Here is a 123,460-nt window from a genome sequence, read left to right as displayed (position 1 = left end):
TGGCCACTCGCCACTCTTTCTTTACTCTTCCTCTCTCCCCTTTCTATTCTGTTAGTTTATCCCTTTAACCAAACATGTTGCACACAGTCAGTATGCTCACATCATTGGTATAGACCATCTGAGTTGACTCTGGTAACAAGTTGCGCTTTTTCTCCCCCTGTAGGACTTTACGAGGGCTGAAGATTAGGAGCAGCAGTGGATTTGAATGTTTGAATGTCTTCCTATAAAGCCAGCTGGTTAAAATGCTTAGCTGGAACTCTTCATGCTCTTCTGTGTATGACCGTGCAGCTGGTGGAGAGCCTCACCTTAGGGAGAGCAGAAATAACTTTGGCTGTGATGTGTATGTATTCACCACCCACACGCCTACATCCTCCTACCACCAGTTTTTCAACCAGTTTGCTGGTTTTCATCTTCTTCCTCCAAATGTCAATGTGGGAGGCATTATCGAAAAGAGGGAAGTCACTTTAAAAGTTCATTGAAGTGAGTAAAACCGCCCAGGGATGCTGTGACCTAATGATTTTGAAAAGTTTTGCATGTTTTCAGGGTGCAAAAAAACACAAAAGGAAGTGCAGCATCCAGATCAATTGGGTATTTTTGGTGAGTTATGCTTCGGCTCTCTTTTGTCAAACCTCATTCAGCCTTTGTTGCTGACCACGGTTGCTCTTAATTGCTGTAATGATCACTTCCTGGGTGGCTTCCAGGTATCCTTTAACAGAAGGGTGAGCTTGTCTGGACAGAATATTTGGAACCCCTTTGCATCTGATGTTAAGAATTTTGGCTGTGAGGCAGCACAACACTTTGCAACCCAGTGGATGACAGCTTTCCCCTGAATTCACTGGATTAAAAGGTATTTTATTGCCAGACAGACACTCATTAACAGCTTTGTGCAGCCAAACTGAATGTCTCTGACCATTTGGAGAAGGCAGTAGTCTTACAAGCCCCATCAAAATCATCAACTCCACATTTAAAAGTATAAAACCTGGCACAAAAAAGATTTTTGTGTTAGAAATCCATGTGTTGTTTGTGTTTTATCAGAGCCGTGAATCTCATTAGGAGATAAATTTTCTAAGTAGCAGAAAAGGACACACAAGGCTGTTTCCATCAGACACACCGAGGCTGCCTTCTCCCAGAGATGATTATTGCAGCCAGCAAACACCACAGGGTTGCTATGCGTGGGTCGTGGGATCAGGGGATCTGGCAATCTTTACAACTTTTAATAAAACTTCGACTGCTGCCAAGAGTATGTCAGCTATTCCCTGTGATACAAAGACACAACAAAGGATGTTTTCCAGGGAGTCTTGCTGCATTGTTCCAGATTCACTTTAAAACACCGGGAATGTAGTACTCCACATATGTTACCGGGCAGAATTTTTACTTCCTTGATCACCTTACAATTGTATTTTGTGATACATTTATATATTTTTTTCTCTAGACTAAACCTTTTAGAAGGACATAGATATCTTGTAGCAATGGTTAAAACTGTGTTTTTCTTTAGAATTGGCAAACAAATGCTTGCTTGAGGAAAGAAATTGTTTCTGGGTTGTTTTGTTAAGTAACTGACAGGTAAAGGATGATTTTCCTTTTCATTTTTTTTAAGTCATTGTACATCATAAAACTATCAACTTCCTGCCCTCGTGGTCCAAGGCAAATCTTTGTCTTTTTTTAGACTTGATGCAAAAATTCACCAAAAAACACAAATCTGTTCAGTTTTGCATCTTAGATACAACAGTTCAAGGGAACTCCTCTCACCTCCACAGCTTATTCTTTGTTTGAGTGTGAGGTATCTTACTACTTTAATTTGCGGCATGTCTGTCTATCTCTATTTGCACGCCACACTGTTGCTCAAATTGCCCCTGATAGCCCTCAGAAAGCTTCTTGGGTGCACCTGTTTGAAACTGATGCCATAAAACAATCATAACTATGTACATATTTTCTATAAAATCCCAAAATGTAGGCGCATGCACTTAAACTTTGTAAACTAGAAAAGCAATTGGAGAGCGCAGACCTCCGCCATTAGCCCTATCTCCCAATAGCAAAGAATCCTTTTGATAATTGCTGGATCCAGACGGGGATCTGGATCACTCCCAAAATCTAATCAGTTCTTCCTTATGCCATTTCTGACATTTCCTGAAAATTTCATCAAAATCCGTCCATAACTTTTTGAGTTATGTTGCTAACAAACTAACTAACTAACAAACCCTGCCGATCATATAATCTCCTTGGCAGAGGTAATAAGTCAAAGGGCATAGTTCTAATGCACCTCTTATTGTGTTGTTGGCCTATCACCACACATATGCACTTGTATGCAGAAACACTGAGCCATTATGCAGTTATTTGGGGAAAAACACCCCTTTCCTTGCAAATTGGCCTTATTGCAATTAAGCATCTAATGATGATAGTAACAGCATGATATATAGTGATATATAGCGTAAAAATTAGCCTACTCCTTGTAAGAGCAGATAAATGTGTGCTGCAGTTTTGATGATACACACATTTTCCAGAAATAAGGAAACAGTTTCCCCTCTGTATGACTTTAAAATTGGTTAAATGTAAATATTATTTTTAAATATTACATTGATGTTGCTATTATTTAGCTATAACCAGGAGTTAAGGGAGGATTTGACACCCTGCTGTAGATGCGGGACACACACTCCAAAGGGAGTGTGATTAAGAAAAGAGGGCTCTAGTCTATTTGATAAAATCCACACTCCAAAAGGTGTTTTTTATCAAACGATAAACAGCCTTTCTTTGTTTCATGGATAAATGTCTCATGAAGGTTAAAAAAAAAAAAGTAAAAAGCAGCCTTCCTTGATTCCTAGTTTTGCAAAGCATTCTGGGATCACCCCCAGCGTTACCCAGGAAGGCCACTTTTAACAGTGGCCTTTTTTTCTCCCACATTATGTGAAATTTGTCCTTTAAACAGAAGCAGTGGTTTACTGTTTAGTAAAAACTGACTTTGGAGTCCCGTTTTTATTGAAGAAGTAATGGGAAGTAAGCAGTGGTGGTGAATGAAGCTGAGCAGCATATCTCTACTTGTCATCTTTTGTTATTGTTTTGATTAAGAGTCCCCAAGTAGTCCACTTTCAGTACTGTGCGTTCAACTGTGATCTTGTTCACATGAAAGTGTAAGTGTGATAGGTCACTTTAAGGGCAGCAACAAATTCTGCCCTTTGATCATTCTTAACCCCTCAGACATTATTTCTTCCTCGTGGGCCAATGTTTCAGTTTAATGATTCATTAATGCCACACAAATTAAACCAAACAGGGCTCAGGAGCTCATTCACCGTCTGACAGATCGGCTTGGACAGTTATGACTCATGTTAAAGTCACTCACAGCCTAAAAATAATCACCACTGAGAATTTGGGTCAGACTTAATGTCCATGTCCTGGAGGGAAGTGGATTATTGTCTGATACAGAGATTTATAGAAAAATTCCCTTTTTACCTCCCAGATGAACCTGCTGTCACCTGCTAAACTCATTCACAGTTATGTTTGTGTGTTCCTTTCAAAGGAGACGATAACAAAATGCAGTCATTTTTAACACTCATATAAAAATCAAACTAAGTGAATGGGTGAACAAGTCCTTTATTTATGCAGTTTCTAAAAATTACAATTGCAAACTATTTCACAATATTTTCTTTCAGTTTGACGCTATTAAAATCCAGAATAAAAGCCACTTCTTTGATTCTTTCCAGACTTGCATGTCACCTTCATGGACTATCATGAAGGTGACATGACAACAAAAGACCACAAAGCATTGTTTTAACCATAAGTTAGGACATATACTGTATATTTTGTTACTAACATGGTTGTCCTTTATTAAGGGTATTTCTGTGTGCATGTTGAAGTGTCTACAACGTTTTAATCACATGTTGATTGGATAAATATGGGATGAATAGAAATGTAGTGTAAAGCAGAAGGCTGAGAATTGCAGGGTTCTCAAGCTATTATACCATACATGACCTGTGATGACATTTATATCACAACACAGTGATTCTCCATTAATAGATACATTAAAAAACAATTATATGGCGATACATTATGACTTCAGTCCGTGTCACCCTCATTCACCTCAGAGGCGCCATTGTCAGGAGTAGTCAAGAGGACATGACACAATGAGTCAAACTGCCTGTGAAATTTGTTTAGTGTTTTTTGATACTAAAATACTAATAACTGGCGATGTATCAGTGTATTGACACTTTGTCCCATCTAGAAGCACCTTTAGTTCACATAAGGCAAAAAGTTGCCAATTAAGTGTAACATGAAGTTTTCTCATAATATAAATTTCTAATGTTTATTAAAAGGTCATTTACTGGGAGCAGGTGGCCTAGTGGTTTAAGGCGCTCCCCATGTACGCAGGCGGCCCGGGTTCGAATCTGGCCTGAGGCTCTTTACCTCATGTCTCTCCCCCACTCTTACCCTGTTTCCGACTCTATCCATTGTCCTCCTCTATCTAATAAAGGCACAAAAATGGCCAAAAATAAATTGTTAACAAAAAAGCTAATTTACATGAAATTTCTCCAAATATAACCCAAAACTTCTGTAGATATAGTTTAAGGGCTTTTGTGCCTTTATTTATAGTGAAGGATGGTGGATAAAGTTGGAAATAGGGATGAGAGAGGGAGGGTGAGACATACAGGAAAGAAGGCCAGACTTGAACCTAGGTCACCTGCAAACACTGGCGCAACCTAACTGCGAGGCTATCCGCACCCCGTCATGTTTTTTTTTTTTAAATCAAACTTGCATGTAGAGAGAGAAAAAAGATGCTTTGTGGGTACTAAGAAAATGCCATGTTTTTTGCATTTTGATTGGAGGAACTAGGCTCTAAATTTACTTCTAGGGTAAATGATCTACCTCTTGAAAAGTCCCTGCCAAGGGTTCCAAAGTCCAGGAACTTTGGGGCTGCAGTGCTGTAAATAAGTTTAAAAGCGTGCAGCTGCAAGCTCAGCATTACTTTAATTTCTCAGCCCCCCCCCCCACTTGAATGTGTCCATGCCAGGCTTGATCAATCTACACCATGACTTTTGAGTCAAGCATTTCAGATATCTGGATACATTTTGCTACTAGCCCCTCTCTCCTTTCTAGTGTTGAATTATCCATCCATCCATTTTCTATACCCCTTATCCTGTTTAGGGTCGCAGGACTGGTCGCCAGTCAATCGCAGGGCTGACATATAGAGACAGACAACCAGGCACACTCACATTCACACCTACGGCCAATTTAGAGTGATCAGTTAACCTAATGAGCATGTTTTTTGGTGGTGGGTGGAAGCTGGAGTATCTGGAGAGAACTCACGCATGCACAGGGAGAACATGCAAACTCCGCACAGAAAGGTCCTGACCAGAAAGCAAACCAGGGACCTTCTTGCTGTGAGGCAACAGCGCTAACCTCTGCGCCGCCCTGCAGCCCAGTGTTAAATCAGCAAATCCATTTTCAGTGTTATAACGTATAATCAGAAAGATTGCACAGTAAATCTCCGTCATGCTAATAAGCTAACTGCACTATAGCACAATGATGATGCTTGCCTGTCCGTAACATTACATGGCATCATCTCTGTTATATTGCCCCTGACTTCTTCTAACTGCCACCTAGTGGACTGGTGGTGTTGTGCAGTTACTTTTATGTGTCACTGGCCTGGGACTTCAAAACCAGCCTTTGCCAAAACATATGTACACTGTGGCCCAATATGAGACCTTAAAATCATATGGGGCCAACCAAAACCCTTTTGCAACTATAACATGAGACTTAAAGTATACTTTCATGGTTTACTTCATAAAGCAAACACTTTACCTGGAAAGTGCTTGTTGGGTCCCACAGTACAATTAATGAGCCACTGCTGTATATTTTGTTTTGATCAGGCATGTGCAAAGTCCCTTAAATTTTCTCTTCCAATAGCCATTTCTGTAAACATACTTGGTGGCCCAGCAAACTCTTTCCTAGCATCATTATTGACTCTGAAGGTATCGTGAAAGCAAGTGGCATAGAAGAATATTTTTTACCAGTGTCACAATTGAATCCAAAACCATTTAAACCATGGCCATATTTTCTGTACACTGAAAAAATAAAACATTGGTTAAACTTTAAAAAAAAATGACATAACCAATCACACGAAACATTTTTAATTGAATCATTTTTTTAATCAGGTAAATATAAATCTTTTAACTTCATAGAAACTATGTTTGAAGGTTGAGCAAACCTAATTATTTGAAATTGTCCTAAACTAGAAATAAATTTCCTTTATCAACCAATATAAATATTCCACTCATTTGAGCTTATGACATTTAAGTTCCTAAAACCATGTTATAAAGGTTGGAGAAATGTAATTGTTTTAAGTTGTTTCAATTAAAAAATAATAGTTGTTTTTATCTTAAATGTAAATTGATTAAATTAAATTTAAAAAAATGCTTTAAATAGAGCATACAGCACACAACCCTTTCTAACATATTTTAAACACATTTTATTTTTTGTTCGTCAGCTTAACATTTTTTTGCATTTGTAAAAATGAACAGTCTCCTTCAGCTGAAAAGACAAATCTCAGGCCTGTGAGGTAAAACAGATCCTACCTGTCCTTTCTTATCCTGCTGTGTGATTCCTCTGTGACATACATGCATTTTTCATTTAGATGTGTAAGCCCTGCTATCAAGCCATCAGAAGTCTTGTGTTTTGGTTTAAATTATTCTGCTTTAAAGGATAAAAACTGGTCATGTTGATGTGTATTTTTGTTTGTATAGGTTTGTGGGGGAGCTCAGCTTTTTTTGATATGAGAAGGGGGAGCTCAGTAGGAAAAAAACTTGGGAACCACTGCTTTAGACCATGGTGGAAACCCAGACAACAATGGGCCACGGGAACCATTTAGTTCCTTGAAAATAAGTTCCTGGAACTAAAAATGGACTAAAAGACCCCCTCCCCAACTCGAAGGTTTTATAATACCAACCAGTGGGCCCCAGAGGTTCTGTAGGTGGGCTGTGAGAGGTCTTCTGAAGTAACAAAACACAGAAGTTTGAACTCGTGTCACCTTTTATTGGTCTTATCTTATGTGTGGAATCTGTGTCATGGTTAAATGGTGTTGGATTAACTGGTGACCCTCTGTTTAACATCCCACTATGCCACCCACTTTCTGCTTTTTAAGAATTTATCAGTGTCTTCTGAGACATTAATGTCACTTTGGAAGAGAAAAGGTAAATATTTGATTCTTAAAGTGGAATGGGAGAGGAACCACTGACATAAGAGTGTTGGCTGAACCTTAAGTTTATTACAACTTCCTTCCTAAAATACAGCAAACTCTGAGGAAACCCCTTTCCACTAGCCATAGGTATATACAAAAACAAAGCAAAAATAAAAACTGCTGTCTTTGACAAGTCAAACAGAAGTGAAGAATTATGCTACTGCTTGTGTACCAGTCTTTAAAATGTCATCAGTTCAATACTGTTTACAAGAATTTATCACAATAAGACAAGGTGCTAAGACTGGGCTAAGGGTGATAGAAAATCCCGGTTTATACAGTGATAATACAAGGAAAAAGCTCAGTGATGGATATCTAAGTCTAAACACAAGTAGGTTATCAGTTTTGCTGCACATGAATCACACTGCAATGCAGATAAGCAGCTCTATCTCTCTGCACACATGTGTATGTGAGATCAGATTAGGTCAGATGCTCTTATTTCCCCTCCGGCTCCTCTCTCTGTCCCGGGTCCTGGTTGTAGACCCTGCGGGGGGGTGCAGCTGCAGCCTCTGTGCGCGTGTCGTTTGGTGGCCCGGACCTCAAAGTGACGGAGCCTTGTGGTGCAATCTACGTGAGCAGCGTCCGCGGACTGACAGGCCTGCAGGTCCAATGAAAAGCAGCCGGCATATTGAGGTTGTCAAATCAAAGCCAAAGGGGAGGAGCTGCGCGGTCGTCGTCTGAATTACGTCATGCACAAACAGCTGGTCGTTGGCAGAAAGAAGAAAAAAAAGAATCCTGAAAAAATGTAGACCAGCACAGCCACGGAGAACTGCACCCGGGCTGGAGCCCCTTCACTGAGGATTTTGGCTTTTAACGATGTGGCAGCTGGAGCGCCGGGGCTCAGGATGTAGCCCACCGAGGCTCCTCTTGCTTGTTTACACCTCTGTGTGCGCGCTCGGAGGTGAGTGGGTCTCCATTCAGTGGCATTCACGGGGAGCTGTTCCTTTTGTCGAGGTGCTGAAATCCTCCTCCAGCATGAAGCAGCGCTGTCTCTGAAACATCCACAGCTTCTGCTCCAGCTGAACCGTCTCTAGCTTCTGTTTGGTGACGAACGTTTTAGGCTAATAATGGCACGCGAGCACACTGACAGATGCTCGTATAGGTTGTACGCTACGATGCTGAGGAGCTGAATGTGACCACAGGGAAGCCCATCAGGATGGATGTTGTTGCCTTTGGTTGTTGGTTGATTTGTTTGTCTTTGTTTTGATTTGTTGAAGAAGGCAAGGACACGTTGCCGTGATCAAAATAGGACCAGATTTATCACAGAAAGAGGCAATGCTGGACTTTCCCCTTACTATCTTATGTCTTGTCTTTAATTTTGAGATAATAGTTCAGTTAAAGATGTGGCAGCATTAAAGTCAACCATAGGATCACCTTTGATTACACCTCCTTTTGTTTTTGAATACATCCAAAAAGTAGGACATCTATGTCCTTCCATTAGAAATTCCTACATTAGGAGTGTTCCTTGTGTCCCATCCTCTGAGATGCTTTTGCTGCTCTAACACACAGAGGCGTGAAAGAAAAACCTCAGCCTCAATCGTGGGACAACAATGAATCTACACCTATAGCACACGCTGTACTGGCTGTGGTGGTCACAGAAGAGCTTAAAGGTTTGCCTGAGGATGTTTCAGTCCGCTGACAGACTTGTTGCTGTTTTGCTCCATCAGTTCTGACTAATCTTTAGGTTTGGATGAAGTCAGTAAGATCAATTTCTCCCCTCTAGGCTCTTATCTCTGGCTTTCCGAGGATGTTTTTTGGAGTAAACATTACAGTGTAGGGGGACCAAGTGATATTGTTTTGGGAGAAATTGTGATTTTTTTTTCCCCACAGACAGGATATAGAATGGTACATTTCTATCTTATCAGCAGGAAGTCGGTTTACCCACTGAATAGAAGAGTGATGTAATTTTTGCATTGATTTGTTAATATTTCACATGACAGCTCTATTGTTGACATTTTTGTGCCTGGATGAAAAAGGTCCATAATTTTCGTGGCTGTGTGTTCGATTTTTTGATTCAAATTGTGGTTGTGAGCAGCTTGAAGCAGATGAATCACCAGCAGTGGATTTGATGTTTATGCAAAATCCTATCCTTTTTGTTTCTTTAAAGTTCACATTAATAAAGGAGGGATTTCAAAAATCAGTCTTTACCTTCGCTGCTCTCCTTTTAAAAAAGCATTCACTGCTGAATTTGTACTTGAGATGACAAAAAGCAGGATTATGTCTGTATTAAGCCTCTCACAGAGTAAAACAGTGGTTGGGAGGCGCTCATTGAAGAGATTACTGAATTTAGAGCTGCACTGTAAGAAAGCCTGTGAGCATTCTGCAGCATTTATCTACAAATGAATATGTCTTTAGTGAAGCGGCAAACAAAGAAACAGACAAGCATTTTAGATCATTTGGTGGATTTACACCTTCACATGTATTGTAGGTAAAAGTATGAAGGCTGGATTCTTGCTGTCTTATGGGTATGTTGACTCACAGAGTTCTGATTATGGCTTGATGTGCATGTTTCAGCCTTGGTTTCACTTTGACACATACCCCAGATGCAAATGTGTTAATATCTATGCTTTACACTGATTTTGCCTTTATCCTTGCATGTACGCCTTATACATAACAAAACAGCACATTGTGGGATGCTTCAGTGTTTCCAGTTTAAATTCTCCCATTAATGGTAAATGCTCTTGGTCTTGTATAGTGTTTTTTTTTCCTCAAAGCGCTCTTTACACCACACTACACATACCCATTCACTCACCAATGGAGAACGCTGCTATGTAAAGGGACCATTAGTATTAAATAAACCTATTCATATGCATCCATTCACATTTACATGCCACTGATGCAGTGTGGCAGCAGTTTGGGGTCAAGTGTCTAACCCAAGGACACATCAACGTGTGACTGAAGGAGCTGAAGATTGAACTCTAGACCTTCTGGTTGAGAGACAACTGACTACCTACAGAGCCGCAGTCGCCCCGTAACATGCCAACTGTTGGCGCGTTGGTTGTTGAAGACACTAAAGCAGGGGTCATCAGCTACATTTGTACAAGGGCCATCTTTTTCCTTGATGGATGCGTTGGGGGCTGGACATTCAAATAAATTAAAGAGACGTTTTGGTCTAATTAACATGTTTTTGAAAACATAATTTTCTTTCAATGTACGCCAATCTTAGCTTCTTAAAGTAAGAACAGACCCTGTAATGAAGCCAACTACAAGAGGGCAATTGAAATATTTTGGCTGAATATTTCTTATGTTCTCCATCACTGAGTTTGGTGCTAATATGGTGAGTCCTGATTGGTGGAAAACCAATGCAAGAAACAGATCTTTAGTTGTGATTCTCAGGCAGGAAAATGTCTGAAGTCAAAAGAAAGCCAGTTTCATTAAATAATGAACTGATAAGTATGTGTTTATGCACTATATTTGCAAATGATAGCTGACAAGTGGATTTCTGTAAAATGGATCAAACATTGAACTGGATAAAACCTTGTAAATCTCCATTCTTTTTAGGTTTGTTTTAATGTCTGTAAGGATAAGAAAAAAAATACCTGATATAACATATTTCTTCACCTGCATATTTCTGAATTTTATTATGTTAATAGTGGAACACGGTGACACAACTGTATGTGACTTCCTAGTTGATCAGAGCCATTATGCTCCATAGATAATACTTTTTTTTACATTATTTTGATCAAACAGAAAAGCTCTAAATGAAGCTATATTCAATGGTGCATATCAGGGATGACCAACCGATGGGGCCACCTTGGTTTTCGTCTCACTACCATAGAGTTAAAATGTCAAAACTATCCTAATCAAACACATAAATTTCATAATGTATTTTGTTAGAATTTAGTCTATAAACCAGTGATTATCAACAGGTGGCCCCTCAAAGCTCCCCATCCGGCTCCCAAAAGATGATTAAGGTGTGGATCAAAAAAGATGCTGTGGGTTTTAAGTTGTCTTTTGTATTTAAATCCTTAGAGCTATCAAATCAACCCCAGAATGATCAAGAATGCAACTGTTTTATTGGGAATGACTGATCTGATTATTTTCCGAAAACCACCAGTAAACCAAAATGAGTCGATAATCAGTCCAGTTCTGATTTACTAAAGTAGAATGATATTTATTCTACTTTAGTCAATGTGAAAGTCAGGCCCGAAAAGAATCTGTCTGGCCCTTGTGCAAATGTAGTTGATGATCCATACTATAAAACATATTTTGTAAACGCAATTGTAATGACCTAAGCATAGAGTTTAAACCAACTTAAGCTGCTTTTGTAAAGCAATTAACATATTAATGGCATATTAAAGTAGGTCTATATTTTATTTATATTTCTGCATACATTTAGTTATGCATTAAAATAGTTCAATAGTACAATAACAAACATCTACATCAGCTAATTTCTTCCAAAACGCAAATGATATTGCTCAATAAAATATTGTTATATAAATATTTTTGTTGTTCATGTATGTACAAATGTTTGGCTTTTGTGCATGGTGACCCAGTTTTACATTCATCATATCAGGTTTCATCATGGCTTCTTCATATTCAAAATGTATTCATATCTGAAATAGACTCGCTGGCCACATTAAGTGAGGAGGCCTCCAGTTGCCCATCCCTGGAGCACGCTGTCATTAGAAAGGTTCTTGTAACAGTTAAATTTGGCTTATGCCTCCTGTGTCATTTCTTTAACTTCCTGGTAGTTGTTTTTTGCTACTGTAGTTTAAAAAACTGAAAATAGCGTTGTATACAGACAGGTATATAGGAGGAAACACGAGTAATAATTAAAATAGTTCTAGCTTGGTTAAATTAACTTTAGCTGGTATAATATTAAAACAATAAAACATATTCAAAATAAAGTGGCAGCCCCATTTTTTGTATTCAGCTCTTTTATTCAAGGCAGCTTTGACTTGCACTTGCAGCTGACCCACAATGTTGGTCTAATTGCTTGACTGAAGTAGATTTCCACAGTTAAGTGATCGTGGAAATGTTCTGTTACACAGTTTCATGTTATGACGAGTGTTGCTGGATGGATCAGACTGTTTTAATTCTGACTAATGTAGTTTCATCCTAAAATCTTTGAATTGCTCTAATTTTGGACACCTTTGCAGTTAAAGTTGGAAAAATTTGTACTATTATCCCTCTGAAACTCAGCACCTTCTCTTTCTTTACTGTCCGTAAAGCAGCTTCTTTGGGCAGGTGCCTTTGCAACTTGATCGTTTGTCTTGGAGCAGATTTTGTGGCAGGCACCACTCAGTGTGATGAGAGATTTACACTGTTTTTGATATTTAAAGGAATCACAGAATCAGTCTTATGCAGCATGGTGTTGTCTTTTTACCATCCCTTAATAGCAGTCCTGGTGGAAACTTGTGATTTGAAAAGTATATAATATTGTAAAAGTTGACTCTCTTGAGCATGAGATTACATTGCATTTAGAATATTTCAATGGCATCACAGCATCACAACCAAAAGACTTGGTTTTTTTCTTGTTTTTCACCAGCTATAACCAGGCTTTAATCTCAGTCTTGCACTATGAAAGTCTGTCACTGGCTTGTTTCATTGTAATTAGATGTGCAGGATGCACTGTAAGCTAAGCACAGATATTGGCAGTGTTGGGGTTATAGCATTTCTGTCAATGACATGTGAACAGGGTCTCCTCAGTCCAAGTATCCATGTGATGAAAGGCCTAAGATGACCCTCAGTTTAAGGAAGGCTCACTCATAACACAGACTGAGAACCAGAGGAGAGCTAGGATGACAGTGAAATCAAGACTGGGAGCTTTGTGTTAGATCAGGCTTTAGCTCCTGACAGCAAGATTGCTTCATTCTTCTGACTTTCTTCCTTCTTATTCTGCCTCCTTTAGTATTCAAGGTTGCTTCCATAGGTGAGAGGCAGTGCGAGCTTTGAGGGCTGGTAATAGCGTGGGGGGTGGGAGAAGAGCAGAACAGAGCCATTTTTCTCCTTTTCCTGACACACACTGGAACACATCGTACATTGGAGAAAAAACCTTTTGGCTTTACACATCCACGCCTCAGCAACCTTGTCACTATAGAGGGTCACTTGGTTTCTTTACTCCGTGTTATCGCTGAGGTGAAAAGCAGAAGCAATAGCAATAAAAGAAGGTGTAAATGACAGCATTGGTGCAGTGAGTCTACTTACTGTCTGGCTATAACTCTTAGATTAACTGGGCTCATGCTGTTTTAGCAGCACAGGCTGTTCATTGCATCCTCAAATGTGTCTGTGAAATTTTACTATTTTTGCACAATTTGTAGGCGAGATTAATTATCCCCTGCAAAAGAAAGAAAACACAAAGAGACAATGCCACAGGTACTCCAAGTACAGATGGTAGAAATGGTTTACAAGCAAAAAAAAGGAGTTTGTTACAAATGAGAACCATTATCCTCCAGTGAAACATCAAAGTGCTTCATTATTGCTCCCATAAAAAAACTGCTGCCTTCTCTCTTATCTACTTGTTTGCAGTCATGATAACACTTATCTAACTTATTCAATATGTTGCAGTGCAGCAATTATGTGACTCACATGCAGTTTCCCCCAGATTTTCCCCACCCGCTGGGCGTGCTTGAAGCCAGCAAGGCTCATGTAGGTAATATGGGAGATTACACCTGTCACATGTTCTGAGGCTTTTATATGCAGCGCCTTTGGTGGATGTAATCCAAGGATTTGACATTATACAGGGCGTGAGTGAGCTTGCATACATACATATATCTCCCTCAGCTGCTTTAAAAGGAGTTAAAGTCTGTGATCACATATTAAGATGATCTAGCTCTTTACAAACAGTTGGCGGGGTTCAAGGAGGAGCTTGTCTTTATGGGCTTAAGCTGGAGAGACTGCTTATGCATCTGTTCGGAGAAGTGATGGTGCCAAGAAATTTGAAATTATTTGTTCACTGAGTTTACTCTTTCTAAGAAAAAGTTTACAAGACGGGTGGTAAGCCATCAGAAGTCCCCATAAGATGAATTCATATGCCACTGAAAATCCTGACGTTATTTATCAAGAAGGTCAAATTTTGCACCTAAAGTAAAAATACCTCAATATCTACTGAAACATCTGGTCCAGAATCTTGAACAAACACACACTGCTTCCTTGGATGAGTTCCTATAATGCCTCTCTTTTTATTCATTACATCATTGTAGTATTTTTGTCCAGATAACCTCAAAACTAATGGCATTCCTGTCAGTCACAGCTGTTTGTCAGTGGAGCTAATTAGCCACATTAGCAGGCTGAAACACAAAAACTACAGAGTATACAGCCTGCCAAACAGCAGCATGTTAGATTATTCATTTTGAAAATGTAAGGATTTGTGTAGTTAGCTTTCCAACACTCTTAACTAAACTGGCAAACATGGTAGGGATATCTTAATCTGTTCAAATGGGCTTATTATCATTGTGATTCTGCTCCTTAAAAGCATGCTAAATCACCTAATTAGGTAAATTGCTAACAGCATGACTAATTGTCAAATCAATGCATTGTCATAGTGAAAACTGGAAGGCAATAACAAGCTTAACTCAGATTAGTCAAAGCAAAGAAGCATTGCCATGGTTAAAGTTTAGCCTGCTAACATGCTAATCATGCTAACATCATAGCATTTCCATGGTGAAAATTGGAGGTTGCTGCAAATAAGTTTACCTAAGATAGTCAATGGACATCACTACTGTACTAAATACTAAACATTTAAGTGCATAAGTGTACATAGTGCATTCCCACTGAGAAGTGTACTCAAAAGCAGTAGCCTACACAACAGGCACACTCAAAAGTGTCCAAGAACTGAGTGGAACAATGAACATTAAATTGGAGATGTAGCAGATTGTACTATTAGCAAGCTAGCATGCTAGCTAATGTGTTACTAACAATGGCAGCAGATTTCAATCAAGAAAAGTGCATTTAAGGTAAAAAAGTTTGTTTTATTCAAGCAAATGATGTTAACATGTAATGCAAGCTGCATTAACCTAATTAGTTAGTGAAACTAGCCATCAAATTTTGATTATAATAGCCAAAAGTCTATCTATAACTTGCCATAAAAAAAAGTAGGAGAAGAAAACAGAGGCAGTTAAACTGTTTTCACTCTCTGTTAGTGCAAAAAAGGCAGTGTGCAACTTGAGACAATACTAAACCCCTTGTTTCCACATATGTATGGTTATGGACGTAGGTCAACTGGAAGTCCAGTCATATAGTAATCTCCATGTTATGCACCCTGCCTACCAAACTCCTCCCCTCCATAATATTTTCATTTGGAATGTGCCACAAGTACATTGAAAAAATGTTATTTTTGCGGTAAAATTGGGGGAGGCTGTATGGCAGTGTGCTAGCTGACCAAGTACCAACTAGACAACAGGCTACAATGAGTCATGATTAGCAACTTTGATATGAAGTATATAATGATTTATCAGTCAAGTGTGATATGAAGATCATTTTGGAAATGTCAATTATATTTAAATATTTAAAGAGGGGATATTATACTTTTCTGATTTTTAAAACATAAATATAAAGTCACAATATTAGGTGTCCATACTTCATGTCTGCAAATTTTCAAACTGCAAGATAAACGTATGTGGCAGTAATCTTGGAATTAGAGTGCAAAATGATGAAAACGGTTCATTGAAAATCTCTCTGAGCTCCTCCCGAGACGAGATTTTGATGGAGCGAACTGATGAGGTCATCGCAATAGGATCTCCTGATTGGTTCGTCAGTGCTGCCAGCAAAGCGGAACAGACCGCCTCCACAAGGCCTTTTAGCCATTTAGTAACACAATAATCAAACGTTCACCAAACAGATACGTCCCGCTCTATCCTCTGCTGCTGGTTTTCTTCCCCCTCTCTCTCCAAACTATCAGGATCAGACTCTGGGTCTAACACGTACAGACGAATATCAGAATTCGCCATATTTTACTCAGTCGGACCGGTTCATTCAAAGTTTACAAGTACTAGCTTAGCAACATAGCCACATTGGAGGGGGCGGGTACAAAACATTGAGTCCTGCCACCGGCCAGCCTCCGGAAAATCGGCCAGTCGGAGGAATGCAGGTCCTTGGGGGGCTGGGCGGCGGGGATGATAGTGTTAAAGAGACAGCAGCGAAAATGAAGCGTTTCAGACTGAGGTTAAAATAAGGTTTTTTCAGGATGCCAGTGTGAGAACATGAGGAGTTTTTTAAGCTGTAAACCATGTTAAGCTACTACATGGGTATCAGAGAGATGGTGTAAAGCTTTGAAAAAAGGCATAATACCCCCACTTTAAGTGAACAGTTGTTAGGGATAGTTAAATTCAAAATGGGTGATTTAACGTATAAACAAACATTTGAATGGCTAAACAAGTTAGCTTAGCCCATTAGGCCATTCACATGTCCATGAAAAACTCGCTGCTTCACTGTTAGCCAACTTCTGCAATTATTTCTTGATATGCAATATTACTCCTGTTTCATTTCTGTAATTCCAGTAAACACAACAGCTACAGGTAGTTTATTAGCTTTTTATCCATCTGTACAAAGTGCCGTTCCTTGCGTAAGGACCCAAGGGTGCATCATCCGTATATTATGGATACAAGAACATCAGTCATATACGTGATTAAGTGCTCTGTACTTCATTTAAGTGTACTGTAACCCAGTAAATTAACAGAAGTATACAATTTGAGACAAACTGAGTAACTGTAATGCTAACATGGTATGTGTGTTAGCAACTTAAAGAAAGTAAACACCAACAGAATTGTTTGACATCTTAGTAGAAGCTTTGCTTTGATTCAAATTTTAGATCCCTAACATGTTCAGCAACATTTTAATATGATGAGCACACTTTACTTGCCTAGCAATCGCAAGTTACTGAGGAGATAAAGCTTTTTGTGCTCTCACTCCAAACTGATATGGTTAACATGATCCTTAAACGTCACTTTTTTTGGCTTCAAAGTTGGGAAGATTTTTAGCGTCATCCCTCTGAAAGTTCATGCCAGACATGTAGTCATACGCCAAGCTGTGATCAGCTGACAGCCAGCTAATCCCAATTATCGCCTCCCAGCTCCCACAGCCAATCACAGCTCTTTCTCTCAACAGTGGTGAATTTAGATATGAAATACTTCTCACTAATCCCTGTTTGCATTAATGCTGATGCACCACACTGCTGCTGCTTACAAAGCTTAACCTCCACCACCCCAGCCTCCTCCTTTAGAGCATAAAGCTTGGTGCACCCTCTTACTAGATTCATGCTATGGATTAATTGCTTTTGAACTCATTTTAATTGATTCAGTACACGTCAGAAATGCATTTATGTCATGCTGCTTGATCAACAAGGGAGCAGCTTTTGAGCAGAGCCTTCTTCCTCAAATAAAACTGTACATCCATTTTGCAATGAAATGGTTAAATGTGTGTTCCTGAATGAACCTCTTCTTTTGTTTGGCTAAGTACCTCTGCACTACCTACACTCTGAAGGTCTTGAGCCAGATTTTGTGGCAGGCGCCACTCTTTGAACAAGAGCTTGTCCTTTTTTAATATTTGAGGAGCTTCTAAATACAGAATCAGAATCCAGAGGAGAAAAAAAATCAACAATTAAATACTGGAGAAAAGCCTGTAAACAAATAATTTTATGCAGCTCTGGTTCATCATATCAAAACTCTTGTTGACATCCCTATCACCAACATTGGAAATTGGAAATAACTGATTTGAAGTGTGTGGACGCAACCCACTGAACCAAACTGTCTGCATTTCAGTTTACAATTTCAGTAAAAGTGTTAGGACTGTCTTCGTCAAAAGTTTTGCTTGATAACATGCTTAACTACCTCGTGAATTAGGAGAATTACAAATTCCTGCCAAGCAATGCCAGCAAAGTGATTTAAACATTTTTACTTGTTTCAAATCAAACTTCAATGATGGGCATGGTTCACAGTCTGCAAAGCTATTGCATTTTACGATTTTTACTGGGAAAATTGGACCTGCTTAACACACAAAACAGAGATTAAAGGCTAAATGTGAAGGATGCCATAGAATGCTTGCATTTTCATCAGAAATTTTTGATCCTTAGTCAACATAGTCAACGATCTGCTAATCAACAGCATGTTAGAATAGACATTCTAGAAACTTCAGCATACCAACAACTCACATGTTGAACTAGTAGGATACATACTGTATGTATACCAGTGATAATGATATCAGTGTTGTGTCAGTAATAACATCTGGAATTCTCCTGCATTAAACTAAGGGGATGAACATGAGGACACTTTCCCCTCTAAATAAAAAAACATCAGCATGTTACTTAAAGGTTGTCAACAATATGTTAATGCAGTCCCAGCTTTTTTGAAGAATAAGATAATATATATATTTAAGAGCACTGTCTGTCCTCCACAGATTGCCTTTTCGTGACTGAATACTTCACCCGCACGCCTCGTAAGCTGAATGCTTTCAACTCCTTTGCGAGTGTGGAACTGTTCCACTTCAATGTGCCTGACGACACCATGATGGCCGTATGGAACCTCATCACCTTCAAGGAGCAAGGCGGCACGTTCGGAGACAGCTGCCCCAATCGCAATGTGACTGTGTAAGACATTGATCTGTCCTTTCCTAACGGTGCTTGTGATTGGTTGAGACACCTTCTTTTGTTGCCCCTTTGATGAAGTTTGACTCGGAGCTAAAGTGTGCTCCTTCTGTAGTGTAAAATAGATTAGTAATAATCATATTCAGCCTACCTTTTGCAAAAGGTTTAAGCAGCTGGTTTTAGCAGCGTCAGCTTTTACTGGCATTCTCACCATGTGGAGGAGCTGCTGTTACAGCATTTAGATTTTTATTTTTCTCTCTATTTTTACCATATTGGTTTGCAGAGAGCTGTATATTCAGGTGGCTCTGTGTTCCTGTGATTGACAAAAGCATCATTGTCACATTTAGATGTGTCAGGGTGAACATGATTATTAATGTTCTGAACGTGACTTTTTCATATTTAAATTAGAAGAAGCCATCTGTGCTCAGGCTGTCAGCTGTGGGATGAATTTCATATTTTAGCAGATGCCTCTGTTGTTTATGAAAATATCAGCCTTTACAGAGATTATGTTTGTGCTCTGTGATTAACAGGTACTTCAGGTCCGGGGCTCCTCCAGTAATAAATCCTCTTTACACCCATTTCCCTCGGGATACGGTCGTCCCAGGATCCTTTGCAGTGACTCTAACCTGGACTCTCCCAAACCGTACAACAGGAGCATTCAATGTGACCAGCCCACTCCCTGGAGACTGGTTCCTGGCTGCACATTTACCCAAGGACGAAGGCAAGATCTCAGTGAAGGTAAAACTGAACATGAACCCAAATTTAAATCTAACTTATATTTTTAGCAATGTATTTGAAACAAACTTTGGTCATTTTGTTGATTTCATGCTTTGCTCAGAGATAACTTACGATGAGTAGTGTTGGTGGTGTGGTCTTTTCTGGTGATGTTGCTATCATGCTTAAATTGCAGGATGCTGCATAAAGACTGTATATTGCTGATGAGATTTTGCTTTTAAACCCCTTGCAAACTTGCACAAACAAATACATAGATATGTATAATCCTTGAACAACCAAGGACACAGCAGTTACAGAGTTTACACTTACAGTCATGGACGAAAATGTTGGCACCCCTGGAATTTTTCCAGAAAATACATCATTTCTCCCAGAAACTGTTGCAATCAACAAATGTTTTTGGTATACATGTGTTTATTGCCTTTATGTGCATTGGAACAACACAAAAAATCTGAAGAAAAAAAGACAAAATTGACATAATTTTACACAAAACTCAAAAATGGGCTGGACAAAATTGTTGGCACCCTCAACTTAATATTTGGTTGCACAACCTCGGAAAAAGATAACTGAAACCAATGGTTTCCAATAACTATTGACAGACTTCTTACACCTCTCAACTGGAATTTTGGACCACTCTTCTTTTGCACACTGCTCTGGATCTCTCAGATTTGAAGGGTGCTTCTTGCAACAGCAGTTTTGAGATCTCTTCATAGGTGTTCAGTTGGATTTAGATCTGGACTCACTGCTGGCCACTTCAGAACTCTCCGGCGCTTTGTCTCCAACTATTTCTTGGTGCTTTTTGAGGTATATTTTAGATCGTTGTCCTGCTGGAACACCCATGACCTCTTATGCAGACCCAGCTTTCTGACACTAGGCCCTACATTGCGGCCCAAATTTTTTTGATAGTCTCAGATTTCATGATTCCTTGCACACAGTCAAGGCACCCAGTGCCAGAGGCAGCAAAACAACTCCAAAACATCCTTGAACTTCCACCATGTTTGACTGTAAGTACTGTGTTCTTTTCTTTGTAGGCCTCATTCCATTTTCTGTGAACAGTAGAATGATGTACTTTTCCAAAAGCTCTACCTTAGTCTCATCTGTCCACAAAATGTTCTCCCAGAAGGATTGAGGCTCACTCAGGTACATTTTTGCAAACTCCAGCCTGGCTTTTTTATGTCTCTTTGTCAGCAGTAGGGTTCTCCTTGGTCTCCTGCCATAGCGCTTCATCTCATTCAGATGAAGACGTATGGTCCAAGCTGACACTTTTGCACCCTGAGTCTGCAGGACAGCCTGAATTTGTGTGGAAGTTGACTGAGGATGTTTATCCACCATTCCAACTATCCTGCGTTGCATTCATTTGTCAATTTTTCTCGTCCATCCACGTCCAGGGTGATTAGCCACAGTGCCATGGTTATAAACTTCTTGATTATATTATGCACAGTGGACAAAGGAATTTCAAGATCTCTGGAGATGGTCTTGAAAGTTTGAGATTGTTCATATTTTTCACAATTTTGCTTCTTGCTTCAGACAATTCTCAGCTCTTCTTTCTCTTCTCCATGCTTGGTGTGACACACACAGGCACACAACACAAAGGTTGAGTCAACTTTTATACATTCTAACTGGCTTCAGGTGTGATTTCTAGATTGCCAGCATCTGTTACTGCCACAGGTGAGTTTAAATGAGTATCACATGCTTGAAATAAAATGATTTACCCACAGTTTTAAAAGGGTGCCAATAATTTTTTCTGGCCCATTTTTTGAGTTTTGTTGTGTTGTGCCAATGCACATGAAGGAAATAAAAACATGTATACCAAAAAAATTTGTAATTGCAACAATTTCTGGGAGAATCGGTGTATTTGTGCTTTTACGGATCCTGCCCAATCAGTTTAATTTACCACAGGTTAACTCTAATCAAGGTGTTGAAGCCTCTCTGCAACTATCAAGAGACATAGGAGGAACCTTAGCTTAATTTCAAGTGTTTTTGTAAAGGATCTGAACATCAATGTAAAAAAAAAAAATACAACAAAGTTCTGTTTTCATTTTGTCATGATGGGGTACCGAGTGTAGATTAATGAGAACCAACATGTTTAATTTTTGACAGTAGTATCAGGTTGCCACATAGGAAAAATGAAGAAGTGAAGTGGGTCTGAATACTTTCTGAATGCACTGTATGTTAATCATTGTAGTCATGGGCTGTGTCTGAATCCACCCTATACTACTGCTGCTACATGCAGCACTATTTATAACCACTCAAGTGTATTTTCTGACCATTTTCTTCTTATTTTTTTCCTTTTTTCTAAATCCATACATAATCGTCATCCATGCATGAAAGAACAATCCATTACATTAGTGCATGATTGATGCACTATTTGATGTTTCATGTAAAAAAATCAGCTTATTTTACTGTCAATTTTGACAATTTCCTGCAGCTGCTTGCTTTTGAAATCATCCCATACTCCTGCGCACTAGGGTGACGGTTGGGATATGATATCTTATTAAAAATCAGCCTTCATACACTTAGCTCACCTGGCACAGTTATGGAATATCAAGTGAAAAGGCAAGTGATGTTATTTGAGTGCCTTTATACATCGTACTGTTGATGAATTATACCAAAAGAACAAAAACACGCAAAAAAATAAACCTACTAAATGAGGTGGGATGATCCCCTCTCCCACCCATACTAACCAAGTATAGTCTTATTTGTGAGAAACACTGCTTTATACTAAAACATATATTCTACTTTTTGCATACTAAGCTAACATTCAGTATGATGTTCAAGCATGCTAAAAAGCCATGTGAATGTGAATTTATGTTTTTTTGGGTCCGCAATTAATTGGCTTAACTAATAACAAGCTGGCGTGACTGTCAGTCCATGAATGGAATTCAACAACTATAAATTTAAAACAAACGACTCCTTTTATTTTTACACAGCTTGTCGGCTGGCTGCTGACCTTTCATGTTGGCAGGTCTGACAGCTGGTGTTTTGTGGTTTGGTACGATCAGGGGCGTAGCTATGGATTTTGGGCCCTCAGAAAGTATATTACACAGTCCCCCCCTAACTGGCGAGCCAAGCAGCAAATGTTGCATAATTTTTCACAAATATATATATGCATTTCAGTGTATTTTTTAAGCATAATTTTCCCATTCATGAAAAATATTTTTACTATGGTTAAACTTAATTTACTTGCATTATTTCACAGCACTGGACTATACCATTTGGACATTTTTAGGGGAGGAGCAGAGGCCCCCCAGCATTTGTTTTACTCTATTAGATACAAATTTCAGTCGGTTGACCCATTCATTTTGTTGCTTTTGAATTAATAATGACACTAATTACTAAGAAAAAATAGACAAACACACTTCATCGCTGGCTCCTCATGGGCCCCTACTTACTGTGGGCCCGGGTATCAGTACCCCTTTTCCTACCTGTGCTACACCCTTGGGTACAATCAGTAAGCTCTTGTTTCATACTTAAAAATTCTGGCAATCGAGTAATCATCCAGGGAATTCTCACATTCACAAAATTATAATCCATTCATTTGGATTGTACTATATACTTAGCTTGTCATCACATTAAGTATGAATAGTGACAAAGTATTTGGTTTCAGATACATCCTAGGAGATTTTCTGGTTAACAGCATAGCCAGTGAAGATGTAAACAAAGTTCAGATGAGGATGGTGGAAATATGGCTGCTTTGCAGGTATAACAACAAAATTGTTTTATTTTTATTAACTAATAAAAAGCCTTTTATTCATACATGGGGAGGGTCCCCTCCATGGAGTCTGTGATCAGTGGGCCAATCTGTGTAGTTATTGATTAGATTTTCAATGAATGAATTATGATTTTTGAAGGCACCAGATGATAAATCTGGGTTAAAGAAATGTTAGGATTTATTTTCCTAATGACAGTCCATCCAAGTGTTGTTAAGATGTTCAAGTTTGGCTCAAAGTGGTGGACCACTGAACTAACAGACTAACATTTTGACTGCATGACTAGAGCAGGAGCAAGGCTGAAAATCTCATGGAGCCTGAGCTGTTTAAAGCAGCAAAAGAAAAGCTTTGATCTCAGCTTTGTTATACATCATTCTGTAATAGAGGCTGTTTAAACAGAATCTTATTAATGCGAACGTGTTATGTAATGTATCTTAAATGAGATCTACATCCAACACATTTTCTTCATGCTTACTTAACTGAAAAATGATGTGAGTATCTGCTAGGATTAGTATTCCAGCGTGTGCTGCAGAGCTCAAAGAGGCAGAACAGAATCCCAGAGTTTTTTTCTTTTTGCATCTCATCACGTTTTCCTATTTGGTCACATAAACACCTGCTGATTTCCATTTTAGGCAATTTGTATGTCACTGGCATGGTGTTCAGCTGTGCTTCCTTTGTGATTTTCTCTGGCTGGCAAAGGTGCAGCTGGAATACACAACAATCAAAAATATCATCAAAAGTTGCTATCAAAACTGCATGTCAAAAAAAGAATTGCTTTGCCTTTCCAGCTCTGGGAATAGAAGCTGCTGTGGCTAAAATGCCTGCAATGACACACTGTAAAGATGAAAATAACATACCTATTCCAAATTATGCTTTCTGAAGCAATTCTACAGCAGCCAAGATGGGATGTTTTCATTTCTGAGAGGAAACACAGGAAGGGAGGACTGCAAGCAAAGCTTGGAGAATGCACACTGCATTTATGAAAAAACACAAGTCAAATGCTGATCTGAAGATTTAGAAACCGAATTCAAAGCTTTTTATTTGACTTATAAAAATCCCTTAGTGCAATTAACAAACCCTGCATGGTGGTGTTCTTTAACCTTAATAGTGTATGTTAATGCTAGTACTCACATTTGCAATTAAACATTTCTGATTAGAGACTCAAAGATGACTGTAGAGTTCAATAAAGCTGAACATAAGCACATAAAGGTAGCTCTTATTGCAGCACTATTGCAGTGGATTGCATTAGATTATTCAGGTGTAACTAATGAAATAGAAACTTATTGTATACCCCAGAGTTTTTCCTTAAAATCACATTTTCTAAGGGCATCATTCTGTCTGAAGGAGCTAAAATAAAGCAATTAGTCAGGGTTTCAAAGGGGAGTTTTAGTGCTTCATAGCTGAAAGAGATTTTTGGAAGCTTCTACATTCTGCCAAGAATGAAAATCTAAGGGAAATAAATTAATTTATATATCTTTTTTAGGCATTAAGATTGTTGAATTAAAAGCCATTGGTCATCATGTCTGCAGTTGTAATGTAAAAACGTTAAAGCCATATACGCCACACGTTAATTAAAACCAAATTTGCTCCACATGACGTATGTTCAGGTCCGACTGACAGGCTGTAATAAATCAAAAGGTCACCTCGGCGCCTCCCAGACTAATGCCACATGTCACAGTAATTGTGGCCGGAGCAGGATGGCTTGGTGCTGTTTGACAGAAATGAAGGACCTCATTTGGCATTCACACCTGTCCTTTTGAATCAGGTGCAGAAGGGCTCAGCTCCTTCCTAAAACAAATTTCACAGCAGATCGTGTGCAGACACAATTCACGGCTTCCTGCCTCTCAGTTGTTTCGTCTGCTCGGCTCATCTCACACAGTAATGCACATCAAGCATTAATGGTTCAGAACAACACGAGTGAAATAGTGGGTGCATGTTACGCTGTGTGGCAGTCAAAGTGAGGACACTGGGATATTAATCCAGAAGGGCGACAGGCTTTATGCCCACAGACCATTAGGGATTTTCAGCCAGTCTGCATGATATCTAATCTCTTCCTTAAAGGCTTTTAAGAAATATTGCTGAATAAACCACTAAAACACCAACTGAACCCCTGCTGTGTGATCTGTGCAGGGTCTGTCTGAAGAGTGCCAGTATCTGTTCCAGCCTCAGCTCATCGTCCAGAGACTGATCGGGATTTCGGTACTTTATCCAGGATACTTCATCGACCAGATGATCCCAGCCCATAACAGATCTGCGCTTTATAAGTAAGTCTTTTAAATGAGCTCACAGAAATCTAAAATCAGGGTGAGTTGATTTTGAAATTAATACCTTTTTAGTGCTCTCTCTGAGAGAAAAGTACACTGTAATTTTTTGTGCAATCTACCTCCGTATTCCACCCCCTCATCTGCCTCTAAGGTTAAAAATTTCATACAGTCTTCTCTGAGCCCACCTCAGATATTTATTTTGTTCAAAAGTTGATCTTCAGGTGTGTGCTTCTAGCCTGAGCTCCTTTATTAAGTTCTTCCTCTCTAAAAGTCATTTCAGTACTGCAGAAAACAGAAATACAAAATTTTGAAGGTTTATTCAAAACAGAATAAGAATGATGCGGGCATGAAATGTTACCATTTGAGATATAAGATTAACATCTAAAGTAAGCTGCTTTTTTATGTGTGATTACATACTTTTTGATTTAAATTACTAGTTTGTGCAAAAGGTCCATTAGACCTTTAATATCCTATAAAACTGCTTCAGCTTTAACTATTCAGCCCAGAATAGCTTAATTGCTTTAAATCTGCTTTAAAATACTTAAATTACATCTTTAAGTATGTGTTGTATTGAGATAATATTTATAGATGCACTATATATATATATAGATGCACAATGTTTGCTGACATTTGATATACTGATAGTAACAAATTCATTTTAGTCAATATTGAGATTGAAACCAATATACAGGTGCATCTGAAAAAATGAGATTATCATGAAAAAGTCCTTTTTTCCCCTCTGGTTTAATTCAAGTGAACCTTCTTTATATTCTAGATACATCATTACAAAGTTATATATTTTATTACCTTTTTTGAATCAATGTTGATGATTACAGCTAACAAAAATAAAAATAGAAATCCAAAATCCCAAAATTCTCAAATATCACAAAACGTCAGTCCAAAAAATTATTTATTATACAAAATTGTTGAACTTCTGTAAAATTTTACTCATTTGTGCACTCATTAATCAGTTGGAGCTCCTTTTGTGCAAATTACTGAATCTTTATAACGCACAGTGGACCAACAGCAGCAGATGACATAGTACTGTGAACCACCACTGACTGTAGAAACTGAAACCACTGGACTTCGAGCACCTTGGATTCTGTGCCTCTCAGGTCTTCCTCCAGACTCTGAGATCTTGATTTCCAAAGAAAATGTGAAATTTACTTTCATCTGAAAACAGGACTTTGGGCCACTGAGCAACAGTCCAGGTCTTTCTCTCCTTAACCCAGATGAGAAGCTTACAATGTTGTCTGAGGATCAGGAATGGCTCTAAGAACACAGCACTTGTAGCCCATTTCTTGGACACGTCTGTATGTGGTGGCTCTTGATCCACTGACTCCAGCCTCAGTCCACTCTTTGTGAAGCTCCCCTAAATTCTTGAATATGCTTCGTTTAACAGTCAGTAAGGTTGAGCTCATCCCTGTTGCTTGGTCACCTTTTCTTATCACACTTTTCCCTTCCAGTCAACTTTCCATAGATAAGCTTTTATACAGCCCTGAGAACAGCCTGCCTTTTTAGCAGTGACCTTCTGTGGCTTACCCTGCATATGGAGGGTTACAAACATTGTCTTCTGGACAAGAGTCAAGTCAGCAGTCTTCCCCATGAGTGTTGTTTGTATGTACTGAACCAGAGAGAATGAAGGCTCAGGAAACCTTTGCAAATGTCGTGAACTGTAGTTCTGTAATCATCAAGATTTAAACAAAAGAATGTTTACTTGATATTCTAATTTTTGAGATGCACCTGTATTGTACAGACCTAAAACTTCAGCCCTTAAACCATCAGCTTAAATTTCAAAGAATAAGGATGAAGACTTGAAGAAGACTTCATGTGTTGCAGGTCTGTTGCTCCTGCCAAAAACCTCACAAACCTTTTTGTACATATGGCTGATATTTGGCTAATGTTTTAGCTAATATCAGCTATTATAAATAATAGCAGAAACTTTCATATGTGCCACCATGTTTATCAACTTTATAAGCAAATATCTGCTAAAACTGATATCATGATACCAATAATACTGTGCAACTTTTATGGTATTAAATTATACTATGCCTAATAAACAAATCTAATCTTTGACCTTTTACACAGCTTATTCACATTACTTTAGAATATTACCATAATATGTATTGTCACTGAAACAACTTTAAACATGCTTCTCTGTTTTTTTTTTATCTATGTGTGTGCTTGTGCAGAGTGTTCATCCCCAATTATATATCCAAGGTGAAGGTTCAGCTGGTAAATTGCAGCACCAGGAACAAGAGTAGTGAGAGTTGTCCCGTGGTGCTGAAGATAAGAGCGAGGGCACCTCCAGTGCATAATTCAAGTGCCCTCGACTGCAGGGAGTGGAACCCCTGTGAATTAGACACCCTTGTACCTGCCTGGGAACAATGGTACTACATCCTGGTGGAGCGATATCTCAGCAACTCCAATGTCTACTTCCGCATCGGGGTGCAGGTCACAGGTGAGTTTGATTTACAGGCAGAAGGGTATTTAGAGTTTAAAAGGTAAACTAGGCCATCTCAAGCTGAAGCAGCAAAATGTATCATTCTATGTCAGTGTGATAAAACAAATTTGAAAGAAAAAAAAATCACCAGTAAAAAGTATTATTGATAAGACATTACCAGTCTTGCCATTCAGCCAGCAGCCTTCTATGCTTTGTTTTTCTCTCCATTCATTTTCAGAGGAACATTCAATGAATTTAAATAAGCCTATTCTGGAAAAAAAAAAAAAATCAAAGGGGATAAAGAGGACAATACTACCTAATTTTACAAAAAAATTGTGACAGCGGAATCATTTACAAATGACAAATTGAATAGTCAGTGAGCAGGGCTATTACAAATAGATCACCAAGGGAGAAATTCACAAAGATTGGTCTTTGATAGCACCTTGAACAGCAAATCATTTATAATCACCATCTGCCCCATCTCCACATCCAGTTTATATAGGACACTGTGCTGGAGATGTAACAGCACAAGCACAGCACAGTTCATCAGCTGAGTGCTATATGCCCCTTATATGTTTCTGATGCTCCATGTAGTCAAATAAAAATCACTAATATCACCTAATGCTTCATAACTGCTACACTTCATTTACCAAAAATGTCTTTTTGTCGAATTAACTATTTACAGTGAGGCTCATTTGCTTTAAAAGAAATGAGAACTTTTGCTTAACACAACTAAGTGCTCTGCAATGTGAAGCTTATTGCTTCAAAGTGTGTCCAAGCAAAGTCTTACACAAAAAACCTGTGTAACTTATTGCACTGAGTCATTCTGTCTTGTTTGTGCAGATTTATTGAGTGCAAATGGGTTTGATTCTTTTTGGAATTTGTACCTCCGTGTATAAGGCAGAGTGTATCGCACAGTCTAGCTTTAAATGGTACAATGTAAATGGAGTCATCGTCCGACTTCTTGAAGCGCTTTTGAATTACATGTTACATTTACCCATTCAAACACTGAGTCACTCGCTAATGGTGGAGGCTGATTTAATCCCAACTGTATGTATTAAAAACAATACGAGTTTCAGTGTTCAATGTTTTGCTCAAGGACACCTCAACATGTACAGTGTCAGATTTTTTAAAGAGGTTTTTAAATAATGAAGGTCGGCAGGTAGGTAGGCAGGTAGGTACAGTGCCTATAAAAAGTATTTACCCCGCCTGGATGTTTTACACTTTTATTGATTTTATACATCAATCGTGGTCAATATAATGTGGATTTTTTTTTACCATAAAGTTTTTTACAAAAAAAGCCTCTGTAATGTCAAAGTGAAAACACATTTCTATAAAGTAATGCCAGTTAAATAAAAATATGTAAGCTAAAATAAGTGACTGCATAAATATTCACCCCTTTAAAGTGACTGACCTATCTCAACAGAGGACCACCCAATTGGTGCTCAGTCTCACAATTAGTGAAATGGGGATCACCTGAGAGCAGTGAATGTGTCTCAATTGATTGTAGTATAGAGACACCTGTGTCTGGAAGGTCCAGTCACTGGTTTATCAATATTCCTGGCTACCATTACACCATGAAGACAAAAAAACACTCCAAAAAACTCAGAGAAAAGGTTATTGAAATTTATAAGTCAGAGGATGGCTTTGAAAACATTTCCAAGGCACTGAATATCCCCTGAAGTTCAGTTAAATCCATTGTCAAGAAATGGAAGGAATATGTCACATGTGTAATTCTGCCTAGATCAGGCCATCCTCACAAACTGAGTGACCATGCAAGCTGGAGACCAGTGAGAGAGGCCACAAAGACACCTATGACTACTCTGTAGGAGTTACGAGCTTCAGCAGCTGAGATGGGAAAGACCTTGCATACAACGATGGATGCTCGGGTTATTCACCAGTCCGAGCCTTATGGGAGAGTGGTTAAAAGAAAGCCACTGTTGAAGAAAACTCATTAAATCTCAATTAGAGTTCACTAAAAGGCATGTGTGAAACTCCAAGGTCAAGTGGAAAAAGTGGCACTTTTTGGCCATCAGACAAGACCCTGTGATTGCTGGACATCAAACACTGCACGTCACCACAACACACCATTCCCTCTGTGAAGCATGGCGGTGACAGCATCATGCTGCAGGGATGCTTCTCAGCAGCTGGCCCTGGAAGGCTTGTAAAGGTAGAGGGTAAAATAAATGTGGTAAAATATAAGAAAATCCTGGAGCACAGTCCGGATCAGTCTGCAAGAGAACTACGGCTTGGGAGAAGATTTATTGTCCAGCAAGACAATGGCCTGAAGCATAGAGTGAAAATCTACAGAGAAATAGTTTTAACGCCAAATAGGTGAATGTTCCACAGTGACCAAATCAAAGCCCAGACCTTAATCCAGTAGAGAATTTGAGGCTGGACTTTAAAAGGGCAGTTCACGACCAATGCTGCAACTTGACAGAGCTTGGGGAGTTTTGCAGAGGAGAGTGGAGTAAAATTGCAGTGTCCAGATGTGAAAGCCTGATTGAGATGTACAGTGCTTAACAAATTTATTAGACCACCTGTCATATTTGTCTCAGAGACCATCCAGCATCATGAAGTGCTTTAATGTGGACTCTTTAATTTTCAGTGCGCTCTCCACATTTTACCATTTTGAACAGGAATGAGGGATTTAAACTGAATTCACCCAAATTTGAGCTGGCTCACTGGGCTTCTCTGAGAAGTCAGAAATTAATCAAGCATAACATTAAACCACTAAAACTAATTTTTCTGTTCAGGAATGCAAGTAAATAACTATAATTTGACATATTAATCAAGACATATTAATGTGCTTTACTATTTTTTCAGTTTTTTTGTCAATCAGTAAATTTGAAAATTCATGGATAACAATAATAATTATATTTTAGCATTAAAAATATCATTTGGGTTAAAGAGCTTCTACATATTGGTGTATTAACCATTGCAGAAACATAAAAAATGATTTTAGTAATTACCAATGCTGTTAATTTAGGGTAGCTGTGGCATAAACCTTACTTTGGTTAGGGTTAGCGTGGTCTAATAAATTTGTTAAGCACTGTATCTACACCACTTTCCACATTATTATCCAAATGACATTTTTCTCTTATTTTCCTAAATATTAATGCCAATGACCGTCAGAATATTTTCAAGTCATCAGCTGTTAGAGCATAATTCAAATGTTTTTGAACAAACTTCATAATGATAACTTTTTTTTTTTTTTTAAATAAAAACCTCAAAATGCACTGTTCCACATTATTAAGCAGGCCACAGGTTTCAAGCAATATAGGAAAGAAAAAAGGTCTCTCTGCTGCTGAAAAGTGTCAAATAGTGTAATGCCTTCGACAAGGAATGAAAACATTACATATTTCGTGAAAAATTAATCATGATCAACGTACTGTGAAGAAATTTGTGGCTGATTCAGAGCACAGAAAGGTTTGTGCAGATAAAGGCAAAATGAGGAAAGTTTTTGACGGACAATTTCATCGGATTAAGAGAGCAGATGCTAAAATGCCATTACAAAGAAGCAAACAGGTATTTGAGGCTGCTGGTGCGTCTGGAGTCCCATCAACCTCAAGGTGTAGGATCCTCCAGAGGCTTGCAGTCATGCATAAACCTACTATTCAGCCACCCCTAACCAATGCTCACAAACAGAAATGGTTGCAGTGGGACCAGAAATACATGAAGACTCATTTTCAAACAGTCTTGTTGACTGATGAGTGCCGTGCAACCCTGGATGGTCCAGATGGAGGAGTAGTGGATGGTTGGTGGATGGCCACTATGTCCCAACAAGACTGCAACGTCAGCAAGGAGGTGGCAGAGTCATGTTCTGGGCTGGATTCATGAGGAGAGAGCTGGTAGGCTCCTTTAGGGTCCCTTAAGGTGTGAAAATGACCTAGGCGAAGTATATAGAGTTTCTGACTGACCACTTTCTTCCATGGTACAAAAAGAAGAGCAGTGCCTTCTGTAGCAAAATTTTCTTCATGCATGACAATGCACCATCTTGTGCTGCAAAGAATACCTCTGTGTCATTGGCTGCTATGGGCATAAAAGGAAAGAAACTCGTGGTGTGGCCCCCATCCTCTCCTGACCTCAATCCTATTGAGAACATTTGGAGCATCCTCAAGCTAAAGATCTATGAGGGTGGGAGGCAGTTCACATCAAAACAGCAGCTCTGGGAGGATATTCTGACATCCTGCAGAAATATTCCAGCAGAAACTCTCCAAAAACTCACAAGTTCAATGGATGCAAGAATTATGAAGGTGATATCAAAGAAGGGCTCCTATGTTAACATGTAAATTGGCCTGTTAAGTTTTCTTTTTTTTTTTTTAATAGCTTTTGTATTTAGTAAATATGACCTCCTAATGCTGCAAATTAAACAAATGACCATCTTCAGTTCTTTATGACCTATAAAATGTTTTAAAACTCCGTTGTGCTTAATAATGTGGAACAGTGCATTTTGAGGTTTTTATTTTAAAAAAATGGTTATCATTATGAAGTTTGTTCAAAAACATATGAATTATGCTGTAACAACATTAACTTGAAAAATCTTCTGGCTGTCATTTGCATTAATATTATAAATAAGAGAAAAATATCATTTGCATAATAATGTGGAAAGCGGTGTACACAGACTCAGTGCTGTGATTGCAGACAAAGGTGCATCTAAATACTGACTTGACGGGCGTAAATATTAATGCAGTCACTTATTTGACATGACATATTTTTATTTAATTGACATTGTTTTGTACAAGTTGTACTTTGCAATTTCTTTCTTTCTTTTTTTTTTAAGCCAAATTATTGACCATGATTGATTTCTAAAATCTATTATCAGTATTTTTAGTGATTGCATATGTTGTAGGAAAACAAACAGCCTAAATTCCAGCTTTATATCAATGGCTGATGAGGGAAATAGTCAATTATTGTTAAGGATTTTAGGGTAGCCAATCAGATTTCAGTCTATCTTCCTGTGATCAGGATGAGAACAACGCTCCATGCAGCAGAAAGTAGAGATGCTGATGGGTGATCTCTACATTCAGATGCTAAAGGGGAGCAAGATGCATGGAACTGCTAAGCATTATAGGACTGCTGGTGCTTGAGGATGTTTAGTCAGATGTGATTGGTTAAATGGACATTAAGACAAAGCAGATAGTAGAGCAAATAAGTATGATAACTGCTGTTATTTGCTGGTTATTATTGTGGTTGTTGGTATGGTTGACATTTCTGTTGTCGTCTTGAGGCCACAGGCCAAATTTGTTCCCTGCATCAGTTTGGACACCCCTGGTATAATCAATTATGACAGTTTTTTGAGTGTAACAAGATTTAAATATAGTGCTATATTTGTAGTCTCATATGAGATTTTCTTACTGTGATGTTCAGCTGCTTTTTATGGAAGTGTTCTACCAGTTTAAGAAACATAATAGGGTAGTTAAATGATTTTATTGAAGGTAATGGCTTGTTTGTTCCTTTTCTTTGATATAATTCATGTAATTTGTCATAATTTCTATCATTATGGGCTTTTTTGTTCCCAGTGTTGTATATAATTTTGCTTCTTGCTGCTTTTGATGTATAATTTAAGGTGACAGGGTGATTTTTATTTACCCGAGCACTCATAAATTAGGCCAAACAAAAGCTCTGCAGCATATATCCAATATCCAAAATGACACAGACATAATATCAATTATTTTGACTTTCAAGTTGTACAGATGCTCACCAAAAATAAGTAATTATTCAAAGATATATAGTCCAATGTAAATTCTCCAAGAATGTGGTGCTTCTTGCAGACATGGGGTAGAAAAAGTATTTTAGGCATGTGTTTTGATGGTAGAAGGGAGGCCAAACACTGTCAGTCCATTTAGACGTTTGTACATAAAAAAAGAGCAGAGCCCACACTGAGGCGATGCGTTCAGGGCTCCTCAGAGAGTCAGCCATGCCATGCTTAAGTGCTGCATGCTGTTTGGAGGTTGTGGAGGGCTGAGATATTCTTTATGCCCGCTCCACAGGGAGGGCTCACAAATCTGCAGGAAGTCTACTCCCATGTGGTGATCCCCTCCCTCTGTCCGGCACTATATGGTGCACTCTGTCACCATGGCAACACAGACACTAATTATTCACACTATGCCCCCCACTTCCCCTTCATGCCTGCCTGCCATGCAGATCTTACTTGACCTTTTATGGATTTAAATTGAAGAACACCTCAGGTTCAGGGACCATCTGGTGTCCTCACCTTCTTGTGCTGTCTTTCTCACATTTGTGACTGGTAAAATGAGCAGCCTCTGAGTTATATTCCCAGGTATGACAGTGGCAGAGGAGACGGAAAGTGGGGAAACTAGGTTGCAGTTTATTATTTATTATTGTTGTTTATACAGTATTTTTCACAGCAGGTGTCGTGCTCTAAATAGATCAGTGGGCATCAAAGAGACTTTATGTGTCATGCTGTATATAAAAGCAATATGAGGCTAACTCTTTGGTTTATGGATGTTATGCAACAGAACATGCTCTCTACATATTTGAGTCTTTTCTGCTTTTACATAGATTTTTTGTCTCTACCAAAGTTACATCTGCTGCAAGCCTTTAGTGTTCGGTGTTCCAGTATTTTTAGGAGTGCTTCAGCTGCCAGAGCGGACATCAAAATACTTCAAAACCCTTTCAGAGACAACACTATGCAAACGAAGCCGAGCTCGAAAAGCCTTTGAAATCCTTTCCCCTTGGGGATTGGTGGTATTTGATGGTACTTTGCCAGTTGCCATCAATGACCAATTTGCAGTGAGTTGCTTTGTGCTGAGTGAAAGCATAGTGTTTGCAATTACTGTGAATCTTTGTCTCATTAAAAAGCAGTGTACAGAGCTGAAACCTTGCTGTTTACACTGTGGGAGCCAGCCGAGGGGGATCACTTTAAACATTTGCAGAAGACACTGGTTCTTATAAAGCAAGTAAAATAGCTGTCTTTGTTCTTGCCAGTTTGTTTGGTTTTCTGGGGATTGCTCAATTGCACAAAATGTTGCATGTTACATTTTAAACCTCTTTGCCATAATGCTCAGCTCATGCAGGAACAAACATGATTGATTTCCTTTTGTAATTTGCTTTCTTTCTCCTCTCACCAGATTGCTCCAAGTCCAACTTGTCAAAGGACCAACCGCAGCCCAGCTCCTCCATGAACATGCCTCAGTCTTTTGGAACAGCGATGGGTTTCTCCATCTCTGACACCATGTCTATGGCAGCCCTGCCTGGCCCATCACAGAATGCCACTCACCTCCACACCTCAGAGGACAGCATTGTTTACCTCGCCCCCACAGCAGACAGCAACAGGTGCTGGCCTATTCGCCCCACTTTGCGCAACGAGCTGGACACCTTCTCCGTGCACTTCTATGTCTTCTTTGGTCCAAATATATCGATTCCACCTGACAGAGCCGCCGTGTTCGCCATTAACCTGATGCCTGTTTTAGACAGCGGAGGAGTCCTCAACATGGAGCTTAAACTCAACCTGGTGAGTCACTCTGATGATGCTCTTCCTGCTTGTTTCAGATTATCCGTGATTCAACTGCCAAAAAAACGCTGTTTTTTTTTAATTTTTTGTACAGAATGAGCAGACAAAAAAGGAAAAACAAAACAAAAAAGGGCTTGCAGTATAAGACTTTTAGCTACACTGCAGTGTTAGCACAATACAGAATATCAATACCAATGCATGAAAGGTAAGCTGTTGACTCTAAAATCTGTTACCCTCCAGGAACTCTCATATTGACTAAGATGATCCAAAAATGGCCAGCAAACACTGAAAAATTTCTTTAGGTTGTCCATCAAGCTATACCGTGTTTTCTTCTTATGCGGTACACAAGGTCATTCAGCCAGGTCTTAAACTGAGGTACAATGGCTGAATTAGTATCAGTCTCTAGCAATGACCTTTCCTTACCCAAAAAACATTTTTAATACCATTTAGATACTCATATCTGGGCTTTCATAATAGTGATTAAACTAAATAAGAAAATCTTTTTCACGATCACTGAAAATGTTCATTATATTTTATTTATTTAGGGAATTTGTATATTCACAAAAAAAGTTTACAGGCAAATCAATCAAATACCTATTGTAGATTAAATTAGTTGAGTCAAGGGAAGATCAATTATATTATCACCAAAAAAAAAGCACTTGGCCATAAAACAACAAAAATTCAACATTAAAATGTTATAACACAGGTCAGTGAATACACATGTACAAACCTCAATGCCAAAAAAGCTGGGATTTTGTGTGAAATGTCTATAACACAAAATACAGTGATTTGTGAATCTGTTTCAACCTATATTCAATTGAGAACTTGACAAAGACAAGATATTTAATGTTTAAATTCATAGACTTCCTTTTTTTTTTGAAAAACAAAAAACACATACTCTGAATTTAATGGCCTGCAACATATTCAAATAAGGTGGGACAGGAGCATGTTCATCACCTTTTCTTTTAACAGTATTTGAAGTGGGATTCTTTCACGTTCTTGCGTGACTTACATTTTAAGTTTGTCTACAGTGTGGGGTTTCCATAGTCAGCTTTTGAGCTTCACGTTGTGCCATACTTTTATAATGGGAGACAGGTCTGGACTGCATGCAGAATGTGGCCTGGCATTTTCTTGCTGAAATTAGCAGGGGCATCCCTGAAAAAGATGTCTAGATAGAAACAGATGTTTCCCCAAAGCCTGTATATACATACCTCTAAGGATTAATAATACATTCATAGATGTGCAAGTTACCCATGCCATGGGCACTAATGTACTTTTGAAATGAAACAATTTAACCCTTTGTTCTTCCATTCTTTGTTAAGTTGATAATTTTGAATGATCTTTTACATGTTTTCATCTTTAATCAGCTGTTCCACAAATAAACCCCTTCTGTTGTTATGACGCTATTAAGTTTGGCATTAGAGCTCACTGCTTTTTCCTGAACTTACAGTTAAACTCCACTGAGACTGTGTATACTTACCCTCTGTTTTCAACTTATTTAGAGCCTTTTTTTGATAGGACAGCTGAAGAGAGACAGGAAATGTTGAGAGTAGAGAGTTAGGGATGACATAGCAAAGAGCTGAGGTTAGATTCCAACTCATAGATCCTATGACGACTGTAGCCTCTCCAAATGGTTTTGAAGTCTATTCAATTCTGTGTAATCAGTTTGATGATGAGTGGGTTTTTGGCTCTCTGGAGGTGATTTATTTGTGATTCATATGGCTCTTTTCCCAAGGATGGAGACTGAGTCTGTATTTGTTCCCCCAAACTTCTACATACTAGTGAATGTATAGAAGTAAGAGGGAGCAGTACACGGTGTATCATGATGGCTGACTTAAGAGACCTTTGACGTAATATAAAACTGCTATTGGCTTTGATTTTTTTTTCTTTTTTTTTGCTTTGATATACTTTATGTGATTTCAAGCATTTTTGGTGTTCTGCTATTTCTCCAACTTTTTAAAGAAATTCTATTACTATTTGTAATCATAAGTACAAACACATTTGCTCCTTGTAATTATCAAGATGCTTTAGTCAAACATGATAGATGTAATTTCAGTTTTAATGGTTGGGCAGGAGAGCGCATTTTATGCAAGATTCTGGTGGATTTTGAATTTATTGTATTACTTCTGTGTTTCTGGTATAAGTTCACATCAAGTATTTGTTATTATAAATTATGGATTGTGGTCTATTTCACCTGTAGCTTCAAAACTTTGAAAAGGAATATTCTGGTCAGCAGACAAAATATAAAATGGCTATGGCAGGATAAACCCCCACCACAAAGGGTGAATAATTGGGCTCACAGAGTGTCTGGCTGAGCCACCTGCTTAATATGGATGCTTGGATGGTCAGAGGCTTTGCTGTGGGAGCTGAAAAAGTTCACAATGAAACATGCGGCAGTGTTTGGGACTGTGACATATGTCCCTAATTGAGAGCGGGGCAAAATGCAAAAATCAGCCAGGCAGGATTTGAAATGACTTTGTTAAGCTGTCTCTCAGATAGTCATGGCATTAGGATGCACCTGCAGCCTCTCAGGAGGTCTTCAGGGATCCAGAGACTGAAGAGCTAAAGACTGGCAGATGGACTTCTAAACGTTTTACTCATAATAGAAAGCGAGCCAGGCAATGTTAAAAGAACTTCACTATGAAATACAAACTCTAACAAATGTCTTTGATTGTTCACTTCAAAAGAATATCCTGACATTTTTGGGAAATATGCTTTTTTGGCCATCTCTTTGGGAGTTGGATTGATATATGTTTCATCTCTGTATTCAGAAAACATGCTGGTCAGGGATATTTTTAGCTTACCAAAAAAAGGAGGAAAAATACTCAGCTCCAACAAGCTTCAAAACAGTGACTGAACAGACGTTGTTCAGGGACTGTTTGTTGACTACTGTCTCTGAGTTTAAAAGTGACCTATTTACTTATAATGGCTTGTTTTTCAGCTATTTATTTATCCAAGAATCCCCTGAATTTCTGTTTAGATTGGGAGACCTGATATTAAAAAGCTGTATTTAGCACCTCAGCTGATGTCAGCCCATCATTAGTTACTAGTAAAGCTTCAAAGATAAATCTGTAGCTCAAGTAGTTACAAATATGTAATTAATTTAAGACCTTAAAGGGTTGGTCAATTTATGCTTGCAAATGAAATCTATGGTCCCACTTCCAAAATGACATTTATCTTATTATACATATATTTTATATTGTGCTCGTGAGCCAAAAACAATTTTCCACCTCAGTGGACAATAAAGAATTATTCTATTCTGTTCTATTTCCAGGTTTTCTTTGTTCTAGAGTGTATACAGTGTAATACATATTTTGGGGTGTGGACAGTTGCTGGACAAAGCAAAACACACAAAAGATGTCACCATGTTGGATATAAAACAATGTGATACAATACAGTATGCCCTGATTTAATAGGATATGATGTGAAACTACATTATACAGTACGGTGTAGTGCAATACAATTTTATTCTTTATTTGTTAGTATAAGCTGAAACCTAGAACAAAGGTAGTTTTCCTGAGATCCACATACAACAGCATACTATACAATAGGAGACAATATGACAAGATGCAATACGATATATGATACGATTTACGATACAATGATACTTTTCTTTGGTTTGTATCCCCTTTAGCTGTTACCTAGTGTGTTGGTAGTCTTTTTGGGGTCCACAATAGTAAAAGCATGAAATACGTCTTGGTACGATATGATACGATACAATATCAGACAATACAGTAGGTTACATTTTGGTGCGGTACAGTAAGGTATGATACAATATGATACCTTGTTTATTTGTTAGTATACCCATTAGTTGCAACCTAAATCACAGGCAGTTTTCGTTGGATCCACATAAAAAAGCACACATATAATACGATACAATACAATACGCTATGGTATGCTACGATACAAAATGAAACGAAGCGAAACAAAATGGTATGCTACGATATGATACGATTCGATGCAATACGGTATGGTACGCTACAATACGATATGATACAATATGATACGATATGATATGATATGATATGATGCGATACGATACGATATGACTCTTGTTTATTGGTTTGCATTTTCCACCAGCTGTTACCTAGAGCACCAATATTCTTCTTTGGTCCACATTTCTAAAAAGCATAGGATACAATACAATACACGATACAATACAATTGGATATGATACGATACAACACAACACGACACAACATGACACGATACGATGCGCTGCGCTTCAGCACAATATGATACTTTATTTATTTGTTAGTATATAGTTGCAACCTAGAACACAGGTAGTTTGACTGGGATCTACATAGAAAAGCATACGACAATACGATTAAACATGAGACGACGACACAAATGAGGTGATATGAAGTGATATTACATGACACGATAATTAGTTTATACATGTGTTAGTTTGTTACCCCATTAGCTGTTACCTAGCTTGCCAGTAGTCTTCTCAGGGTCCCTGATAAAAAGCATAGGATGTAATATGATACAGTACGATCCGTTACACAAAAGAATATGATAGGTTAATTTGTTTATTTAATTATTATTTAATTATTATTAAGTGGCTAGCCTGTTCTGTTTTCCCATCAAGTACCGTCAAGTCAGTTTTATCTTTTTTGTACAGCCCAAACCCCCAAATTTCCTCAAAGTCTGTACAAATATCTACAAACTGTAGACCCTTTATTGAGGCATGTAAATCTCCTTGAAAAAAAGATGCCATGTCTTGGAAAAAAAAAAAGGAGAAAAAGTGCCAGACGATAAACAAAGAAGGATTAGGCTCCCAGGATAGATAGATGTGATATGTGTTGTTTGCACAGAAAAAGCCTAACGGTAAAAAATGTTGAGAAAATGTATAAAATAAGGCCACACCAACACAGTGGAGAGGAACACAGCTTTGGGAAACAAACAGAGAGAGAGAGAGAGAGAGGGCTAGAGAGGGAAAACCAGGATAACACGTGAACTAGGTAGAGAGAAAAATGGAGAAAAACTGAGGTTGCATCTCCGAGGGGGAAGTTGATCCAGATCAACATCAGGATAAGACTCTGACATCCAGGAGAGGGAGAAAGGTCCCTGCTCCAGTCTTTGTGATAAGCTGAGCTAAACAGATCTTTCATCTCCACTGAATCCACACTGATGAGATTGATTATCAATCTGCTCATCTCACCACTGGTGAGATAGCTACAGTGTTATTTCCCAAAATGTCAGAGAGGAGACTAATATTTGACTTTCAAGGAAATGGAAATAATTGACTGTTGCTAATTTGATGGTTTATTGATTAATTGCTCAGTTGCTGTGGTGACTGGATGACAGAATGGGATGGAAACAACTCTCACCTCGAGGAAAGATTGCTTATAGAGCCATTTCTCTGTTTTCATGTTTTTGTCATGCTTGTGCGCTCAGATCATTGTGCATAGTTGGCTGATTTTAACTTAAGCTGTGATGAAGCTGGTGTTTCTAGATGTTGTACGAGCAGTGAGATGTATTCTACTGGGATTTTGTCATCTTATATTATTCTATGGACAGATTTCTCCCCCCTCTGCGGTGGTCTGTCACTTTCTTGTCACAGGAGCAGAATCCAGTCAGCCTCAGCCGTTGGGGGACTGTGGCAGATTTGCAGAGCTTTAGGAGACAATAGCTTGAGCTGCTTGTCTGCCTTGCATCACTCTGTGAGAAAGATGGAGAAAGGAAGCCGCACAGCTTTTACTCGCACTGATACCTCAGCTGGTAGTGGATCACTTTAATCGCTTTAGATTCAGTTTTTTATGTTTTCTTTAGGTCGGGCTCATGCAGAGAGATAGAAATTGTAAGCTCTGCGACAAGTGTAAGTCTGAGACAGTATCAGTGTATTTTATGTAAGCTTTGGATTGTTTTACTTAGAGTGATTCCAGATGGGTCTCATCAGAATAGCATATGAAAAAATACTAAATGTCTTGAGTCATTCTGCATGTCATCACAATGCAATTTTTGCTCTTTGTGTGTTTTCAGTCTGTTTTTACTTACATCCGTCAGAAAGTACTCAGACACCCTTTACTTTTTTCGATTTTGTTATGAAGCAGTCTGATGCTACAGTTGATTAAATGATTTTTTTCTCAGTACCACATAATAACAAAGTGAAAACAGAAGTTTCAAAATGTTTGCAAATGTATTAAAAAAAAACTGAACTATTATTTGACACAAGTATTCAAACCCTTCACTCAGTACTTAGTTGAAGCACCTTTGGCAGCAATTACAGCCTCCAGTCTCTTTGACTATGACGCGACAAGCTTCGCACACCTTGAGTGGAGCATTTTCTGTCATTCTTCTTTGCAAATCCTCTCAAGCTCAGTCATGTTGGCTGTGGTGGACAGCTATTTTTGGGTTTCTTCAGAGATGTTCGACAGGGTTCAAGTCAGGGCTCTGGCCAGGCCGCTCTAGGACATTCACAGAGTTGTCCTGAAGCCACTCCTGTGTTGTCTTTGCTGTGTGCTTGGGGTCATTGACATGCAGTCTGAGATCCTGGGCGTTGTGAAGCAGGTTTTCATTGAAGATATCTCAGTACTTTGCTCCATTCAGGTTTCTGTCAACCCGGACCAGTCTCTCAGTCCCTGCTGCTGAAAAACACCCCCACAGCAACAATCTTGTCTCTGAGTGCACTGTGTATTATGATGAGACGTTGTGTTATTTTAAACCTTTATCACTCTGAAAAATGCCAAGTGATGCTTTACCATATTTGTTACCATACTTATCCAGTAGTTTTGTTGTTTCTATCAAATCTTTTTGTTTCTTGTTTTCTATAATTCTGTTTTTCTCAGGGAGGTCATGTATAGTCCAGGATTCAAAAGATAAGTGCAGATATCATTTTACATTGTACATAATGACACAAATGTCCTTTAAAGCAGGCCTGGTGCAAGCAATTGTGCAGCAGTAAGCGAGTGGTCTTGATACTGACCCTCTATTGCAATGAAGCCTCGCACATTGAAAGCAAAATGCAAACAGGTTTTTGCAGTGCAAGTGTGCTCAAATGGTCAACAGTACTATAGTCTGCAATTCAAAGTGGGCTTTTTGCAGCTGCATAAAGAAAAAATCTGACATAAAAATGGCAGGTATGCAGAGTAGCTCTTATAACCTGATTGAAATTTAGTACAGTTGGACTGGGCTGTTATTGGCTTGGATGAGGCTGATAGTGTGGCTGATAGACATATTTCTCAGCTATTCATTATGTTTACAGGATGCATAATGTACCAAGCAGGCAGAATTGTTGTCGGTTACGGCATATACTGTACTTTCCCATGTATATTTCATCGCCTGCCACAATGCTGCTCAAGGCAATTTCCTAGTTCACCTATACGGTGTGCTTCTGCTCTGGCAAAGGCCTCAGGCCATGTCTCAATCAAGCTGTTCTTCCAGACACTTACTCTCCCTTTCGTTTTACTCTGAGCGGATTATAAACATCTAGGCAAACGAACAAAAGATATCCCACTCCCTCAAACAGTGTATCTCAATGCTTGGCCATGTGAGCTGGAAGTTCAGCAAGGTCATTAAAGCAAGCCTGGTCTCCAAGAGCTTATGAACCTGACCCATTTTGACCACAGCCCCTGACATTTACTTTACAGCAATTAAAAAAAAAAAAAAAAATTAGTCCCTCCATAATGTAAATTTATGAACAATTTTAACCAGTCTTCAGATGTTAGAGTACCCAGTTGTAAGCATGGGCTTTCCTAACCTTGCAAAGCAGATAGATTGGCCAGATTCCACGTCTGTCATCAGGCAGATCCATCTTGAAAAGATTACGCTGATACGTTTTTTCCTGGTCAGAGAATGACCGGACCAATCAGTGTCCTTTGAGGAGAAAGAAGTGGTATCTATGGGTGTGGTTTAGTTGAAACCCCTGCAGGCCTGTTAACATGGCAGTCAGCACAGATATTAGCATAAATGCTTCTATGGCAGCAGTTTTATCAGAAATAGACAGTTTTCTTATTAAAAGAGGAGCAAAGAACTGTACTGTAAGCTTTCTTCTGCTGACCAGCTTTGGCAAGAGTTTATTTACCAACTGGAAGTGAAGAATTATGTATTAACATCATCATTAACATCATTATGTATCACATCATGTGTTTTGAAGCTCTGATTTCACCATTAATTCATCCAATTACTGTCCGGGATGGTTCTGCCCTTCCCAAACAATTTTGCCTCTGCTGGGTTTATAATTGTGACACAACTTCTCATTATTATACTGATATTGAAATATTTCAGATGGTGCTGAAAAAATGTCTGGATGAATACATGTAGAAAGAATACAATTTGTATAAAGAAATAACAATTATCCATCTATGATATTTAATAATCCCTCTAGTATGTCCAGGATTAGGGCAGGGTCTCTTATTAGTTGGATGTGCCCAGAAAACCACAAATGCAAGATACCCTGGAGGCATCTTAATCAGATACCTAAACCACCTCAGCTGGGTCCTCAGTAGAGTCTGATTAATGAGCATCTTAGCCAGCCTGTGGGGAAAACTGGGCTGCCTGTAACTTCTGTATAATAATCTCCATCACTACCAACAGCTCATCACCATCAGTGGATCATACTTGGCCTGGTTCTTTAAATATACTCAGTATGTTGACATTGACACTAACAAACTTATCATTATGTGACGTCTGAAGTTACTTGATGACTCAAGTGGCTGTGTATAAAAACTATGTGAAAGGATTATGAAAAACTGGATGAATACACCCAGCTTTTTGTTCTGTTATACAGTGCCTATAATAGGAATTAATCCTCTTAGATGTTTTAACCTTTTATTGACTTTATAAATCAGTCATGGTCAATATAATTTGGCTTTTAAAAAAAATCCTCTTTAATGTCGAAGTGAAAACAGATTTCTACAAAATAATGTACGACAAAAATATGTAAAGGAAAGTGAGTGACTGCATGAATATTCACCTCCTTTAAAGTGACTGACCTAATTCAACAGAGGTCCAGCCAACTGTGCTAGACTCACAATTATTGAAATGGGGATCACCTGAGAGCAGGGAATGTGTCTCAAGTGATTGTAGTTTAAAGGGACCTGTATCTGGAAAGTCCAGTCACTGGTAATTAGTATCCCTGGCTACCATTACACCATGAAGACAAAAGAACACTTCAAGCAACACAGAGAAAATGTTATTGAAAAGTATACATCAGGGATGGATGCAAAAAAATTTCAAAGGCATTGAACACCCCTCCAGGGTTCAGTTAAATCAAACATTAAGAAATGGTAGGAATATGGCCTTGGAGACTAGTAAGCGAGGCCACCAAGACAACCATGACTACTCTCAAGGAGTTTCAAGCTTAAGCAGCTGAGATAGGCGAGACTGCTGCCTGGGTTCATCACCAGTCAAAGCTTTATGGGAGAGTGGCAAAGAGAAAGTCATCATTGAAGAAAACTCATGTTAAACTGGTAGGGAGTTCGCCAAAAGGCATTTGGAAGACTCCATGGTCAAGTGGAAAAACATTTTTTAGTCTGATGAGACCAAAGTGATGCAAAGACCAAAAATAACTCCCCACATGAGGTCATGAGGGGAAATCTGAGAACGGCTTGAGGGGCTTGTGGACAGACCAGGGGCATATATTTTTGTTAGAAAAGCCTGAAAAAGTGATTTTTGCATAATATGTCCCCTTTAAAGTGAGAGCTTAAACAATATAACGTCTTTTGTCTCCTAGATGGGAAGAAACCCCAAAATGGCAAAATAATATATAAAAATGGAGTTTACAAAAAGCATACAACAGATCTACTGGAAATCAGACTACAGTCACACAGTGGGCCAAAGTGAAGTGACTTGAATCCAGTTATTTTTTTTAATTCAGATGTGATTTTTTTCATGACAGTTGAACTCCCACGTCTTGCTAAAAACTTTCCTAATTCAGATGTGGGACACTTTCATATGTGAATCCACTGAAATGACTGGATGAAATTGTTACAGATAACATTCAAAAAACAAAGGTTTTTATGACAACACATCACTGAAGCACATAAGTTTCAGATAAGATCATTACTAGGGGTGTGATGGTTCGATTCAAATCTCGATTCACAGACTACAATTTGATTCACTGACGATTCATTAAAATACGAATGATTTGGTCCGATCCGGTACAATCTGATTATAGAATCAAAATAACTTTTGCTTTAACAAAAATTAGCAAAAAAGGGGAAAACAAGATAATTTCATAATAATCTAAGTTTACTTGATCTTATTTGTAAACCAGACTAAATACCTCCTGTGCTAACTTTCTGAACTCATGTTTAACCCTTTACCTACTGAGTTTAAAATGGTAATTTCGACATATTATGTTATTATTGCTGTAAGTTTGAAAGCTTTGGTCCCTTTTTTCCCAGGAGAACTTGAACTTGACTTTCAACATCTGGTTAATGATTATTGCACATTATATGAAATTGTCAGCAGTTTAAAAGAAGAACGATACAAAACTGGTGTTTTGCTATGAAAGCCCACATCATATGGTTGTGAGTACTGTAATGAGCCAAATATGTGCGCATGCCCACAATTCTTAGCTTTTCAACACCGTTGGGATTTTTCTGATCGGACAAACTTTGAAGGAGTTATGGTAATAATACTACGGACATATTAAACATAGTGTCGGCACTATGGCAGTAGGTAAAGGGTTAAGAAAGTTTTCATCACACCCAGGTGCCCAGGTGTCTTACTTTGACATTAAATTGGGAGATAAATATAAAAATTAGTTTTTACTGGTACATGTTAGTCCTTCCGTAGTTGTAACTTCCTTTGCATTATTAATCCCAATAACAATACAAACTAAATACCAAATTTTCCTAAGAAGCACAAATTAAAACGAATTTCAAGTCACAAAGAAATTTGGATAGACAGAGCTCTGTGTGTCTGCTAGTACAGGAGAACAAGGGGTTAAAACAGTATTGAAAACAGTCAAATTTAAACAGCTTTCGATACATTTTTTTTACATGATGCAAAAACATTGTTATTTACTTTCTCTGTGTATCTGACCAATCTTGATTGTTTTTATTCTTGAATTAATACACTGGAGAACAGCTGATCTTCAGCTCAGTGAAGTCCTCTCTGTTTAATATCATATCAGTGGGCTCAGATGTATTGATTATGTGACCAAATCAATAACTCCCCACAACACGTTACGGTTGTAAACCCCGTGAATAAAGGGGCTGTTGTTACGGTGATAACTGAAGACTTCTCAGAGTTTTAACTCATAAGAGTGTTTATGTTCAGGTATGTTTATGCTCTGTTTAGCGTTAGCATCTTAGCTAAACTTTAGCTCCACTGTCTCAACAGGTGAGATTTATGTGCTGTCATAGTAATATAAAAGTCCACATGACTTTTTCCTGAGGTGCAGAACTGTAACTAAAAGACATTTAGGTGACGACCGGTTATACACATCCTGCTACTGAGTGAGCACCTACAGTGAACAGAACTCTTGTTTAAAGGTAAAGGTCACCGCGGGTAGCGCAAGATTACAGATGCTGAGCCAGAGCATGGTGGAATGGGCTATGAAAACAAGCAGCAGAGCCTCAATAAACCGATCCCTAATGTTAGAACCGGTCCAAAGACTGGCTTGTGCCGCATTTTTACCGATCCAGGGCACTGTGGGCCGATGCACTCGGATTGCTGACGTCAAGATCGGTTAACTGATCCATATCGGATTATCTTTACACCACTAAAATCATTACATTACTGGCTTATTCCCAGTTATTATACTGAAGCAACCTTTCTGTTGATCTTACAGTTCTGTCCAGTCTTTATCTGTTACTTCAAGTCTTGTGCCAAATTTTTATAAACTTACTGTGTTAGAAAATATTGCTACAAAGCATGAAAAGCAGCATTAGAAGAGAGGGAAATGCTTACATAAACATTCTTTACTTAAAAAGGTGAAACACAGTAGTCTGCATTTCATTAAGCATCATTTAAATTGATCATGTGGTTTATTTTATTTGTTTTGCATACTGAGATTTGCAGCATTCTCTGTAGTAGTCATGCAAGTTTAGTCCTTGTTTTTGCATTGGTTGGCATTGTGACCTGCTGGCACATGCTGTCAAAACAACCCGAGGGAAATCTAGCTAAGCCATTCAAGTACACAACAGAGGAACACAGGCTTTCTTTGAATTCTCTTCTGTCTTCTGCATCTCCATGATCACAATCAAAGTCTTTGCCAAACACGAGGTATTACAAATGAATTTTCAACCATACACAGCCCAAAATAAAAAATAAGAAATAATAAAAAACAGTTCCGAAAAAGACAAACTACCAAAGTTGTGCAATTGAAAAGATGCTTATCCAAAAAAATCAGCAACCTTGAGCTTCACATTGCTGGAGGATAGCACTCCTGATTGATTAATGCCTCTGCCACTCATGTTCCACAATCCTGACTAACAGCTGCATAATGGATCAGGCTTATAAATCACAATATTAAACAGGATTAATGCAGCACTATCCACAACATCGTTACAAAGTGCTCTCCAAGTAAAAGCGATAAATAAAGCCCCAAACAAAATTTACATTGAAGTATCAGACATTAATTTCAAACGGGGCCACAATAAGACATGAAAGCTCCAGAAGAATGAAATTAACCACAATACCCTGACAATAGAGGGGGACTAATGGCAGGTTAATGGACGGCAAAGATGCAGAGTGCGGCAGAACGGTCAGAGGAAATTACATGAGAGCTTGGAGACAGATTGAGCCAGAAAAGTTATCAGTGAAATCTTAATTTTAGTCCCAAACACAAAGGATAAAGGGATTTCCTGTTATCTTCAGCACATGAACAGCTCAGTGATAAATTCAAAAGGATCAGGTAAATCACAAATTAATCATCTTCAAACTGAGAGCATCCTTATCCCTTAATTTGATAAAGAAATAAGGGTGGTGGCTCTGAACAATGGTGATAGATTAAGATAAAAATTCATTTACGGCTGATGCAAAACGCCAAAGCCTTATGGAGCATGCATCCATACATTTTATTCACTTATCATTTCCTGCAATAACGTGTAGTTTCTATTTTTTTCCCCTAGAAATCATGACTAATTTGTCTTTATATGAGAGTTACAACAGCACTTAACAAGCAGGCTTAACTGACCTCATTAGTGGTAATGGCACCATAGCATATTGTGGTTTTGCCCAACAGTGAGTGACCAGCTGAAAAAACAGCTTGTTATCACAAAAAACCCAACAAAAATTAGTCAAGATGTGGAGAAGCATCAGAAAGTTGTGGGAAAACCAACTTTCTTATTCAGACATAATGAGATTAGTATGATGGGTTGTTTGGAAATCCAGGAATTACTCATCATCACAGGAAAATACAGCAAATACATGTATGGATGAATGTCAAATTAATGATGCCTTTTATGGACATACATCCTTGTATTTTGTTTTACACTATTTACCTAGGATAACTTGTAAACATTGGTTGTAAACTTGAGATACTGGCTTATGTACAGTACCTATAAAAGTATTCACCCTACTGGACGCTCTACTGACTACTTTATTGATTTTTCTAAATCATTCATGGTCAATATAATTTGGCAAAAAAAAAAAAATCTTTAATGTCAAAGTGAAAAAGATTTCTACAAAGCTATGTCAATTAAATACAAAAATATGTAAGTTAGAATAAGTGATAGCGTCTAGCAGTCTCTGAGTGCAGTGAATGTGTTTCAAGTGATTGTAGTATAAAGACATTTGCATCTCCAAGGTCCAGTCAAGTTAACCAGTATTCCTGGGGACCATTACACCGTGAAGACAAAGGAACAATCCAAGTCAGAATAGGTCAGGGGATGGGTACAAAAAGTTTCCAAGGCGATCAGACAAGGCACTATGTTTGGCAGACACTAAACACTGCACATCATCACAAACACACCACCCCCACTGTGAAGCATGGCAGTGGCAGCATCATGCTGTGGAGATGCTTCTGGTCAACCAGCCCTGGAAGGCTTGTAAAGGTTGAGGGTTAATTGAATGTGGTAAAATACAGGAAAAATCCTTGAGGACAATCTTATTCAGTCTGCAAGAGAGCTATGGCTTGGGAGAAGATTTATTTAAAAGCAAAAGACGATGATCTGAAGAATACAGCGAAAGCTACACAGGAATGGATTAGAGACAACAAGGTGAACATTCCACAGTGGCTGCGTCAAAACCCAGACCTCAATGGAGAGCTGTTCACACCTGTTCCCTGTACAACCAGACAGAGCTTGAGCAATTTTCAAAGAAGACTGGAGTAAAATTGCAGTGTCCAAATGTGCAAGCCTGATTGAGACCTATCCACACAGACTCAGTGCTGTGATAGCAGAGAAAGGTGCATCTACTAAATAATGACTGGAACCTCTGCACTCACTTATTTGACATGATATAATTTTTATTGACATTACTTTAAGGTTTTTTTTGTTTTGTTTTGTTTTTTTTTTTGCAATTTTGTGTTCACAAAGCCATATTATATTGACCATAATTGACTTATAAAATCAATAAAATGGTAAAACACCCAAGGGAGTGAATACTTTTAATTGGCACTATAGACAGTGATGACAATAGTGGCTTTCCTGTGATAATACATTTAATGCACAGTGTGGAAATTGCTAGGGGGCTATCAAGCAAAACAATGAAGTTAACTTATCACAGGAAAGCTAGCATTTTTATCCTGATACACTTAGGATGGGATATATGAAGCTTAAGGCCTCTATGGCTAAAGGATACTGTGAATACAGTATCAATATTTAGAGCAATAAAGTAATCAAAGCCTTCAACTCACACTATGTACATTGTTGTAAATGCCCAAGAAGACTTAACCTCTTTTTGTCTGTCTTAGCCTTCTTGGGTACAAGTATGGAGAGGAAAAAGGTTTGGAACCAGTGCTGCATAGCCTCCCTTTGCTGATTTGTTATTTCAGTCCTATAAAGATATATAACATAATGCTGCACCTGGTGCTGTCCAAACCATCAGTTATTCCTTTCTACTAACACATTGGGGACTTAATCCTTTGAACGGCACTCAGGTAAATCCTCATTAACAACATGCACATAATTTAAACATGTGCATGTTGTTAATGAGTGCAACACGTTTTGATCTGTGTAAATCATTTCAAGATAAAAATGTCCCTGTCCCATTTTTGAGGATTTTTTTGGATGGGTTCTTGTAAAAATGTTCCCAGGCTATTTCTATTGTGTTGATTTTATGAGAAAAAAGATATAACATTGTTTTTTATCACCTTTATTCATACCCGAAGCATATCAGTTGAGGTGAGAATAGGCTGTTATATTTATTCTTATTGGTATATCGATATTTTTGGCTGGATTTCTCCCTCCGTGCCTCTTCATGCGAGGTGATCTTATCATATAAGATTTTCTATGTGCCAGGAGGAAAAAGTAATGAGTTTTTGCAGCATGGAAAAAGAAAATCTATTTCCTTTTTCTTGTTTGTTTTTTTGCCTCAGTTCTGAAATAGGTGGCAGGTAAGCCAATTACACTGAGGGAGGGAAAAAACAGAGTGAAGTCCTGAAAGAGGTCTTGAGTTTTATCTAGGCCAGGAGGAGGGACAGTTACTTTGAGGGAACTTATTTCCTCCTCTCTCATCTCATTGTGTTTCCTCTCCATCATACAGGCTTCATAATGAAGTCGGGGAAAATATCCTGAATGTTACTGTTGTGACTTTCTGGCCTTGTTATTTTGAAGGCCAGATTGTGTTTTATTGTTTTTTTATATATGCATTTCACAAAGCTGCAGCTTTTGGTGTTAAAAATGAAGGCAATGTCCAAAGAGTCAAACCTGTAGTTCCTGGAGTGACCACTAGAGGCTGCCTTTGAAAACCAAATACTCCCCAATGGGTCTCAGATTAAAACTTTAATTTTTACTGCAGAAAGAAACATGTTTACAGCCCTGCATGAAACAAGAACTTGGTAGTAATACCTCATTTCCTCTTCTGATGCAATGTAAGGAAGCTGTTTTTTTAAAACTCAACAGTTTTATTTTCATTAAGCCCAAGAATTATTCATAAATGTGCATAAATATGGGCATGTCTGGGTTAGTTTATGGACGTGACTGGGCTTTAGCTCATACCCACAAGGCTTAACAACTGTCTCAGTTTCATGCCTTTGCTGGTTGACCAAAAATGAGCTTCTCCAATATGGGGCCACCATGGCTTAGCTTCATAAAATCCCCTCAGAAACCAGTGATGTCACTGAGACTACTGTGTTTAGTTTCAGTCTATGAGAAAGCCCTTCCTTGTACATTTCAATATTTTGAACCAAATAAGCAAACCTTAACTATAACAAAACTACACTGAACTTCAGCTTACACCACAGGCTGTCTACATACGTCACTTTATTTTACATTACAGACACAGTGTTGACCATGTTCACTTTAACAGTTTTGAATGTTTGCATGAATGATTTGCCATTAGCACCAGCTAAAAGTAAAGCTGTAGCTAATGTGAATGTAATATTTTGAAGCTTTGGTTGCTTTGGGTTTTCTGTTTCTTGGCTTCTTGAATTCAGAACAGACCATACTTGAAGTAGCGAATAAAGACCCTGTAAAGTGAAATCCAAAGTTTTTCTCTTAACACAGTAGATATGTTGGAATATGGTTGCTGTAAACATGTGAAAACACTGAGATCTACATATGACTGCATTCAGGATTGAGATTGTTAGAAAGATTTTTACCTCCTTCCTGGCTTGGTTTAATTTGGGTGTGGCAAATATGTGTGCCCACAGTGGGGAATGACTCCGCCCCTCTAACACTACAATATAAAATCACTGAGCAGTTCATCACAGTACAGTCTGTTGTTAGTTGATGTCACTTGCCTTAATTGAAAATTAACAGTCAGTAAAATGCTGTTTTTTTGTTCGTGGTGAGGTAAATTTGCCAAATCTATCAGCCACAGTGGTCTATGGGTCATTGAAAGAATCATAACAGAGAGTTGAGCCAGAAAATGGACTTTGTCTCTTCTTCTAGGGTCAAAAAAGGTCAAGAGGCAGGATAACGGTGTGCTGCCCCCAAGTCAGATTGTAGCATTTTTCAATTTGAGAGGATCGTATTTCTCCTGTGTGGGCATGGCTTCAGCTCAGTCAACAGACACACCCACACCATCTTGGAGCAGATTACACTGCCTTATTTTCATGATTTTGAAGCTCAGTTTTATAAACTAAGAGATGTTTTATTTGACTGAAATTTGACCTGGAGGTTCATAACACAGTGACCTGTCATACAACAAACCTAAATACAGATCTATTTTCACTTTACAGGGTCTTTAAAATAAAAACAATCTAGTATACTGACTCAAATATGTACAGGGGAAGTCTTGCAGACAGAAAATAATACCCACATATTCCTAATTATTCAGAACTTTAGGCTTTATTCAGGACTAATTATCAAAGAAGACATAGCAACCAAGACCCAATCTAGTTCTTGTACCTGACTATAAACATACTTTTTAAATTAACTGAGTCAATGGAGGATAACTCACTTTTGTTGTCATCCATTCATAGCAATCCATTCATAGTTGTCTGGATTTTTCAACAAGAAAAAACGTAACATTTTTACCTTATTTTGGCACTAGAGAGAAGTCACAGGATTATTAAAGTAATAAGCTGTGCTATTTGATAATGATTTGTTTCTAAATCACATTTAAAATGGGTTCCTTACTGTCTCATCCCTGTTTCTAACTGTCCACTGTCATCCTCTATATTAAAGACATACCCCCAACAATAAACAGACACACAGTAATGAATTTCTTTTTTGCCAAAAGTTAATTAAATATATGGCCTTAGAAATTCTAAACTATTGCCAGCTTTAACAAAATACTGAAATTGATAGTTTTACCCCTTGCAACATTAGATTTTTATCTCAAGTTTCTTTTGAAAGTTTTTAATAATTCTAGTAAGTCGCTCATTCACTTCCCAACCAGACTTTTGATAACAATAACTTCAGTTCTTGACCTGGTTGCAGCATTTGAGTGTTTGCTCCTTTTGTTATCCATCCGTGAGTGTTTCTCAGACTTCATCCTCAAGGAGATTGTTGGGTGAAAGTGTGGAGGAGGATTGTGGGAGGGAGTATCTTGAACTGCCAGTGGGTGTGATTGAGTCTTACTACCAAGAAAGCAGCGACCAGATGGTGAGTTTAGGATGCCTGAAATCTCAGCACCTGGCAAACTGTTTGTGGAGTCGTTGCATTAATCAACAACTTTGCCTGCTCCCTGTATATACATTATGTTCACTCTTTGCTGAAGGGGCAGAAAAAGTCTTGTTTATTCAAGAAATAATTGCCTAAAGTTATCCCTATACTACCAAGCACATTTCCCTGCAGATGACCGTAAAGTGCTACATCTTGTTCTGCAAAGTTTTATCCAAAACAGAATGACTTTAACTGTGTTTGACTGGCAGTTTCAGGTAACTTAATTGGACAATTTTGCAACAGTCATTGAAAACTCCTTGCTTCGTCCCCAAAAAACAGACACTGTGAATAAATTAGGAGTTTTGAAAGCATCAAATTTGATGCTTGAGTGCAGTCTGATGCTTTCTGAACAATCCCAGTAATTTCTGCCTTCTATTTGTATTCCTTTTTCTTTCACCAGTACATTAAATTGGACTGTAGTGCTCTCCTTTCACCCTTCTGCAGAATGAACTAATTTGTATAAGCATATGCATTTCCCCGCGCTTGAATAATTCTCCTGGATTTCTTTTTTTAATGCATGAGCGTGTTAATGTATAATTGATGCTTTAAGGAGATAAACTGCCAACATCTTCATTAGGTGCCTGAGGCAGACGGGGGGGAGCAGTTTCACTTGATTTGTTGGTTTTAAAGTTTACTGTCTCACAGCTGAGGGGGAAAAAGTGCCAAGGTAATCATGGGCAGTGTTCACTCTGTGGTTTGATGGCAGCAGATGGTCGATGGTTGGACGCATGAGTGACATTTGCTTGTGTTTTCTCTTGCAGTCGACGCTGAGAGGAAATAATGTCACAGTGTTTGGCTGCCTGAACCACGGGATGCCTCTTTTCTTACGGGAGAACTCATCACTGAAATGTGAATCAGGTATGTTAGACTTAACTTAGACTATACACCGTATGTGACCTCCAAACAGTTTTTTGTTCCAAAGGAATAATCTAGCCTAAATAATAAAGGCTTTTCTCTATGAATGATCTTCACTTTTTGACAACATTAAACCCTTTATAGCTCTTTAATCTCCCCCAACCTTGACTCTCATACACAATTGACTCTAACTTTATGCTTAAGCTTCAGCTCACACAACAACTGACAAAGTCTTTCAGTTTAAGAACGTAGATTAGCTCTGATGTCTTTCAGGAATTCAACTTCGGCTGACAGTTTAAGGCAAATTTATCATCTATACAAGGCTGACATTTTAGCTCTTTTCAGTGGTTAAACTGAACCTCAACACTTCAGACTTCACCTTTATGCTAAAACCCAAGACGTGCCGAGAATTTCAGAGGGGCAATGACCAAGCTCACTAAACTTTCAAATAATTTAATAAACTAATGCCTGGAATGACTAATTTGGTGATGTTATCAAAGAAAAGGTTGTATATTAATTAGGCCTGTCACCAATTCATCAATCAGTTGATTGCAGTGCATTTACATGAATGCATTCATTTTTTAATGGCATTTATCACATGTTCCACTGTCCTTTTTAGCTCACTTGCAAACACTGTAACATCTCACTTCACCTTTAAAACACAGACAGCTAAGAAAACAAGTCAAAAGTCATCTGCACCTAGTTTTATCAAACATTTCACTTTTTTACTGTTCCCTTATTTCCTTTTCAATCAGTAAACCGTTATTTTTCTGTGGTCAAGTTAATGTCATAATCATTAATCTACCAGGAGTTCATCATTTTCTTTCAAAATAGAAGCAGGGCTGTATCCAAACAGGATTCAGTTAGCCTTAGTTTAAGACAGCACAAAAACCCAAAATGAAACAAAACCAGTTTTACATGCAAATACTTGATGGGGGGGAAACCAGAAGGGGGGAATACCCTTACATATATACATACATACATACATACATATGTATAAAATAAGAAGTAATTGCTCTCAATAGTTCTTTTAGAGAAGTTACTTCAGGGTCTGACATGTTATCCTTACTTTTTTGAATATATAAAACAGTCTGGCTACAGCCCACTCATTTCTAACAACCACTCTCACGACTGTTCATCTGAGATGCCATATATCTTCGAACAGAAATTTACACCAAAACTTTAAAAAGTAAAATCAGATTAAACTTTTGTTTGGGTTTAGGGTAACAGTTAAAAGTTAAGAACCTACCATGCACAACCTAATAACAAAATGTTTAATAAAGCCGAGTTAACAGTCTGCTTACAGGAAAAGAAGCTAGTCCTACATGAAAACACTCCAATGCAGCCAGCATAGTTTACATAGCTGTGTAAGCTGTGTAAGCTGCATAAGCTACATAAGTTATGTAGATAATGGAGCTATGTAGCTAACAAAGCTAAAGCTAAACTCAAAAAGCAGCTACATAAGCGACATATCTACGTTATCTGCATAGCTACCTTAGCTCTAGCTATGTTTGTTAAAGCACACACTGCTAGAGCTTACTTTGCTATAGATAATTTAGCTACATAGCTAACGTAGCTAAAGCTAAGCCCACAAAGCAGTTATGTAAGCTATGAAGGTATGTTATCTATGTAGTCACATTAGCATTAGCTACGTTTGCTAAAGCTCATGCTACTGAAACTAACTTAGCTACAAAGCTAAAGTGAGCTAGTGTTTGTGGAACTACTTCTAAAACAATGTATGCATAATTGAATTCTGAATTAGACCTCTGATCTTTTCTCTGTTTTATTTATGAAATGCTTATTCACCTGTAATGTTTGCAATGTAGTTATTTCATGAATGTAACAGCCAGACTTATGAATAAATCCATCCATCCATCCATCCATCCATCCATCTATTTTCTACTCTGCTTACCTTGTTCGGGGTAATGGGGGCCTGAAGCCTATCCCAGCTGATAACAGGAGATACATAAAAGAAGAAATAGGGCACTTTCCCTGTCAAGAACAAAAGGCCAGGTGTTCAACCCCCCCTTTCTTATCCTGTGTGTGTATATGCCTATCTTGTACCTTAATCAGTGCTTGAGTTAACAACTGCAGAATCTTGTTTTGCACTTCAAATTTCCATAACTTGGTATCCTTTATGGTGTTTTCGTTTCAAAATGTTTTAACTGCAAAATTTAAAAGTGAAACATGAATCTTTCTTGAAAATGTATGTTTTTTGTTTACAGCTTTTCTTTATCTATAAGTAAAACATATTTTGTTTAAAACTCTTTGTTTTACTTTCTATCTTTGTTTGCTTCTGTTGCAGAATCAGTGGCTGGGTTTTTTCTCACTGTGAATTCCTCTGCTAATATCACCAAACTGAGGATTCCCTATCCACAAACAGGCACCTGGTACCTCAGTCTGCGCTCTCTGTGTGCCACTGAACACGGGTGAGCTGGGCAAAACTGCCTCTGTGTTTATCATTCATTATTGTATGTCATTAAACATTCTCCAAAAGTAGCTTCTGGATAAAGATTTGGGTTGTTATGAGTTTATAAAACAGATTGGCAAACACTAAAAAATATACTTGGTCACTATACAAGAAGTACAAATTGGCACTAATGTCATATGTATAGCTTAGATATAAAGCTACTGTCAGGAACCAACTAAATTAGTGTCGCGTACAAACTCAAGGCAGAAACAAATCCATCTTAAACACTTCTTCTCAGTCTGTACTAGTGTATGCTTTTAATTTGAAATGAACACAAGATTCTTGTGCCCGAAGCAGGAAGAAGAAACCCCTTGTCTTAATTATGCCCCACTGATAAGTTACATATCCTACCACATGATCCTTATTTTTCATAGCATTGCCATGTTCACCAGACCCAGGCCCTGTACAAGGGAGCTACACGTTATGACAAAACTGTGCTGCCTACCCTACTGAACACCCCCTATCAGCTCACACAATTCAACGACAGTGCCTAAAAAAAGTGCTCAGCCTAGGATATTTTACCATTTATTGATTTTATGAATCAATCATGGTCAATATAATTTGGCTTTTTTTGTATCCATCCCCTGACTTATACTCTTCAACAACCTTTTGTCTGAGTTGCTTGGAGTGTTCTTTTGTCTTCATGGTGTAATGGTAGACGGGAATATTGATTAATCAGTGGCTGGACCTTGCAGATACGGATGTCTTTAGAGTACAATCACTTCAGACACACGGCATTCAGGTGATCCATCTCATTAATTGTGAGACTTCTAGTACCAATTAGCCGAATGTCTGTTGAATACGGTTAGTCACTTTAAAGGGGGTGAACATTCATGTAATCACTTATTTGACATCCCAGAATTTTTTTAAACTGACATTACTTTTATAAATCTGTTTTCACTTTGAAGTTAAGAGATTTTTTATAAATTCTTCATCAAAAAAGCCAAACTATGGCCATGACTGATTTATAATCTCAATTTAAAGGTAAAACATCCGAAGGAGAGAATTTTTTAGACTGTAGACTGATGGGCGGCAAGAGCCAGGAAATCACCCAGGTTTTCAAGTAGGGGTTCCTCCTTCAAAGTTGTTACTTTCAATTGCTTTCAATTGGAAAAAAAATTGTTCATGGAAAATAAAATCCAGCACAGGCACCCATGTGTAATAAAAATGTTACATATTATCAAGAGTGAATTAGCAGTACTGTCCTTGTTGTAGAGACAGTTTTATTGTGCAGCGTCTTTGTGTTTCCTGCATTCTTGTGTAGACGGAGATTGTTTTCAAAACGTTGCCGTGCAGAGGTGGAACTTTTGGAAACGAAAATGGAAAACAAAGCATAACGTTGTCGTATAAACGAGGCCTTAAACTACTATACATGACGAACACAGCCCAAACACGAGCAAGCTACGGGTAGTTACAATGCTGCTGATGTCAAAATTACACATGAAAAAAATTCTGTTTCACAGAGGTTCAAGCGATTTTCTTGGGATGAATTTCTTCAAAGGAACTCTGATGGTTACCTGTCAATTTTATGAAATATCAATATATCATGCAATATGGGTACCAACATGTATCATTTTAAATACCTCTAATGGTACAACCGCCTTCACACATTTTCTCTCAGTTTTGTTTGGCCTTCTTAAAGTGTAATACAATTTTAGTGTTTGTGATACATGCATCCTTTTCCTTGCAATTATTGTTTAATAAATCCATGCACAAAACAAGAACAGAATAATCGTTTTTAAGTTTAAATAACATCTACAGTATTGCCAGTATTCTCAAATGTTGGGTTTTGTTACCTTTAGGCAGAGCCAGACCAGCTGCTTCCACATTCCCAAGCCTTATGCTTAGCTGATTCAGCCAACTGCCTGAGACAGCTTCATATTTAGCATTCACACCAGAGCTTAATGCCCATCTACTTGTCAACTCTTATAAAGAAAATGGAGCAGCGTATTACCTAGTATGTTAAACAACTCTTTAATTATGCTAGTGTTAGTTTTCTCAAGAAATCCCCAAAACATCATTTACAAGCAGAAATGGACTAAAACTAGCTGAATGAGTGTTGCTTATAAATCTTTGACAGTCTCATAATCAAGGCTTTGACACTCTCCCAGTGTCCCAACTCAACCTCTAAGATAAATATTTGTTGTCAATTACTGCAAGACAATTGCAACATACGGTATATAATATTTCTCAAAACCTCCTCAATGTATAACAATCCCTAGTTTGTTTACCAGAATTAATAATTTAGTGCTGCAGTGAAGGCTCTCTGTTGAAACAGAGCAGACTTCCTCATTCAGACATCTGTCACCTGGTAGATTAATTTAGAATTGGCTCCATAAATGTGTTTCTGGTTCACACCTAGCATATGACATGGAAGGGGGTAGATTTTTAGGTTTAGGAAGCAGATTTTGCCAGTTTTTGTATTTGCATATTACGAAATCTTAATAGAACTATTCAAACAAGTGTATTCTGGAATAGAACAAAAGCCTGCAAGTCAAAATTAGCCAGAAATGTAATTTATCTATCAGCAGGGCACCTTAAATTCTTGTTATTAATATAGCACTTTATAAAACATGAATAGTGAAAGTTTTCCTTTATGTAAGGGCTTCATTTGTCATGATGACTATTCAGATCCAGAAAGTTATCAGGTTTAAGGACATTTTTGTCTACTTTTACACAAATTAGATACATGTAATCTCATCTCTTTCCCTCCAAACAACAAGCACACTCTCCTTCTCTGAGTGTTTTTTAGATAGTTATGAGAAATATATTAGGTGGATAAAGCACGTCCATTAAGTTGTCCAGTGTGATGTTTTCCATAAGTTTTCCTCTCACTCTGCAGCAGATTGAGCTGTTTGCAGAATCCTTAATCGCACTAAAATGTGAACAGAATGAAATTAAGCAGATTTTTTTTCTCAGACCACTTGGGAATCCCAATTGAATCTGAATAACAAATAATAACAGATGGTGTGGGACACAGTCTCATCCTCACATGAGAGCACTGCTGAGGCATTGAAAACATAGACATACATAGCTGTGTGTCAGATTCCCTCATACATCACACATGTGAAATCAGTCAGGTCTGGTAGGAGAAGAAAAGAGGTAGTGTGAATGGAAAGGCACTCTGATAGACTACAATTATGTTGATTGATATAAGCTAAAAATAAAGTAGTGAGCAGCTGTGACAATTACCGGTTAAAAAGAAAGCTCTGGGGAAAGGTGACAGAAGACATGTTGCCTCCTGGAGTTTGGTTCTTTGTGACTGATTGGATAAGATGGCAATTAGACAAGATAAAATCAAGCACAGACACATTAAAATAATGTCATTCCTTTAAGTGTTAGAGATAAACTGATTAAGTTTAAGTACCTTTGCAGGTGTTATTTTATTGCTGACTTTAATAAAACCAGCCACTTTCAGAACCTGCATTCCAAACAAGTTTTACCATGTTGGTGTAAATCCCAAGAAACTAACATAGTTGTAGATATGGCAGGTTAATAAATGAGCTCTGTCTTTTTGAAGGAAGAGTACTGTGAAAAGTTCCAGGTTGGGAACCTCATTAAGATTCCTAATAAAGGTTAAATTATCACAGTGAAACTCCAACGCACAGACATAATGTGTGGAAAATTGCTTATATAATTGCTTCTTGAATTTAAGGATTGCAAAGGCCCAACAGAGTTCAGTTGACTCAAATATGAAACCCTGAAAAGACCTTTTGATCCACAGAGTGCCGTGGTGATGATAGTGTGAGGAGATATAACAGTTAGAATAAAGCATTAACTCCACACTAGCTGCCCTTTGAGACAAAGAAGACTGATTGAAATATAATCAAACTAACATCCTCCAAATGACAATGACAAATTGATTTGCTTTGGAGAGTTTAAAGTTTCAGGCCTGATTCTACCCTTTTGACAAAACCAAGCAAAGCCACATTTTTGATGGTTTCAAAGTTTATCTTGCCAGATTTTTCAGTGATTCAGTCGGATTGCCCAGGGAGAACGTCGGGGCTAAAAAATGCTGGTTTATTTTTATAACCCAAATGCTGGGTCAAGGCTGTAGGCTTACAGGTTGGGTAGGTTTGGCCCAATGTTAGATTAGCAATAGCAATGGGTGAGGAAAAGGAGGCGAGACACACAGTGATCCATTCAGTGTGGTCTAAGCTCCGACCACTTCAATTTCAAATTGGGGGGGTACAATCATGCTTTTGGTTGGCTGTTAGGATGTGTTTTTGATGCATTTATATATGTTTAGATGTTGCACAGTGATCATTTTTGGGATGTTAAACATGTCTGCCATGAGTGAAGTTATCCACTGCGTTGGTCACTTTCTGACTGTGAAAGGGGTTGGCCTATGGTAGAATAGACAATGCAAACTTTGATCTCAGGGTGCATCCTAGCTTGGAAACTGTCTCTTTACTCCGTGCACTACCAGCTGGGAGGAGGCCTCACACGCAATCTCCACATAGGATGACTGCACCGCACAACGAAGTGCTGTGGGTTAGTCCAACCAAAGGTGAGCGACCTTCCCCACTGGAAGCGAATCTAGAGCACTGCACCATGGCGCACAGCCTTGATCAAAGGGTAGAGATCACAGGAAAAGTGAGAGTTTACGCAGGAATAGCATGTCAACATCAAACTATTGTACCTTTTGGGCTTAATTTATCATCCTTTCCAGTAGAAGTTCATGTTATTATTGCTTCTGCCTTTGGGTGAGTACATTAGGAAGTTAAAAGGTTAATGTTTGCTTAAAGGATCTTTGGCTAAATGTCCTCAAAAGTTAACTTTTCTTCATCAATAGCGCCATTGTAGCTTTGTGACTCCTGCAGGATGAGACGTAATGTTGATATAGTAATGAATTGCCACCGAGACTCTGTGCATTATGTTTCGAAAGAATAAAAAAGAGATTCTATGCTTGTGACTTCCTTTTTGGAGCTTTCTGATCGATGGGTATTGGTATGGTTTGGAAGCGGCCGGCGCTGAATATAGACCTGCAGCGTATCTCGAACTAAGTGGAGCAAAGTGGCACTCCAGGCACACGCCGCTGCCGGACTGGAGCGGCAGCTGTGGAAATGCTCTGATAGACTAGAGAGGGAGCGATTTGCTCTACAGTACGATTCGCCAGCAGATCACAGTGCAGTTGCTGTATCTGGAAATTGTTTGGCCTGGGAACATGTTTTTCAATGATTAAAGCAAATAAGTAATTCTGACAACCAAGATAATGGGTCGTATTTTATAACCCAGTTTTTGGTAGCTTTTACCCAGCAACCTGGTAATTTTTGCCCAATTTTTGCTTTGTACCAATCTGAATCAACCACTCAGTGGAAACCACCTAATAGTTCACAGTTATAAATCTCTATCCTGGCACTGTTTGGTGCATGCCTTCTCCCACTCTTTGTCTACACATTTCTTGTCTCTCTTCAGAAGTCTTATAAAATAAAAGTTAAAAAGCCAAATAGACATCATCTAAAAAAAAAAAACCTTCTCTAATTAAAGGACCATTTCACCAGACCTATGAATAAGCGGTTCATTAACATGTAGCTCTCTATTAAGAATTCATTAGCTACTCCATGAGGAATCACTCACAATCTGTCCTTTGACCAATGATTTACTTGTCCCTCATTTGTTCCCATTTAACCAAGCAAAATATTGCTAACCTTAACCAGTAGCCTTTCTCAATCAAATAGTCATTAACTGCTCTGTAGTGTTTGCTCTATAAAGGCATATTTATTCTACACATGTTGTGTTCTCTTTTATATCACGTAACTAATGCTCTGTTTGTGACTGTTCCAGATTTGAAGCCTGCACCAATGTCACAGCTGAGGTTTATATGCGTGCATATCTAACTCCATGCATCAATGACTGTGGGACGTATGGACAGTGCAAGCTCCTGCGTACCAACAACTACCTTTATGCAGCTTGTGAATGCAAAGCAGGTAACACTTTACTTTGAGTTTTAATTTTACCTTCTTTCCTCTCCATTTCTTTTGTTTAATCTGAATGTAAATTATATTTGAATCAAGTCACCACATCTGCATTTCTTTGATGCTATTTTGTATCTTGTTTATATTCAAATGACATTCACATTCACAAAAGCTATGCACGGGAGCCAGTCACTCACAGACAAGGCGAGCTGTTTGCAAAGAGTGAAGACATAATAGGATAAATAGGATTTATACACAACAAAGCCTTAATTATTAATCAAGGTTTAATAATTACCAAAAGTGTGACCATGAATTAATAATTAGGAGTGACTTTCAGCAGTCATAAGCTACTTTGCACGCAAGATGTGATAAAATTTTCTGGGAGGAAACTGGGTCATTACTGCTTCGAAGAAGTCCTCATTTGTAGGAGAACATATCAGCCAGAGTAAAAGGGAAAACAGAGGAGAGAAAGGTGTGATGGCACAGGTTGTCCTCCACGACTGAGTATAGCATTGAACGTGTATGTAAAGCAGTTTAATGACTAACACAGCAGCCTGGTATTAATCCTCTAATAGAAGCTATTTTGATAATAAGACAGGCTCTTAATTATGAACAGCTTTTCAATAAAAGATGAGCTTATGAAACCAAACAAAGCTCGTCCTCGGAGGCTTTTTTAAAACCTTGCCTTTGATCGTCGTCTATTGGCGCTGCTTTCTCTTTAGTTAAATTCCTTGTCATACTTCATGTGTATGACTGCTTCCTGGCAGGCACTTTGCATTCAGCGGTTGCCCTTGGCCCGTCTCATGCTGCAAACCCTCCGTTCAGCAGCGCTCGCGAATACTTAATGCACACCGTCTCATCCAATAAAGCACTTGATAAGGATCCAATTCAGGTGGAAAAACAGGGATGTTTTAACAGAGGGAGGAGTTCACACCGGGAGGCTTCATCGAGCAGGATAAATAACTCAGCACAGATCTGTTTTTAGTTGTTTTTCACAGTGATATGTGTGTTTATAAGAAAGGGCTCCAAAGGCATTCATCTTGTCAAGATATAAATATTTCATCCATTTCAGAGATGGTGTAAACTCTAAAGGCCTGAGCTTTAGAAACAAACTGATACATCTAAGTAAGGAGTACTTCTCATCCCTTCAGTTGGAAGGTTTAAGAGGACTTCCCAAAAGTTTGTTAAGAGTTTAAGGAGGATGGACACTGCTTCAAGCCTCCAAACACAAAAGCCCTTTTCATGGGTCTTATAAGCTGAACACACACTACAGTTCTGACTATGTATATCTGTGTTAGGCTGGGACGGCTGGGGATGCACAGACAACTCGGAGGCCTACTCCTACAGCTTCCAGCTCCTCTCCACCCTGCTGCTCTGCCTCAGTAACTTGATGTTTGTTCCTCCTGTGGCCATTGCCATCCGAAGCCACTACCTGCTGGAGGCGTCCGTCTACATCTTCACCATGTTCTTCTCCACAGTGAGTGACAAACAGAGTGGTGCATGTTTCATCCTCCTTGAAAAAGCAGAGTTGACCTATAAAGTATTTTTGGATCTGGTACTGGTACAAACAACCAGAGAGCTGCAAAATTGCTTCATCTGCAGCTCAGCTTTGCTGACATTTCAGTTACTGACAGAAAGAAATATGTTGATCATTATGAGCACAGCAGATCATTTTATTACAATTGCAAATTACTAACTTTAAAAATTCCTGTGGAGATTTTGAGTAATATTTGAGTTAAACAGCACAACACAAAAAATTTACAAGGATGCTTACTATTGTGGTGAGCAGGAGCAGACGGGTGTCATTCTAGAAACTGCTGCCATGTTCTCCCTTTGATGTAATATTAGTGTTGGTGGCCCAGGCAAGTATTTACTTAGAAACACCAACTTAATGCAAGCTAGCCTGTGTGGATGCAAATATAAACATTCTGCAATGTAAAGAAAATTCTCCTCAAAAATGCAAGATGAAGCAAAGGAAATGCACTCTATTGCATCTGTAATGCAGCATGTTAGACTGACTTCAGACCTGCATTAAAAAAGCATCAGTTTCATACATTTTAAATTGAGTCTGTCTATAAGTAAAGCAGCAAACTCAGCAAGATAACTCAAGGTCATCCAGCAAAAAAGTTGATGTGGCTTAACACTAGCTGCAAGGAAAAGTCAACTTCCAAGGCGACCTGTTCCCCACCGAGATACAACACAAACTTCTGGTGGATTGCTGGTGGTGCAGTATATGTGCTGTAGAACTGTGGTACTGCTGTTTACATCTCAACCTTCATGACAAAAGATAACATGGTTGCAGATGGAGTTTTTTAACAGCGTACAGCCCACCTCCAGAGACTGCAGTCCAAATTATAGAAAAATTTAAACTAATCACTTTTTAATGTAGAACATATACAGTCATGTGCATAAGTTTTAGGAATGTAGGGCACTAAAGATTCATCAGGGGGGTGGGGGGCGGCCAGAGTCAAGCTCTACATGTCAGCATACACACGTGCTGCTCGGCAGCCCAGGTCAAGCATGACAGCATCTCTTTATCTAGACTTTTCACCCCTGGTAAAACACCCTGTGACTGCTGGCGGTTTTCAGGCCCTCTGGGAATCCACAGTATGACCAGGGGTTGTGGCAACTCTACTGCCCACCCAGACAACCCCACCCCTTTCTCCACCCTAAAGGTGTAGACTTCATTTTTGCAACACATTATTTTCCCATGCCCCTGGTAGTATGCATGGACTTTCAAAGCACGAAGGCACGGTTGTGTCAATCCTCCTTCCTGCCTGATGGGGCACTCAGGCAGCTTGTTCGCCAAATCTGCACCTCATTGCAGCATAAATTTTTGGCCCAAACATGCCTAAAATGTATGCACAGTTCAGTCAGGAACACTGTCGCAATACATTTAAACCCTTTATTGCAAAATGGATATACATTTTTTACATGGCAGAGAAGGCTTTACTCAAAAGATGCTCCCAGAGATTAGTTAAGCAGCATGCTTTGATTTTCCAGGAGCACATGGCAGACCCCTTTATGGATAGATACAATTACGACAATTCGTATTGAATACAATAAAATCAATTTAAAAGCAATTAATCCATATCAGCATGAATCTGAATATGAGGGTGTAACAAGCTTTATGCTATAAAGGAGGAGGGTGGGGTGGAGGAGGTTAGGGTTCACTAGCAGAAGCAGGGTGCATCCGCATTCATGCAAGCAGGGATGAGTGAGAGGTGTGTAATATCTAAATATACCACTGTGTTGGGAGAAATTGCTGTGATTGGCTGTGGGAGCTGTGAGGTGATATTTAAGATCACCTGGCTGTCAGCAGATCACAGCATGGCGTAAGACTACCATGTCCTGCATGGATTAACACTAGGCCTCATTAGATTAATCCCAGTTTAAGGCTTCTGTACATTTTGGACATTGTGCCACACTTTCTTCATTCCAGGCACATTCAACCTTTTCTTCCCACAACCCTCTGAAAACAGCTCTGTGACCCACCAGTTTAGATCAGCTGGTCTAAAGAAGCTCAGAAATTTGTTGAGTATTATTGTTGCTTCTCAATGTAGTAGTTGAAGAAAGAAAAAACAAAATTTGTTAAAAGAAATTACACTTTAAGTAAAGTTAAAATGTGACAATCATCGACAAAAACAAATGATTTCAAAAAGTAGCCAGGTTGTTGCAGTGTAGCTACAACAAATCATCAGTTTTTGGTGACATTAAGAACAAAACAGAATAACTTAGCTCTCTTAGATAGCCAGACATCTGTGTTAGCCTTGGTCTTGGAGAAACCTTCAGCATCTTTTGCAAAGACCTTTGCTTTTTACTAAATCTTTATGCTTTTTTCTGATAGCTATGATGGATTTTTTTTTAATAAGACATCAGCCTATAACTACTGCCCTCTTCTGTATCTTCTCACAGTTCTACCATGCATGTGACCAGCCGGGTATTGTGGTCTTCTGCATCATGGAATACGACGTCCTGCAGTTCTGTGACTTCCTCGGCTCGCTCATGTCAGTGTGGGTCACTGTCATCGCTATGGCCAGGCTAAAATCAATCATCAAACAGGTAAGCACCAACTTTTATTCTGCTCCAAGCTGTTTTAAAAATAGTGTCAAGTAACAGTGCTTAAACAGATGAAGGAAATGTAGTTTGTAAAGGATTACAAAGATCACAGTGTCTCCGCCTATAAAACTTGAGAGCTTGTATTGTTTAATTTAAGTTGAGAACACTAAATAAATAATCCTCGTTCAAGTGGATAAAGTCATGACAAAATGTAGGAGCCTGGAGCTCTTCTTGCAAAGCCGGGAACCTGTCAGCAAGTTAAAATCGACTTTTCTTTACACAACATTATACATGACACAACCTGAAAGCACCATCTGACACAGCTAAATAATTAGTGCGCTGAAAATCTGACTGTCACAGTCAGGAGTGCGCTCCTTATCCTCCTTACACAGACTAACAAACGCTACATGTGTTATGCTGAAGAGACTGTACTCAGCATGGGGCTTCACAATAAAACACATTTTCTCTTTCATACAATTTGAACATGCACAGTAATGCTGCACAAGAAGACTACATGAATTGCAATATTAAGAGAAGATTAATGATCCATGCATCCACACATGGAAACATGCGTATTACAAGAAGGCCTGGATGTAGCTCTGTGACTGAGACTGCATACTTTCACACTATTTCTACGAAATGCCACATTGAGTATGCAGTAAGATCTGAATTCAGAGCTAGTATTTTTGTGTATGCAAGAAATCCCTGGATGTTTACAAGGGTTTTTAAGTTTGTAATAGGAGCATGATTGCCATACTTAACCACTTGATAATGGAAACATGTCATCAATAAAAGCCATGTAATGTGAAGATGATGGGCTTTTAAGTATAGTGGAGCGGCACATTAGCTGTTTGGAAAGTATGCAGTATATATTATGTAGGTTTGTGTATGAAGGAGTTGTAATATGTCAAAGAGGTAAACAAATACTGTTTTTCCGGACCAGTACCAATTATTAGAAGTTCATGAAACCAATAACTGATACTTGGAACCAACATGCATTTATTATGACAAACAAAATGTACCAAATGTGACAAAAGTAAAAGTACATGATTGAAAAATAAAGCAAATAACAATTTAGCATTAGCTCTGTTAACCTGACACGCCAGATGGATTTGTCTCACACATCCATCTAGAAAACCTTCGATTGGTGCTGTCACTTTCTAACCGGGCCCAAACGGTTCAGACGGAAGCTTTGCAAGATGGATTCGCCATTGAGAAACACAGACAGGATGTATCCATCTGCTTTGCAAAGTTTGACAAGAAATGGGGCAGAGTAACATGCTGGCAGCATGAAAACAGGAAGTGATGCATGTGATTGTTATACCCTTGAATAGGGGAAATTAGCTGTGAGTAAAGAACCAGGAAACACAGGTGCAAATGCCATCTTCACTTGTCTCTATTAAAATCTGAATATGTACATTTTCAAGCCTACCATCACAGTAACACAATATTTTGGTGTCTATGTTTAGTTATAACAAAGTACACTTCTCAGCACAAGAGAAAAACACAGTATTGACCTTAGAAAGAGGAAAGTAGCAGTGAGAGAGTGAGGAAACACAAGTGTGATTGCCATCTTCACTCTTCTGTATTCAGTAAAGAAACAGAGTGCTATCTTCCCTCGCTACAGCACCAAGGCCCAACCAGTTGATCACTGAAAAATAAACTTGAACATGCACACTCTAAATGAACCTTCTCAGTTCCTTTCTTTTTAGTAAAAAAAAAACTATAATAACAACTACTAGTGCACACACACAGGGTAAAACTATGATAAATGCAAGAAAGGAGAATGAAATGAATGATTGGTCATGTCTGACACATTCAAACTCTCACACAGTACAGTCCTGTCAGTGGCACCCAGGCCTAGGTGTTGATTGGCTGGTTCTTGTGTGATGTCTAGCCAATCAGATAGTGCTGTGGGGGGCATTGGGCGAGACTGTGGAGATGGAAAACAAAGCCAGAGGGGAAGACACACTTCTCAATGGAGCCATAGTCGCACACTTTTAAATAAATTTTATTCATGATCAGTGAAATAAAATGCTGATACAGATAATCTGCCATAATTGGTCAATAATTGGTCAACTCTTAGAATGTATTTGGACACAGCCATAGACTGTACAAAACATGGATGACATGCCAGCTCCCCGGAGGTGAAGCCAATTCATTTGTAGCTCCCCCTACCAACTGGCTGCGGCGTAGGTCACGAGCTCAGTCTCCACCATGTTTACAGATGGAACATGGATCAAACGAGAAAATCAAAATTCCATTCAAACAAACTTTTCTCATTCCTGGTTTCTGTCTGTAACATGAGTTCTTATAACGCTTTTTTAAACTGTGTGATTTAACTTCATTAAAACCAATATTTTGTTGCTCAACGGCACAGCTGTAGAGAAAGAAAGTCACTATAAATAGTTGGGTGTCATTCTTGGTGAAACTGACCTATGATGCAAAAGCAAACATTATCAGCAAACGGGCCAAACAGAGACTTTTCTCCTTCAGAATTTTGAGTGGATTTGTTACTGATAAATGGTTTTTTTTTTTTTTTATTCTATGTTTTATTCATCTTTTATTGAGTTGATTTTATGATGTGGTTTTGGTAACCTCAGCATTGGTAACAAAAACAGACTGGGAAATACTGTGAATCTTTGCCAAAAAATTGTTGGCAGTGACTTGAATGATCTTGGCAATGTTTTTCAAGAGAGAAGACCATCCTTAAAGACTCTCACTGCCCTCTGCATTGGAGTTCAGAGGTTTGCAGACAGGGAGGAGGTTCATTTAATCTAGGGGAGTCCATCTGAGGCCATTTGTTCCATGAGGTGTTACATTGTTTGAATAGGTTGTAGACACTTTTGTACCTGTGTCATAGACTCTTGGACTTAATGTCATATAGCTCACTGCCCATCTATGATGACATCCATGGGAGTTAACTTATGTTGACTTAATGTGCATTAATTAATATGTCCATCAGTGATGATAGAGATTTTCTAGTCCAAGTAAAAAAACTGATTTTTTACAGTCTTATGGCTTTAATTAAGTGTTCTAAAATGCCAACTTTCAATCCTGCAGCTGTTAAAAAGAGATTAGGGATCCCTGAGCTCTATATTATCAGAGAAACATTTACAGTTCCCCCCAATAATGGCTCTGATTGTTTCAGTTGTCTCACTAAATGAAGGATCCAGCCTATGGCTAGAGTAACTCCTGACTGTTTCTGATTTGCTTGGTGAACTTTTAGTCAGGAGCCGTGACTTGGAGGTCTGTTAGCAAACATGCTCTGGCCATAACACTTGTCAACCGCCATGTGCTGCTGCCCAGTAAAACCTGAGCTGAGAGCTCCACCATGTTGGTGGTCGACAACTTGAGATAAGCCCTGAAGCAAAGAGGGATTTAGGGAGTGAGGAGCAGAGCTGTGGAGCCATGAAGAAGAGCTAAATATGAGTTCCACATAAGCCTCAATTTTCAGTTATAAATGAAAAAAAAAAAAAATCGATGTGCTAGAATAAGCGATACGTGGTGCTGAATTCTCTGGTTTGTTGACATATTGCGGTAAACACTAACAGATGCACCTTCTCCCTGGGTCACTCCCTGGCTGAGCACCAAGATGGAGCAGTCTCAGGAAGAGTGTGTGTGCCAGTATGTGTGTCCGTGTCCATAAATGAGACGGAGCGAGGGGGAGAGGAGAGAAGGAGGAACAGTGGGAGGGAGGGAGAGTGTACGAACATCTGCTGTCCTCTAGAGTTTTCATTTTTGCTGAGCGCTGCAGTACGTAGTCACTAATCAAATCGCACATGTCGGGACTGGCAAGTAGAATTGTGAGTTTGTGTACTAGAAAGAGACTGTGTTTGTTTGTCATTGTGTGTTTGTGTTTGTTCATCAACACAGCAGCAGTTAGGAGTAAAGGACCCTGTAACACCTGATCGTGTCTCTGTTAGTGGGACTGTTAGACCTTCAAAGATGAAAAGTCCTCAGACATCTAACAGGTGGCAACTTTAATACAGTTTCACAAAATATCTTTAATAATTGAAAGTTGTAAATATCAGAATTACCAGAGCTTGGCACACGTATGTCAATCCATTCACATCCAGGTTCACATAATTTAAGTTTCTGTAACTTTAATTTGTTATCATGTAAAATGTTGGCAGTGGAGTTGAGAGAAAGAAAGTCTGTGAAAGACATTGAAACTTGCGTTTTTTTTAAGCAATGTTTTACACAGCAGTGTTAACTTCGTCGACTAAAACTTTGACTAAGAATGTTTGTTGGCAGCCTTAATTTCAATAAAAACTAGACTAAGACTAACAAAAATAGATCTGTGATGACTTAAGCTACCCATACATCAGAAGTCTTTGAAAAGATTTGGAAAAGACTCTTGGAAAACTATTAGCTCACACCTGCTCACATCTAAAGACAAGTTTTTAGAGTTTTTAGTCAGCCTAGTCTCATCACTAGTCTAGTCACTATTTACAAGACTACTACTAAATTTTTTTAGCAAGTTTTTCCCACCATGCAATTTTTTTCAAAGTCGTGATATGTTGGACAATTCACATCGAACAGGCTGAGCTGATCTGCCCACAGCTCCACCAGCTTCTTTCTGTACGGTCCATATTGGTCCGGACCTTCGACGTTTCACTGCTGATTTTCCTTGTTCGTCCATGCTGCTCTGCCACTTTTGTGGTTGCTCTGACCGGCAGGTTTCCTGTTTCCAGTTATGTCAGCGCTCATCTATTGGTTGTTGATAGTGTAACATCACCGCGACTTGCGATCATATCAAACACGTTTGATATGATCGCAAGTCCAAGACTAGGAAAAGAGAGTGCAGATTAACACCTTATACTTAATGATAGAGATGAGAGAAGCACGCCGTGACCCCAGTAAGACTCCTAAAATTTACTTAAGACTTTCAGTTTTTAGTCTGTGCCTGTGAAAATCTTTTGGTGTAAGCCCAGCATAAAACTGACAGAAAGTAAGTTTAGTCTATGTCAAGATGACTAAATCTAGACTAAAATGTAATTTAGTTTTCGTCAGACATTCAAAATCTGTGATATTTCTGGGTAAATCTGTCAAAAAACAATGTAGCTGTAGATATTCTGCATCTCAGCTGTAGAAAGCAGGGACCCCAGGTTTGGCAGAGTGTATAGAACACACTACCATGATTGTGTACCAGATTTAGTCAAGAAAATAAATGCTTGGACTAAAAGTAAAGACTAAAATGTGAAGACTTTTTATGGACTAAAACTAGACTAAAATGGTTTTGTGTTTTTGCCGACTAAAACTAGACTAAAACTAAAAGGAGTAGAAATGACTAAAATTGACTAAAACTTAAAGACATTTCATCTAAAGACTAAGAATATGACTAAAATTAGAAAGAGCTGCCAAAAATTAACACTGTTACACAGTATAGACATTTCAAACAAAATCAATAGTTATGTGTTGAGCAATAACTGAAAAGGCATAGGCAGAAGCAACCTGCTTATAAAAGCCTATCCTACATTTTCGACTATTTAGGCTACCAACTTCCAGAAATGCAAAGAAACAACAACAGATAATCAGTCACACTTGTAAGCTTCAAAAATAGCTTTACAAACTATTTTCTTGAAAATCAAAAGCGAATTACATGTTTAAAATGTATATTGGCATTATTCCAGAATTTAACTTCAATTTAATTTTGCTCTGAACATTATTTGCATTATTTTGTTGTAAAATAAATCATAAAATTTCATAACATGAGAATTAAGAAAAAGTGGATCAGTGTGAGAACAAAAATCAGCCTTATTGATGATACATATGGATGGTTTTTGCAGTTTTATTATTGAATTGGTCTGTATGTTCTGCCAATTTTATAACATAATAAACATGAGACACACAGACATCAGGACATGTGTATTTAAAGAACAAGTAATTCTCGGGAAAGTAATCAAGAGAGACAAAAAACAAGTGCATTTAGAACCCAAACTTACATTTATTATAATATCTAATGCTATTTTATGCAAGTAAACTTCTGTCTTCAAGAGGTCTGTGCTTCAGCCTCAGTGTTGCCCAGCGTTTCAGTAAACTAGTCTTTGCCCTCAGTGTTCATTTCATATTTTGCTTTTAATGGTTTGGGAACTTGAAAAACAAATCTTTGGAGGTACTGTCTTAATTTTTCATAAAATGGTAATAGTCTCGAGTACCTGCATCCTTACCCAGAACTGCCTCACATTACAGTGTGATGTGGATCTTTCAAGCAAAGTGAACAGAGGTGTTGTGGTTTGTTTGTACCACCATCAAAATGGGGAAGACCTACCATAGTGCTCTGTGTCACTATAAGCAAAAGAATAGGTTCAAACTCAGTTAAAACTGAAGCCTAGTATATAAAAAATTTGTAAAATTAGATCAACTGGATAAAAACAAAGATGCAGTAAAACTGCACTTATAAAAATGTGTTTTTAGAGGGATTTAAAAGAGGATGACTGACTGAAAAGGCCTAGTCTCCTTTGGTCCTCAGCCTGGATGGTGGACAAGTTAGCAGACCTTCGGCTGAGGATCCAGTTCATAAGGGGAGAGGAGATCAGAGATATATGTCAGGGCAAGACCAGAAAGTGCTTTTAAAGTGATCATTAAAATTTTAAAATCAATTCTAAATTTAACTTGGAGAAAGTGAAGGGAGCTAAAATGGAAGTGATATGGTCTCTCCATCTCTTGTTTTGGTGAGGAGCCTGGCTATTGCATTTTGGATCAGCTTTAGTCTATGTTGTGACAGGCAAGAGTACAGAGAACTACAATAATCTAATCTGGATGAAATGAAAGCATGTATTATTGTTGCAAGGTGACTTCTTAGTATCATGTGACTAATTTTTAAAAGTTTCCTAAGCCAGTGAATTGATGTGCTTATCCAGATATTTTCAACCATGGGGAATGTTTGATGCCAGGGAACTAAGTTGCTGGGGTATATCGGCATCTGTAGTGCCTGGATTCAGGGCTGTTTCTGGGCATAGGCGATGGCCACGCTGAGGGGGGCGCCATCATGAACCTGAACATTTTTAAAAGGTCCACTAATGTAAAAGATCATCAACTCCTGCACTCCTCTAACCTCTGCGCCCCTCGTTCGTGAAACAGTCCAGGCTCACCTCACCGCTCTCTCTCTCTCTCTCCATGCGCGCCCCCGGCACATGCACACTGTGAGCTCAGCAAGACGTTTAGAGAAAACAAGTTTTCTTTTTCCTCATTCACACAGCACTGAATGGACAGGATGTAGAGAAAGAGCCCTGCGTCAGACAGCTAACACCCTACCTGCCCATTCCCCCTGATTTCCTGACCATTAACACCTGCTGATGCGTGTGTGTTATCCCTCCCTCCCACCTGCAACCACAACATGCGTGTCCAATTCCTCCTAAAGTCTGACCATCCACATGAAACACGGAATGACAGAAGCTGCGTTCAGGTTAAGAAATTATAATATTGCATTCACTTAATCACTGCCTTTGACAAATACGTTTTTTCACTGTTCTAGTCAAAGTTTTCTCACTGAATGAAGCATGAAAGAAAACTCTCACATCCTCACCAGGCATCACACTCCAAAAACATCAACTGTAACAGCTGGCAGCCTGGACTAATTTAACCCTGGTTATATTAATAAGAGTAATGTCAGGAATATATTTACAGACTTTATGTACACATCCTTTGTTTTTTAAGCCGTAGGTGGAATTATTTTCCTGATCATTGTTCGCGAGTGCCAAAAAGCGCAGCGTACTTCACTCAGCCCTCTATGAGAGTTTGTTTTTACTCTGTTTGCCCCTTTCTGTCCCTGTCCTTGTCTGTAAATTAAACGCTTTATGAAAAGAGGCCATTTTTTTTATGATAGACGGGATGTCACAATGTGTTTATAACCCTAATTTTCTGACACTGTTTTGGCATTATGAGGTGTAAATCCTGTGTGGTGGATAAGTTTATCAGTCAGAGGTGGAGCCATGGGGTGGCTTGTGGGGTCTATGCCCTTAATGTTTTCTCCAAATATCAAGTCTTTAACTTTGGTAAAAGTACGATACCTCTAATTACTGATGAATGTAAAAAGAACTATCTTGGATTTTGATAAACAGATTGACCCTGCAGATCACAACATGGAAATTTCATTCTTGTTGCCAAACTGAGGGGGGTACCAAATTGTAAGTTCGCCTAGGGCACCAAATTGGCTAGAAATGGCCCTGCCTGGATAGATAATGATAACTTCTGTTTTATTGATACTGAGCAGTAAAAAGTTGTGGGATGTCTGGTTCTTTGATGTCTGTGATACAGTTTATTGGTGAAGAAATGTGATCTGGGTTGTTATGGCTAAAAGAAAGATAAAGATGAGTGTCATCAGCATAAAAACGGGAATTAATGTAGTGTCTACAGGTAATATGTCCCTTCTACTGTTTTATTTCCAGAAAGTAGCACTGCCAGATCCTCTTACCCAACCAAAGGCAGTAACAAGTACAAGCCTGTTAGAGGCAGAGTAAGGTGGGTCATTCCTTCATCATCTTAGGGGAAAAAAAATCAGTGTACTTCTGAATGATGAGCATCAGAGGAGAGTGAGACTCTTTGGAGACTAAAAAATAAGCGGGTATCCCTGCTTTACATTTCAAGCATGGCCAGTACACCACTGACTCACATTGCGGGAGCTGGTTTAACAGTGACAGTTTACCCACAGTCTATTTGTTTACCTGCAAAGGATATGGTAAGATTGACTGTGGAAACCTGGGCGAGGTAATGCTGCCTCCTGTGCTTCAGACAGTTTTTCTGACAGAAAGCCAAAATGCTTGTCTCTGCCTCAGGCACTTTTATTGTGAAATTTTGCTTGACCTACATGAAGTCATGTACTCCCAGAGATTTACAAAGAGTTCAGCATTGGTGATATATCAAAATGGTTTCTATTGTTTGTAGATTTTCATTAGAGTGTAATTTTGAGTTTTCTAGCCATAATGGCCACTTAGAAACAAAAACCTGTTGACATTGCAAACACCTGATATTTATGCTGTGTTGTGATAATAACAGCATTGGCATTAAAGTTAATTATGAACAGAATTAAGTGATTTTCATTTCTCTACATTAATGCATTGTCACTGTGTATAATGGCAGCCATAGAGGGGAGAGGAAAAAAAGTCTGTAAATGATGTTAAAACTCCTCAACATGTGTGGCGCCAGTGGGCAACAGTTCAGCTGAGTTGGTAGAGAAGTTGTCAATAGATAGAGGTTCACACTGATTCCCAAAATCAATGTGTCATACCCAAACCGCCCCCCCCCCCCCCCCGCGCCACCATGCAGCCCATTCTTGTGCCCATCTCTAAGAATTATATTAATCAGTTTAAAGGATAATGACCTTTTGGTGCAGCTTTGATCTCACTGATATGGTCTTGACTCTCTTCAATCTAGAATGAGTAAAAATTAATTTACCTGCTGGATGACAGGGAAAAATAAGCATCAGACAATTAGAAGATTCTGGCTGTAGCTACTCTATTGTATATTAAATGTTGGCATATCTTCATTGTGGTATGTGAAAATAGTTCTGTGCACATCACTGACCTCAAAAGACACATCAACAAATACTTTATAGATCCTACGGGAACTTCAGTTCATGTTTAAAACAGGAAGTTTTTCTTTTGTAATTTAGTTATTTGCCAGAAAACACATTGGCTTTTCCTCCCACTTGCTGTAAGCTGTACTTTAGTAAGAAAAAGGTTGAAATGCTATTTGGAAGACTTTTTCTGTTATATGTCTTTGGCACGTTTCATCAGGCTTTGCACATTTATTTTCAGTGAGAGTGAAGATTCTGACCCTTCAACTGTGAGTTTTATTTTCAATTCATAACTTTTCCTTTCTGAATGTGAGGTTAAAGTGTTGCTTTAACTTTGAGACTGAAGGAGTTTTGAAGTGAGAAACTCTAGAGAATAAATGGTGATGGTTCTCCTACTTGTGCTTATTAGGTTTTACATTTTATTTGTGTGTGTATAGGATCTCATACTGGATGTTTCTTCCTCTTTTTCTTTTTATATCTCTTAAGATAATGCACTTCGATTTGTTGTGCTTTAACATGGTCAAAGTAGGCATGACATAAATGTTTTTGTCATTGCTTTTGTAAACATTCTTGATACCAATGAACTACTCATGATAACTTTGGCTTTCTTGAGAGGGAAATCATTGTGAACGCGGAACTATTACTTTCCAGCACCTTCAGATACTTGCATAAAGAAGCTTAGCTTTACCAGAGTAACACTAAAAAGGTTATGAGAACAGTATTTGCATAACACACCTATGAAGGTGCAATAAAACCCCAGAAAACTTGGCTAAATGTCCATAAAATATTACGAATATTTGGTATTCAGAGATGACATGCATTTATTTAGTTGAAAATGTACTACAGTGCAAAGTTCCACATTTTGGTTGAAATAATTACCAGGGCTGCAATGTTGTAACTCTAATGAGGCATATTGTAACATGGTCATGTTAATTAGTTGGACATGGGTTTAAGAAATTATCAAAGGCACAAAGACTCAACAGTGCATGTGGAAAATTTGAGCAGTGAAGCCAAGCAGACACTTAAATTTTAGAGCATGCTTAAAGTCAGCCAATTAGCCGTAAGTGAGCACATGTTCACCAGAGAAACACAAAAACACGAATAAATTAGGATTTTCAATAATGTGAAGCACACATTTAGCAAAACCCTGTTGTATTTGTTTAAAAACCCTGACAGCTTGTACCTTTGTGTTAGGAAATCCTCAGCGCATACTGCTCCTTAAGTTAAAGATGAGCATTTATACCTGAATTATTCAAGATATTCACAATTTTTAACACAGCACTGCCTTTGAAAGACATCTTACAATAGCACAATAGCCCTGCACAGTGTTAGTCTATATCATTGTATATTGTTAGGCATGAAAATATATGTCAGACAAAAATAGACTTCCTGCGAGTTTTTCAAACTAGCTCATCCGTCACAGAGACATATAATGATTTATTACAGCCAAATCCCTGCCTGTGAGCGCCCATGCATTCATGCCTGCCTCTAAAACACGGTATAATACATGTATACATGCATGTTTCGGTGCTGCTGTGATCCAGCAGTGCAGCATGACTGATGACTGGGGCTGCACTGAGTCCTCGGGCTGCACCATGCTGCTTCTCTCCTCTCTGCTCCGTGCCAATTAGTCCTGTTCTTCTGCAGACGGGTCATCCCTTTCCCGCTTGAAAAGTCCCAGATTCCTCCTTCCGCTCCCCTCCAAACAGAAGAATGCAGACCTCAGGCATCCTGGGCCGGCAAAAGTTCTCCCAGAGCATGTGGAGCACAGCTTATTGATTTTTCCACTCTCACTATATCTATTTTATGTCCTGTGGCTTTATGTCGAATTGTGTGCCTGACAAAAAAGTTTAACTGGTTTTATTTATAGCATGGACTTCTACTTTTTGTGCCCATTGTTATATTGAAGGTCACGTGTTGTATCATTCTGCGGGCAAGTTAAAATACTGACATCCACTGAAAAGTAGATGCAGTAGTTTTCTGAAACAGATACAAGTAGCAGGATAATGTCAGATTGAGGTGAAAAGTACTTAATTATTTCTGCAACCACAAAATACTGTGAATAAATTCATTAACTCTGCAAAAAGCTAAACAACAGCGGCTTTGGTGTCCTTCAAATTATGGTGCTAATGGAAGGGAATACTTCAAAAAGAGGGGGGGAAACTTAAGACCAAGAAAACAGGTATAATTGAGCCAGGTCCTGGCACTCAGGGTGGTTTGAGAAATGTAAAAAGCCTCTAATTCAATAGGACTAGAAACATTGAAAACACCAACAGATACTGGCTTGCACTTAATTCAGGGTGTTGTGTTGAGAAATGTTTGCTGCTGTCACCACAGGTGCACACAAGGGAAAAAGTGCAACATTTTTTTCTAGCCTCAAATTGCATAACATTATAAACAGATACAAGTCAGACATGACAGTCCTTACTAGAACACCAAGAATAAAATACTGTGTGCAAAAAACACTTGAAATTTAGCTAATTTCTTTAAATCTTTGCTAAGATGTTTCTACACATTGATTGGAGTCCACCTGTTGCAAATTAAATTGATTGGACAAAATTTGGAAATGCATGTCAGCAAAAAAATCAAGCCATAAGGTCAAAGGAACTTCCTGCAGAGCTCAGAGACAGGATTGTTGAAAGGCACAGATATGGGGAAGACAATTAAAAAAATTCTGCTGCACTGAAGTTTCCAAAGAGTTTCCATAATTCTGAAATGGAAGAAGTCTGGAACAACCAGGACTCTTTGTCGAGCTGGTCACCTGGCAAAATTGAGCAATCAGAAAGGCCTCAGTTAGAGTGGTGACCAAGACCCCGATGGTCACTCTGACTGAGCGCAAGAGATCCTGTGTGGAGATGGGACAAAGTTTCAGAAGGACACCCAGCCCTCAACTGATCCAGGCTTAGTGGCAGAGTGGCTAAACGGAAGTCTCTTTCTGTGCAAAATACATGAAAGCCTGCTTTGAGTTTGTAAAAAAAAGTACCTGAAGGACTCAAACTGAAAGAAACAAGATTCTCCAGTCAGATGAAACCAAGATTGAACTGTTTGGCCTCATTTCTAAGTATTATGTCCAGAGGAAACCAGGTACCACTTATCACATGCCCAATGCTATCCCAACAGTGAAGTATGGTGGTGGCAGCATCATGCTGTGGGGGTGTTTTTCAGCAGCAGAGACGGGGAAACTTGTCTGGGTTGAGGAAAAGCTGAGATACAGAGTTATCCTCAATGTAAACCTGTTCCACAGTGCTCAAACTAGGCCAAAGGTTTACCTTCTAATATGATAATGGCCCTAAGCACAAAGCCAAGACAACACAATTGTAGCATCAGGCTGCAACATTACAAAGTTGAACAAAGTGAAAGGGGTCTGAATACTCCTGAATGCACTGTATACATTAATTCTGCACTTCACTTCAGTGGAGTGTTGTATTCTTTAGTCAGATATCATGATGTCTCATTGTGTGATTGTCTTGCAAGATCAGTTATTATATGGCTATGAGGAAATATATCATATTATACCATTGTGTCTATATAAGCCATATACGGCAGCTATATATGAGCTATAAAAGGCATGATCCATTAAATGTCTAGAACTACCACCTGCTGGGCAGTGAATATACACTGATAAGTCAAGAAGAAGGGCAGCTTTGGTTTTTGGCCTTGACCTTCTACCTCTAAAATGTATTCAGTTCATCCCAGAGTCAGAGTGAACACTTGTGCAAAGGTCAAATAAAATCCCTCAAGCATTCTTGGGATATCACGTTTACAAGCAAGAAATCATGAAAATGCTCAGTGGCCTTGACCTTTGACTTACAACCTGTAAACTCTTTTCTGTTCAGCCTTAAACCTGAGTTAACATTTCTGCAAAGTTTGAAGAAAATCCCTTAAAGCATCTTTGCGATATCATGATCACCAGAATGGTCTGGAACAACCTGAGAGCATCATGCCTCTGGCTCCTGACTATCTTCAGCCTTAACCATTAGTATACTGGATTTTCTAAACAATTCTTCAGGCTGGTCTAGATAACAAAGAAACATCGCAGTATTCACAGTGGTCAAGCTTGAGTCCATGGTGCAGTACAACAGTGAGAAATGCCAAATAACTCACAAAGATATTCAACGCCTCCTCATTGCACTATTAACCCTTCAAATCTCATTGACTGACTTGCACCCATAACACTACAACACTTGTTTTCAGATTTTTTTTCTTTTCCTGCCTGCTTTTTCTCAAGTCTGCTCCTTGAATTCACCAGCTGTGCTAAGAAAAGTAGGACTCTGAAATCCCCTCAAAACAGGACACAGGTGCAGAAAAAGTAAAATAGTCCCACATGCAGAAACTGGCACTTTTCATTACTAAAAGATTTGTTGTGTAACTGCAAAAGCTTTTGCAACCATTTTTGTCTCTTATTGGGAAAAAATGACAATCTTGACAGCATATTCCCCTAAAAGCAAGGCTGTTTTTGAGTCCTGGCCACACAAATATCTTGTTATTTACTGCGGATGTAACTCTGTCGACAGTGTTTATGGGGGGCTGTTATTGATCTGTGTGTTTCCTGTCAAGGTGCTGTATCTGCTGGGGGCGATGTCTCTGTCCATGGCTCTGCAGCTCGACCGTCACGGTCTGTGGAACCTGCTGGGGCCCAGTCTGTTTGCTCTGGGCATCATGGCTGTAGCCTGGGTAAGAAAAACTCACTTATTCGCTACACAGAGGACAAGAAATGCACAGCTCAGGACAGGTGTATTCCATATTAGATTTATTTGCCTTTAATAATGGTTATCTCTGTAATTTTCCTTCAAGGTTAAAACACAATATGGGATAATGAAAGATGGAATTTCATAAAGTAATATATCAATTTCAGCTTCTTAATCCTAGGATTAAAAGTCCCTTTTAACCCAAAATGTTAATTCTTGCAGCGTGTGACCAAGCGGTCAGGACAGGATAAAAGAAAATTAAATTTCTTACATAATGTGTGTTTAACATTCATAGATGAGCTTGTTCAAACACCCAGATGAAACGTGTCCAAACTGCCCCGCTATTGTTCCTCGTGCCACTAGGTGTAAAAAGTATTTAATCCATCATTTAAGCTCAGGGCTAAAACATGTGCATGGCTAAAATCTGTGGCTTTTCTGACCAATAAAGCTATTTTACATTAACACAGAAGGAGCTTTAAAAGTTTTGCAGCCTGTGGGTATTAGTCATGGGTTGTAGTTCCATTATAAGTCAGCTTGTACTTTCACTGACTCTTCTCCCAGTCATAATGTGCTCCCTGAACTGAGAAGATAAAAAATAATAGTCTTTCAGGGAAGGTTCTTGGAGGGGGGAAAAAAAGCCTTTAACACCAAACCACTGACATGAGTTTGAAAACACGGTTTGTAGCTTCCTCAGAGAAGGCTTTGCTCTGAATAATGTGTGGGAGTAGTAGCTCTGAGAATTATCTTTGTGAGAAATGGAAAGATGAAAAATCCTCCATGTAAAGCATCTAGTTTAACAACAAAAGGGAGAAACGGTATATGTTACTATGTAAAGGATCTGTTTATTTTAAGCCTAACAACAGCACACCAGAAATTCGACGAACATACATATATGTTTATTCAAATGTGAATGTATGTGAGGATTTACTTAAAGCTGGTTTTCAACAGCGATCATGCATTTAGAAATCAATTATCGATGACATGTTTACACATAATTTATGTAAAATATAAAATACAGTATAATGCAAATATCAGAAATAATTTATTCTAACAAATGCTCCCATTGCTCCCAAGATGTAGGCATTTGTAAAAAAGGATGAAATATGTAATGATATACAACACAACATATGGTATTACTACAAATAATCATGAACAGTGGTGCTTCCAGGATTTAATTTTATTATACTCGCACGAACTCTTCCAGTGCATGTAGGATTTCTATATTGTCTCAGTTCTTGCACATACATGATCACAGAGGCAGAGAGAGCACTGACTCTACCCGGACAACATCAAAACAGCTTAATACTAGGAGAGATAAATGATGACGTTGCCCTTATAAAGCCATAGTCATCTAGAGCAGGGGTTCTCAACCTCTTCAGCCTGTGACCCCCAAAATAAAGGTGTCAGAGACTGGGGACCCCCACTGTACCTGAAGGTGGCTGAACACAGCCATGCACATTCACGAATAGTCATGTGGAGACAAGGCTGTCCATAAGGGGGTATAAAGGGGAGAGCTTTCTGGGGCCCAGCCAAACTGGGGCCCATGGAGGTCAACAAAATTATGGGTTATTGTAAAGTTAAGCATGTGATATCCATTTATATTTAACCTGATAAAATAACCACTCTTATCAATGAAACAAATTTCTTTTTTAATCACTGTGTAGTTTATAGCCTTCTTAAAAATGTAAATCTATTTTGTTAAAAAAATAAATAAATAAATAAATAAAATGGGTTAATTGGATCTTAAAAGTAGCAGAAATGGGTTAGTATGGAAGTAAATCAGTGCCATCTGAGTTTGAATTTGAATTTCTAAAACTAAATTTTTTTAAGCACCAAAATTGGATTTGGAATTTGAAAAACCATTAAATTAGTACAAATTTTTTTTTTGCCACTGAATTTTGTCCGATGCAAAAATAAATTCAGTGGCAAAAAAATTCAATGTCTCAAAAAATTCAGTTTTTAAAAATTCAACATAAAGAATTTCAGTGATAAAAAATTCAATCTCAAAAAAAAAATCAGTGTAAAAAAATTCAATATCTCAAAAACTTCAGTGTCTAAAAATTAAACAGCAAAAAATTCAACTTCAGCCTCCAAAGAGACCGAGTAAACCATGGCTTTGTGAGGTTATAAAAAATGTTGAATTGTTTGTGTTTCCTCATGTCTATGCTACCAAAATTCTTACAATCACACACAACAAAGTTAATTCAGCATTATTTACTTCACAGCTTAGCACCATCATTTTTTGTAAAACCTTGACTGTTGGTTAGTAGTTACACTTTCAAACCATTACACATCTTTGTTTTTATCACACATTTGGAATTGCATTTTTTGTGTCATGGTGTCTTTATTTGCCTGTATTCATTTATTTATTTATTTATTTATTTTTCATTTACACTTTTGTGTTTTATATCTATGTTGTAGTCATTGTGTAGCACTTTGGTAAATGTTAATGTATCAACATTTTATGTAAATCTCTGAAATAATGATTATATAAGTGGAATGGAGTGGAAATACAGCAATGAATGCAGCATTTTGAACAAAAGAGCTTCATTCAGCTGCCAATCTTATAGTCAAACACCTGCTTATGAAACAATGATAATTCCATCTGAGCTTTATGGGGGTGTTTAAATGTCTAATTTCACATGGATCTGCCTGTTTTCTCTAAATGAATCATGATTCATAGCCCATCTTGTTATAAATATAATCTTATAAATACTTAATAGTGCAATTCTGAAAATAACTTTGAGCTAATTCGTCAATGGATGCAATCCCCCTGCTTAAACATTCTTTAATCTTGTAAATGCATCACTTTTACCTCATAATATTATGACAATTTATTCTTTGAAATGTATGACCTAATGTTCCGAAATAGTATGACCATACTCAATAAAACAACAACTTTGCTCTTGTAATATCAAGACTTTATTCTTGTAAATTTACAATTTAATCAGCAACATTATTTGTAGTCCACTGTAGTCCTATACATCAACTGTCATGAAAAAAGTAATAAAGACCTAAAATAGGGCCATAGAGGTTGATGGCCACAGGCAGAGATGACTTCCTGTGGCGTTCTGTGGTGTGAATACTGTGGCCTTATATTCTTCTAACTTCCTGTAGGGATAAACCAACACTGTCTTGCCCCAACAGAAAATTTTGCTTGTTAACTTCTCCATAAAGTCAAGGTTTTAAAGATAACCCGGAGTTCACGCTGTGATTACACCACTCTACATAATTTATCAGCCGTTCAGTTGCATATGTTCCCGCATTCGCCCCTCGGTTTCTTTCTGAGCCCTTCCCTTCAAGAGCCCTTTTCATTTCAGCGTGTCATGTTTCTGCAAAGCCTGGCATTCTGGATGTTCCCAGACACAACCGAATTAGATCAGTCGAGCGGGAGGGCACAGAGCGCCTGCTGCTTTGCAGGGGTGTCATGAACAGTGAGAAGAGGGGCAGAAGTTCAAATCTGTCAATGCCAAATATTCCTGTCTTCAAACTAAATGAGGTCCCCGACTTATGCATAAAAAGACAATTCTATGAGGAAACTGTTTGTATTAACCAGAAAAATGTGCAGCTCCAAAGGGATTTGAAAAGTACAAACACATTTCATGTTTTCCTCACTTGGCTTCACATAGATTATTAGTCTTGAACTCCAAATGTATTCAGCATAATAACTCAATCAGAGCCATTTTCCTGCCCCAATACATGTAATTATTTCTGTCATTCATGAGCAGCTTGCATTTCCTCTGACATTGTTGGGGTGCTTTATGGTAATGTGTTTTTAGGGGGATATAATCAGTGTTTATGAGGGGATGAAAATAGAGAGCGAATGAAATAATGAAGCACTTTCTAAACGCTGTTTAGGAAATAAATGAAATGTCCAAGTCTTTCCCTGCCACCACTTAAAGTAAAAAAGCGAGCTCTTTCTCAGTATTAAACAAATAAAGACATCATATCCATTTACAGGCAAACACAACATGAGCATAGATTACAAAATAGGCAAACCAATGGCTGTCAAAACTCTGATGGCCAATTGAAAACATCTATCAGCTGATTATGATCATTGTGATGGAGTTTATGCTGCAGCAGTAGGCATGAATACAAATTTCAGACAATAAAAGTGGATTTATGAAGAATCCTGTCCCTCTGTTCCTGCAATCAAAGCAAAGCGCCTGCTGCTCCCTCACTGAAATCCCATCAGTCTGCATGTGTGAATGACTGCTGCCGGTATGATCTCCCTCTTCAATATCGTGTTTCTACATGACACACACTGATTGAATTACAGAAATGAGGACATTAAACACAAGGCCTCAGGGATTAATTGCAAAAGTAATAAATTGAAAGAGTCTTTTTTTTTAATGAGCCCCGTCGCTCCTTCGTAACTTTATAGAGAGGAAATGATACTTAAGTGTCTTTCTTATCAAATTTCATGGAAAGAACTGGTTAATTTGAGACTAATCACAGGACAAATTGAAATTACAAATTAAATGCCTCATTTAAAAAGCAATTTCTCATAGAGGCAAAGACATCAATTTAAAGTAGAATTATGCTTTTAGAGAGGAACATAAGCAGACACTAACAAAGGTCTAAATTTCAGCCTTTTTCACACTTCTGCAGGCTGCCCTGTCAGTATGCATCTGACAGTGGAGACTGTTGGGCAGCGCGGCAGGGGCCTCAGAAAGCACAATGTGACATTAAAGCACTGGCAGACAGAGTCCACTGCTATGACAGTGGACTTTGCCTTTGTATAAATTCTTAATCTAAGGTCACCATGCGTAATTAGACATTCACAGCATCTGCGAAGAGCTGAGAAGAACATATTAGCCTGCAGATACAAAAATGAAGCAGATTCACTATGTGTAGGTAACCGGTTTCAAAATCTGCACATTTGTGATAACAACTCAGCTGAAAACATCCAGGCTAGTTTTTCTTGAAAGTACCTTTATGACTGCACCAATACTACTAGTGGCAAGTGGCTCTTAGAGTGGCTGCCCATTAGTTTTACAGACAGACATAAAAAGCAAACAACAGTTAACTGTAAAATATATGAGGGAAATATTCAAATACACTGACATTCAGTCGGGTAAAACTGAAAGTAATTAGATAAGATATGTAAGCTGTCTTTTCAACAGCTACAGTAAAACCAAGCTTCATCGCTCTTTATGAGAGCTACAAACAGCACCGTAAAAACCAGCTGACACACAGTAAGAGACATAGATAAAAAAGTGACCCTTTTTAATGGAGCTTATACTTTCAAATTAAAATTAATTCTACTAATTAAACAGCAGGTTTAACAGCAGGGTGGTTCACTGAGGCAACCCTGACAAAAGGCTTAAAATAACACAAAAAACACATTCAAGTAGGACCAGAGTGGGACTCATTTTCAACCCTGGAGAGTCATCACTCGGACCAACCCACTTCACTTCACAACCTTTCACTGGACTTGTTTTATTGTGGATTGAGTATATTTATCATCATACTTCGCACAGTTAAGAATTTCAATTTTTTGATTACATGTAAATGTTAACACACTGGAACAACAGCTCAGCGGTGCTTCTGTGTTATTTACAGAAACAATTACACGAGTCATGCTGCTGAGCCTTGGTACTGCTACTGAGACAAAAATTAAGTCTAAAAAATATCCCATAATCATCATGACTACCTCATGACCAATGGTCTTATGACCAACCATGGGACGTTTTTATCTACAAAGGATCTACAGAGTTACAAGTTGCTGTTTTTTGGTAGTTTAGAGGTTATATTTGTTTTTCAATAAGATTCATTGAGGAGCACAGAATGATTATTTTTTCCAGACACGTTTCCATTACAGCAGGCAGGCCTATAGATTGTACACTATACTATTAACACTGACTGAATCCTACCTGCCCACTCTCATGTCTATGCACAGCAGTGGTGGCACTTCCTCACTCTCACTGTAAGCAGCAAACTGGGAGGGAGGCTGCAGCTTCTGCAGAGGGGGTTTTGTGGCAGTGTTTCCCATGTAGCTGTAACATAGCTGCGATTTGAATAGAATGTACCTCTGTTGCAAGGTTATAATAGTTTTGGATTTTTCATTAGTTTTTATTTCTATTTCATTTTTAAATTTTGTTTTAAATTTCAGTTTAGTTTTTATTAGTTTTAATTTCATTGGTAATATGGGGAACTTGTCGGAGGTGAGACCCAAAAGGGCTCTTCACTTTTCTCTGTATTTATTACATTTTTATGTTTGTATACAACTCAAGAGCCTAAATTACCACTTTATAAAGTATTTCCAATCAAAACCATGTGATTTTACACTCTCCAGGTTTGGGTGTCCATGTCACTCAGTCTGCTGCTGTCAAAGACTAAAACTAAGGAGATTTTGTCTCTAATTTATTTTATTTTAGTTAATTTTGTCAGCACAGAATAAAGTTTCAGTCAGTTTTCGTTTTTTTGTAAAGCTTAGTTTTTTTTAGTTTCAGTCAATATGATTTTTACATTTTAGTTTTAGTTATTTAGTTAGTTTAGTTAACTATAATAACCTAGCTCTATTGTAGCCTAAGCCAGTGGATTTGAAACTTTTTTTGTCCAAGGCACACCTAAATCCAGGCGTACACTGTGTGAATTGTATCTGATAAAGCCATGAATTTTTTAGTTGCACGACTCACTTGGAAGCCGCGCTGACTTTCAGTTGTATCGTGCATCATTTGCTGTGTTGTGTACAGGGGGATACGAAGCCGATCACGATCCGACTAGGGCCAGACCAGCTTCTCCCAACTGGTCGGATGGATTTCTGACATGTTTGTTGGATGGAGATGCTGTTTGTGTGTGAGATAGAAAGAGAAATAGTGGGAGAGAGAGATTTACTGTGTCATCTACACCTGGCAAGTTTACATTGAGCTGTGAGCTAAAAAAACACCCCTTAAGTCTTGGCTTAAGTTTTTGGTTGCGCCAGCAAGTTTTCTGTTTTTTTTTAATCTTGCATTTTCTCACCACCTCTTCTTCTTTTATGACCCTTCTCTTCTGTTACTATGATCTTGAGTTTCTTGGAGCATAGGGATTAATGAAGGTAATTATGGAACAAATGAACGTATGTTTAGAGTCAGACTGACATAGACAGACCTCCTGGACCAAGCACACTGATTGGCTGATGGACACAGAACATTACTGTTGGTAGATGTAGTTTGAGAGTTCGAGAGAGGGAGATGCAGAGAGAGAGAGAGAGGGAGTTGAGAGGGGTACTGCAGCTTGTATGATCTATTTACTGTCACTGCACGTCGTCCCTGGCGACCCTTAAACCCGCCCGACCCACCAGGACTTCTCCTGGTTCTCCAGATTAGCCACTCCAGGCCTGATCTCCAATGTTAAATATTAAACTTGCTCAAGGTCAGACATACAACTTTGGTTCTTCGGACACATTAAAATTGAGGTCTGAAGTGGGCATGTTGTTTCTGTTTAAAACTCCACAAACTAAATTCATCATAAGAGGAAGCCTCATGGTTCATTCATGAATGATGTCAATATGTAGGACTGATACATGTTGCAGAAATGTTCACATTTTACGGTACAATATTTACCTTTAATTCTATTATAATAATGATAAGATGCAGATGGAAGCATGAATCCCTCATAAAAACTGCTTAATTCCTACGCAAGCATTCAGACTAACTTACTGCTATAACATACAGATCAGTGGTTCTTGTTTGGTCTCAAGATGTTAACATTTACAAATCAAAACACATCTGTCATCTTTACAAGTGGTTAGCAGGTTTGTCTTTATGAGCTGAATGTGTACCAACATTTTTCAGATTGATGGCTGCATTTTCTCAAGCTTTTAATGTCATATTTGCCATTATAAATTTATAAATATAATCATATATCGTTAGTACATGTGAAAAGGCTTATTAAAGGACCATCCTTAAAAATATCATTAAATATTCATGTAATTTAAAGATGATTGAAAAGCTGCTGGTGCTGTTGTTCTTTTGGACTAACTCTGTGTTTGTCTGTTTTACTTTCAGACTGTGCGCACCATCCGCCGGCGACGGTGCTATCCGCCCACCTGGAAGCGCTGGGTGTTCTTCCTATTCCCGGGAACCATGATTGCCACATCAGCCGTGGCCCTTTATGCCTTCGTGGAGACAGAGGAGAACTACTTCTACATCCACAGCATCTGGCACATGCTAATCGCCGGGAGCGTGGGCTTCCTGCTGCCACCTCGCGCTAAACCTGATGCCAAGGTGACCCCGCTGAAACGTAGGCGGGGCTGTGGCTATCAGCTGTGCGTGAATGAGCACGAGGAATTGGGCCTGGTGGACCCTGCCATCATCTCCATCAATAGCATCTGTACCAGCTGATAAACTCCCCACCCCACCCAACCCCCCCGCCTTTTACCTTACAGACACTTCATTGCCTTCTTTTACCTGGGAAATTCACACACGGGAAACTAAGCCACAGAACTTGAACAGCAATGTAAATACTTTACTGCAGATGTGACACAATGGAATTGAGTTTTTCTTTTGTTATTATTGTCATGTAACTATTATCAATACAACTGTAATTATTATAACCTATAGTTAAAGTTGTTCTGATGAATTGTGGGTGTACAGTGACACACTGGTGTTTGTGAATATGTATTTAAAGTCAAAGCTGAGACACTGCTGCTATCTGACGGTGACTGTAAAACTGCTTCTGTTGGTTATTTATTGGTGGTCTTGTAAACAGGCCAATTATTTTACTGTGGGGCACAGATCAGGGGAGGGAAAGGGAGGGGGCATTTATCTAGGGCACGGCTTTTCTGAAATTCTTTTCAAGTATATATCTTTTGCACTGAGACACAAAAATGTTATTCTGTACATTTTTATAACAATATGAACTACAGTGGGCATCACAAATGTAAAACCTAGTTGTCATGTGGAATGTTAGACTGTCTGTTTTGCAAATGCAATGTATCGCTTTTGACACGAATGTGCTGATTGTTCTCCAAAGGAACAAATCCAAAGTCCAGCTGCCTGTTTGAAAGAAAAGACAGGGAGGCAGGATTATTTCTGAGACCTCAAACCAAGACCTCACCTCCCTGTTCTTCTCTGACAGGACCATGTGTGACACCACATTCATAAACAATAAATGTTTTCTTTCTTTGCCTCAGTATTACTTCTGCTTTCTGGGCTTTTAAATGCAGTGGGATCATTGAGCCTCCTACAAAGACATCATATTGCAATTCCTGCTGTAATGGAAGCGTGCAGTACTCAGACAGTGAGATGAAATGCTGTCAACAGCATCCTCCCAGGAATAGAGCGAAGGATAAATAATTCTTCTTAGGAGCAGCAGAATGAGGGAAGATTCAGAGCATACTGTGGTGTCTCTCTTATGTGAGGAGAGGGAGACCTTTAAGACTATGCTCTGTGCCTTATTAGACGTGATCCATCAGCAGCTACTCAGTATCTATCATCCTGTGAACATGCACAGGTCTAACAATTTATTTGAACAGAGAGATGTATACCTTCATTCTTTTCTAGCCAGTGAACATAACTGCACCACAGGCAAGATTTATAAGGTTATACTTAGCCTTGAATTGCAGCCGTTAAAACAAAAACTATAGCAGCTCAGTGTGGCTCTACTTGAAAAATCCCAAAGATAATGCTTATATTTTTATGTTTAAAGGAATAAACCTTTAATCCATCCAACTCTCATGGATGTCAAAAAACAAAATCTCAGTCTCATACTGTGTTTATCATGTTTGCACACTGACCCCGTCATTATTTTTAAGAGCAGGTTTGATATTTTGCATTTTTCACATCCGTCAAATTTATTTAAATAGGCGACTGAATATTGAGAGCTGCAGCTGCTGCTCCCATATTCTCACTCTCTTTTAAACTGACACTTCATTTTAAATACCATATTTTGCCCTTGAATTTCAGTGCATTCAGAAGTATTCAGATCCCTTTCACTTTTTCAATTCTTTTGTTGCAGCCTGATGCTACAGTTGTTTGAATTATTTTTTATTCTCATAAATCCATACCCAGTACCCTATTGTATCAAAGTGATAAAAGAGTTTTAGAAATGTTTGCAGATCTACTAAAAATAAAAACAGAAAAATGTCACATTGACAGAGGTATTCAGATCCTTGCAAAAATGCTTGCTTAGGTTCCTCCCATTTCTCTGGATCGTTGCTGGGATGTTTCTACAACTCGATTGGAGTCCACCTGTGATAGATTAAATTGATTGGACATGATTTGGAAAGGCACACAACTCTCCATAGAAGGGCTCACAGCTGAAAATGCATATCAGAGAAAAATCAAGCCATGAGGTCAAAGTAACTGCTGCAGAGCTCAGAGAGATGATTGATGTAAGGCACTGATCTGGGAGAATGGGAGAGGTTTGGCACAACCAGGAGTCCTCAAAGAGTTGGTTGTTTGGCCAAACTGAGCAATCAAGGAGAAGGGCCTTAGTAAGAGAGGTGACCAAGAACCTAATTGTCAGTCTGACTTAGCTCCAGAGATTCTGTGTGGAGATGGGACGAAGTCCCAGAAGGACAGCCATCACTGCAGCCCTCCACTGATATGGGCTTGTGGCAGAGTGGCTACACTGTAATCAAGACCAGGTTAAAACCTAGTATATGACTGACTGCAGCTATCTAGGATGCCTGTTGAAATTCCTGACTGAATTGCGTGTTCTGGAAGAGTGATTTTTGGGGTGTGTGTGTGTGTGTGTGTAATTGTGCTGTCCCTTATGTCATAAAGCCCTGTTGGCATGAAAAAGCAAACCTGACACGCCAGATTGACTCATATCCATTGCATGAATGTGTGACCAAGTGAGACTGTCCAACACACAAAAACCCTTGAATCAATCAGAGCAAGACACTGACATTAAGAAAATACAACAGATTTTAATAAGATTCTGTAAGACAGGGGATTTACAACATTATTTTATGCAAAAGGTATATGAGTTGACTTGCCCTTTAAGTTTTGTATTGTATATGTCTCACTGTCAAACATTCACCGTTGGACCAGTCTGCAGTGGGAGGGAGAGGTTTAAAGCTTAAAGCACAATTGTGCACACCAAAAGAGCTAGCAAAGAAATGCTAATAAATTTAACAGAGAAATCACCAGTACTAATAGTTGAAGCCAAATCAAAGTTGTTAAATTTATTCACAACGGATCAGAATGGTTCAAAACACACACAAAAACACATACATGCAAAACAGCTGCTCTTAGGCTCTCTCTCCCGACACAGCATTAAGTCCAGCAGAAAATGTACTAATAAAGACTAAGGCCCAAAAAACTAAAACCAGTTTTGGGAAAAACAGTGCTTGGCTCCTCTGGTAATGTCTGTACAAACTAGAACAAACAAACAAACATATCAAAATACAACAAAAGGCTTTTACAATTAATATCTGTACAACAGTTGCATTTTAAAATGTACATCTACCTTGAAAGACTGGGTTATATTTCCCCCCACACTAGTTGCTGCCAGGCAGGTGGCTGGAATCTATTAGTTTAAAAGAGACTGTGTTAATTTTTTAACAAAAGGGACTAATACTAGAGTTGGACTGAAATTTGTTCAATCTGCTACAAAATACCTTCTTTCTTGGCTGATATGCCAAAGCAATCACTCACAAAAGGATGTCCCTCACCAAACATGGAAAACCTGATAAAAAATGTTTAACAAAGCTTTATTTAATTTAGCACTATAATTTAAAAGATCTCTTTCATGAAACAACAATTTCAAAATTTAGATCATGATTTAAAACGTATTTTTAAACAAAATGGAGCCTACCAAATCAAGGGCTGACACAGACAAAGGCTGGCCTCAGCTGCTCACTCAGGTGTGCTCAGGTCCGAATGCAGGAAGAGAGATCCAGGTGAGGTTCAGCCTCTAATTATAGACTCTGCCTCCTTTTCTGGGTCCTAGTGCTATACTTCCTGTTACCCTTTCACAAATGTATTTGGCGTTCATCCTGGAAAGTGCCCAAGCTCCCAAACCTGTTCCAGTCTTTATTTATAAGGCATTTATAGGCTTTATGCACAGCAGGATAAGTGTATGATGTATTTCAGGTGGAAAAAAAGGCCGCTTTACAACTTCCGCCCAATGATATGTGCGAAACGGAATCTTAACCATCCTATACTGCATTTATTCGTCAGTTTTTTGTTTGATTCGATTGTTGATTGTGTTTACTCTTTATCATAATGGCATCCAAATATACTAAAATGAAGTTTTAGAAATGGGTTAATAGCACTTCTGGACATTGCTGTGTGCCACACTGTACATCTTCAGCTAAATTTAACTTGTCATTGACGGTCAGCTTTGGTAACTGCAACAAATCTACCATCATACACCGTTCTCTTCTGCGTTCAGTCTCCCAACTTGAAGTTTGGGAGCCGCCTTATGCCAAATTCGGAAGCCATGCGTGCATAGAGCCCATTGTTACTGGTTAGAGCTATATATAGCTATATTTTCCTCTCTTTCTCTCCCCCTCTCTCTTTGAGTGGAGATTGACTGGTACATGGAGCACTGAGCAATGTCATCCCCCCTCCCCTCCAGCTTTTCTTTTATCACATCTGATTGGTTAAAAGCCGTACACACAAACACATGCACCTACTATACACACACACACATCGAGTCAACCACAGCATTATTGAGGAAGTGTCGTTATGGTGTTGGCCGTGGCAGAACAATGGGGAGACAATATTCTCCCTTTATTCTGTGCTCTGTTGTGCAGGGAGGGTACACGTCACTACAGGAGAAGTGCAAAAACATTTCCTCTGTCAAGACAAGCTTTGGGTGTGGCTCTCTGCTCTGGTTTCAAAGAAAAAAAAAAAAGAAATTTGGTCAAGTTACAAACAAAATGACACTTTCCTACAGCCACAACAGAGCTAACAGCTATGGCAGCAGCAGCCCCTGTACAAAGGACTGCTGCTGTGTATCCAGGGGCTGGACATCCCTGTAAATCTCACATACTCATGCAACAGCAGCCAGAAGAGTGAAAACATGTTTTCTATGATTTAGAAATGTCCAGATCTGACAAAACTGCCGCTGTAGCTAATCCAAGCTAATCACTACACTTGCGGGCATTGTATACAAGCATTCAAACAAGTAACCCTTCCCCTGTAACTAACACACACTCATGTTGAAGCAGGTCGGCAGAAGAGCGAAAACATCATTTATGCCATGGAATGCTTTCAGTGTTGCTCTCTGTGCTTGTTTAAGAAAAAAAATGTTTAGTTCTGAAAAAAGTGCAGCTGTGACTAATTCTGAGCTAAGTGCTCCACTAGCAGCCATTGTACACAACCACTCAAACAAGAAACTCTTTACTTCCTATCAGATACTTATGCTAAAGCAGGTTGGCAGAAGAGCGAAAAACATCTTTCCCAACATGAAAAGCTTTTTGGGTTGTTTTTGGTGGTTCAGAGCACAGTGGCTTGTCATAAAACAATCTTAAAATAAAGATTTTTTTATCACTTTACAGAGACTTTAAGTGATTAAGCTTAAGCTTAGATTGTAAAAAAAAAAAAAAAAAAAAGGAATTTTTTTTTAAGGAAAAACTTCCACCTACATCCTGCCTTTAAAGCCTTAGCATAGTTTTTTTTGCCAAGGTTTGTGAGCAAGGTATTTGTTTCCAGGGCAATATAGGGAAGAAAGAAAAATCTAATTTTAATATTTTACCAGAACTACTGCAACCAATTATGATCAAATCTTTACTTGCTGCTATTAAATGTGGTGGAACAAGGTCACACAAAGGTGTTTTAAGTCCTTGCATTAAAGTTTCTTCTTCTTCTTCTTCTACTTCATTTACTCTAATCTCTCTGTGTCAAAAGACATGAATGCACAAAAATTTTGTCTAAAAGCAAATGGCTATATGACTGAAACACAGTTAAATTGCTCAATGCTTAATCTAAATTTTGTTGAATCCAACTCATTTTATTCTGCTCTTTGTAGTTTTAAAGATTATATTGTGGTATATTAAACTGAACAAAGCACAAGCAGAACAACCTATAGAAGTCTTTTGTCACTTTATCAAAGCGAAATAGAAATTGTCTCTCTGCTCCTTTTCAGAGCAGGGAGACAATTCTAGGAACTCTTTTAAAAAGATATGGTAGATATTGAGAGAAGAACTGGAGTGCCATTGAAATGCAAAATGAAACACGAGTGAAATCAACACAAAACTTTGTGAGGCTCCATATATTTCAGGGCATTTCTCAGTCACTCCCTTGCCACTCAGATGAAAAGCCAAGTAATGGAAATTCATGTAATAAGAGACTCAATATTCTGAGTGCAGAGTGCTCCCCTTGGCGGAAATAAAAGGCCTGTGACTGTACGTAATGAGACAAATTAGACCAAAATGACAAGGTCTTAGATATTAAAATTTCAAACAGTGACTATTCCTGTTCGCCCACCACACATGAAATCAAAGCAAGTACCTTCTTTGTATTCATGGATTCTTGTGGAACATATCTAACAGGATTATTACTCCAACACACCATAACCTACAGCACCCAAGTAATTTCAGCTCTGCTTATTTGCATGGCTGTTTCGACTTGTGTAAATCCTTCTGTCTGAGTGCATACCCACTGTACTGGGTTTAAATAGGATATGCCACACAAAGACAGAATAAGACACATGCTATCTTCCCTGACTCACCTAATTCTGGCTTAATGAAGTCTTTGACCACACTCTATGAGACTGTCTGCATGATGTAGTTTGCGCTATGAGCTCATTTCTACATACAGTGATGCTCAGAGCAGTGCCAGGCAAATATATGTTAACATGCCAACATTTGAAATTTTGAATGCAATAAAGAGGTTTACAGAAATGTTATTAGTTGTTGCAGATATTGTCTTCTTGTCTTTTGTTTGGGTTCATTGCTTGTTCTTCTGCTTGCTTCTGCACATGTCAAAGCACTTTGTAAACTCACATTTTTAAAAGTGCTATACAAAATAAAGTTAATAATAACTATTCATCCAAAAGTCCATGGTATTTCTTATATTGCTATGACTCTGGAAGGAAGGTTTGAGGAACAGCAAGGCATTTCTAACACCAATAGGCCTACATCTTCATTCTAGTAGTTTATACCAGACATCCCAAATTAACCAGGACCAGTAGGGTGATAGCAGCATCATACTGTGGGGATGCTTCTTGGCAGCCAGCCCTGGAAGGCTTGTAAAGGTAGAGGGTAAAATGAACGTGGCAATGTGGAGATGTGTTTTTTTTTTTCCAGACAATGACCCAAAGCATACATTGAAAGCTACATAGAAATGGTTTAGAGAAAACAAGGCTGAATGTTCTGGAGTGGCTAAGTCAAAGCCCAGACCTCAATCCATTATGTGGCTTGACTTAAAAGGGCAGTTCATGCATGATCCCCATGCAACCTGAAAGAGCTTGAGCAGGTTTGCAAAGAAGAATGAAGTAAAATTGCAGTGTTCACATGTGCAAGCCTGACTGAGGCCTATCCACACAGACTCAGTGCTGTGATTGTAGCCAAAGGTGCAAAGGTCTACTAAAAGACTGACTTGAAGGGGGTGAATTTTTATGTAATCACTTAATTTACATAGCATATTTTTAATTTATTTATATGTGTCCTTAGCATATGTCTGTCTGCCCTGAAGGTGTCTCTTCTGCAGAAAACTGCAGAACAAGAGAAACTGCATTCTCTTGTTCTGCAACCTCTCAGTCCATTCCTGTGCAGGGATCTAGTGATGGTCTTCTTTGAGACTACACTTCCACACTTGGTTAAGTCATTCTCTAGTGTCTTGGCAGTTGTTCTGGGGTCTTTAGACACATCTGTCACTATGTTGTTTCCAGAGTCTTTGAAATCTTTCTCTTCTTACCTCTGCCAGGCTTGTTCTGTGGCTCTCTGACTTTCTTGATACCTTCTACTCCAGTTCTTGACACTTGGAAATGCTGTGATAACTTTGTATATCCTTCTTCTGCTTTGTGAGCATCAACAATTCATGATGCTTTCACAGGTAACAGCTAAAACCCTTAGTAACGTTTTATACTGTGTGTAAATTGGAAGATAGCCCTCAGTTCTAACATAATTTTACATGATTTTTAAATTCCATCCACATCTGTACAACCTCAAACGAAGAGGCATTTTGGTTTAAAGACTAAATCCAAAGCAGCAGACAAAATAAACACTGCCACATGGTCATGACAGTCCAAACAGGATCCCCACCTTCCTCAGACCCAGACTCCAGGTAGTTAGAATGCTGATAGGACCTACCATGGCCCATGACTCCTATTAACCACCACAGAAAGGAAGCATTGACTCCTTAGGACAAATGGTCTTGAAATTGATAGCACATACTGACAAACTGTCCACTTACACTGATTGAAATTGAATTTTTCCCTCAATGTCAATGAGGATTCACATCATAAATACCCCAAAGCTTCAAATAGGAATATATTTAGCGCTCCACTTGTATGGAAGGTCACCTCACAAACATGCATAAAGTAGTTTAAGGAGTAGGAGTGCTGCAGGGCTAATGGAAAATTAAAAATAAACCATCTAACATCCTCTTTTCATCCAGAACATTTTAGATTTGAAGAAAGCCAAAGGAGGCATTTAACCTCCGATGTCTGTTATCAGATATGTTGTTCAGTCTGTAATGGTTTGAGCATCCGGCTGGTGAGAGGCACAGTCCTGATGTTTGTTCTGCTCAACTGCATGGCAACCAGGAAATATCCAATTATTTATACCACCAGATGGACTCCAGGGTTCAAACATTGTCATAATGATGCTGTAAGTTAATAAATAATCAATCACAGCTTGGGCTGGTCAGTGTAAACAGAGGAAATAAACACAAATTAAATGTTTAAGTTTATGGCAAAACTCTAGCTCAAGCTGTGCCTTACATACTAAAAAATGTCTTTCCTCATCTTCTGCATGCTTTTACTCTCTTAAATGGTGCAAGCTACAGCAACAAGCCTCATTTGCCTCACGAGGTAGACATGCTGCATACAGTTGTGATCTAAATATAAATGAGAGATTAGTGAAAGTCCATGAGCGAGATTAAAAAGCTAGGAAAAAGAATTAAAACCAAAAATGAAGCTGTTGCAGCCTCTGTAGCTCGATTGGTTAAGGGAGACAGAGAAAATGTTTTTAAAGTGCAGCAGTTAACAGCACAGAGAGCGAGGGCGAAGAGGAGACTCTTGAGTTTATCTCAGCCGCTGAAGTGAGGGCTGCAGGTTAAATACTGTACAGGGGGAGCAAGGCCAGCAGCGAACAGGGCAGATAACAGGAGTAGGAGGAGGTCTGCTGCTTTTCAGACCTTGAATAGAATTGCTAAATTGGCTTATGCATAAAGAATTCATCAAGTTTCTGAGGGTGTTTTAGGTCAAAGTACAAGAAATATACCAAAAAAATAAATCCTTATATGCCGACCTTGAGTTATTTGTTGCATTATCTTTGAAACTTTTTGTATTATTTATTCCCTTTTTTGCCATCTGATGACGTCACTTCCTGTTGTTTGGATGCCACAGAAAGCACGGTCAGTGCATGCTGTGAAGGGAACCCACTGCCTTCTACTGTGCATACTGAAGAGATGATGATTGTGATTTGACTGTGAAAGTATAAGATATTATGTATCAGTTGCAGTTTTGGGAGAAAAGTGTTTAATGGAGCTTGACACATGAGAATAATTGGTTTTATTGTGTTAATTTAGTTTCACCAGCATGTAAGTAAGGAAAAGCGATGATACGCATCGCAACTTGTGGTGAAAAAGGTTAAAAAAACTCCTGACAACTTTTTAGAGTGCACCGAACACATAAATGCACACAGCCAAATCTTCCACTCCTACTTTACTCTAATGTTTTCCTGCCATCCCCCTTGCAAATTTTCTGCCTGAACTCGGGTTGAGCTGCAGCAAGATCACAGCAGATGAAGCAGAGATTCTCACTGCAATATGTAGTCTTTCATGTAACATCTAATGTTTTCATGGCAATGATAAACAAGATTTGGCTGTCATGGTGGCTCTGTCACAACAGCCACTGTAACGAGACACGTTCCTAACAATAATAAAAATCTAGAATTTCTCTTGTTTTGAAAACTGAGGTAATACAAGGCCTCAACTAATACACATAAACTTAGCACAAAAAGCAAGGAAATTTGTGTTTCATAGATTATTTCTTTGTTGTACCAATGATTCTTGCCATTAAGTCCTGTGCCGTTAGAAAGCCTGTTTCCCTTTTAGACGGTGCCACATTTTTGGCAGAGCTGAGTATGTGGGTTGCAACCATGGAAAAATCTGTCAAATCTCTGCCAATGTCAAACAGCTTATTCTACCACTGACTCTTCTTTGGTGGATTGGTTGATTGAAGTCTAAAGAAACAAGACATACTGGCACTTTAACAATCAAACAGGAGCCTCTGTAGCATGTGGAAGAACCATACACAGCCACAACAGCCTGGCACCTCCTCCTCTTGCTGGTCACACACTGCTGTGGGATGGCATCCCATTCTTCAACCAGCATTTGTTGCAAGTCAGCCAACGTGGTTGTGTTGGTCACTCTGGCAAGAACAGCACGCCCAAGCTGATCCCACAAGTGTTCAATGGGGTTAAGGTCAGGACTGCTGACAGGCCATTCCATCCTCTCCACTCCCAAGTTCTGGAAGTGGTCTCTGATAAACCCCGCTATTTGGGGATGGGTGTTGGCATCTTGGAGGTTAGAGATTGCCACTGGTTTCAGAATCTCATATCTCTCTACATTTGCATTGCCTCTAATGATGACAAGCCCTGTTTTTCCAGTGAGGGAGATGCCGCCACACACCATCACACTGCCCCCAGCAAAAAAATGTTACTCTATTGGTGCAACAATCAGCATAGCGTTCTCTTCATCTTCTCCACACTTTGATCCTAAGATCCAGCTTGTCATAGGCAGAATCTGGACTCATTACTGAGCACAGTGTTCCTCCACAAGTTCAGGTTCCAGTGCACATGTTGCAGACACCAGTGCAAATGAGCCTGATGATGAAGGGCGGTCATGGCAGGCCTCCTGGCAGTCCTTTAAGTCCAGAGATCGGCTGTGCAGTCTGTTCCGGATTGTTTGGGCAGAGAGCCAATGGCCATGTTGTCCTACAAACCTTGACTGCAAATCTGTAGAAGACAGCCTACGGTTCCTAGGTGCTGACAGGGTGAGGGAACGGTCTTCTTGAGGTGTCATTTTCTCTTGATGTCCACTTTGTGGCCGGTCTGACATCCCCCATTGTATGGAACTTCGCCTTCAGAGATAGAGATGGTACTAGGGCTCACTCCAAATAATGCTGCAACTTGGTATTGCGTAACACTACCTTGAAGTTTCCCTATCGCACTCAAACGTGGCATGCTGATTCTTGAGGCAGACACTTACTGACCATTTTAGCAGGGCCTATGCTCACGAAGCTACCAGAAGCTCAAAACAAAAATCAACAGCAGCAGCAGCAGCAGAATAAGCTGTTTGGCAATGGCAGAGATGTGGCAAATTTTTCAAGGGCCCAACCCACATACTCAGCTCTGCTGCTCATCCCACTAGTGCATGATCCCAACAAATGTGGCACCATTGAAAAGTAAAATGGACAGGCTTTCCAATATAAGATTTATTACCAAGAAGTATTGTTACAACAAAGAAATAACCTACCAAACACAAATGTCCTTACTTTTTGTACACATACTTTGTTATAGTGTATTTGATATACTATAACATAGTAGTAATTTTCTACATTAACTAAGACATTTCAGGGTAAAAATGATACAAATGTAGCTCTAACAATCCTAAACTGCATGAATCCACCTATGATCTTTGGCCAGTCTGTTCTGACTCTGACTTAAATATATGAACAATTTTGGATTGTTTGCCACAAAATTACATATGGACATTCATATTCCCCACAGGATGAATTATGCAGCCCTTCTGACTTTTTCCTCAGATCCTCTAATTAATTTCCTTGTTGGATTTTCAGTTAGAGGCAACAATACGTACTGTTTATAGATTACACACATACACACACATTCATCCTCCATTCAGGGTGAACTGCTGTATCTTTGATAACATGCTCACTTTTGGTGAAATATCTGCATTTCTGCCTCATAATTTTATTTCCTTACTTATTTTGCATGCAATTTTAAACCATTTACTCACGAATTAATTGGCTAAACATTTGTAATAAATCTAGCTCAATATCTACTTCAATATGAAGATTTTGTGTCATCCTGAGTGTCTTTAACCTTGCTGTGTGATTTTTTTTAAATATAAAATTATATATTAAGGCTATTTTATGTACTGTAGACATCTCAATGACCATTAAAACGTCTTAATCTTTGAAAATATCTTTAGATGTGTTTTCCTACCTCACATTCAATTCACACCTATATTGCCTATGTCTTGTGGCCCCTTGGTGCATGGCCCCAGGCGATTGTCTACCTTTTTCCTATAACAGCTTATGCTTGTTTTAAAGCAGAGAGAACAAAGTCTTCTACACTCGGATACTCATTCAGCTGCAGCTGTTCTCCAAATTACATCTTGTGCTGTGACATTAATAATTCAGATGGCCTCTGGATTTTGTTTATTAGAACAGGAAGCAGGCCAGCTCCACATGTGCAATTATTTCAGACACCATTACACTGGGTGACATGGGAAGTTTTACTGGGTGATGAAAAAGTTTTCTGCAGAACTCCTGAGGACAAATGTTCTTTTAGACCTGAGTTTCTTGTCTTGAGAAATCCTGTGAGCTAGAAAATGGAAATATTATAAAAATAATAAAGTGTATACTCTCATTGGTTAGACAAACATAAAGAGAAGGCAGGGGGTTAAATGATGTATCCTTTTTTTTTAACATGTTTGCATACTGAATGTTGATTATCACACTCCTTGTCCCAGGAGCACTTTGATCCTGTTAACCTGACATAATTGAAACTATAATACAGAGATACTGGTTGGCAGCTCGTGGATCAACATTTAAGAGCCGTGTATGTTCTGACTCAGTCCTTTACATGCTGATCCTTCGATGCCTGATGTAATTTAAGGTAAGGAGGTTTTTCAATTGAGTCCTAAATAGAGGGGTACAGAAGTGGAGGAAAACTGTCAGAGCAGGGCAGATGTGAAAACATAGCTTCACATCTTTGATTTGGCATCGTTCTGCTCCTCCTCCAGATTCCTGTCAGCACACACTGGACCCAAACACACCACGCAGACAGTCTGGCAGTCTGACAGGACCCAAAAGGTCACGTTACATTTCAGATGCTGTGTAGAGAGGGATCGTCTGAATGTCGGAGCTGGGAGATTTAACAAGCTCTGTCGTGGGTTTGTTACAGCATGTAGCATCCACACAGACAACTGTCATAAATGGGACAATTTGATGACTGGCTTTTGACACAGTGAAAGGCCTTGGGGATTTGGAGAGTGCTGCTAATGATGCTCACTGCTTAAGATGCAATGATGCTACCAGTTCAATTCTGAGGGCTCTTGTCCTTGTAGTTTAGTCTCAGATTTGACTACATCTGATCAGAGGGATGAGAGCTTTAATTATCTCTCCTTCAGTCAACATTCTGTTGGTGGTGCTGGGCTGCCAAATAATCTTTCATTTCTTTAAAGTTTGTCTCCATTTCAGAATCAGAATCAGCTTACTGGACTAGTATGTTGTATGAAACAAGGAATCAGACTTAGTTTTCAGGACTTAATACAGACACATAAACATAATGAGGGACACCAGAATATTAAACCTTGACATGATCTCATTAAAATCAATCCCTATTGATGCAATGGTAGGTACTAAATCTCTAAAATCAGTTGATCATACTCTTAAACAGCCTCATTGTCAACAAAGCATTGCCAGTATGTTTAGACTGTGTTTCTGAGCTTGCCTGAAATTTTTGACTCACTGCGTCATGAACAATGAGCCAACAGCGATGCAATTTAAGTATACGTATACTTTATCAGTTTGATAACTTAGATAGAATGTCATGGAAAAAGTCAGTAAAAGTACTGCCAACAAGCTTTTATAGACTTCTATTAGAAAAAACTGACCATATTGTCTCTTGTCTCCTGATCTTCCAAAAATTTCTTTTTGGAGCAGATAGCATGCAGGAGTACCTGAGTACCTGAGAAAGGTTCAAAATAAGAGCAGCAGGGAATAAAAATGCCAGACTGGTTGCAAGACATTTGAAATCTCCAGACAGCGATCATTCTCTCTCAGTTTCTGAAAGACAACATTTGACATTTGATCTAAAACACCATCTTTTCAATACTTTTACAGAAATTGTAGCTAAGGACACAGTTTTTCGCCATCATGTTGAGGCTGTTGAAAGCCCCCAAAATATAGAGTGAATTTTGTTGCACATTTTGAAAATGAACTTTCATGCCCGATTTTCAACCAGCTCTCATCTGCAGCAGGCTATTTCACAGTAGGATATAATTTAGGCTCTCATATTTCATTCCACATTGAAAGCATGTTGCTCTTGAACTGTGGTCCAAAGTTTCTCCTTTTTACAACTTCGGGAGGACCAGAAGCTTTCCCTTCAAGTTTGAGTAATTCTATATCATGCGACACATCTGGCCACCCTGCTGCCTCCAGGGCGTCTGCATTGTGCTAAATAATCAAACCTATCAGCTCACCACGCACAGGCCTGTGCCAGCTGCTGAGTGCCGAGAAATTATGAAAATTACTTTAAATGATCTGATTAAAATAATCCAATTACTTTAACAAACTCTGTTGAATAACTTTGTGCCTGCTGGGGTTGTCAGACATCAGTGATTGATGTGTATCTCATGTTGTTTAATTGTGCAGACGTTCAGTAATTAACCCTTTCATGAAAGACTGAGTAACGTCCATTAAAAATCAAGACATTACTAGTTATCTGATTTTTCAGGAGTTTCTTTTTAAAATTGCCTATATTTTTGTTAACAGACTCTTGTATCCTGTGAAAATGTTGTAAATTACAGTTTTTTTGTTTTCCTGGAGCAAATCCCACTTCTGTTGTCATAAAAACCATCTCTCCTGAGCATTAATGTTGATGTGACAGATGTGTTTTTTTCTCACACTCATTGTTCACTGCCTTTCTTTGGACACTGAGCTCTGATGTGACCTGAGCTCTGATCTCTTCACATGGTGTCTGTCACTCAGGCTTACATCTCAAACTTGTGACTATAGAGTTTCAGATTTCTGCACCCTCCTGTTTTTAGAGAGTTTCCACACTGCAGTGGCTGTTTTGACCATGCTCATCTCATTATCATATCATGTGACATCAAGATCAAAATAATCTTGTATCCAATTACAGAGCCAAACAACCACTAGATATATTGATGCATTTCTTTTTATCTATGGTCAACAACAATGTATGTGCATGTCTGTGTGTCAAAGGGTTTAAATGAGCCAGCCTGGAACTCATCAATAGGAACCCAAGGATATTTATAGGCATCCCACACCTGGTCTTAATCAGTGACAATTAGACTCACACAGACAAGACCTGCACTAAGAAGACTTCCTCATCAAACTCAGTAAGTGGGAAGTGCGAGTTTCCATCAAAGTATGGAATCATACCATATCATAACATTGTACTGTATTGTATTGTATTATATTGTATGGTTTGGTATGCCATGGTATGATACATGGAAATTTAATGTATCATATCCCATTATGTCATATCATATCCTGACATTTTGAATCATATTGTATTGTATCATACTGTATCATATCAGGACATGTTGTATCCTATTTTGTCATGTCATATTGTATCATACTATATCATGACAGATCATAATTTACACCATGGTCTTGGTGAATACTCAATTCTGATTGGCTCTGGAAGTTCCACTGGTGTCCATTTACTTCCCATATATGGACACCTATGGAACTTCTCAAGTAGTTCCGGTCAAAAAATCTTTACACTATTCCAAATTAACGCCCAGCAGCTGTTAGATGATAGGAGTAACCATAGCAACCCATGGCACACATATTTTCTGAGCAGGGATTACAGCATTTTCCAGCCTAAGGAGCCTGCGGGCCGGCATCAACCATCACTTAACTGACATGAACAGGCTCACTGTAACACTGAGAGGTGAGTGTTGCAAAAACCCACTTCCCGCCTGTTCTAACTTCTATAAACTGTTCAGCAGATTTAAACAACATAAAACAAAAGAAGCCATTATTTCTTTGTAGAGCTGAAGGAAATGCTTCTGATATATGGGCATAATATCTGATAAATATCGCAGAGTCTCTAACAGGGATTGAGCACAATTGAGCATTCTTTATGCTGGCCATACACTACAAAATTTTAAGCCTGACTTGAGGCAAGATTGGCCTCCCTCGATGATTGTGGGAGCGTATGCTGAGTGGAGCCGTGTCGCAAAGGACAATTAGTCTGAATACACCTTGTGTGTGGTGACAACGTGATTGTTTTGCTGCTCCAAATTGTGTCTTACCCTCCCAGACCCCAAATCATAAGCATCAAGCATGTTTGGTAATTTACGATTCCAGGTCGTAGTACCTCCGATAGGAAACCCCCAACAACCAATGAGAACGAGCAAAGCAGGTAGCATCACCAGTCAGATCATGCATACTTTCACCACTCACAAGCATTGACACAACTGTACCTTCTTTCCAGCTAGGAATTAATCCTGATTCTGTTCCCTGTTGTATGATTTTTGCTGCATGCCAGGACAGCAAGCTTGACGGTACTGATAGACTACATGATTGTTATTCTTCTGACATCACGTGATCAAGCGAGGTCACTAACAGGTCTGCAGGTGTGTAGTCTTGGTTGTATCTCAGTCTGGCTGAGTGGTCTAATGTGTGCGCTCACTGGATTATAAAATGAAAAATTGAGATTTTCCTTAAGTCTGTGGTCTCCCACATTTTTAAAATCTAATGCGTATCCAGCCATACTCACTTTGTGATTAATTTTGAGTTGTTTTGGTTGTATATCTGCCATTGTTAAAATGATTGTTGAAAGCATCAGTTGCATTGATAATACATCACATGCTTTCACACTTGTGCTTGTGTGGATGCATATGCAATCATTCTGTGCCAAAGATTCGTTGCCTGATTGTACTCTCTGACCTCTCTAGCATGTTTTTTGTTTGTGTTAAATAAATATTAGAGTTTGCATTTGGGTAATCTTTTTTTATATTTTAAAAATGCTACCTAAATGTTTTTTTTTTTGTTTGAACCAAATGCAGGGCAATGAGGGTAAGTGCAGATCATCTGACTATGATTATTCCTACTTTCCTTTAATTTTTTACAGAAACTTTCTGCTTTCAAGTGATGTAGAGAAATGTCCATTTGAGTAACTGGTCAGTGTGTGTCTATATTCCTGTGTGTGTGTGCTGCTGCTCAGCGATGCCAAAAGTAACTATGCCTTAACAAGCTGCACAGCCAGCGTGCAGTTCCACTCCTGTGGAGAGGGACACAACCTGATTGGCTCGATTCTTGCTACAAGCCCAGTCTTTCCAATTAGGAGCTCAGCAAGTTTGGGTCAATCCCAGGTTGAGCTGAGTTGACTTGTTGTCGTCTCAGTGTGCTCTTCCATCAAGAAGATGCGGTATAGTTGTTAAACTGAAAATGTACAGCAATTTGTAAAGCAAACTTCTACTTAGTTTTTGACACTTATGGAAGTCTTGCTGTCCTGGAAATCATGCTGCTGATACTCAGACAGTTGCAGGTTGAGAAAAAGTGGAATAGTGCCAATGCTGAGCCAGAAGCAGCATTTGCTTAAGCTGCAATATGGAGCTTTATGGCTTTACAGCAGCATTAAAAGGCAACTGGGCCCATTCCACATTATCACCCCATGCAGGTTTTGATCTCCTTGTTCACCTGGGAGTGGCTTTCAGGATGTTTTGTGGCAGAGGTGTTTGCTGAGGGTTAGACATCTGGTTTGGATAAGCAGGTGGAAATAATAATGGCTCACAGCCAAAAAAGGAAGTCAAACGAGTACAGGCACAGGTAGAAACGAGGACAGAATATGTTCATTATCGAGGTTATTCAACACCTCACATGAAACTGTTGATAAGATGCAGTGAAAAAAGTTTATTTTATAAGGTTTTATTTGCCAGTCCACAAACTCTGCTTTGTTTCTGTCTGAAATCTTTGAGTTTGCTGATGAAGTTCCACACTCTTTTTTTAGAGTATTCTTTTTTGTTTTTAAAGCCAGTGGTTTAAAATGATCTTCAATTTTTGAGCCCTTGATGTCTGAGAGACATGTCTTCTTATAAGGACATACATATGTCAGTCAGTTTGTGTTCAAAGGTGATCTTTGGTGCAAAATTATAATATTTAATTTACAGGGATACTTCAACATTTTGGCAAATTCGCCCATTGCCATAATTCTTATAGTCTTAGTAATAGGTTCGTTACCTTCAGTTGTCGGTGAAAGCTATTTTTAGATCGGTGCTGCCGAGTTCGGACCTGCTGTACCAACTCAATGTAAGCAGACAGTATTCCAGCTTTCCCTCATCAAACTTATCAAATACACAATCCAACAACTCCAAAACGCTCTCGTGGACAAGTTGTGACCTGTACATTCACCATGCTCTGAAATAATCATGGAACATTACGAGACAGAGATGTTTTAAAGCTAAATGCAAAGCCGGAACTACACTCCAGACATGGCTGCTGCACTGTATCACTCCGCCCAGTGGTTTTTTTGATTCTGATTGGACACCCTTCCAGCGGGGATATTTGTTTGTGTCCTCAAAAAATACATGAATCCAGGTTCTCTGACGTAGCTTAATGCCTTAGTTAGGGTTAACCAAACACAAACTGCCCTACACTCATACCAGAACTGACATTCTGTGTATACAAGTCTGCTTCTTTGACTTACTGCAAATGAAGCGTGTCCACAGAGTTTAAATCTTTCCTGACGGAGATTATCTGGAGAACGGGGCACTTGGTTAATGAGAGGAGGAGGCGGAGCAGCATGACACCTACAGCCGGGTAGGGAGGAAGCAGAGATAGCTTTGTGCAAGAAGGTGGAAACGTGGCAAACAAGCCAGGCTGCAGGCTAGGCTAAGAGCAGCCCCACACAAACCTGCCGTACCAAGCATCTTTCTCATGGATGCCCCCTCGCTCGCCAGCAGGATGGACGATGTGAGGCTGTGGATTTCTAACCACCACTTGGACAACTGTGTTTGCTGCTACAGAGGGGACTGCCAAACATAATTTTGTTGTGTTTTTACAATACAATGACAATACACGACTATCTATCTATCTATCAATCTATCTATCTATCTGCATGTGTGTGGTATCAATTCGATTAATTAACCACGTCGTAGTCTCCCAAACCCCGACCTAGAATCTTAAATATTAAACATGTTTGATATTTACAATCTAGGTCGTAGTGCAGCTGACGGAGTACCCACAACAACCAATGAGAGCGAGCACACCAGGTAGTGTCACCAGACGAATCATACGTACTTTCACCACTCACAACCATAAACACAACGGTACCTTAATTCCAGCCAGGATTTTGTTGTGAGTCTTTCCCATGTTTTATGAGTGTTGCTGCACCTGGAACGCATGCCAGGACATTCTGTTGTGGAGAGACAGTGAGATGGTATCAACAGACATCAGTGTTTTTTTTTTTTTTCTAAAGTCATGTGATCACGCAAGGTGGAGGCAGGTCGGCAGGTGTGTGGTCTCCAGTGATCTGACAATCTGGCTGAGTTGTCTAGTGTGTGCGTTCAGAGGATTAAAGATGAAAAATCTTTGGAAATTGTCGTGGTCTCCCACGGTTTTAAAATAATCTCAGATTAAAAAACCATCTAGTGTATGGCCAGCCTAAGTTATATGCTGAACGTGCAGAAGAGATGGCGAAGGCTGGATTCACCCGGACGCCAGACCAAATAATTAATAAACTCAAGAAACTGCCTGAGTAACACTGAGTTACTTCCTCCCACTTTGGTTCTGCTTAAATTAGCGTAAACGTGGGCTAGTTTGCTAAAAAGTACCGTCGTTCTGAGACTCCAGGACATCAAATATAAACATGAACAAGTCTACAGCCAGCACATGGTCATATATTATAAATCAGGTCTCAACTGGCCTGGCCTCAGGACCCACCGGTCTGACTTACAACAGATTGCGACCCAAGTTTCCAAAAAATGTTCAGTATGCATGCTTAATGAATTAAATATGTTGCAGTTTGAAGCATGACTGGACCAAAACACCTGATACAAAAAAGAAAAGGGCAAAACAGACACATTTTATATCTTCTTTCCCCATCATTATGGGCCAATTTTTGCCAGTTTTCCATTGAACTTGTGAAATAACTTCAATATGATGGGAAAAGTAGCCATTTCTTGCAAGAGAACAGGAGATAAATTAGTTGAAATACTGACCAAACATTTAAACTTACCCAATTTCACAGTAAAACAGGGTAAAATAAAAGGTATCGATGCATATCCAATGACTAACTTCAGGACTTTAGACACCATTTTTAGACACCTCGTTGTAGCCCACTTTTGGGTCCCGACCCACCAGTTAAGAAGCAAGGTTATTAATTTGGCTATAATATTAGAAAAACATAAAGAAGTTCAACACATCTTTAAGACTAAATTCACAAAGCCATGGTGATGAATGCAGGAAGAACTTGAAAAAAACTCTAAGAACAACAAAAGCAATCAGTCAGTGTGAATGTTTAAATTGAGATTTATAATATCACTGCATCATCATCAGTGCGCACAATACATCTGACTATAATACCTTCTGATTCTCCTCTTAAATCATTTTCTCATGTGTGGCATATTTGATTGTTAAAGATGTAATAGTTAAGCTAAAGCTCTGATGGATTACAGAGTGCTTCAAGGGTTGTTAAAATTAATATAACAACACATCTGATAGTGGTCAACCAGTGACGTGCGGTGAGGTTATTGGCTGGTGAGGCACTGACTCTTGAAGAGACAGATTTACAAATATATGAACCCAATAGGGTAGCTTATTCACTATTCTATTGGCCCCAGTTAACAGGTTATGTTACATACCTCATAACAGAACTCTTTAAACATAAATGTGATGCACACATTTAGCCAAGACAGAATGTATATTAATCACAGCTCAGAGAGTGTACTCTGCACCGTTCATCTGTTCTAAATTTAGGCAATTCCATAATTCAAAACAAACAAAACAAAGATCACCTTTATTAAAATAATTCCATTGTTTGTATAAGCTATGATTCTTTGATCGCACTGTTTCACTGTTAAAAAAGGATAACCAAAAACTAGAATAATATTTAATCAAAGTTCAAATTGTATTTTTGAATTGAAATATTCAAATTTTAGGTTAGTATTTTTTGTCTGATTCCATTTTGAGAGATTTTCAAAACATTTTTCTTTTCTTACCTTCACTTGTAAATAAAGTCCATGCGCCGATCCTTCTTGACAAAAATATCCGTTACTTGTTTGTAGAAGTCCTCCTTTTCTTTTAGTTTTAAAAGTCTCTCTGCCTCAATAGAGATTATTGCCAGAGAAGAAAGTCGTCCTTGATCAGTCCTATCCCGACTGTATGTTTTGAGTCTCTTCAACACTGAGAATGACCTTTCCACCGATGCTGTCGTAGCTGGTACAGTGAGCACCAGCTGAAGTAACTTTGTAAGCTTAGGAACAGTCTGAATTAGATCCTTTTGGGCCAAAAATTCATTCCTCTCCGTTTGTGAGCTATACAGTGGAAAGAGATCCGCCTTTGGTCTCACAAAGTCAAAGAACCTTGCATATTTTTTCAGGCTCTGCAGTTTGGTGTCATCGAAATGTTGTGACATCTTGTTGAATTTTGCACAATTGACAAAGCCAAGGAAAGCTAGCTCGCCAAAATGATCAAACCTTGCCTTCATTTGAACACTGATATTGTCCAGAATGTTATAAAACACTCTTCTCCTCTCATCTCTGACCGGCTGTGTACTTTCATTGTCTGTCAGGCCGAGCGCGGTGCATTTCTGCTCGAATCGCTCATAGGAAGTGTCAAACTCCTGTCTTGTGCGTTCAAGAGCTCCAATAGTGTCACAGATGCGTGCACAACAATATCCAATGTCCATCACTTTGTTTTGCAGCACTCTAAAAAGTGCACATCAGTTTCATTAAAAATGCCCTCATATGTCATTTTTTAAAAGCATGTTGATGCTTTTGACAACCACCGATCATATCCTGCTGCCATCATTAGAGTGTCATTATCCCAGTTGTTCAGATTTTCGCTCATAATACAGAATACAGCACACAGATCATCTTGGTACATGCTTATTGTCTGCAGCAGCCTAGAATTAGAGCTCCATCTTGTCCGCACTGCTCTTGGTAAACGTCGCTTCACAACTGCATCCAGTAAGTGGGTGCGCTTTGTGGACTTACTAAAAAATGTCCCTAATCCCTCAACTGTCTTAAAAAACATTTGGCACGCAGGCATGCACTTTGCTGAATGCTGCAGCACAAGGTTCAACTTGTGTGCATAATAGTGGGTAAACATGGCCTCGGGCACTTTTTCTTTAATTTTGACTTGCACCCCTTTAAGCTCTGATACCATTACAGAAGCCCCGTCATAAGTCTGAGCTACAAGCTTTTCAAGACAGTTATATTCCTCTAACACCCCCAAGACATAGTCAGCAATGGCAGGGGCTCACCTGTCCGCACTCACATCGTCAACCCCCAAAAATGCCTCCTTTACTTCACAGGCTACATTAGTTTTAGCCACATAGCGCAAAATAACAATGATCTGAGCTTTGTTTATAACATCTGTTGTCTCATCTACTTCTACAGCTACAAATGGGGCTGAATTAATCTCCTTTTTAATATCATTTCGAAAGACATCACCAACCGCTTCAATTAGATCATTCTGTATTCTGTCTGACAGGCCAGAAGAAACAGTGGATGTCTCTAAATGTCTAGCCAACCTCTCATCTTTCTCAGCAAAAGCATGTAACAGTTCAACATAGTTGCCACAATTAGAGGAGCTCGTACTTTCATCATTACCACGAAATGCCAGCTGCTGTTTAGCGAGGAAACACGTAGCATTAATGAGGTCTTTTAAAATTTCTCGGTTTTCCTTTACCTTGGCATTGTGAAGGCTAATGTTCAGTCTCCGTTGTTGATTTAAAGCTAAGTCAATCCTTGAGGTCCCGAAAGTTTTTAAAGCTATCTGGCTTTGAATGTACGTAGTTGATCACTCATGTTTGCTGAGACTTCTTGGTAAATTCTTCATGCCACAACATTTGAGTCCAGATATTGTCACATGTTGAGAACAGAAGGCAGGGGAAGCAGTAAAGGCGGTTTTTTGTAGGACATCCACACAGCCAGTCCTTTTGGGTGTACCACTCCGTCCAAGCATGTTATCTTCTCTCCTGTAGTCTGAAGCAAACCTTTTAGCTCTGGCGTTGGTCTTCCATTATTTATCACTTCCTGCTTTGATTGAAAGCCCAGTTTTGAGAAATTTCTCAGTTTAGATATATAATCCTCCATGTTGAAGGAAAGATAAACAAGCAGTGCACTTGACTTGCTAACTATAGCTAGTTTATTTACTCGTCTTCTCCGCGGCAGCAGAACGAAGAACCCGTTGGCTCATGTACGCCCCCTCCCATGCGACAAAGTACTGTTTGCCTCACTGTGTGCCATTTCACTGTGGCTTTATGTCCGATAAGCTAGATGAAACATGTTACACACATAAATTATATAGATAAGCCAGGATATGGAAAGTTAAGGTGTAAAATAAAAATGTTTGCAAACATTATATGGGCGACTTACAGAGAACGCATTGTGCACACTAATTGCATGGCATGCCAGCATAGTTTGTGAGGGATTGCGCAATCCAAAGTGAGGCTCAGCTAGCTGCTGCCGCACCGCACGCCACTTCCTCATTACATATTTGAAAAGAACATACGAAAATTAAGTGATTTTGATTTTATAAAATATCAAAATAATAAGGAAAATAAATATTTAGTACATATTAGTGGACAAATATCAATATTTACTTTATTGTATCATTATTTGTTTTTTACTTTTCATGATGGCTCTGCCTCCCCTGACCGCGCATCTCTGTGGTGAACTATACTTATTTTTCCAGATAGATAAACAGTGATATGCTCAGTGCTTTCATCAGCTTTGATAAGGTATTTTATGGCCATTTATTCTTTAAGAAAATAATATTCATACAGGCTGAACTCTTATCTTGAACTTAACCTGCAGGATAACTTATCATGGTGATTATCTACCCTGGCAAACAGTGAAACACCTTGGCAGTGCTGAAAAGTCTGACTTAACCCTGAAGTTTCCTTAATTACAAAACATCCTGTGTTAAAGCACAGGCCCCAAGAGAAAGAAAAACTAACAATTTCTTCAGTTAGCTATCAAAACCTCTGTAATCAGTGACAGACTGGCCATCTGGAATTTGAGCAAATGCCTGACTATTGGCTGTTGTGGCTCATCATTTCATTGATGGAAAAATTATGAAGAATGATTTTTAAAAAGTGATCAAACTTATTTTCTCACTAATATTTGATTAAAAACAGCTATTGATGAGAAAGATCCATGTATCTTTATATCATCCCAAAGATTTAATCGATTTTTATTTTGAAATATGATAATCAAAATCGTAAAAAAATGCAATTTTCTTTTTTTATGGTAAAAAGCAGATGGGCATAAGCTTAAATCTTTTTTTCATTTTCTGCTTCAAAAATTAGAACAGCTCGGAAAACAGATAGGAAAAAGTCTTGTTGTATAAAGTGTTGCAGGAATGAGTCCTAAAACACGCAAGTGAGTTAACATTTTAGAACTTCCGGTTCCCTCGTCTGAAAGTCTGTGGGATTTTTGAACGAGTTTTTGGTTAAATGCCCAAATTAAGGTTTGTGGTGCTCACAAGCTCCAAAGAGATTTTAATGTTTTATCCCATAACATGAAAAACAAATGAAAAGTGTCCCACCTTTGAATTATATTTCTTCTGTCACATCTTAAAAATAGCGGTTTCATAAGGACAGCTAACTAGGACTACAGTGGACCATATACTGTGTGTCATCATCACCTCAAAGCACGGAAAATGAGCCTGCAGCTCACTTGTATGCTCAGGTTATGATGCTAAATTCAGTCGTCCATCTTGTAGTTCGATATAGCTTTTTACTTTTGTCAGTTATTTACAAACCAAATGATGCTTCTATCATAAATCCATGAAGATTATCTTTACGAACAAAAATGTGTGTCATAAACTTTTACTGGACACAGATCATACTTTCAGCAATAATCTAAAAGCCCACTGAAAAATCTCATATGCTCGCTGCCAAGGGAACCCATGCGACGTTAATCTCCAGGTTTTGCCTACAAAATTACATCATGACTGCACCACTCTATTTTGTGTGTCCTGAGGTGTCATTCATGGGACAGGAGCACCAAAATGATTCAAGTGTGTTCCTTTACAAAGAAAAGCCCTATAATAGATTCTATAGAGTAACTGGCGAAGAGGTTTGAAGTATTAACTTAACGTTTTCAAAATGCACTTTGCAAATCTTGGGGGGAAAAAGGGCCAAAAATAAACCTTTGTTCCTTCTCATACTTATGAAACGTTTATACCTGTGACACTTTTCTGGGTTGGTCTAGGCTCACAGCCCACCAGCCTCCTTCATGAGAAACTGTGACCCAAATTCCTGCATACTTTCACTCATATTTATTTGATTAAATGATGGAACATATGACTGCACAAAGAGATGGGACAAAGAAACCGTTTAAAAAGTGTATCAGGACTAGGGCCTGATTACCAGGCCATGTGGGGCTGGGCAATCAGGTCAAATATAAAATATGGTTTTTGCAGCTTAACCTCACAATTGACCATGATTTTTCTGACCTCCATGGGGCTGGGTCCAGTTTGGCTGGGTCCCAAAAGCCTTCCCCTCTTTTATCCACCCATATGGATGGGCTTGTCTGCACATGACTATTCTTGAATGTTCATGGCTGTGTTCAACCACCTTCAGGTACAGCAGGGGTCCCCGATCTGGCACCTTTATTTTGGGGGCTGAAATGGTTGAGAACCACTGTGTTAGAGGATTAGGTTGTGTTTGAACAACCTGTGTTTGAATGAATAGTTCCTCTGCTAAACATGTAGTGTTCTCATCAAGTGTGTAGAAACTCCTGACACAGCACCAAGTTAAACCAATGTCAATGAAGACACATTACACAAGAACTGCATCTCACATGAACATGAAACTAAACACAAATAACACAAACACATTCCTATAAAACCTTATAGAATATATTGTCTAACATCTCTATAAAAGCATAAAATACTCACAGCACTGCCTGTCTTATGCCTCTCAGTGAATGGCCGTAGATTGTCCTTAGCTGTCTGGCTGAACTGGCTGCAACTCTTCTCTATGTCCCAAACAAAATAAAGCCCACCCACGAAAGTTTAGTAACACAACCCACGAAAGCTAGAAAAGCTAACCCCTGAAAGTGATGAACACCACTAAGGAACACAAAACATATTCTGTCTTGATGAATAGAAATTGAGTTTAAAAAGTGTATTACATTTAAATGTTTTACACTTGTTTACCTTGAAAATTTGCACCATCAGCATTTTGCAAAAAGTGCTGACTGAAAGAATCTTCCTCCTAAATCACAAAGTAAGACAAGGTCAAACATACACAACACAAACTCTTCTGATGAAACAGTCATAAGCCTATGCATGCTTTAGACTGTAACCAGTGGTCATATGTAGAAATTTAGAAAGGCTGGATATCAGCTCTTTTCTTTTTCACTAGGAGTGAAAAGGCAGCAGGAGCTGATAATTCCCCTTCATTCACAGCTGTAATGAACGCAGGTGCACCCCAGAGGTGCTTCCTTTTTTCGTTTCTATATCCGCATTTCACTCATGACTGCGTTACAAACTATGATAGGGAATACATCATTAAATTTGTGAGCGGAAAAAGTGTTGCAGTGAATTCAGAATAATGAAGAGTGGTTTTGGAGAGACTCCAAGACTTGTGAAGTGAAAATAAAGTTGATTAAAAGGCAACAAGATTAGGAAACTTATTCCAGACTTAACAGTGAACATGTGGAAGCATGCTCTTGTGAGAGTTCAGAGCTCCTCTGACTGTTCATGTCTTTGTTTTAAACACTGGCAAATAGACTCAGTAACAGCAAGCACTTATACAAAAAAAAAATACTGTCTGTTGGGAGAGCTGGCCTCATGAGAGGGGAAAATTGTAGACAAAGTGTCACAGTAACAGCACATTAAACAGCTCTGGTGCCATCTGTAGGTGTCATTAAGGTGCCATGATGGAGAGATAGTCACAGATGTAAAACCAACTGTGACACAGTGATCGCTGAGCTCTCACCAGGTGGATGCAGTGACTGGAAGTGCTACTCAGACAGAAATGGAGAGTATTTTGTACCAACTGTTAACAATTGAAACACAATGCTCTCACACCACCATCAGGGTTGTGACTTGGTTGCAGCACTTCAATAAATATTAAGCACTGAAAATTCAGTTCAATGCACTAAGAATCCTTTTGTGTGTTTTCCAACTGTTTGATTCCTTTTTATTCTATGAGCTACAACTTTTCTCTTGATTTCCTCAGGGATTCTTGTTAATTCTTTAAAGTAATAAAAGCACTTATTCTATATGGACCAGGGGCATTGCCAGACTTTTCTTGAACAGGGTGGCCCAACTTTTTTGGAAATTAGTTAACATTTATTATTAAATGTATAATGATTAACATTTATATACCCTGTTTGATTTCACTTGACATTTCTAATTCAATACTAAAGTATCCTACAGATGTTTTATTCATGTGCATCCTGTTTTCTAACTTTTAAATGACACAACAGAGTGACAACATACATTGTAAGTTCTCCTAGCTTCATTTTAATGACCTCACAAAGTTTTAACAAAAGCTAATGCACCACACTGTCTTGCCCCTGAAAAAGCACTGAGCCAATCATGATTTTGAATATTTGAATGACCACTAGGATGGCTAATCAGATTTCTAGGGTGACCTAGAAGTTGCTAACCTTTCAAAGCTGATGGACTGGCCAGACTCCATGTATGTCATCAAGCAAGTCCATCTGAAAAACTCCAATCCACAATCTTTCTGCTGACCAGAACACGATTCGGACCAATCAGCATCATTTGAGGAGAACGAGGCGTAAGCTATGGGCGGGATTTAGTTTTACTGTGAGCCAATAGCAATGGCTGCCACTTGGCATAGCAGTTAGCTTGGATGTAGCTTTAGTATAGCAGCAGCTTTATCAGACCATATCTCTGTATAAAATAAAGAGTAAAAAACCACACTGAAAGCTTTTCATGACAGAAAAGCTGATTTTGCTCTTCTGCCGACCTGCTTCAGCATGAGTTTGCAACCATTAGGGGGGTAGGGAGCTGAGTTGAAATGTAAGCCCCTAGCCATTAGCTTGGATGTAGCTTTAGTAAAGCAGCAATTTAATCCAACCTTGCAAAGGAGATGGATTCACCTGTTTCAGTGTTTCTTACTGGCGAATCCATCTGGCAAAGCTCCCATCTGAACCCTTTGGGCCTGGTTAGAAAGTGACAGGACCAATCAGCATCAAGGGGCAGTACTTTCGGGCATGGCACTGTCATGACATAAGCAAGCAGCAAAAAGAGGCCGGTGCAATTATGGCGGAAGACATTAGCGTGGCTGCTGCTAAAGCATAAGTCATATCAGAACTTGACAACATTTCTTCGTTAGAAGAAGATGTGTTTTGTTGTTTTCTTTTAAAAAATGTCTATGCAATGAATGTATGGAACAATCTCTCTAGCATGTCAGGTTAGGAACTAGTCAACCAGCTTCATTCATGCAGGCTATGCATGGAATTTGTTTGCATAGGCATTGTGTAATGTCATAAGGACATCCTGTCATTGCTGTTTGCTTTGGCCTACTTTAGGCCTTGTCCACACAGAGATGAAAATTATATATTTCCATTTAGTTTTGAGAAAGTTTTCCATAAACACGGGATAGTTTCAAGAAATGTCTGCGTAAGCACAGATCTACTGAAAACAACTGAAAACACTGTAGTATGGTCCCTGACCATTTTTTTGTTGGCAGTGGTGGAAAAGGAGCATCAGATTTTGCTGGAAAAGCCATAACAAGCTCAGTAGGTTCTGCAGCATGAACACAACCCTGTAATCCGTCACTGTTGTTTTGGCTCAACCCGCGCATGCGACTTCAGTGGGCTATGCTATGTATGATGTAACCGTTTCAAGAAAGATGCAGCTGGCTGTCCACACAAAGACAAAATGGTAAGCATTTACAGATTTGTTCACTCTGAACCCGGTTTCAAAAAGTAGCGTTTATGGTCACCCAAAACGCCATTTCTCTGTGGATGAAACGCTGATATGGCAAAAAACTTATGCGTATACTTCTGAATTTGTCTCTGTGTAAATGGGACCTTAGAATATTGCTTTGTAAACTCAAAATGACACAAGGGAAAATATGCATCTCTTTAACATTTGAATCAGGACAGAGAAAACAAAGTGTACAAGCACCCCGAGTTTTCAGTCTCTGCTATGATAGAAACAGGAGATGCTTCGTGTCATTGTGTATTTCATAACGGTTTGTTTAGTCAAGTGGCAACATAAAGAAGAATTCAAGTATAAAAAGGGTTTGAAACCCTCATTCAGCTCATTAGGGATCACTTCTGCTGAGTGAATGGATCCACTTTGCTGTCTGAGCACATTTTTAATGTGTTTCTCGCCTTAGGTGTCAGCCTGATTGTAAAACCTGAGCCACAGTCAGCCTCTCCATGTAATGCTCCATACTGTTGTTCAGAGCTCACAAAGACTCCACTGCCCCCACAACCCAGCACAGAAAAGCTGAAACAGATAATGGACAAATCCAAAAATGAGAGCCAGTTGACAGCGCACAATATCTACAATTAGGAAACACGATCAATAATGTTAAATCCTGAGTGCAGGGCCCTGGAGCATTACATTGATGTGACCCCAGCTAGAAAATAGCCACTCCACAGTTTAATTCATGCAGCACTTTATCTCTTTTTGTTGGATAACCACGTCGAATCCAAATTTCTTTGTGAGTCACAGAGGATTTTAGACGCTGGCATATATCGCTGGTATGAAAAGAGAAACACTGCATGCTTCACTGGGGACGGCATAAGGTGATTGGATCAAATCAAGCTATTGCAGCTTCGCAGCCTGTTGTAAACAAAAGCCAAACATCTTATTCAGAGGAACAAGTCTTTAAAAATTCTGCACACTGCTTTACAAACTCAAAGATTGTTATTCACACATATGACAGACATAAACTTGGCAAGTTAAAAAACAAAACAGAGAAGAACAAGCAGTTTATATAATGGTTGCATAAATATAGAAATGTCTATCCAATGGGAGACTCATGTATACACTGAAGAGTCCCATTTGCCGCATAAAGATAATTTTGCTTAGGCAACATTTGGCAGGTGAAGCAGTGTCTGATTTGTAAAATATGCACTTACATTTTGACAAGATTAAGATTCTAAAGCCACATTTACAGTCTGTGTGGCTGCACCAAGCAAAAGATGGTTTAGCAGTCTATACCATGCCCAAGTTTAAGTGCTCTGTGGTACATTTCCTCAGCCCCATGGAACCACTGGAAGAAGTTGGCTTTGACACCGTATAATTGCTCGTGCAAGAGCCTAAGCACAGGTACACAACACCAGCATGACTAATTTTAAGCGACTGATCCACTCAGCAGTCATTTTATTCAGGGATGGTGAAGGGTTCCTGCTGGTCCGATTCAGAGGTAGAATGCTCTCAGGTTGATGTAAATATTCACAGTCAGCTAGACAAAACCAACAAAAACTGACATCTTTGGAAATATCCAGGCTGATCTTTTTGGTAATGGTGATGACGTATGTACAAGATGTAACCAAGCTCACGCCCTATTACGCCTTGAGCAATGTGAGTGCAAGCCAGCAGACCTATTGGGGGCATGAGCTCTAAACATAAACCACAGTTTAGGCAGTATCTCAAAGCAGCAACCTCTGTGGCTGAAAAATGAAGCCAATGCAGAATTGCAAAAAACTGCAATTTCAAGCTGAGCTGAGCTTCAAACCGTCTCTTTGGAAACCAGTGGGTGATATCAATGAGACCACTTTCATGTTTCATACAGTCTGTGGGTTGGACCAGCCAATTTACATTGCCATCCCCAGCACCATGCTGCTAGCTTAAAACTCAGTGTTGCCTCCTAAAAGGTTACTCACTTGTGTTACGTTTGTCTCCCTCCTTTGAGGTTATCTGGACAGGAGTGAAGCTGAAAGTCCACAAGTATCTGAAGAAGGACAGAAAACTCTCCTCCTGCCTCAAGCTGAATCTTGACACCACAATACTTTTAACTTGCTGGAACAGTGGTAGAAACATTAATGGACTGACCGCTACTCACTCCTGGATCTAGTTGGACTTCAGACTCTAATCACACTCCATGATCACAAGTAAGAGGCTTTGATCTGTGCAGAACAATGATTAAGAACAATATTTTCATTTATTTGTATTAATTATTATCAGAATATCCAGTATTACCAAAACCTAGCATTAAAAACTAGTGTTCTCAAGACCACACGACCTAAGACCAAAACTTGCCCAAGACCATAGTGCATCGAGACCAAGACAAGACCAAGACTTTTGAGGGTCGAGACAGAGTCAAGACCGAGATAAACCGAGACAAGACAGGACCAAAAAATCAACTTAAAAAATATGACAAGGTTGGGCAGTTAAAGAGTATTCTCTCTTTAATTTTAGCTTTCTTTTCAATAAATTTGACAGACATAAACAAGGTGTCTGCCACTCTTTCAAAGCACAACATGCAAAAGTCTCAAATCTTAACACATTTGTTCAACCAACTTCTTGTAAAAAATAAAACCTTTTTTAAAAGCCCTTGACAAGTCTGGGATTATGTTTAACATCTGAAAATGAGATGTTTATCTAGATTTGTCAGGTAAATGAGGCCTAAAATAAGTGTTCAGAGGTATTTCTGACTGGAAATAAAATGGACTGATGTCTTCGTTTTTGCAGGTGTAGCTGCTCCTTATTATCACATTAATGAAGTTGAAGAATAGCAGATCAGTGGTGGTCTCGACTGGTCTTGATGGAAAATCCCGACTCCGGCCATTTTGAGACTGAGACACGACCGAGTAAAAATGCTCTTGAGTCCAAGACAAGACCGAGACATTCAAAATATGGTCTTGAGACCAGTCTCAAGACCAAGACCGTTCTCGAGTACTTACAGGACAATTAAAAACCCAACATTTATTATAATTGCAGTTGGAGCTAAACAATTTTGGAAAAAGTGCAATTGTGATTATTTTGGCCCATATTGTAAATTCACTGTGAATTGTTATCTTGAAAGACTGATCATCTTTATATATTCTAATTTTTATTAAGAAATAAAAATATTTTAAAAAAAAGGAAAGGAGTTTTTTTTAAATGATTACAAAAAGATACTTAAATGTTTGCATGATGCTATGTACAGTGTTATATCTGTTCCAAAAAAGAACAAATTAAACTGGTGTTTTGACATTTTGGTTCGGTTGTTTTTGACATTTCCTGTTGAAGAAATTTTGCACTTTGCTTCAAAATTGCTATTGCTACTTAATCTAAATTTCAATTGATTGCTCAGCGTTAACTGCTGTGGTCATCTACTGTGATTATGATCAAGTTTAAACGTGCAACATTTAAAGGGATACTTCAACATTTTGGCAAATTCGCCCATTGCCATAATTCCTATAATTATAATTCCTATAGTCTTAGTTATAGGTTTGTTTCCTTTAGTTGTTGGTGCAAGCTGTTTCTAGATCTGGGGGGGGGGGGGGTGTACCAGCTACACAGCTAACACTATGTTAGCAGATGGTATTTTTTTATTTTTTGCTTTCCCACATTAAACTTATCAAATACACAATCCAACAACTCTAAAACGCTCTCGTGGACCAGTTGTGACCTGCACATTCACCACACTATGAAATAATCATGGAACATTATGAGACGGAGATGTTTTAAAGCTGAATGCAAAGCTGGAACTACATTCCAGACATGGCTGCTGCACTGTGTCACTTCGCCCAGTGGTTTACTCAAGAAATAGTTCTGAGTATTTGCTTCATGTGTCGTAATGTTACATAATTATACGTTATTATTTCATAGCGGGGTGAATGTGCAGGTCACAACTTGTCCACGAGAGCATTTTGGAGTTGTTGGATTGTGTATTTGATGAGTTTGATGAGGGAAAGCAAAAAAATACCATCTGCTTACATAGCGTTAGCTGTGCAACTGGAATATCGGTCCCCCCAGATCTAGAAACAGCTTGCACTGACAACTAAAGGAAACAAACCCATTACTAAGACTATAGGAATTATGGCAATGGGTGAATTTGCCAAAATGTTGAAGCATCCTTTTAAGAATGGTGATAAAAAATCTTTGATGCAAATAGTGTGACAGAACTTGCCAAATACATTTTTTTGATAGTTTCAGTCCAATGCAGACCACCATCAGCGTGAAGTAGTGTCACTATTTTTTCCCTCTACATTTTCTGCAGTTTGCCAGTCAAGACTTACACAGGCTCCATTTGCAATTATAAATGAAAGTTTTGACAAGATTTTGGTGCAAATTCAGGAGGCTCATCTTGCTACACAGCATGGAGACTGATTTGTGCAGAAGCAGCAAACTTAAATCCATCAGAAGAGTTAAATCCCTGAAATATAATGAGATGGAAGATGACAGCTTGCACTAAAGAACATTTTTTCCTATCTCTCACAGGGCTCAACAGTTATAATGTAGTGGCTTATTAATATTAAAGATATGAAGCCAATGCTACGCAGAGGCTTGAGATCACATATGGGGGATAATGTCAGTAAATTCAAGTAAAATATAGACTTGAGTCATCTCATGCAAATGAGCTGCACCAAACACAGATATGAGTTCCCGTGGTAATACTGGTCCCGTGCAAATACAGCTTTAAGCACACTCATCACCTCACATTTCTCTCGTCTGTTACTCTTGTGAAAGCCTTTAAATGTCGGCGAATAAAGTGGGTATATATATTTTCAAAAACTCTTTAGAGTCAGGTTATTTGCGGACAGTAGAGGACCTGCTTTCTCAGAAACTGGAGATGTTTTTAAACCAACCCAAGGGGGGAGCATGCGTGCGGATGAGTGGGAGTGACGGTACTTTCTAGGTCAAGCAAAGTGAATCCCAGGAAAGCTTTTACTTAGAGCAACACGATTTGCTTATCTTGAGTTGCCAAAGCCATAATCACATTGTCACTCTGCAGGGCTGCACTATTTATAGGCTTTTCTATTCATATAAACAGCAAATTACCACGAAAAAGTAATCATCCTCCAAAGTCATAAAATAAGCCAGACCATTAACCTTGTTGCTGTCCTTCTTTGCAGACAGCTTACTGGTTTTTTAATTATTTTGATATGAGTTGACTGTTGAATTTGTTCTTTAAAAGTCACACAGGCCCAAAAATTTGGAGTGGCTGCTTAGGGAAATATGTGACATGGTGGCTCAGTCGTCA

At 38.8% G+C, this 123,460-nt stretch overlaps 1 protein-coding gene and 1 long non-coding RNA gene across 2 annotated transcripts; one reads left to right on the top strand and one right to left on the bottom strand.

Moving 5' to 3' along the window:
* Nucleotides 1-7,979: 7,979 nt before the first annotated feature.
* tmem8b (transmembrane protein 8B) lies at nt 7,980-89,755 on the top strand. The gene is made up of 13 exons (XM_041788128.1): nt 7,980-8,123; nt 18,557-18,746; nt 19,274-19,481; nt 25,316-25,449; nt 27,642-27,910; nt 34,987-35,369; nt 54,297-54,393; nt 56,696-56,819; nt 62,648-62,790; nt 64,077-64,255; nt 66,694-66,840; nt 80,915-81,031; nt 89,040-89,755. The coding sequence occupies exons 1-13, from the start codon at nt 8,039-8,041 to the stop codon at nt 89,373-89,375; spliced, it is 2,412 nt and encodes an 803-aa protein (XP_041644062.1). The 5' UTR covers nt 7,980-8,038; the 3' UTR covers nt 89,376-89,755.
* Nucleotides 89,756-91,936: 2,181 nt separating this feature from the next.
* LOC121510451 lies at nt 91,937-92,860 on the bottom strand. The gene is made up of 4 exons (XR_005991945.1): nt 92,797-92,860; nt 92,600-92,667; nt 92,449-92,508; nt 91,937-92,357 (listed from the first exon to the last, which is right to left on the bottom strand). It is a non-coding gene; the product is annotated as an uncharacterized LOC121510451 (long non-coding RNA).
* Nucleotides 92,861-123,460: the final 30,600 nt, after the last annotated feature.

Source organism: Cheilinus undulatus, linkage group 5 (genome assembly GCF_018320785.1).
Source record: "Cheilinus undulatus linkage group 5, ASM1832078v1, whole genome shotgun sequence".
Classification (NCBI taxonomy): Eukaryota; Metazoa; Chordata; class Actinopteri; order Labriformes; family Labridae; genus Cheilinus; species Cheilinus undulatus.
The sequence above is the reverse complement of the archived record's forward strand: the minus strand, read 5'-3'. Positions and strand labels throughout refer to the sequence as shown.

Coding starts and splice junctions, on each gene's coding strand:
- tmem8b (XM_041788128.1), top strand. CDS start 8,039: ATGTGGCAGCTGGAGCGCCGGGGCTCAGGATGTAGCCCACCGAGGCTC. Junction 62,791..64,076: donor AGCTTGTGAATGCAAAGCAG/GTAACACTTTAC, acceptor TATCTGTGTTAG/GCTGGGACGGCTGGGGATGC. Junction 66,841..80,914: donor TAAAATCAATCATCAAACAG/GTAAGCACCAAC, acceptor TTTCCTGTCAAG/GTGCTGTATCTGCTGGGGGC.